Source organism: Bufo gargarizans, chromosome 8 (genome assembly GCF_014858855.1).
Source record: "Bufo gargarizans isolate SCDJY-AF-19 chromosome 8, ASM1485885v1, whole genome shotgun sequence".
NCBI classification, from domain to species: Eukaryota; Metazoa; Chordata; class Amphibia; order Anura; family Bufonidae; genus Bufo; species Bufo gargarizans.
In genome coordinates, this window is record NC_058087.1 from 171,804,718 (window position 1) to 171,942,449 (window position 137,732).

Below are 137,732 nucleotides of genomic sequence, written 5' to 3' on the forward strand. Positions count from 1 at the left end.
CTGCAGAACTACAACTCCCAGAATGTCCTGACAGCTGCAGAACTATAACTCCCACAATGTCCTGACAGATGCAAAACTACAACTCCCAGGATGTTCTGACAGCTGCAGAACTACAACTCCCAGAATGTCCTGACAGCTGCAGAACTACAACTCCCACAATGTCCTGACAGCTGCAAAACTACAACTCCCACAATGTTCTGACAGCTGCAGAACTACAACTCCCAGAATGTCCTGACAGCTGCAGAACTACAACTCCCACAATGTCCTGACAGCTGCAAAACTACTACTCCCACAAATCCCTGACAGCTGCAGAACTACATCTCCCAGCCTGCCCTGACAGCTGCAGAACTACAACTCCCAGAATGTCCTGAGTCTGACAGCTGCAGAACTACAACTTCCAACTTTCCCTGACAGCTGCAGAACTACAACTCCCAAACTGACTTAACAGCTGCAAAACTACCCACATCTCAAGGAGCTTGTATGAGGTTCGGTCGCCCCGCCCCCTCCTCGCATACAACCACTCACAAAAAGGTCTTGCCTCCAGGGGGCGGGGCGACGTGTCGTACGGCCTTGCGCTGTAATGACGTCACCAGGACGCGGCACCCGGAAGTAGAGAGGAGTCGGCTCAGAGTGGTATTGTTGTGCTGAGGAGCGAGGATTCCCGTTCTCCCCTTGAAGCCCCGGTCACAGGCAGCTAGTGATGGGGCGGTGTGAATCCCGGGTGTAGGACAGGCCGGAGCATAGTCTGCGTCTTCTCCCGGTGCCCTTTTGTGGTGTGTACGGTGCCGTGTATGTGGTATACGCTGTTTTGTATGAAAAAGTCTTGGGAGATTTTATAGATGGCGCTACTTTGTCCTAGACGTGCGACATGTGATTGAAATGTCGCACAGTGACTACCATGACAGCAGCATAAAACTGTCTCATGTTCTGCTTGTTCTCTGGGGGAGATGTATCAGAACTCCATAGAAACCAATCAGATTGCTGCTCTTATCTTCCATAAGGTCAGAAAAAGAAAGCTTGAATCTGATTGGTCCGGGCTCCTGCACACAAACGTATTTTTTTGTCCATCTCCGTTTTTTTGCGGGCCATTCATTTCAGTGGGGCCGCCAAAAAAACCCGTAAATGACTGTGCATTCCGTATCTGTCCACAAGTCCGTTTTGTGGACAGGGACAGGCATTGTTAAAATGGATCGTAAAAAAAACGGATGCAATACGGATGTCATCGTTTTTTTTTTTGCGGACCACAAAATACATGCGGTCTTATGAATGAGCCCTTATGCTGTGAAGTTTCAAGCCCGCGCCCCGTGCATGTGCCTCAGAGTGCGTCCTCGTGGGGTGTTTACTTGGCAGGTTTGCCTGCGCCAAATGCGCAGTGTTTTTAGACAGCAGCGAAGCGCCCGAGATGTTAAGAAACGTCATCCACGCATTGCGTAAAAACGTTCAGCGGCACAAAGTTGAGCTTCTGTGTGTGGTGGACTATATTTAAATCTGCAGCTTGTCATGTTTTCGATGGATTTCCACCGGTGATTTTACCTTTTTGCATATGGAGAGGGTGAAATCCGCCGCAGATCTACACCAAAATCCACATGTGTTGGGAAGAACTTGCTGAGCTGCAATGCCAAGCATGGCCACTATACCATGGATGGCGCTGTGCTTGGTGCCGGTACCTTCTCAAATAGTTATCGGCGGGGGTCCTGGGTGTCGGACCCCCACAATCAGATAGTGATGACCTATCCTGAGAAGAATTGAATATTGATGGCCTATCCTCGGGATAGGTTGTCAATATCAGATTGACAGGGGGTCAGACTCCCAGCACCCACACTAATCAGCTGTTTGAGGAAACCACGGTACTCTGTTAGTGCCTCGGCCTCACCGAGCACCGCGGTTGTGCTTGGTATTGCAGCTCTGCCCCATGCCTAGACCAGGGATGGCCAACCTGCGGCGCTCCAGCTGTTGGAAAACTACAACTCCCAGCATGCCCAGACTGTCTACAACGATCAGCCTACAGCAGGGCATGGTGGGAATTGTAGTTTTCCAACAGGTTGGCCATCCCTGGCCTAGACCATGTTGACGAACATGACGTTGCCGGCCTAGGAAGAGGCTGCGCTTCTCACTGGAGGACAGCGCTCTCTTTATGGGGACACGGATGTCGTCACTCTCTGCCTATGACTATAGCCGTGTTCCCCAACCCTTAGTTTGTCAGCTGTCAGAGCATGCTGGGAGTAGTAGTTTTGCACCAGGTAGAGGAACATTGGACTATTTGCTGGTAGTAAAGAAGCATTATGTTGCCTTACGCCCCATATTTCTTTTCGTTTGCAGGCACCTGAGATGTAGAAGGATTCCAGAACCTCCTGCCTGTCCTTTCACCATACCTTGAAGATATTTTAGGTAAGGTTATTTTCATTTTGTAGGTTTAGCCGGTGGCTACATGGTGATCATTGGTGGCAGTAAAAGCGTGGGACCACTGTAATGCGGCCTCGGCGTTTCCTAGAAAGCTAGTTCACGTGTGACCATTGCAGTGGGTCAGTGTGGAGCTTTTTGTGATGTAGGCCTTGTCAGTGAAGGAGAAGGGGACATAACGTGGAAGCAGAGAATATAATAACTATTGCTTTGGAAATGTGAAGAGGTGGCACAGTGCATCCTGGTGTTATACAGTGCTTGCGCCGGGTGGTTTTGGGGTCTGTGCGGGGATACATGTGACTGGGTTTTGGAATCTCTGCACTGCTCCCATGATGGGGTCACAATATATTTATCTTCCATGATAACCTCGGTTGTTCTTAATAATCTAGTGCTGCGGGCCCTATTCCGGTAAGATCATACATTTCATACCTTGGAATTTGGAAAAAAGCATCATTGTTCACTAGGAAAATGTCAGCTCGTCTTATTCATTTTTCTCCATTGTGCTTTATTTTCCATAGGGTTGACACGATGAATCGCCCCAAGGCAACTGCCGTGCGTCGGCCCAGCGCTGCGGGAAAATCCTCAGGTATATCAATGTTGTCCACAATGTGAAGAATGTTCTCTGTCAAATCCCCTTTAAAGGGGTATTCCCATCTTAGACAATGGGGGCACATCGCTAGGATATGCCCCCATTGTCTGATAGGCGTGGGTCCCACCGCTGGGACCCGCACCTATATCGAGAGTGGAGCCGGGAAGCGCTGTGGCTGAAGGACCACCACCAAGCCCTAATCACGCCTCTCCCATAGAAGTGAATGTGCGGCCTATGTTCCCATTTGTTTCTATGGGGCAGACGGCAATAGCCAAGCCAGCGCTTGGCTATTTTCGGCGGCCCCATAGAAATGAATGGAGGGCGGCTGCGCATGCGCAGTGCACCCTTCTTGACTTTCGGGGCTCTGTTCTCGATATAGGTCCGGATCCTAGCGGTGGGACCCGTACCTATAAGACATTGTCTGAGATGAGAAAACCCCTTTAATTATATTATTATTATTATTATTATTATTATTATTATTATTATTATTATATTTTTTTAACTACGAGAATTGAGTGATACATTTCCCGAGGAAAGCGTACAAAGCTCAGCAAGTGTCTGCACAGGTTCTTTTTCAGCTAATTGGATCCATGCTGGATACTAGCTTGACTGGACTGGACAGTCACCTCGCCATCCATGTGCCCAGTGTGTGGTTGTATCTCCCCATACCCAGTGTCAGAGCAGAGAGCATGCTTCCTGGAAAACCCCCTTAGGGTCCATTCACACGTCCGTATTCGTTCCGCAATTTGCGGACCCATTCACTTTCAAAGGGGCTGGAACGGATGCAAATCCACATTTTCGGGATCCGTTTTTCGGGATCCGCAATTTCGTTCCTGAAAAAATAGAAGATGTCCTATTCTTGTCCGCAATTGCGGACCAGAAAAGGCATTTTCTAATAGTGTCTGTGATGTGCGGTCCGCAAATTGCGGATCGCACATTGCAGGTGTCCGTGTTTTGCGGATCCGCAAAACACTTACGGACATGTGAATGGACCCTTAGGGTCAGATTCACAAACTGCATTTTGCAGAGTGTTTCCCTGCATTTTTTTTTTTTTATAGGTCGTACAAATGCATTACATACCATTTTTTTTATTTTTATTTTTGTTTTGTTTTTTATATATAGTTTGTAGTGTTTTTGGTCTCTATCCCCCAAAGTGCTGCATGTATTGGCTATAGTGTTTTTTTTCTGTCATTATTCCCATATTCTTCTCCTGTATTTTAAAAATACTAGAAATGTTTTTCTTTAGATATTTAAAAAATAAAAAAGATGCCAAAATTTCTTGTAAAAAAAAAAAAAAAAAAGCCATGGCATTAACTTCAAATACAGGGCATTTTTTTATACAAGTGTTTGGTTTCTTCTGTTTTATTTGCAGGTCATCCTCCTCCAGGGGATTTCATTGCTTTAGGCAACAAGGGGCAAGCCAGTGACTCCAAAGCCCCCACCAATCTTCTTAAGCCACCCGCTCCTGGATTGACCTCTGAAAGGAAGCGTGAGGCCTCATCTGCCTTAGCCAGCACTTCAGCGCTGACTCAACTCACAAAACGCCCTAAGCTTTCTTCCACTCCCCCTCTGAGTGCATTGGGACGACTGGCTGAAGCTGCCGTAGCTGAGAAGAGGGCCATCTCCCCATCCATCAAGGAGCCGTCTGTTATCCCAATTGAAGGTGGTCATCCTAATTCTGATATTCTCGATTGTATTTATGTTCTGTACTGAGTTTTGTAACCTCAGAGATCTAGAAGAATAGTAGCTGATGTACTTAAGACATGAGGTATTTCTCGCTTGTATCATTGGGGGACACAGGACCGTGGGTATAGCTGCCGCTAGGAGGCGACACTGAGCAGAAAAGTGTTAGCTTCTCCCGCCCTGCAATATTCCCATCCAGCCTGGATAGAGCATATCAGTTTTCTGCTATTTTATATATTTTTTTTCGTTCCCTTTTTCAGGTTGGAGGAACAGGGCCGCCTGTTTTCCCGGGGACCATGGCCCGGGTCGGCTTCCCTCCCAGTCCAGCTCCCCCAAGAAGAAAAAGAGGACCAGGGCAGCCTCGCTTCCCTGCTTCCTGTCAGCCAAAGGGTCACCTGGATCCGGCCCTCCCTCCTTGCCAGCTTCCTGCCACTTCGGTGGACCTGTCGAGGGAGGGTGAACAAAAGAGGTGGCAGATGGGGTGAGTAGGCTGGATTCGGTGAGTATTACCTGTGTTCCCCCTATTGCCCGCTCCTTCACTTCTTCCCTCCCTGGGGCCAAAATGTCCTCCTCCCTTGGGATTACCTGGCTCAGGGGGGGTTCCGGCCGCCTGCCCCTCTAATTTAGGCCCCAGTCCCTATTTGGGCCTACCTCGGTTGGCGGCCTTCCCAGTTCCCTGCGCCTCGGCCCCTTTTTTTTCTTCTCCCCTGGCTAGTCTCCCGGGTGCGCCCTCTCTTCCAGGCGGCCCCCGCTTCTCCCGTGCCGCCTTTGTTTTCGGCCGTCCAGAAGTGCTTTGCAGCCGGCCGCCGCAACTAATTTAGTCCCCCTGCCTTGTCCCGGGCAGTAGAAGACCTATCGAAAGTTTCCCAATCCACCCTTTCTCTCATGGGTCAATTGGTTGACCAGTCCTGACCTGTGCATCCCGCGCCTTCCTCGGGCGACCAACCTAGGGTCAGACCTTCTCACAAGTGGCCCAGAACAGGACACTTTTCCTCTTCTGATGCCTCAGTGTCTCCACCTTCCCCGAGGCCACACTTGGACATGTCCTCCCTCCCAGACGAGACACTGTCCGAAGGGGAGGTACTTGATTCAGAATCAGATCTGGCTCAGGAACAATCTTCTAAGATTGCTTCCATGGTAGATAGCCTGGTTGTGGCTGTCAGCGACACCTTTCAGATTCAGTACGACTCTCCTTCGTCTAGCCGACAGGGAATTTCGTTTCTCCGCTCGAGACAAGCTCCTAAAGCCTTTCCCTTGCATGACGATTTTTCGTTTATCATTGCCAAGGCATGGGACATCCAGATCGCCGTTTCAGCACTTCTAAGCACCTCGATCTGTTATACCCCTTTCCGCCAGACTTGGTTGCGAAATGATCATCCCCGCCCAAAGTGGACCCGCCCGTCGCGTGTCTAGCTAAGCATACCACTATCCCCGTGGCCGGTGGCACGTCCCTTCAGGACCCTGTGCATCGCCGCCTAGAGTCTTTTACAAAGTCCGCCTTTGCGGTGGCTGGCTCCGCGCTTCATCCCATTTTTGCCTCAGCGTGGGTGGCTAAGGCGGTCTCTGTATGGGCCCTTTTCCTGCACCAGGACATCGTGGCTGATCTTCACCCGGCGGACCTCCAGTCTTTGTCCCTGCAGATCTCTCAGGCGGGGAAGTACCTCTGCGAGGCCTCTTTGGACACGGGCTCTCTTGTTGCTCGCTCATCCGCACTCACGGTCGCCTTACGGTGTGAGGTGTGGCTTAAAGTCTGGGCTGCAGACTCCTCGTCAAAGTGTTCCCTTACGGGGCTTCCCTTTTCGGGTTCTCGTCTGTTCGATACTCGGTTGGACGAGATCATCTCTGAGGCCCCGGGCGGTAAAAGTACCCACCTCCCACAGGGCAAGGCCAAGTGTCCGGTTCGCTCCAGGCCCTCGAGCTCCTGTTTGCACTCCTTTCGCTGCTTCTCTGGCACATGCCCTTCGGCAGGGGGGCCACCCAGGGTTTCCAATCAAGAGCAGAAGAGAAAACAGTCCTTTAAACCCCAACCAGCCTGGTGCCTGCAAGCACAACCCGCCCAGGCCAATTGACAACCTTCAGCATGAAGGGGCGCCCCCGCCCTCTCGGGTGGGGTGGTCGGCTCCTTCTTTTCCAGAATGTTTGGCGGTCCCACATTTCTGACGAATAGGTATTCAGTTCGTGGCTCTACCCTTCGGCCTAGCAACAGCACCGCAAGTGTTTACGAAGGTGCTCACTCCACTCTTCGCCCTTCTCCGTTTCAGGGGCATCGCCCTGATCCCCCTATCTGGATGACATCCTCGTCTAGGCTGCGATCTTCGGTCAGAACGAGGACAGTTTACGCATCACCCTGGCACGTTTCAGCTGGCTGGTGAACTTCCAGAAGTCAGCACTGCGGATTATTTTCCTCTGCATGATTCTCGACACGGCCGCGGCGACGGTCTGCCTCCCCTTGGACAAGTGGTTATCCCTTCAGCGTAGGGCTGGGCGATATAAACAATATAAATTTGGCCAACGATAGAGATTTCGTCTATATCGCCCTACTGTGATAGAACATGGCACGCGCCACTCTCGGCGCGTACCATGTTATCCTGAGCCGGCACAGTGGAGAAGGAGGAGTCCCTCCCTCCCCACTGTGTGCAGCTGCCGCTGACCATCAATGAGAACAGAGAGGAGCAGGAGGGGAGGGACTGTGCTCACTGCGCCACCAATGAATATAGTTAACACTTGAATACAAATGTAACCTGCGTGTGTCGGGCATATCCCATACCCGGCACCCAGCCACTATGGCTGCGATCTGTGGCAATTAATCCCTCAGGTCCTGAGGGGTTAATTGCGGCGAATCGCAGCGCGCAGTAATAGAGGCTGGGTATGGGATATGGCCGGCACCTGCAGCCTTTGTTTGTATTCAAGCATTAACTATATTCATTGGTAGCGCAGTGGCCACAGTCCCTCCCTTCTACTCCCCCTCTTCTCAGTATAAATTGCGGTTCCAAAGGTAGTCTCCGTCTTCCATGTCAACAAGGACATCGTTCTCCCCTCACCTTCACATCCTAGGGAACCGGCCCTCCACCAGCTGGACGTGGTTCGTGCCCTGCGGATTTATTTATCCGCTTTAGAGTTGTTTCGGTGTACCGACTCACTGTTCGTTATTCCTGAGGGTCCTTGCAAGGGTTTGGCAGCCTCAAAAGGAACGATTGTCAGGTGGATCCGCTTGGCCATTGCAGAGGCGTATCGCTCCCGGGGCAAGGCTCCGCCCCTCCGTATCACGGCTCATTTGACCAGGGCGGTGGGGCGCTTCTTGGGCCCGTTTCCACTAGGCTTAGACTTTACAGTTGTGTAAAGCGGCAACCTGGTCTTCCTTGCACACGTCACATACCTTTGCATCGACAGACACCACTCTGGGCCGCAACGTCTTGCGGGCTGCGGTGTCTTAGACTCCCGTAGCTGTGACTTCCATGGGAGTGTGGTTTCTCCCTTCCCGTGGACTGCTTTAGGACGTCCCACAGTCCTGTGTCCCCCAATGATACGAGCGAGAAAATGAGATTTTTGTGGACTCTCCTGTAAAATCTCTTTCTCACTGAGTTCATTGGGGACACAGCTCCCACCCGTTGTTTTTGTTTCTAATTTTTCCGCAGGTGACGGCAGTTAATTAACTGATAGGGTCCCCAGTTTTGGGTTCGGACCCACTGGTTTTTGTTATGTTATTTCATTTCTGATTTCTTTTCCTCCTACTCCTTGTGCACAAACTGATATGCTCTCTCCAGGCTGGAGGGGATATAGCCGGCGGGAGCCTAGTGTTGCCTCCTAGCAGCAGCTATACCCACGATCCTGTGGCCCCAATGAACTCAGATTTTACAAGTGAGTCCACAAAAATCTCGTTTTTGTGCCTCATTCCTTAGGATAGATGCAGGTACGGCAGTAGAAGGGGAGTGTTAATATTAAACCTAAAAATTTACAGCCAAAACAATGTGTCAGTACTTGCGGTTTTCTAGGGGGGCATTTTTTTGAAACTCTCCACACGATCTGCTGCCTTCACTGCTCTCATCTCTTGTAATGCTGGGTCGGGATGTTCATGTTCAGATGACTCGGGAACTCCCAACAACCCAATCCACCTTAGCTGGTAAGCTTCCTTGTGGCAATGCCGAGGCTTCAGTTTCCTAGGGGTTGACCATATGACTTTGTTTTCTTAGTTGCCCCGGCTTCACTGCTGGATGACGTTGAAGCTTCGGAGCAAGAAGGAAATGATGACAGAATTGAAGGAGTGCTCTGTGGAGCCGTAAAGCAGATGAAGATGAACCGTGCAAAGCCCGACCCCACGTTGTACCTGAGTCTGATGTTTTTGGCAAAAATGAAACCGAACATCTTTGCAACCGAGGGTGTCATTGAGGTAAGCATTTCTCAAGCAGGTTTTTCTGCTCTTGTGTTAAGGTTAATGTCAGATCCCTTTGATCACAATAAAATAAGTAGCACTCATCTTACTAATCCTCCGCCACTCTTATTCTGGTGCTTCCTGGGTCCTCTTCCAGTCTCTACTGTGGCCAATGGTTGGCTGAACGGCCACATGTCCCTGTCAGCAGAGACCGACAGGGAACCCGGGAAGCATCGGAATGCGAGCGGCAGATGAACAGTAGGTTGGGTATTCTTCTATTATTCTTATCAAGCATTCTGAGTTTATTTATTTCAAATGGGCAGACAGCCCCTTTAAAATATAATTATACCCATTAGGATAACTATATTGGGGTAATACACTGCTGTCTTTATTTCATCGGGTTAAGGCTACTTTCACACTCGCGTTTGGTGTGGATCCGTCATGGATCTGCACAGACGGATCCGTTTGTATTATCTTTAACATAGCCAAGACGGATCCGTCTTGAACAGCATTTTAAGTCAATGGAGGACGGATCCGTTTTCTATTGTGTCAGTGAAAACAGATCCGTCCCTATTGACTTACATTGTGTGCCAGGATGGATCCGTTTGGCTCAGTTTCGTCAGATGGTCACCAAAACGCTGCAAGCAGCGTTTTGGTGTCCGCCTCCGAAGCGGAATGTAGACTGAATGGAGGCAAAGTTATGCATTCTGAGCGGATTCTTTTCCATTCAGAATGCATTAGAGCAAAACTGATCCGTTTTGGACCGCTTGTGAGAGCCCTAGACAGATATCGCAAACGGAAAGCCAAAACGCCAGTGTGAAAGTAGCATAAGTCGTGACAGACGACCCCTTTTAATATTGGAGCCATTCACCACAAGTCCAACCTCCCCCCTTGACATCTTGCTGGTTTTGGCATGGGAAGCCAGCTGGACATTTCCCTGAAATACATGATGACTAAAATCGCCAAGGTGGGTGCCACTCGTAGAGGGCAGCTCTCCAGTCTTACTCCTAGAGGGTGGTCCTAAGCAGGGGCCTCCACTCAGATGTCTTTATGGCCTTGTAGGACGTATAGAGAGGGGTTGCCATAACGATTCAACTCGTTTAAAAGGGTTGTGATTACTTGGAACTCAAATTAAAATGGTAATGGTTAATGAAACGCTCTTCTGCAGGCCCTGTGCAGCTTGCTGCGAAGAGATGCCTCCATAAATTTTAAAGCCAAAGGAAACAGCCTGGTGTCCGTGTTAGCCTGCAACCTGCTTATGGCAGCTTATGAAGAGGATGAAAACTGGCCAGAAATATTTGTTAAGGTAAGTGTGCTATTAAAAATAGTAAAAAAAAAATAGAACTTTTTGTTAGAAATAGTTGCCTATTTGAAGTTTAAGCAGTGTTCACATACGGTATTGAGCCTTAATTTGGCATTTAAGACAGAAATAGCTTCTGGCGTTTACATGTAATGTATCTATAGGGCTCCATTCACCAATGTCAGCTCATACTGGCCTAGTGGAGGCAGCCTTTTGGCCTCCGTCAGGTGAGTGGAGCCCTGTTGATACTTTGGATGTGTGCGCTGAGTTTTCTCGCTTTGCATTGACAGATTTTTTTTATACAGTAGGACACTACATACTGCTGCTTTGTTTCTTTATGACGTTTCATAACCAGTTTACCTTTTTTTTTTTTTTTTTTTTTTTTTTTTTTAGGTGTATATCGAGGACTCTTTAGGAGAGAGGATTTGGGTGGACAGCCCTCATTGTAAAACCTTTGTTGATAACATCCAGACTGCGTTCTGCACCAAAATGCCCCCAAAAAACATGGCAGTACAAGGAGAAGCCGGTCGTATAGCCGGGGACCTGAGCGCTGGTACTGATTTGACTAATTCATTCACGAATTGACTTACCTGGTGCCTTAATCATTTAATTTTGATGAAGCTCTTCCACGGAGTGCGAGAAGCTACTGAAAAAGCTGCATCTTCTATTTTCATTTCAGGCAACAGTCCTCACCCATCTATGGCAGAGGAGGAGGACAGTCAAACAGAGCTGCTCATCGCAGAGGAAAAAATGAGCCCAGAGCAAGAGGGACAGTTAATGCCTCGGTATATTATCTTAGTGCTCATCTTGTTTGCCATTCATAACTCTTAACCTCAAAACTCTTGATTCATTTTTCCCATCACATTATACACCGCTCGTTACCAGGGAGTAAGACCACCGTGCGATCCAGCAGTAGTGGTCGTGTTTGCACACTATAGTAAAAAGCGCCTTTTTCTATAGTGTGCAAGCACGTCCACTGCTGCTGGATTCCAGTGTGATTGTAAGTAGTGTTGCGCAAACTTGTGTTTTAAGTTCGGCGTCTAAAGTTCGGGTTATCGAAGAATCCCGTTATGGATTCTGCTACCACGGACCATAACGGGATTCTTCGATAACCCGATGCCGAACTTAAAACACAAGTTTGCTCAACACTAATTGTAAGCTCTGGAAACCAGCAGTGTATAATGTGATGGAAAAATAAATCCAGCCAGCAAAGGAAGCAATATGAACAATCACAATACATTAGTAAGTGCCTAGTATTAACTTGATCTACGTGATAAATGACATTTGCTAAACTGCGACAACCTTTTTAAATGAAATGAAGTTAAAGGGGTATTCCCCATCCTGAAACTTGTGGCATATCCTGTGGATGTAATAAATGTCTATATGGGACAGACTCTTTATTTGTAACAGTACGCCATTTTGACCAGACTGTTGATGCTTCCCTCATGCCCCCCTCATTTACAGACTTTTACAGTAGCAGTCTGTCAATACAGGAGCTCTTGGAAATGACCAAGCTCTCTCACCTGCATCATGTATTACTCCACATATAGGGAATGTCAAATGAGACACTGTTCTGAGCCCTGCCCATTATCTAATGCAGGCATGCTCAACCTGCAACCCTCCATCCGTTGCAAAACTACACCTCCCAGCATTCCTGGACAGTGTACAGCGTATCAGCCTACAGCAGGGCATGGTGGGAGTTGTAGTTTTCTCGTGCTTTTTTCCATTGGGGGACACAGACCATGGGTATAGCTTAGAGGTATTAGTAGGAGGGACACTATGCAAATGAAAGAGCTCCTCCTCCTCGGGCTATACCCCCAGACTCCACCAGGAGGAACTCAGTCTTTGCTTAGTGTCTGGTGAAGGAGGTTGACACTCTCTGATTCTACTCCTTTTTGTTATTTTTATTCTAGATGGGGACACAGGTCGGCATGGCGCCTTCCTGGTCCCCCGTGGAGTGCCCGCCGCCGTCTTTGGGACGTTGCCTGGCTGCCTCCATTTCCCCCCAAGAAGATAAGTGGATCCGGGCTCGACCTGTTAGCTCCGGCATCCCACCAGCTGCTGGGACGCCTGCTGCCTACCCTCCTCCAGAGCACTGTTCTCCTGGATTGGAGTCAGAAGTCTGAAGAGGCGCATCCCTGCTGGTCTGGACATCGAGGGAGCATGCTGAGCAGATAAGTGTTGCCCAATCCCTCCCCCTCCCTCTGTGTCTATTTGTCTGTGGCTGCCTGGGTGAGCTTGAAGAAGGATCCTGATGGGGCACTTTCTTCATTTTGGCACTGGAGTACTGGCATCTCTTCCCCCTTAAACTGTGGGCTTCAGCGCTTCTCTCGTCGGGCCTTGGCTGCTGCGCTCCCTCAGCGCCCGCCGGCAGGCCGCTCCTCCACGTGGTGTTTGTTTCAATCACGCGCGCGCTTATTTCCGCGCGCGTGCGCTTATTTTCGTGCATATTTCCGCGCGTGCGCTTATTTTCGCGCAAGCGCGCTTATTTTCGCGCATATTTTCGCGCGCGCGCTTATTTTCGCGCGCTTTTTTCGCGCCATAATGACGCGTTCGGGGAGGCGGAGCCTCGGCATGCCGCTCTGACTCTCCTTACACCGGAGACTCTGTTTGCTCATGGCCGTGCAGCTCCTCATCACTCTACTCCGTTTTGTGCCAGGCAAGCTGGTAGCTCAGTGGTACTGCTGCTGCTGCCCCATGTCCAGGCTTTCTGAGTTCAAAGCCCCTTTCAGCCTTCAAAAATTGTTTATATTATTCTAGATGGGGACACAGGTCGGCATGGCGCCTTCCTGGTCCCCCGTGGAATGCCCGCTGCCGTCCTTGGACGCTGCCTGGCTGCCTCCATTGCCCCCCAAAGAAGACAAGTGGATCCGGGCTCGACCTGCAGCTCCGGTATCCCACCAGCTACTGGGTCTCCTGCTGCCACCCTCCACCAGAACACTGCACTCCTGGACAAGGAGTCAGAAGCCTGATGAGGTGCATCCCTGCTGGTCCTGGAGTCGAGGGAGAAGTTCTGCAGGAGCAGATAAGTATTACCTGCATCCCTGCCTTACCCCCCTCCTCCACCCCTCCTCCACGTCCCTGGGGGCCTGCGGTCCCCGCTTGGGCATCTGCCATGTCCAGCGCGGCCGCTAAATTGGTCTTAGTCGCCAAGGCAACCATGTCCTTTAATCCTGTGGCGCTAACGACTCCATCTCTCTCAGTGGTCCCCACAGTGGGTGACTGACTACGAAGAGGCAGCGTGAGCGGCAGCATCACACCTCGGATGTCTCCGTCTCTCCACCCCCCTCACCTCGCCGGTGGCGCTTGCGGACTGCTCTTCCCCCTCCCTAGGGAGAGTAATCCGAAGGAGAATTATCCGGCTCGGACGAGCCAGGTCCTTTTTGGACTATAGGGCATTTTCAAATCCTGTGACGCCAACCACCTCTCTAAGTGGTTTTCCACAGGAGACGCCCGACTACTAACAGGGAGCGTGAGCAGCAGCATCCCTCCTCGGATGGCTCTGGCTCCCCCCCCCCCCCCCCCCCTCGTCTAGAGGCGCGTTCGGGCGACTCTCCCCTCCCTTAGGGAGCGCAAGTCTGAAGGAGAATTTCCGGCTCTGATTAGGTCATGGAGCGGGACCCCTCGCCTAAGCTCTCCACCAGGGTGGCTGACTTAGTGGTGACTGTCCGAGACACCTTTATTCTCCAAGGGGATTCTCCTCCTTCCACTGGTCAGGAGTTCCCCCTTTTTCCGTCCAGGCAGTCGGAGACTACCATGTTCCCGGTCCATGAGGGATTTTTCCGCAGTCATGTCCAGGGCCTGGGGTAGTCTTAATAAGGTTCTCGACCACCCAGCGCATGAATATACTTTCCTTTCCCTGCTGACGGCGAGGAGAGGTGTCTCCTCCCCCTAAGGTGGATCCTCCGGTGGCCGGATTAGCCAATTATGTGGCCCTTCCTGTCTTAGTCAGTTCCTCTTTCCAGGATGCTGTAGACAGACGCATAGACTCTCTTCCAGGTCCTTTTTTCGCTGGCAGCGCGTCCCTGTGACCTACCTTTCACTCAGCAGGGGTAGCCAGTGCTCTCTCGGTGTGGTTACAACACCACCACCAGGAACTGGCGGTACGAGATGCGGCTACTAACACACTGGAGTTGGTTCTCCAGATGTCTCAGGCTTCTAAGATTTTTGCGAAGCTTCTAGGGACATTGTTTCCCTCTTTGCCCGCAGGTTGGCCATCTCTGTCACTCAGCGCGAAGAGATCTGATTGAAGGTGTGGGACGCTGACGCCTCCACCAAGCGTTCCCTTGCTAATCTCCCCTTTGGGGTTTCCAGACCTTATGGGGATCAGCTGGACGAGTTCATCTCTGCATGCCTTTTGCCGTTTCTCATCTGGTAGGCCGTCGCCTGCTTCCTCCGCCGGGGGTCTCAGGTCGCCCGCAAAGAGGCCTTCCTTTGCACCAGCCTTCCCGGCACTAGAGGGCCCAGTCAGCCCGCCCTGCTGCTCCTAGGCCTATCACATGTCCCGATTGCGGAATCCCACCATCGATTCCTGCGCTTCGCCATTATGGGTCGACACTGTCAGTTTGTCGCCCTTCCTTCGGGTTGGCGACCACCCCGCGGGTCCTTGCCACGGTCCTGGACCGCTCATGGCGCTTCTTCGTACCAGGGGCATTCCTTTGCTGCCCTATCGGGACGATATCCGGATAGAGGCCCCCCTCTCTACCGCAGACCACGGACAGCGTCCGGATCACTGTTCAGACCCTGGAACGGTTCGGCTGGCTGGTAACTTTCCCAAACTCCTGCCTCTTCCCGTCCCAGAGGCTCTCCTTCCGGAGGGTGATTTTGGACACCTCGGCTGCCAAAGTATTCTACCAGCCTTCAAGTCCTCCCAGGTCCAGGGGGCAGTGTCGCATCTGCTGCGCTCCCCGTGCCTCTCCATTCGGGAATACTTGCAGGTCCTGGGTCTTATGGTAGCCTCTTTCGAGGCCTTCCATATGCCCAGTTTCACACTCGCCTGGCGCAACAGGAGATCCTTTACCTTTCAGCGGGTTCGGGCAGCTCTCCCTTGGTGGCTGTTCCCAAAGAACCTGAGGTCGGGGAGTTCCTTTCTCGCATTCTCCTGGACGATCGCCGCCACCGATGCCAGCATCCTGGGTTGGGGGGGCGTTTTCCAGTCTCGCACGGTTCAAGGAATTTAGTCGGCGGCAGTGTCTCGCCTTCCAATCAACTTTCTGGAACTGAGGGCGATTTTTTTTTCCGCTCTCTCTCTCCTATTGGACCTCTCTCCTTGCGGGCCTCCCAGTGCGGGTTCAAACGGGCAGTGCCGCAGCCGTGGCCTATATCGACCATCAGGGCGGGACCCGCAGCCGGATGGTGATGCAGGAGGTGAAGAGAATTCTGACGTGGGCGGAGACGCACGTTCCGGTGTTGTTTGCATTCCAGGAGTGGACAACTGGACAGCGGACTTTCTAAGCCACAACACGGTGGATCCAAGCGAGTGGTCTCTGCATCCAGAAGGGTTCGAAGAAATCTGCCACAGATGGGACCGTCCGGATGTGGACTTAATGGCGTCCGGGTTCAACAACAAGATCCCAGTGGTCCTGGCTCGCGCCCGAGATCCGGAGGCGTACGGATGGATGCGCAGGTGTCTCCGTGGCAGGACTTCAGCCTCCTCTGTTTTCCTCTCCTACCAAAGGGTCTACGCCAGTTCGAGGCGGAAGGGACTCCGACCGTTCTCATCACCCCAGAGTGGCCTCGCCGCGCGTGGTTTTTCGGACGTGGCTCGGTTGCTGGAGGACGCCCCATGGCCTCTTCCCGACGGACAGGACCTACTGTCTCAGGGCCCGTTCTTCCACCGGAATTTGCGGTCTCTTCGTTTACCGGCGTGACTGTTGAAACCGCCATCCTGATAAAGATGGGGTTCTCGGATTCAGTGGTTAGGACCATGATCAGTCCGGGGAAGTCTTCTTCCTCCCGGATTTACTATCGTACCTGGATGGCCTTCCTATCCTTTTTTGAGGGTTCGGGGTTCCCTCCCCTTCGGTTTTCCATCTTGATGGTACTGTCTTTTCTTCAGTCTGGGCTTGTGCAGGGACTGTCGCTTAGTTCCCTGTAAGGTCAGGTTTCGGCGCGGGCCGTCAGAGGTCCCTTGCTCTTAAGGGTCCGGTGGTGACCTTTCTTCGGGGGTGGCGCATTCGGTTCCCCGTATGTTCCCCCTTTGTCTCCTTGGGATCTCAATTTGGTTCTGCGCACTCTGCAGTCGGCCCCCTTCGAGCCTTTGAGGTGGGTCTCTCTGACTGTTCTCATCTGGACTTCCTTGTGACCATAGCTTCTGATACAGCTACATAGCGTAGTGATTAAAGTTCTGGGCTATTATGCAGTGGCTGTGAGTTCACGTCCCATCACGAGCTTTTAAGTCAGACTGGTGTCGAAGCTGGCCGCTCTTTCCTGTCAGGAGCCTTTCTGGTTTTCCACCAGGATTAAGTTGTGCTCCGTCCAGTCCCCTTCTTTTTGCCCAGGGTGGTCTCTCCCTTCCACCTTGATGAGGATCTTGTCCTGCCTTCCTTTTGTCCTTCTCCGGCTAACCCCAAGGAACGCACTCTGCATTCCCTGGATGTTGTACGGGTCCTGAAGGTGTGTCTCGCGGCTACTGCTTCCGTCCGCCGTTCTTGGCGCTCTGGATCTGCTTGGCTATTTCCGCGGCTTGTCACGCTTGTGGTGGAGTTCCCCCGGCTAGAATTGCCGCTCACTCCATTGGGGCGGAGGGGGCTTCCTGGGCAAGACGCAGTCGTGCCTCTGCGTCTCAGCTGTGTACGGCGGCCACCTGGTCGTCCTTGCATACCTTTGCAAATTTTTGTCAGTTGCATTCACTGGCTTCGGCTGATGCGGCTTTGGCCGCAGGGTTTTGCAGGCTGTGGTTCCTGTTTGACCGTTGGGGCGTTCCTCCTGGCGGTGCTGATATTTTTTCCCACCCCATGGACTGCTTTTGGACGTCCCATGGTCTGTGTCCCCCAATGGAAAAAAGCACGAGAAAAGGAGATTTTTGTGAAACTCACCTGTAAAATCTTTTTCTCGTCTTTTCCATTGGGGGACACAGCTCCCACCCATTATTCCTGTTGCAGGAGGGGTCTTTAGTTCAGTTTTTCTGTTTCTGGTTGGACCTTATGGCTTGGTCCGATGGTTTCCATGATTTTTTCTTGCTCCTTCTCCTACTGCTTGTGCAACGCCTGAGTTCCTCCTGGTGGAGTCTGGGGGTATAGCCCGAGGAGGAGGAGCTCTTTCATTTGCATAGTGTCCCTCCTACTAATACCTCTAAGCTATACCCATGGTCTGTGTCCCCCAATGGAAAAGACGAGAAAAAGATTTTACAGGTGAGTTTCACAAAAATCTCCTTTTACAACAGTTGGAGGGCCGCAGGTTGATCTAATGTGTATGCTTATTCCCCTCGCCTTCATGAGAATACATGCACACCTGGCCAACCTGACAGAGGGGTGGGCTGGGAGTCTAGCTATCGTTTAGGAGGAAAGTTTTAAGCTGACTGATGGATTTTGGATGTCTGATTGGCTCCCTAGGTATGAAGAGTTGGCAGAGGGCGTGGAGGAGTATGTCCTAGATATGCTAAGAGATCAGCTTAATCGCCGACAGCCCATGGATAATGTCTCTAGAAATCTCCTCCGTCTGCTCACTGCTACTTGTGGATATAAAGAGGTGCGACTAATGGCGGTGCAAAGACTGGAGATGTGGCTGCAGAACCCAAAGGTACCGTCTGAGCTTCTTTTCAACTGATTTTGGGTGAAAACCCTTAATTGAACTAGTAGGCATTGTAATAAAGTAGTACATGCATAATCTGTCCGAAATATTCAGACATTTTAAGTGAATATCCAGATATGTTGTTAAAACTTTTCTCTTCCAAGGCAGTATTCATTTTAACAGTGGAGATAAGTAGTGGCCATGTTGTAGACTGTGACCTACTGGTAGACCTCAGAGCAGCCACCAGTAGATCTGGATGTCGCTAGCTTCAAGGCTGAAGCAGAAAATTGTCTTTTAATATGTTTTTAGTGGGTATGCCACCCGCTTTTGTAAAGCTTATAGTAAAATGCTAATTCCCTAGTCATGTAGGGGCTTAAATGCGTTGGGCAGTGATTTATATTGATGATCTATCCTCATAGGTCATCAATATCTGATCTGCGGGGTCCGACACCAGCACCCCCCGCTAATCAGCTGTTTGACGAGGAGGCAGCGCTCCATGCGAGCTCTGCTTCTGGGTCTTTACACTACATGTTGTCTCCTGTAGAGCGGCGGCGTAGTAGTGCAATTACAAGTACTTGCTCCATTCAAGTGAATAGAGCAGGTACTTGTGTTACACTGCACTTCTGAGACTAGGTGCATTATAATGAAGTGGAAGAAGTGCTCACATGGAGCGTCGCCTCCTCTTTAACCAGCTGATCAGCAGGGGGGGGGCGGGTGTCAGACCCCTGCTAATCTGATATTGATGACCTATCCTGAGGATAGGTCGTCAATATGCAGTGGATATAAAAAGTCTACACACCCCTGTTTAAAATGTCAGGTTTCTGTGCTGTAAAAAAATGAGACTAAGATAAATCATTTCAGAACTTTTTTCCACCGTTAATGTGACCTATAAACTGTACCACTCAATTGAAAAACAAACTGAAATCTTTTAGGTGCAGGGAAGAAAAAATATAAAAATAAAATATGGTTGCATAAGTGTGCACACCCTTAAACTAATACTTTGTTGAAGCACCTTTTGATTTAATTACAGCACTCAGTCTTTTTGGGTATGAGTCTATCAGCATGGCACATTTTGACTTGCCAAGATTTGCCCACTCTTCTTGGCAAAAACACTCCAAATCTGTCAGATTGCGAGGGCATCTCCTGGGCACAGCCCTCTTCAGATCACCCCACAGATTTTCAATCGGATTCAGGTCTGGGCTCTGGCTGGGCCATTCCAAAACTTTAGGAGAAGCCATTCCTTGGTTGATTTGGATGTATGCTTTGGGTGATTGTCAGGCTGGAAGATGAAGTTCCTCTTCATGTTCAGCTTTCTAGTAGAAACCTGAAGGTTTTGTGCCAATATTGACTGGTATTTGAAACTGTTCATTATTCCCTCTAGCTTAACTAAGGCCCCAGTTCCAGCTGAAGAAAAACAGCCCCTTGGCATGATGCTGCCACCACCATGCTTCACTGTGGGTATGGTTCTCTTTTGGTGATGTGCAGTGTTGTTTTTGTGCCAAACATATCTTTTGGAATTATGGCCAAAAAGTTCAACCTTGGTTTCATCAGACCATAACACCTTTTCCCACATGCTTTTGGGAGACTTCAGATGTGTTTTTGCAAAATGTCGCCTGGCTGGATGTTTTTCTTCTTAAGAAAAGGCTTTCGTCTTGCCGCTCTACCCCATAGCCCACACATATGAAGAATACGGGAGATTGTTGTCACATGTACCACACAGCCAGTACTTGCCAGATATTCCTGCAGCTCCTTTAATGTTGCTGTAGGCCTCTTGGTCGCCTCCCAGACCAGTTTTCTTCTCGTCTTTTCATCAGTTTTGGAGGGACGTCCAGTTCTTGGTAATGTCACTGTTGTGCCATATTTTCTCCACCTGATGATGACTGTCTTCACTGTGTTCCATGGTCTATCTAATGCCTTGGGAATTCTTTTGTACCCTTCTCCTGACTGATAATTTCTAACAATTATACTTTCTAACAATGAGATCCCTCTGATGCTTTGGAAGCTCTCTGTGGACCATGGCTTCTGCTGTGGGATGCGACTAAGAACATTTCAGGAAAGACCAACTAGAGCAGCTGAACTTTATTTGGGGTTAATCAGAGGCACTTTAAATGATGGCCGGTGTCTGCTGACTTCTATTTAACAGGATTGTGAATGTGATTGCTTAATTCTGAACACAGCTACATCCTCAGTTATAAGAGGGTGTGCACACTTATGCAACCACATTATTTTTTGCTTTTTTTTTTTTTTTTTTTTTCCCTCCACCAAAAAGATTTCAGTTTGTTTTTCAATTGAGTTGTACAGTTTGTAGGTCACATTAAAGGTAGAAAAAGTTCAGAAGTTCTCTTTTTTTTTTTTTTTTTTTTACATCACAGAAACCTGACATTTTAACAGGGGTGTGTAGACTTTTTACGCCTTTAAGACACCCTCTCTACTAATATACACTGTGTCATACTGTGGTCTTACATAAAAAAAAAAAAGTGCAATAAATAATTACCATTATGGCGCACTAAGGCATCTGAAAAAGGATCTTCTTAAAAAAATAAAAATATGTCAGCAGCCTTCTTCTTGCTTTACATGTAATGGTCCCAAGTTCATTACTCACCTAGGTTTCATGTATTTCTCTGTGTATAGACGAATGTCAGGACTAGTATATTGATGCCATATTCTTCAGGTAGGCTATTATGTTTTAGGTCAAGGATCAGGGAAATTATTGGTGTTGAGTGTTGATACAGATGCCCGTTTCTGATAATTGCAGTTTCTAAAGTTGTTGCCAATCACCCAATGAACGGGCAAGCACTTGTTTATCGAGTGGTCGCATCTTTTATGTGGCACAGAATCGTCATTTGCCTTCAGCACGTTACTCTGTGTAAACAGGAACGTGCTGCTGGCAAGCAATTAATTTGCATGGGGATGAATGATTACAGTAGTGATTGTTTGTCCCCATGCAGAAGAGTTTTGACATACGTAATGGCAGCTATCACCTCCGCTTAGAGAGAAGGCAGTTATTGGGAACGTTTGGTTCATGTAAAAGGGGCTTTGGATTGGTCAGGATCCAATCCTTGGCACCCGTACCTGATCAGTTGTTTGGAGGGCTGTGGTGCTCTAGCATGTGCCACCTCCTTGACATTGTTTACCAGGCGCAGCTCCGTGCTTTAGTTAGTCAGTGATTGCCTTCCCTGGTAGTACAGCTTAGGCTGATTTTGAAAGGGAAGATCCAATGTATGGAGCTGTGCCTGGTAAACGGTATGCCATGCTTACTTGAGCAGCGCAGAATCTTCAGTCATCTGATCAGTGAGGATTCTGGGTGTCAGCCTTTCCTTAAATTAATGGGGTCTAGCATTTATTTTTATTTTTTTATTTTTTATAGCCTCTTTAATTGATGTTGAAGTATAGAAATAAGTGTTCTGCGTTACTGTGTCGATGGCATTAGTCATCATTTGGTTTGAATACAAAGTCTGTGTAGAGGAGCACCATGATCCCCAGACACCCAAGAACTTAAAAGGGTTCTGCAGTTTGTTTAAACGGATGATCTATCCTCTGGATAGCTCATGAGCATCTGATTGGCGGGGGTCCGACACCCGGGACCCCCGACGATCAGCTGTTTGAGGCCTTCTCACTGTTTACCGCAGGCCCAGTGATGTCACGACTAGTATCACTTGCCTGGGCGGGACTAAGCTCCATTCAAGTGAACAGAGCTTAGCCCCACCCAGGCCATTGATACTAGTCGTGACGTCAGTGGGCCGGCGGTAAACAGTGAGACGGCTGCAGCTCTCCTGGAGAGCCGCTGCCTTCTCAAAGAGCTGATTGGCCGGGGGCCCAGGTGTCAGACCCCCGCCGATCAGATGCTGATGATCTATCCAGAGGAATAAACTGCAGAACCCCTTTAAAGGGGTTGTCTCATCATGGACCATGGGGGCATATCGCTAGGATATGCCCCCATTGTCTTATAGGTGCGGGTCCCACTACTGGGGCCCACACCTATATCGAGAACAGAGCCCTGCAAGGTGGTGGCTGGAGGACTCCAGTCCGGCCGCCACCAAGCCGGCTCCCTATAGTAGTGAATGGGAGCTTACCACGCATGCACGGCACCCACTCCCATTCATTTCTATGAGGCCGACGGAAATAGCCAAGCCATATATTTTCGCTGACCCCATAGAAAATGAATGGAGGGCTGCTGCGCATGCGCAGTGCGCACTCCTTCACTTTCGGGGCTCCGTTCTTGATATAGGTGCGGGTCCCAGTGGTTGGACCTGCACCTATAAGACAATGGGGGCATATCCTAGCGATATGCCCCCATTGTCTGAGATGAGAAAACGCCTTTAAAAGAGCACCCTCTATTTTTGAAGACTATATATTCATATGGGATTATAGTATTTACCAATATCTTCCACTGTTTCATAGTGGGATTTCTGTCTCCTGTCCACCTGATTGCTATGGCTTTCCGTGCCAGAAACAAGACTTCCCGTAGGACGGTTCTAGTGTAGTGTGGCTAGGTGGCTTCATCAAGAAATCCAACTAAGCATACAGTAGGTTTCATAGGAACAGGAAGGTTCAATAGGTTAGATAGAAAATCAGTGATGTCTTTTCAAATCTTTTGGATATATGAGCATTCCCATAGAAGATGCCAAAAATGTGTGAGCTCAGGGCATGCTCAAGTTGAATATATCTGTAGAATGTCGTTCTAGGTAGAGCACAGCGAGTGCGTTTTGCGTTGCTGTTACTTCATTACTCTTGTCTTTTGCCAATCACCAGCTGACTCGGCCTGCCCAGGACCTGCTTATGTCCGTCTGCATGAACTGTAACACACATGGCTCCGAGGACATGGAAGTCATTTCTAACCTGATCAAAATCCGACTTAAGCCCAAGGTTCTCCTCAATCATTACATGCTGTCTGTGCGGTAAGAATGTGCCTCGCTGACTGTAAGCGTTGAACAGCAGGCTAATGAAAGCACGCTAATATCAGCAACCAATGCTAACAGATTCCTCCGCCTTGTTTCAAGCGGCTCTGTCCTTTTTGTTTTCGTGCAGGGAGCTTCTGAACGCTCACAGAGACAATCTCGGAACAATGGTGAAGTTTGTGATTTTTAACGAACTCTCGAATGCCAGAAACCCAAACAACATGCAAATCTTGCACACTGTGCTGCAGCACAGCTCTGAGCAGGCACCAAAGGTAACAACGTCTATTTATTAACCCCATAATGGCCACCATTTTTTATTTTCTGTCTTTCCCTATTTCAGAAGGACCAAGAGTTAGGCCGAATGCACGTGGTCCGTGGTAACACGGCCTGGATTCATGTTCAGAGCAGGAGCGCACGGCGTCATTGGTTGCTATGACACCGTGCGCGTCATGCTTCCGCTGCTGTACAGTAATATAGTGTATTACTGTACAGCAGCGGAGGCATGAAGCGCACGGCGTCATAGCAACCAATGACTCAGTGCGCTCCTGCTCTGAACATGAATCCAGGCAGTGTTACCACGGACGGCTCTCGGCCGTGGAACACGGCTGTGTGCATTCGGCCTTAGGGTAAGATTTAACTGCCCTTTAGGCCTCATGCACACGACCGTTGTGTGCATCCGCGGCCGTTTTTCTGTTTTTTTCCACTGACCCGTTGACTTTCAATGGGTCCGTGGAAAAATCGGAAAATGCACCGTTTGGCATCCGCGTCTGTGATCCGTGTTTCCAGTTCGTGAAAAAAATGACCTGTCCTATTTTTTTTTTTCATGGACAACGGTTCACGGACCCATTCAAGTCAATGGGTCCGTGAAAAATCACGGATGCACACAAGATTGTCATCCGTGATCTGTGTCCGTTTTTTCCTATCATTTCAAAGGCAAACTTGACTTAGATTTTTTTTTTTTCATGTCCGTGGATCCTCCAAAAATCAAGGAAGACCCACGGAAGAAAAAACACTAAATGATGTTTGGGCACATTATCGGTTACAAGCGTTCAATTGGACACTTGTTAGCGTTAATCTCCCTGTGTAAAGGTGCCGTTGGTTACCCGATGAACAAACAAAACGCTCGTTCATCAGGTAATAGATTGTTGGTGTGGTCACCTAAATCATTGCCGGCAGCAAATCGTGCTGTGTAAACAGTGATCTGCTTGTTTGTATGGGGATGAGCGATATCGATGGCGATCACTCCTCCCTATACTGTAGAGGGGATATCTGCATGTAAATGCAGCGGCCTTCTCCACTGACGAGCAAGCGGTAGTTGGGAAGGAATGTTTCCCTCCCCACAATTGGTTGTTACATTGGGCCATGTTAAGGGACCTTTAGTGTGCCATTACAGCAGGCTTATTGTTCAGACAGGCCAAGGGTTGTTTCGAGGTTCCCCAGGGCTGAACGTACAAGGTTCTCCCAGACCCCCAATCGTAGAGGGCAGTCTTTTCTTGATTGGGTTGCCCAATGGGTTATATGGCCAGGACTGGAGGTTCCATTGATCCCGGCCATTAGAGCAGCCTCTCCAGAACCGCGCAAGACACCTATGCAAGGCTTGCGTTTATGGCATTGTAAATGAAGACCCCTTTTTCAGCCACCAAAACACAGTTGAGCAAAATAATTTTAGCTAGTCACCTGCAGAATGTCATGTATGTATAAAAAATAATGTAAAAGGGGAAAAAAGTTGGTAAATTTTTCCTTAGCAACCAATCAATCGGACAATTGATTCTAGTGCAGGGATGGGCAACCTCAGCCCTCCAGCTGTTGTCAAACTACAAATCCCATCATTCCCAGTCGGCCTACAGCTATCAGCCGACAGCAGGGCATGATGGGATTTGTAGTTTTAACACAGCTGGAGGGCAGAGTTTGCCCATCCCTGTTCTAGTGTCTAACCAGCACAACACAAATAATCATGCCCGAGCCTAATGGCAGTGCTTATGTTTTCCCTTCTTAGTTTTTAGCTATGGTTTTCCAAGACTTGCTCACCAATAAAGAGGACTATCTCCGGGCCTCACGTGCTCTGCTTCGAGAGATCATCAAGCAGACGAAACACGAGATAAATTTCCAAGCCTTCTGCCTGGGACTCATGCAAGAGAGGAAGGAGGCTCTGTACACTGAAATGGAGTTTAAGGTAAGGAATGATTCTCCTGTATAGGAGACCACCCTCTCTTAACGCTGTTCCACAATGGGTATATGAAAATGGGCTATGGAAAGTGGACCGTCCCTTTAAATATAATCACCACATTCCACATTAGAGAGGCTCCCAAAGCTTCTGTATTTGTCCAGAAGAAAAATATATTCACCTAACAGGCCTAGTTCGCAGTGTTATACATAACATCTGAGCCCAGACATGCAGCACAGTCGGTGTTCCCAGGAAGGCCAGGCACTTGCCTCAGTAGCTTATTAGCAGGGTTCACGGGAAGAGCTAAATTGGCAGATTATCTGCATATCCTCTGGCCTGGCAGCACGGGCTAGAACGCACCCTACAGAGGACAGTGATGTAGTTCATTGGACATGATCAGAATCCATGCAGATTTTTTTTTTCTGCTGGGTGGGGGGAAATGGCTCTTGGACTACACCTTTGTGACTACACCATTCTTTCTGTGCATAGCTTCCGCAGCTCATGGCTTCGCTTTACTCATTCTGTGCTGTAATAATGAAGAAAAGTAAAAGTAACTCGTGTGCTGGACCCAAATAGATAAAAGGGGTTGCCCCACCGTTTAATAAAATTTGTTGTATAGATCATGAAACAGGCATATGCATTTACTTAGATAGTATGGCGCCAACTAGTGTTCAGTTTGTATATGAATTTGCTTGTTCACCTACTGCAGGGATGCTCAACCTGCGGCTCTCCAGCTGTTGCAGAACTACAACTCCCAGTATACCTGGACAGCCTACAGCTATTAAGGCATGCTGGGAGTTGAAGTTTTGCAACAGCTGGAGGGCCGCAGGTTGAGCATCCCTGACCTATTGGTTGGCACGTATATTCATTCACTGTCCCCACAGCCAGTATTCTGCATGGAGATCAATAGACATAACAGAGGAGAGTGTTTGCAGTAACACTCATTTAGAGCTGAGAAGACTCCTTCTGCAAGGAAAGTAAGAAGGGGTCATATTGTCAGCTAGAGATGGCCTTGCGGTTCACCCAGCGGTCGTTTTGCGGCGATCTTTGCTTGTTCGTGATTCGCTGTACATGCAAACATACGGCGATGTCCACCGGTGCCATATTCTTTTGCATTGTGCTGAACTTTGACCCATGACACCTCCATCAGGTGGTACAGGACAGCCAATTGAGATGTTTTAGCACATGGACAAACCCCCACCTTATCAAAGAACCCGATCTGGCAGCCATTTTACATTCTGTGTTTTGCTAGTGTAGGGAGAGGTTGCTGTGTGGAGCAGAGACAGACTGTTAGGGACACCAAATGCTAACTAATAGGGCCACAAAAGTCCTTTTAAGCACTGGTATAGGTGTGCTATCAATAGGTGTGATATAAAGGGGTGTGATATACTTATAATATACTTTCTAACATAGAAAGTATATTATAGTGCATTTGTATTGTGCAGTAGTTGTGTTCGGTTCTGATGAGGCAGCTAGATAGAGGGACAAACGCTATTGGAATAACTAATTGCAACTGGTGTAATATACCTGTTGCCCCCCCCCCCCCCCCTCCCAAAAAAAAATGATTGAGGGGTGTGATATACCTTCTTCCACAAAATACTGATTGAGGGCTGCGATATACCTGTTGCCCTAAATAAACAGGGTGGTGTGATATAACTGTTGTGGCAAAAAAAATAATTGAGGCCTGCGATATACCTGCTTCCACAAAATATTAATTGAGGGGTGCGAAATACCTGCTTCCACCAAATATAGATTGAGGCCTGCGAGATACCTGCTTCCACAAATACTGCTCTTCTCTAGAGACTTAGGCACAGGGTCATTTTAAAAAATGACAGGCAGAGGAAGAGGCAGGATGTTCCGCAGGGGTGGTAGGGGTCGGGCAGGTGCACCAGGCCGGAGCCTAAGTGGGGAGTTGCAGAAGGTGCGTGCGATTACTTCAAAGGGCGCACCATTGTTGGTTGAGTGGCTCACTCACCCTTCCGCTTCTGCACCCTCCTCGTCCTCTGTATCTGCACCCCCCTCGTCCTCTGTATCTGCACCCCCCTCGTCCTCTGTATCTGCACCCCCCTCGTCCTCTGTATCTGCACCCCCCTCGTCCTCTGTATCTGCACCCCCCTCGTCCTCTGTATCTGCACCCCCCTCGTCCTCTGTATCTGCACCCCCTCGTCCTCTGTATCTGCACCCCCCTCGTCCTCTGTATCTGCACCCCCCTCGTCCTCTGTATCTGCACCCCCCTCGTCCTCTGTATCTGCACCCCCCTCGTCCTCTGTATCTGCACCCCCCTCGTCCTCTGTATCTGCACCCCCCTCGTCCTCTGTATCTGCACCCCCCTCGTCCTCTGTATCTGCACCCCCCTCGTCCTCTGTATCTGCACCCCCTCGTCCTCTGTATCTGCACCCCCCTCGTCCTCTGTATCTGCACCCCCCTCGTCCTCTGTATCTGCACCCTCCTCGTCCTCTGTATCTGCACCCTCCTCGTCCTCTGTATCTGCACCCCCCTCGTCCTCTGTATCTGCACCCCCCTCGTCCTCTGTAGTGTCCACCCCTAAATACACCACCACCACCACCATAGCCCCTCCACTCGAGTCAGAGGAATTATTCCCCCATCCATTCCCAGACCTTACCCGATGCGCAACCATCCTTGACATCGAATGAGGAAGAGGAGGTAGCAACGGCCGCCACCCAGCGGTTTGACAACAGTACCCAGATCAGCCCAAGGAGGTAGGTCCCCGCTGTTGCTGCCTACTCTGAGATCTCAAATGTCAGCTGTGGTGAAGGTGTCGATGACGTGTCTATGAATGTCACGTGGGTGCCCACAAGAGAGGAAGAGGAGGGGAGTTCAGAGGGAGAGACGGAGCAGCAGAGGCGGAGGAGAAGGAGAAACAAAGGGCACAGGAGGCAAAAAGCAGACTTCAAATGTATCTGGAGCGAGCCATCCACCATACACGGTCACATCTGGTGCTCCCAGGACGCCGGCACATGGCTCCGCAGTGTGGGCTTTTTTTAACGTGTCAGCTGCTAAGTGTTGCCATCTGCAGCCTGTGCGGTCAACGCATAAGTCACGGTAAGCCCAACACTCACCTAAGGACGACCGTCTTAAGAAGGCACCTGGCCTCCCATCACCGAGCCCAGTGGGAGCAACGCCATCAGAACCCGCAAAGCCACACTCCCGGCGCTCCACGTCCTGCCTCTTCTCCTCTCGCCTCCCATTTGTCCTCCACTCCGTGTTCGAGTGTAAAAAGTTGATGACGTTGGATAACCCTCTTGCCCAACGGCTGATCGCTGGCTTGTCGGAACTGCTAGCCTGCCAACTACTGCCATATAAATTGGTGGACTCGGAGGCCTTTGGAAAATTTGTGGCCATTGGCACACCCCAATGGAGGTCTCCTCCTCTGCTGACTGCTCCTATTCCACTGCTACCGCATTTTCCGCTGTGCCCCCCAGCTCCCCAGAACCTATTCGACGTCCCAGGTGAGAGGTTGCCTTGCTGTGCTGTGGCAGTTGTGCCTGGAAGCCAAGAGCCACACCGCTCCTGCACTGCTTTCACCTCTGCGGTCACAGGCCGATCAGTGGCTAACCCCGCTCAATTTGACAGTTGGTAAAGTGCTGTGCAACAACGGGGCCAATTTGCTGAGCGTGCTGAAACAGGGCAAAATGACACACGTGCTGTGCATGGCACACATCCTGAACTTAGTCGTGCAGCGATTCGTTGCCAAATAACCCGGAGTCCAGGACGTCTTGCGGCAGGCCAGGAAAATCTCTGGCCATTTTAGAAGATCTTACATGGCAATAGCTCGCCTTGCTGACGTTCAGCGGCGACACCACTTGCCCGTCAGACGTCTGATTTGTGACAGCCCGGCGCGCTGGAACTCCACCTTGTATATGATAGGCTACTCCAGCAGCATTATGCCGTTAACGACTACCTGTACGAACTCTGCGGCAGGACAGGTTCTGGGGAGCTTGGTTTCTTTTCACCGCGCCAGTGGCTGCTCATGCGCGACGCATGCAGACTTTTGTGCCCATTTGATGAGATCACCAAACTGGTCAGTTGCAGCCAGGGCGCCATCAGTGACATCGTACCTTTACGCCTTCTTTCTGGAGCATGCATTGCGTCGTGTCATTGATCAAGCCATCGAGGAGCCTGAAGATGAGGAAGTCGCAATGCTGAATGAATTTCCAGGGGGGGGGGGGGGGGGGGACTCCATCCGAGACAAGTCAGCATGAGTCTGTAGAGGAGTCAGAGAGAGGATGGTGGATGGGGGGAGGAGGAGGAGGATGAGCAAGAAGAGCAGACTTTAAACTTTTCGGGGATCCCTGGTTTTGTCCGTGGCTGGGAGGAGGAGACCGAGGACGACATTCTCCTGGGCGATGAGCAGGAGCCAGGCTGCTCCACCGCTTCCAATTTAGTGCAAATGGGGGCCTTCATGCTCCAGTGTTTAAAGAGGGACCCCCGTATAAAAAGCATAAAGGTCAAGGACCAGTACTGGGTGGCAACGTACTTGGACCCCCACTACTGGGGTAGACATGTTACCAGCATCACAGAGGGCTGTCATAATGCAGCATTTCCAGGCCTTGCTGTGAGAGATGCTGCATGCTGCTGTTGCAGGCGCTGGGCAGAGGAATTTCAACCCACAGAGAAACAGGTGCGGGTACCAATCCTACCGTGCCTGCCAGAAGAGGGCGGTTGGAAGATGTGTGGGTCACTTCGGATATAAGATCATTCTTGCAACCAACCCATCGACAGCCGCCCTCCGGATCCAGCCTCAGGGAACGCCGAGACAGACAGGTGTCCAACTACATCGGGTTAACAGCCGATGTGGATGCTCTGAGAAGCGAGGAACCCCTGGACTACTGGGTGTGCAGGCTTGACCTGTGACCAGAGCTGGCACAATTTGCCATGGAACTCTTGGCTTGCCCCTTGTCCAGTGTCCTGTCCGAAAGGACGTTCAGCACATCAGGGGGCATCGTGACCGGTAAGCGCACTTGCCTAGCTCACGACAGTGTGGACTAACTCGGGTATAACAGTAAGTGCAGGGGGATCCCTGGGCGCCGCGCTACATGTCTGTATAGTTTAGTTTAGATTTTTTATTCTAGTGAAAGGTCCTCATAACCATAATTTTTTTCAATTGGTCTTTTTAAAAGAATTTGAAGCAGTTTTTGATATACAAGGGTTAAAATCGGTCTGTTTGGAGAGTATCACTTCAGTTTTACTGCCCTTGTGAAGCCTCTAGTCTCCTGACCTCATGAACACTAATTCTAGCTAAACTCTTATCCAACTGATAAGAATATGGGTTAAATGAGCATTTATGAGATCCGAGATAAGGCTTCAAATGAGCCATCAGCAGATGGAACTCAGGATGGACAGTCTGCAAATAGACAGATTTTTAACTCGTGTATCTAAAAACTGCTTAAAATTCTTATGAAAAAGATTTTAAAAAGATTTTTAGCTAAAAATGAGTAAAATGCAAACCTAAAAAATTGCCATGAAGGTGTTCATAGCCTTTCAGTTCTTTTTGGATATGATGGCAAACTGCATATGCCTGTACGAAAGCTGTAGAGCAGAGAAAAGTGCTGGTTCGTGTGGTTAAAGGGTGCTGTACTGATACTGATTCTCTCTTTAAAGGAACGCTTTGTGGTCCATATAACTGATCTGCTCGCTGTGTCCATGATGTTGGGGATTACCGTTCAGGTCAAAGAAGCCGGTATAGCATGGGACAAGGGAGAGAAAAAGAGTGAGTCCTCAGTGATGTTCAATCTATTATCAGGGTCTTTTTGCATTGTGTAAACCATTCATGCTCTGCAAATTATTTCTTGTGTTTCCCTTATCTATCAATAGGCTTGGAGGTCCTACGTTCATTTCAGAACCAGATTGCAGCAATTCAGCGGGATGCAGTGTGGTGGCTTCACACGGTGGTGCCGTCTATCAGCAAGCTCTCTCCTAAAGAATACGTGCACTGGTATGTGGCCTTACCGTTCTGTGATTATTTTATTATTTTATTTTTTGCAAAATGGTTAGGGTACTTTCACACTTGCGGCAGAGGATTCCGGCAGGCAGATCCGTCGCTGGAACTGCCTGCCGGATCCGTCAAAATGTATGCCAACTAATGGAATTTGTCAGACGGATCAGGATCCCGATACGTATGACAAATGCTTTGAAATGCCGAAACCGTCTCTCCGGTGTCATCCAGAAAAACGGATTCGGCATTTATTTATTTTTTTCAAATTTTTTGCAGTCTGAGCATGCGCACACCACAATGCCAGAACCGTTTTGCCGGAACACTCAGGGCCAGATCCGGCATTAATGCATTTCAATGGTAAAAAATGACGGCAAGTGTTCCGAAATTTTGGACGGAGATAAAACCGCGGCATGCTAGGGTATTTTCTCCGTCCTGAAAAGGCAAAAAGACGGAACTGAAGACATCCTGATGCATCCTGAACGGATTGCTCTCCATTCAGAATGCATGGGGATGAAACTGATCAGTTATTTTCTGGTATTGAACTCCTAGGACGGAACTCTATGCTGGAAAAGAATAACGCTAGTGTGAAAGTACCCTTAGAATGGCCCTCTAATAATTTGATCCTGTGGCTTCTCACTGCTGGGGAAACCAGACAGCAAGTGGTCACTTGTCCTTCAGAGCCATTCCATGAGGAATGAAAGGAGTTGTACCATAATCCTAGTTTATCACATATCCACACAATTGGTAATGTCTTTTTGCCAGGGTTTCCATCTCTAAAACCTCCACTGATCATGAGACTGGTGTGTCCCCCGTTTAAATTGACCGCTGGTCGCACATAGGTGCTGCCACTTATGACAATAGCCGAGCACTGTACTCCTCTTTCTCTGTCAGTTCCCATAGAGATTGGATGGAACGTCAATGTGCATGCGTAACAGTTGCCCCATTCAACTGAGAGACGCTCATGATCAGTGGGAGTCTCTGTGACCAGACACTTATCTATCCTGTGGATAGCTGATGTCCTGTTATTGTGGGGCAATCCTTTTAAAGGTTTCAGACTGCTGGGACCCCCAGCAATCCCAATAACGAGAGTCCCCTCTCTGAATAGAGTGGTAGAGCATGCTGGCCCCCTGCCTCAGTCACTTCTGTGGGACTGAATTGTCTGCGTCACTCCCATAGAAGTGGATGAACATATGCACTACTGCTCCATTCGCGGAAAGGACTTTTTATTCTCGGGGTCACCAAGGGTCTCTGAGGTCAGACCCCTCACAAACTGACATTTATCACCTGTCCTGTGTGATCTTTTGTAAGATAATCACCTAAAACTGGTATTCCGGTTATAAAAAGTTATACCCTTGCCACAAGATAGGGTATAACTGATAGGTGGGGGTCCCAGCACTAGGACTTCCACCAATCGCGAGAATGGGGTGCCCCGTCCCCTGTGGATCCCCCCCCCTTCCCTTAAATGGATGTAGCGGCTGGTTAGAAAAGCGCGCTGCTGCTCCATTCATATCTATGGGAGAGCGCTGGAGAGCTCTCCAGTGCTCCCATAGAAATGAATGTAGGGTCGGCACACATTTCCAAACAGCCGCTCCGTCCATTTCAGGTGGGCTCTGCAGGGTAAGTGCACCCCCCCCCCCTCAACCCGTTCTTGTGATCGGTGGGGGTCCCAGCAGTAGGACTCCCACCAATCTGATGGTTATCCTCTATCCTGTGGCAAGGGGATAACTTGTTATAACCGGAATACCCCTTTAAGTACATCGTTCCCATAGAAGACTTCTCCAGTGCAGGAGACTATCTTTGTAGCTTTGGCAAATTAATGAGCGCCCCGATCAGTCCTCCCAACTCCTCTATAAACCCCCTTCAGCTTTGTAGAGAAAGCACATAGAATAATATACACTACATCATCTAAGCCGTAGTATAATGGCGAATGCATCTCATGGCCCTCCTGTGATCTCGACCGAATCCAGTAATCTTCTGGCTATTTCTAATCTTGCACTTATTTATAATGAAAACCCGACATGAAATTAAATGACAGTCCTTCAGTTTTGGTCCCATCTTTATCAGTATGGGAGTATTGAATTGCTTACCGATGAATATGAGCAATCGCGCCTCAGCCACTTCTATTACCTGTTTATTCATTTGCTTTTTCGTATTTCCATTCTGTTTCGCAGCTTGCACAAAGTTCTGTTCACTGAACAGCCGGAAACTTACTACAAATGGGACAACTGGCCACCAGAAAGTGACCGCAAGTATGTCATCATATACTGCTTCCTTCATTTCCCAGTGTAACTTTGCAATGGCATCACCTAGTTATCCATATATTAATTCATTCCCAAAGTATTGACTCATAAAGACCTATCAAGAAAGCTGAGAGGTTCTCGCCACAGATATTGCTGGCGTATCGCTAGGATATACCCTCACTTTCTTATTGTTTGGGGGCCATTCGCTCTTATAAAGTAGCGCTAGCAAATTGCATCCTTTTTAAAGGAAAAGTCCAACTTGCCTAAGGAGTCCTGGCAAATGTGTCCAAGCTTTCTACCCACTACCTTTTCTTTTTCTTTGTCCGTTTAAGCTTCTTCCTTCGTCTCTGCTCTGAAGTGCCCCTGTTAGAAGACACCTTGATGCGTATCCTGGTCATCGGTCTGTCACGTGATCTCCCTCTTGGTCCAGCTGATGCCATGGAGCTTGCTGATCACCTGGTGAAAAGGGCAGCAGCTGTGCAGGCCAATGGTACACAATCTAGAGTGGAAGCGTCCGTATGAATGATCCGATGGACGATTGACTGAACGCCTTGTGTCCAATCAAAATCTTCTGTGAATGGCCGGTGTGAGCGTTGTAGCAATCTAATTATGGATCTATCTTTTTCACTCTCTTTGTAGACTTAGAAGTCCTCAAAATAGAAAGAATTCAGCTCCTTGATGCCGTATTAAATCTCTGCACCTACCACCATCCAGAAAACATCCAGCTTCCTCAAGGGTATGGCCTTGCTTAACTTCTGTTATTTTTGTTTATTTTTTGAGTTTTCATTTACCAGGGTTTTCTCCAAATTCAGGCAAATTATTTGTGTGTGTGTGTGTTTTCCCTCTCCCTTGTATGTAACACACTAAGGCCTCATGCACACGACCGTTGTGTGCATCCGTGGCCGTTGTGCCGTTTTCCGTTTTTTTTCACGGACCCATTGACTTTCAATGGGTCCGTGGAAAAATCGGAAAATGCACCGTTTGGCAGCCGCATCCGTGAGCCGTGTTTCCTGGCCGTGAAAAAAATATGACCTGTCCTATTTTTTTCACGGCCAACGGTTCACGGACCCATTCAAGTCAATGGGTCCGTGAAAGAACACGGATGCACACAAGATTGGCATCCGTGTCCGTGATCCGTGGCCGTAGGTTAGTTTCATACAGACGGATCCGAAGATCCGTCTGCATAAAAGCTTTTTCAGAGCTGAGTTTTCACTTCGTGAAAACTCAGATCCGACAGTATATTCTAACACAGAGGCGTTCCCATGGTGATGGGACGCTTCTAGTTAGAATACACTACAAACTGTGTACAAGACTGCCCCCTGCTGCCTGGCAGCACCCGATCTCTTACAGGGGGATATGATAGTACAATTAACCCCATCATATCCCCCTGTAAGAGATCAGGGCTGCCAGGCAGCAGGGGGCAGACCCCCCCCCTCCCCAGTTTGAATATCATTGTGCGGCCCCCCCCCTCCCCTGTTGTTAACTGTTGGTGGCACAGTGTGCGCACCCCCCTCCCTCCCTCCCTCTATTGTTTTAATACATTGGGGCCAGTGTGCGCGCGCCCCCCAACCCCCCCTCCCTCCCTCTATTGTTTTAATACATTGGGGCCAGTGTGCGCGCGCCCCCCCAACCCCCCCTCCCTCCCTCTATTGTTTTAATACATTGGGGCCAGTGTGCGCGCGCCCCCCAACCCCCCCTCCCTCCCTCTATTGTTTTAATACATTGGGGCCAGTGTGCGCGCGCCCCCCCAACCCCCCCTCCCTCCCTCTATTGTTTTAATACATTGGGGCCAGTGTGCGCACCCCCCCCAACCCCCCCCCCCCCTCCCTCCCTCTATTGTAATCATCATCGGTGGCAGCGGAGTAGAAGATTTTCATACTTACCTGGCTGCTGGCTGCTGCGATGTCTGCGTCCGGCCGGGAGCTCCTCCTACTGGTAAGTGACAGGTCTGTGCGGCGCATTGCTGTCACTTACCAGTAGGAGGAGCTCCCGGCCGGACGCAGACATCGCAGCAGCCAGCAGCCAGGTAAGTATGAAAATCTTCTACTCCGCTGCCACCGATGATGATTACAATGGGGGGAGGGAGGGGGGTGGGGGGGTGCGCACACTGGCCCCAATGTATTAAAACAATAGAGGGAGGGAGGGGGGGTTGGGGGGGGCGCGCGCACACTGGCCCCAATGTATTAAAACAATAGAGGGAGGGAGGGGGGTTGGGGGGCGCGCGCACACTGGCCCCAATGTATTAAAACAAGAGAGGGAGGGAGGGGGGGTTGGGGGGCGCGCGCACACTGGCCCCAATGTATTAAAACAATAGAGGGAGGGAGGGAGGGGGGTGCGCACACTGGCCACCAACGAGTTAACAACAGGGGAGGGGGGGCCCACTGGCCACCAATGAGTTAAAAACAGGGGGGGGGGGGTCTGCCCCCTGCTGCCTGGCAGCACCTGCCAGGCAGCAGGGGGCAGTCATGTACACAGTTTTTTTGTATATTCTAACCTGAAGCGTCTCCATCACCATGGGAACGCCTCTGTGTTAGAATATACTGTCGGAAATGAGTTTCACGATGTAGCTCATATCCGACAGTATATTCTAACATAGAGGCGTTCCCATGGTGATGGGGACGCTACAAGTTAAAATATACCATCGGATTGGAGAAAACTCCAATCCGATGGTATAACAGAACTCCAGACTTTACATTGAAAGTCAATGGGGACGGATCCGTTTGAAATGGCACCATATTGTGTCAACATCAAACGGATCCGTCCCCATTGACTTGCATTGTAATTCAGGACGGATCCGTTTGGCTCCGCACGGCCAGGCGGACACCAAAATGACTTTTTTTTCATGTCCGTGGATCCTCCAAAAATCAAGGAAGACCCACGGACGGAAAAACGGTCACGGATCACGGACCAACGGAACCCCGTTTTGCGGACCGTGAAAAAAAACGTCCGTGTGCATGAGGCCTTAGGCCCCATTTACACGACGTGTCTGTAACATGCGGATCATGGACACATTGAAGTCAATAGGTCCGCACTGCAATGTGGGGTGCACATGGCCAGTGCCCGTGTTTTTCCAGTCTGAGGTTTGCGGTCTGCAAAACGGACATGGACACGATTTTGTGAATGTGGGCTAAGGCTCTGTTCATATCTCTGACACGTACTGCTGTAGAGACACATCAAAAAAAAAAAAGTACAGCACGAAGTATACACTTTTTACTGTGCCACTGTATAGGAAAGGGCAGCTACTGCACTTTTCTATACAGTAAAAAAAAAAAAAGAGGAAAGGTAATGACATACACTGGGTGCAATGGGCCTGACGAAGAGTGATGCAAAATAACGCACTTGTGTACTATTCAAATGACTACTATCCGTGACACAGATATGGGGACACAGAGCCTTATATGGTGGACATGCTCAAAAATCTAATTATATTGGCAAAGTGTCTAAGACTCTTTCAAATATATGTGAGTCACACATTCCAGTCTCTCCGAGAGTATGTCTGTTTAGAGCTTTTAAGATCCCCGAACACTCCAAATAAACACAAAATCTATGTAAAATTTGACTTGCATCGGCTAGATTACTTGTTGCGGTGCACTGGAAACAACCGGACCCCCCACCTTTGCAACAATGGTTTCAGAGATGTGATCAACTCTATCGATTGGAACAAATTGCTCACTGGGATTCCCGAACACCCCAAAGATTCTCAAGCATATGGAGTCCTGGGCAAAAATGTTTAAGTTTTTACTGTATGACAAGATCGACTGACTATTAGTCCCTTGATTCACTTAAGTACTTTAAATGTTCCAGTACATATGTTACATATGCGGTCATAATCTCTACTTGTACCAAAGGTTCTGACACTGGTTAGCTTCTACAGCAGTCCTGTCCATCCCCCCTCTTAAACCCATCTCCTACCTTCCCCTCGGACTTCCCTCGTAACCCTTCTGTTCTTTGGTCATATTGTTATGATTTCTTTTCAATGATATATGGCAAGCTATTACAGCACAGTGATGGGAAGGTACCGTTTATTCTACTCGTCGTATAGACCTCATTCAATCCTGTAGAAGTTGATCACTGTACCAGCACTGTATACTTCTCTCCTTGGTTATGATGCTAATGTATGAGCTCATGTACTATTGTTCTTTTTATATGTTTTCTAAAACCATTAAAAACAAATTTTAAAACACAAATGAATACTATCCATCAACCAACCAATCACGCAAAAAAAAAAAAAAAAATGCATGAGAGCCTTAGGCAGCTGTGTTTGACAGTCTGTATTCTGGACTTGACAGCCAGACATCCCTGTGGATCTCCTGAACTGAACCTAAAGTACTATACATCTGTAGGGTTTCGTCATTTAATCAAAAGTGCTTGAGGTCCGGGTATTGAGTCCCTGATACATACACAGAAGTGCAGCTATGTCAACCCCAGTCAAAAACCTCCTCAGAGATGTTACATCTGTTTTGCTCTACTTTAGTAAAGTGAGAGATTGCTATACGTACTATTCCTATATTGATAGGCCTGTGTATGCCTTCCATTCCTATTCTATGCCTGTCTTTTAATAGACCATAAATGGACGATGTTAGTAACTTGTTGTCAAGTGTTTTTTTATTTATTATTTTTATGATTTTCTTTCGATATTTCTAGGTATCAACCTCCTAATTTAGCCATTTCAACACTGTACTGGAAGGCCTGGCCACTTTTACTTGTTGTTGCTGCCTTTAACCCTGACAATATCGGTAAGCAATGTAATGACTGGTTATCTACTTTTGGGTTTTCCTTTTTATATAAATGACTCTTAAAGATCAGTTCTGATTCTTTACTTTCACCCCTGTTGACTTTAGGCTTGGCGGCATGGGATGAATATCCAACTTTAAAGATGCTTATGGAGATGGTTATGACAAAGTAAGTAAAAGGGGGCTGCAAAAGAAGGTAGAAATGCAAAGCATTTATTATGTTAGTCCTTGACGTTGTTACAAGGTGTATTGCTTTCTTGGATACCCTGCAGGTTTTGGTGCACATTGCCAAATCTTTTGCTGAGTTAAAACCGGTAAATTTTGTCAAGTTGCAGTGATTAGAACTTATATAAAAATTGTATAAATGTTCACATTTTATTTGCTTATATAGTGGCAACATGTTTAGCAGCGCTTTACAGACATTAGCATTGCGCTGTCCCCAGAGCGGCTCAAAATATGAATACTCTGTCAGTATGTTTTTGGAGTGTGGGAGGAAACCTGAGTACATGGCGGAAACCCACACAAACACAGGAAGAACATACAAACTCCATGCAGATGTTGTCCACTGTGGGATTTGAACCTAGAACCCCAGCGCCACAAGGCACAAGTGCAAACCGATGAGCCACCGTGCAACCACTTACATGCAGAAAGCCTAATATCCTTACTTGCAAAAATGTTATGACTATAGTATGTGACTATTCCTTGTGCCTTTTGTACTGAGTTTTTATGCTCAATCCCCGGCATATAATTTTTATTTATTTTGTGATTTTGCAGCAATTACTCTTTTCCACCGTGCACCGTCACAGACGAAGAAACCAGGACGGAGATCATAAACCGAGAACTTCAAATTTCTCAAAGGGAGAGGCAGGAAATTCTGGCCTTTGAGAGTCACCTGGCAGCGGCTTCCACCAAGCAAACCATAACCGAGAGTAACAGTCTGCTCCTGTCACAGCTAACCAGCCTGGATCCACAGTATGTAGTTACCTGTTGTATCTGAGCTATGTTCTGCCAGCTTACATTATACTTGTCTTGGATTTTATTTGTAGGGATTTTGGCTTTGTTAAAGGGGTTTCCTCATCTCTGACAATGGGGGGCATATCACTAGGATATGCCTCCATTGTCTTATAGGTGCAGGTCCCATTGCCTAAATCGAGAACGGAACGGAGCCCCGAAAGTGAAGGAGGGCGCACTGCGCATGTGCAGCCGACCTCCATTCATTTCTATGGGGCTGCCGAAAATAGACGAGTGCTGGCTCGGCTATTGCCGCCTGCTCCATAGAAATGAATGGGAGCATAGGTTGTGCATGCGCGGCACGCTCACATTCACTTCTATGGGAGAGGCGGGGATTAGCGCTTGGTGGTGGCCGGACCGTGGGAAATCTGTGGTCCTCCAGCCACAGCGCTCGCCGCTCCATTCTCGATAAAGGTGCGGTACCCGCATCTATCAGACAATGGGGGCATATCCTAGCGATATGCCCCCAGTGTCTAAGATAGGAATACCCTCTTTAAATAGCCCTTCACGTAAAGACCTGATAGCCTGTACTGTAATGCTTTGCATTCTGTGCTTTCAGAGGGCCGCCTCGTCGGCCACCCCCTAATGCCATCGAGCAGCTCAAATCCTTGAACCAGTCATTACGCCTCGGCCACTTGCTTTGTCGTAGCCGCAATCCTGACTTTCTTCTGAATATCATCCAAAGACAGGTTTGTTGAAAATAATATAAAAATCCATTTGTACAATGATAGCCTGAAATACCTGCGTGCAGGTATAAAAGTGCCAGATGGTAGTTATCTTTACAATTGACAGACCGCAATCACACCGTCTCCCCCAAAATCATGTTCAAGTGTTCGTGCGGTTTCTATGGCTAGTGGAGATGATTGGCACCCTTTTATCTAGGTTAAGCAAGCAACCAGTCAGGTAAATATCCAACCTGTTTGCTCGGTTTTCCCTGACAGGAGACACCCGGGGCTGTCCCTATAGATATCTGGTGCCAATTTCAAATGGATCCGTGGACAATCTGGCAACAAAAATGTAATTGTCTGCAGCCCGCTTCACTGTACAGAAGATATGTAGTATATTGACGACTGTGGATGCATTAAACCTGTCGTGAACTGTTTATTTCAGGCATCATCGCAGTCTATGCCCTGGTTGGCAGATTTGGTGCAGTCTAGTGAAGGGCTCCTTGGATGTGCTGCCTGTACAGTGCCTCTGTGAATTCCTCTTACACGATGCTGCTGATGAACAGGGGGACGATGATGAAGAGAATGAAAGCAAAGAACAGAGAGCCAAGAAACAACAGGTTGGCTGGGACGCTTTGCTTACAGCAGTTTCCACGAGACTTTGTATTAGGGTCACGTCACCCACGTTGGGAAGATTTCTTGATGCGGACGCCTCAGATGTTTGCTGCTGTCTAGTGATATAGTAGCATATGCTTAGATTTTGTTTTTGAGGATGCTTCTGTATGGAAGAGTGCAGCAGGCTGAAAAAAAAAAGTTTTAACTTGTACCAGCCTGACTGAGGCCAAAAGGGCACTCTTTTGGGCTAGGTCAGGTAAATGGGGTCAAACGGACAATTCAAAGGCAATGTGAATGAAGTCCGTGTTCCTCGGCTCCAGTCCTCAGAGCCCACCTGCCGGTCAAGTTTTCAGGATTTCATTAGCGTTAAGCAGCTGATATAATTAGTGTCAGTGCATCAGGAGTTACCACAGCTATTCAGTCTATGGGATATTCTCAAATTGTGACCGGCAGGAATGGAGTTGAGGAACACTGGTGGTAACTCATTTGTCATTTTAAAGAGGTTGGCAACTTTGCTAAAATATGTAGCAATAGCCCCGATCTACTATTGGTGTGACATTCATCCGTATTTCACATCATGACTTATCCCTGCCGCGCAACAAAAGGACCCCAGGTCCCCATCTGTGGGTTAAGTAAGCTCTAACAATCCTCGGCTGCTGCCTGTATCCATTGGGTGCAGTATGGTGGGGGCCACGTGATCCACCCACATCACCACTTTCTCTGGATAGGTCCTCCTCTTCTGTGCTTGCGCTGAACATGATCATTGAATGTTCAGCACATGGGCAGAACAGCGTGAGTGCCCTGACTTTCTTGCTCTCCTTTATAGGGTTCCAGTTATATATAATCATGGATTTCCAACAGTTATACAGTTCTAGAAACAAGTGTTTACTAAAGCATACCTGTCAAGAGGGCTGATTTGCTGAAATATGTCATATCTCTTGACCATATTAAATAGGACCTGTCATTCTCCTGACGTGTATGTTTTAGGAAAACTTGTATTATCCATGAAGTAATCAGTAGCAGCATAGTTGTCTGTTACGGGTGAAAACGGGTGGTTGTCATATATTCATCCTATTGGGGGGGGGGGTTTAGGTGTAGAAAATGGTGTAAATGTTAGACCGCTATGACACTGTCTTACATTTAGAAGTGGCGCTGGATTCGCTGAAGTTATGTAGAGGCCAGCGCCTCTGCATAACTTTGGCGCATCCATCGCCAGTGCAGGTCTTCATTAAAGGGTTTCTGTAGGTAGCACATTAGGTAACATTGGCACTTGGTGTGTGATGCTGGCACACAGCAACTCTGCATCTTAAAGGGATTCTGTCACCAGATTTAACCCTATTAAGCTAGCTGACATTAGCGATGTGCTAATGTCAGCTAAACCTAACTAGCCTATTCCTACTTTTATCTATGCCCCCGCTACAGCAGAAATCTAACTTTTATAATATGCAAATTAGCCTCGGGGAGGGGGGCGTTCTCCCAACTTTGTCGCCTCCATCCAAGTCCTGATTGACAGGGCCAGGCAGCGCTCACATCTGTCTGCCAGCCCTGTGCTCTGGTGAAATCTCGCGCCGTTCAGCATTCGGCACAGGCGCGGTGAGTGAAAGACGCTCGCAGGCTGCCAGGTTCCTCACAGCGCTTGCGCCGAATACTGAACGGCGCGAGATTTCACCAGAGCACAGGGCTGGCAGACAGATGCGAGCGCTGCCTGGCCCTGTCAATCAGGACTTGGAGGGAGGCGACAAAGGTGGGAGAACGGAGCCTCTCGGAGCAGGAACAACGCCCCCTGCAACTAGAGGCTAATTAGCATATTATAAAAGGTAGATTTCTGGCGTAACGGGGGCATAGATAAAAGTAGGAATAGGCTAGCTGACATTAGCACATCGCTAATGTCAGCTAGCTTAATAGGGTTAAATCTGGTGACCTGTGTTTACGACCGGTGTCTAAAACGCCGGTCTTAAAAAATGACCTCCAAAGTGCTCTGAACAGTTCTAAAGTAAACTATGACATTTTATGTGATATTTTTGCTGTGTATCCGTTCACCTTTTAGAGGCAGCAGAAACAGAGGCAGCTCCTTAGCCGTCTTCAGGATTTGCTTCTCGGACCAAAAGCTGATGAGCAAACGACATGTGAAGTGTTAGATTATTTCCTGCGACGCCTCAGCTCCCCGCAGGTCTCTTCCCGCGTCCTGGCTATGAAGGTAAACCAATAGTTTCTCCACATGGGATTTACATTTACTGAAAGTATCTGATAATATTGGTGAGAACTGACTGCGTTTGGATGGTTTTTCCTGTTTTCTCAGGGTCTGTCCATGGTGCTAACATCCAGAGATCTTCAGGACGGAGAGGAGAAGGATCAGTCAATGGATGATGTTTCTTCTGACTCTGAGCTGATTCCTGGGTATCAGTGGCTGCTTAGAGACTTGCCTAAACTGCCGCTGTTTGGCAGTGTCAAGGGAACGACAGCTGTGGCTTTACAGCAGGTACCTGGACTTGTCTTAAGGGCATCATAAATGGTATTCACATTTCACACTGGCAAGGGGTACACTTCCTGGGATTGGGCACTGTAATGATACTGATGACCCATCCTTTCGCAGTGCAGTGTAATTACCGATGCTCGTCCCATGCAAGCTAGATGGCGTGCAGGTAAACACTGAGGAGGTCTCAGCGCTGTGTCCTCTTCAAACAGCTGATCGGCGGGGTTGCAGGGAGTTGGACCCTTGCAGATCTAATATTAAAGGGCATCTGTTAGTAGACTTGTACCAATGACGCTGGCTGACCTGTTCCATGTGTGCTTGGCAGCTGAAGGCATCTGTGTTGGTCCCATGTTCATATGTGCCCGCATTGCTGAGAAAAATGTTTTAATATATGCAAATGATCTTCTAGGGTCAATAGGAGCGTTGTCATTACACCTAGAGGCTCTGCTCTCTCTGCAACTCCTGCGCCTTCTGCACTTTGACAGGGCCAGGGAGTTTAAATGTGATCACACTTAACCTTAATTAAGAAGGAGAGGGCTCGGCAGTTGCAGAGAGCAGAGCCTGTAGGTGTAACGGTAACGCCCCTGTTGCTCTTGGAGGTGTTTTTGTTTCTCATTTATTATTTTTTATTATTATTATTTATATTCTTTCAGGCTATCCATATGGAGACTGACCTAAGAACCATCAGTGCTTATCTTGTGTACCTCTCCCAGTATGCACCAGTTGAAGGTCAAGGACAACATAATGAACTTGCACTGGTGAGGGACAATTCTTTTTCAGTTGGAGTCACCTATTAGCAAGGGACTCGGAAGAGGGGAAGTAGATATAATATGAAATTAAAGGAGTTGTCTCATCAGACGTTTGCCTCCCTTGTCTGTCATGAGACAACCTCTTTAAAGGGAGTCTTTTACCTAAACTGACCATTATAGAACACTAACACCATGATCTGTATTATAGTACCCATATTGGAATGCTACTTGCCGTATTGCTGTCCGTCGCTTATTTTCGCTAAAAAACACTTTTATTTAATATGTTAATTAGGTTCTGAAGGTGCTCAGAGGCGGCGTTCAAGCGGCCGGTGCCCAGGCCCCTTGTCGCTTTTCATATTAAACCCCTCCCCTTTCAACCCTCTGCCCACCCTAGGTTCTTCAGAAATCCAGCGCGGTTCACAAGATTCGCAGTTCCTGCGCACTTCATTCCCCATTATGGGCAGAGGCACAAGAGTGTTTAATGTGCACGTGCCGGCCCGTACATCTAGCTGGCCTTGTGCCTCTGCCCATAATGGGGAATGAAGTGCGCAGGTGCGTCGAATTTTGTGAACGGCGCTGTCGCTGGATTTTTGAAGAATCTAGGGCGGGACAGAGGGGTGAAAGGGGAGGGGTTTCATATGAAAAGCAACGAGGGGCCTGGGCACCGGCCGCTTGAACGCCGCCCCTGGGCACCTTCAGAACCTAATTTTCAATCATCACATGTAATTGATCGGCATGTAACTGATAGTGGCCAGTGATTGGCTGTAGAGGTCACATGACTGAGTGATTTCTGCAGACTCAGCAGTGATTTGAAGTGACGGAAAGTGGAGGTGGGTCATTTAAAGGTGAGGTTTATTCTTTTCGCACAGTTCCCTTTTCTAGGATAACTTTAAAAATCGCAGAAAACCATTGTGTTTTTTTTTTTTTTCCTCAAATGGTTTGCATAATGACCATGTTTGTCTTCTACTGTGCAATAAGGTGAATGGGGCTAAACTGCAGTACCAGCCCATGGGTAAGAGTGGCATTCTTCCTGAGGAAAAAGGTAGATTTTTATTTATTTTTTTCCTATCATTTACAACCCTGTTGTAGTCTCCTGTCTGGCATTTTGGTGGAATTCAGGGAACCCACTTGAACGGTTTCAGCGGGTGTAAAGATCCATTTGGTTCATAGGGCCTCTAACCAGTCCACAGCTCAGGGCCTTGCTATTACTTAGGATTGGTCATTGCATCTGTTTGTCCCTCTGTTGCAGGATGTGGCTCGTCTGACAGTGGAACGCTCCACAATAATGGGTCACCTTTTCTCCAAGCTGTCTTACTGCCCAGAATCCAATGCTGTTCTGTCCGCCCTCCTTTCCATTTTCTCACGCTATGTCAAACGTATGCGAAAAAGCAAAGAAGGAGATGAAGTGTATAGCTGGGTATGTATTTTCATTCATTGTTTGTTCTCTTTACCTCAAGTTTGATTTTATTCCTTAACAATTACCCTACTTGTACTCCAGACCTTGGGTCTTTAAAGATGGTACCCACTCAGGAGCTGAGCTGGCACCATAGATGCCAGACGCCTAATGTTTTACTCAGCAGGCTCCCAGTGGCAGAGTCCGTGATTGGTCAGTTGTGACCACGGTATCTGAGCAGTTATTTGACTGAAGGGCTCCCCCCTGCTCAGAGATCGAGGGATCTGTTTAGTTGCTCTGGCAGCCTCGGGCCTTTTTAAGGCTTGATAGCAGCATAGTGATTCTACCATAGACTGCAATAGTAAATCCTTGCAGTCTGTGGGAGAAGGGATCAGACGATCTCACTGTTAGTCCCTTAGGGGGACTAAAATAGTGGTTGAGGTTTTTAATTATAAGTGATTCATGGTGTAGATTACTAATCTGTTGTAGATCATTTAAATTACTCGCTGTCAAAACCTTAGGCTTGCTTAGGTTAGTTTCATACATGTATCAAAGAAATCTGTTTGGCTGTTCAGGCAGAGAACAGCCTGCCAGAGTTCTGTAGATCCGGCATGGGATGCAGCGGGGATCCAGCCACTCCCTTGCATATATGCCGAGATTGCGTGCTGTGACTTTTTTTTTTTTGTCCATTCAAATCCCAGCTAATATGCCAGGAAGTGGCTGGATCCACACTGCATCCCATTATAGCCAATGGGGTCCAGTTAGCACACAGCACTATCCGGCTATGCCAGATCCAGAGAACTCCAGCAGGCTGTTCTCTGCCGGAGCAGCCTGCTGCATTTCTTTGTCACATGTGATTTGTTTTATTAATCAATTTCATGTAGTAATAATAATCTTAATTTCTTTTTTTTATAGCGCCAACGTATTCTGCAGCACTTTACAAATGTAACTTTTATTTATTTATTTTTTGCTCAGTCTGAATCACAGGATCAGGTTTTCTTACGTTGGATCACTGGGGAGACTGCTACAATGCATATTCTGGTTGTCCACGCCATGGTCATTCTGCTGACCCTCGGCCCTCCTCGTGGTCAGTATTATTTTTGTTAGTTTAGTTCCTTGAAGAATCTGTAGATGCAATTTACACGATTGTGTACCTTTTTGTTTTATAATAGGCCCTAGTGACTTCTTTGCCTTGTTGGACATTTGGTTTCCTGAGAAGAAACCTCTCCCTACAGCATTCTTGGTGGACACTTCAGAAGAAGCGTTATTGCTTCCTGACTGGCTGAAACTCCGGATGATTCGTTCAGAGGTTCCTCGTCTTGTGGATGCCGGTAAGTTTAAAGACCATTCGGGACAAACCAGGTCACATCTTGTTTTTGCCATGTGTACATCAGGAGCATTCTCATGTGTGTCCATGTACCCCTGTGCATCCAGCATATACCAGAAGAGTGCAGCCTATCAGAAAGCATATTCTATAATGTCCAAGAATGTTCCTGAGTGTACCTCCAAGGGAATGCAAAATGATATATGAACAGAGCCTTAGATTTCATGTTCAAACAAGATGTCACCTGCCTTGAAGTTTTTTGGGAGCCCCTCGTAATGCAAAAGAAGGATGGCGTGCTCTGTGTAGACAGTGAATGTCCATCAGGTCCTGCCTTCACCCGAACACTTTAGATTGTCCTGCCGATCCTGCGTCTAATGAGGGATCTGCCAATGAAACAATGTTCTTTGATCACTGGGACTGGTATCTACATGTTTGCTTTGAGGAAAAGGCATAAAACGTGAAAAAGATTACAGTCAAAATGATCATATCTAGTGTAAAGGACATAGTAGACAGTCTGAACACAAGCATACATATCAATCTCCTGTTTTAGCGCATCTTTTAGAAATGGCATGTTATTTTTCTTAATGTTGGGTTTGCTTTTAGCATTGCAGGATTTGGAGCCGCAGCAGTTGTTGCTTTTCGTCCAGTCTTTTGGTATCCCGGTGTCCAGTATGAGCAAGCTCCTGCAGTATCTGGACCAGGCGGTGTCCCATGAACCTCAGTCGCTGGAGCAGAACATCATGGATAAGAGTGAGTTCTGGAGCCTTGGGATTCTTTCTTGTGTATTTTAGCACATGGCATATTTATTTTTTTTATGATCTTTAGGTTGCATTAAATTAAATATCCATCTTCTCATAAACAGCAGAATAAAAAACACAGATCTGTCCCATTTTTATGATTTTTTTTTTTTTTTTTTCTTTCAGATTACATGGCGCATTTGGTGGAGGTTCAGCATGAGAGAGGTGCAACTGGGGGCCAAATTTTTCATAGTCTGCTGACTGCTTCAATACCACCTAGAAGAGGTGGGTAAAAATCGACTAACTTGTGGCAAAACAGGGGTCTCAGGACCCCCTTCTAGTGATTGGTGGGGGGCGTGGATCCCAATTATCACCTAACCAGGGGATAGGTGATACGTGTTATTTGTGGGATAGCCCATTTAAAGAGGAGCTGCCCCCTCTCCTGACATATTTGTGTTAGTAAATATTTGCATTCCCCATGCGATAACACTTCTGGAGTATTCTGGTTATGCTGTGCCGTTCCTCTGTTATTCCTGTAAGAAGTTTATGGATAAATTGCCAACTGGGCATTGCAATTCCCGTTGTCAAAGAGGTATGTCCCTGCACAGTCTGCCGCTGCCAGCACTGATTGGACAGCGTCAAACTGTGCAAAGACACAGCCAACTGGGGACAGCAGATAACTTGTCCGTAAACGTCTAATAGGAATAAGAATTGTCATTTCATTTGGAATGTAGTTATGTTACTAAAACAGCCATGTCAGGAGAGGTGACAGGTCCCCTGTCAGTGATTGACAGCTATCTCTGTATACACAGTCATAGAGGGAAGGCTGTCAGTCACAGATAGGACCGCCTCCTCATAGAGGGAAGGCTGTTAGTCACTGATAGGACCGCCTCCTCATAGAAGGAGGGCTGTCAGTCACTGATAGGACCGCCTCCTCATAGAAGGAGGGCTGTCAGTCACTGATAGGACCTCCTCCTCATAGAAGGAGGGCTGTCAGTCACTGATAGGACCGCCTCCTCATAGAGGGAAGGCTGTCAGTCACTGTTAGGACCGCCTCCTCATAGAGGGAAGGCTGTCAGTCACTGATAGGACCTCCTCCTCATAGAGGGAAGGCTGTCAGTCACTGATAGGACCGCCTCCTCATAGAGGGAAGGCTGTCAGTCACTGATAGGACCGTCTCCTCATAGAGGGAAGGCTGTCAGTCACTGATAGGACCTCCTCCTCGTAGAAGGAGAAGGCAGTCAGTCACTGATAGGATAGTCTTCTCATAGAGGGAAAGCTGTCAGTCTCTGACAGGACCACCTCCTGGACTTCAAAACCCAGAATGAGAAGGAATTTAATTAAATGAGTGACACGAGCTGCTGAATCTTTTCCCGTAATACGATATCTGCTCAGCTCCTCCTGCTCTACAACATGCTGCTTGCTGATTACACTGCATTTTCATGGTGACAGATTTCCTTTAAAGACGACCTGTCCATTCTCCTGACATGTATTTTAATAAAATGCTTACTCTCCCTATAAAATAACAAATTTGGGGCACCATTTGTGCATTGTGCCATTCCTTTGTTAATCCTCTCGGGAAAGATATCCATTGAGAACTCGCCAGTGCCTTTCCCTGGTCAGCAAGGTGTTTGTTTGTTTTTGCACAGATTTGACAGTGTTGGTTTATTCATACATTTGCATGTAGGATATGAAAGGAATATCACACGACTAATTACTGAAGCAGGTCAGGAGAGCTGGCAAGGTCTTTGTAAATGTTTGTCATTCTAATTTATACCTACAAAGAAATGCCGAAATTTCCCCACACCTCACACCACGTTTTCTGTGTTGGGCTACACGTCACTTTGTTTGCTGGCTGGAAACGGAGAGCGGGTTTAACGTGTTTCCTTTCTTTGTTGATGCCTCAGATAGCGCAGACGTAGTAAAACGTAAACCCAGCACTGAAGTACCTCAAGGACAGGTGCGACCCAGAGGTCTCACACAGATCCCCGTGCTCGGACCAGAAGATGACTTAGCCGGAATGTTTCTGCAGGTAAGTGATGCAGAACTGCTTTACGTATCTTACACTGAGGACATTGGGGCTGATTTACTATTAGTGTGGCACTTTGCACTGTCTAAGAATACAAAGGGGCACATTTATTAAGACCGGCGTTTTAGACGCCAGACTTAATAAAGCCCTAAGCTGGCGGTGGCTCCGTGGAGTTATGAAGAGGAGCAGGCCTCTACATAACTTCGGTGCATCTAGCGCCAGTTCTAAATTGAAGACGGCTTCATAGCTGTCCTACATTCTACAGGTGTAGAAAATGATGAATGATACGAGCCTGTCGGCCTTTCGCCTTCCCCGCCAATGTCACGCCCACAATTTTGGACCTGGCGTGAGCAAGGAAAATTTGCATATTGCGTCGGAACTAACCGTCGCACCGCAATCTGCACCTGAAATACGCCTAATACAGGCTTATTTCAGCATCTTAAATGACCCCCAAAGTCTTTATATTAGGCAAATTTACTATTCTGGCATGTGGACCTTTAATAAATCTGGAGTATTGTAAATCCTGCACTAGATTTACTCCAGAATTCTGTCCATGTGCCAAAAATGTGTCCGTGCACAAAATAAATGGTCTAGTCCAGGGATCAGCAACCTCCGGCACTCCAGGTGTTGTGAAACTAAATCTCCCATCATGCACACTTGCTTGGCTGTTCTCAGAACTCCCACAGAAGTGAAAGGAGCATGCTGGGAGTTGTAGTTTCACAACAGCTGGAGTGCCGAAGGCTGCTGATCCCTGGTCTAGTCTGTGTTTACGCGACCTATAAGTTGACTGCACTGAAATGTTGGCACATTTTTGATGCCCAGATCGACATTTGGGCCACGGAGTAAAAAGCTTACAAAATTGTGTAAAACAGTTGGTGTATGTGATGCAAAGTGTACACACCAGTTTTTAGTGGCTAATTGCACCAAATAACTGGCACATTTTCAATAGTACATGTGCCTCACAGAGTTCTCATTCGAGAGGGCACAACTCCAGACACCCAGGAGCCTAACTATCATGGGTGCAGAGAGTGTGGTTGTGCCTAGGAGCCTGAGGGGCACATAAGGTCTATCTTCCCCATATGAGAAGATCAGTACTATAAATGAAGCATGACGGGTGGCGGTTGTGTGGTTACCAGTTACACTTCTGTACTCTCTATACTATGTCTTGGTATGTGTACTTTGAGTCTAGTGTGTTGACAGGATTAAGTGGGGGAAAAATACAAAAAGTAAGATGTTGCTAATAGTAAACAGAAACTTTGCAAAAAGTTAAGTGGTGTAAATTGAGGATTTTTAGATTATGCCTTTTTAGAAAGCATTTGAGACTGCATCCTACAGCTCAGACACATTCAGATGAGTGGGACTATATTGCAGTACCAGACATAGCCAGTACCAAACTAACGGCTCTGCCCCTTTAATCAGCTTTATAAGTAGGGGTGCCCCCAACCAGTCTGACACTGAAGGTCCATACTATGCAGGTGCACGAAGTCCAGTTCCTCAAACCATTGGGGAATTTGACTAAGGCCGGCGTCAGCAACTTGTGGCGTCCCAGCTATGAAACTACAACTACCAGCATATACCATTTTACATTGCTGGAGTACCCAGGGGTTGCTGGTCCCTCATGGCCTTGTGCGCATTGTATTATGGCTTTATACGCATTTCAATTTGTGTGGAACTGCAAAATGTTACTATACAAATCCGGGGGCCTCTAATGTGACTGTTGCTGCTGTTTTCATGTTAAATGGGTTGTCTCCGTTTATCATGTAGTGGCATTCATCATATAGACAAAATTAATACAAGGCAGTTACTAATGTATTGTGATTGTCCATATTGCCTCTTTTGCTGGCTGGATTAATTTTTCCATCGCATTATACTTCTCGTTTCCATGGTTACGATCCATTAGTGGTGGTCGTGCTTGCACAATATAGGAAAAATCGCCGGCCTCTCTGGTGGCCAGGACCAGTGGAGCCCACATATTCCAGCATATTTTTTTTCTATAGCGTACAAGCACGGCCACGACTGCTGGATTGCAGGGTGGTTGTAACCATGGAAAGGAGCAGTGTATAATGTGATAGAAAAATTATAGCCAGCAAAGGGAGCAATATGGGCATTTACAATACATTATTTAAGTGCCTTGTATTAATTTTCTCTACATGATAAATGCCATTTGCTGAAGTGAGACAACCCCTTTAAGGAATGGATGGGTTTTATGGGGGTAGGGGGGAAGAGTGCCATGTTCCGTCGGAAGGTGTTCTCTAGGAGCCTTCCAGGATCCTATCGTACAGCAGCACACACAATAGACATGTGTGCATTCAAAGTATTACCTCTGTTTTGAAAGTTTGCTTCATGCAGTGAAATTATCCCTCTCATTCTATTCCTATGGCCGGCTTTCCCCCTGCATTGTCATACCGTAATGGCTTGCGCTTCGATGTGACAGCAGTCAATCTGTGCTGGCATTTAATTCAATTTTTATTTTTATTTTTTTAAGCTAACCTTTATTGCTTTGCTTTCTACGTATGAGTGATATGATATTTACTAATTAACTTTGTTCCTTTTTTTTTTAAGCTTTTTCCTCTTAATCCGGACCCAAGATGGCAGAACTCCAATCCAAGGCCTATATCCCTTGCTCTGCAGCAAGCGCTAGGTCAGGAACTGGCTCGTATCCGGCAGGGCATCACTCAGCTGACCGGTATTGCCGTGCGTTTGCTGCAGGCTGTGGCAGCCCTGCTCAGCTCTCCTCACAGCGGTGCCCTGGTTTTGGCGATGCACAGGAATCATTTCATCTCTTGCCCACTTATGAGGCAACTCTTTCAATATCAGGTGAGATCAGACACGCAATGTACTCTGCATAGTTATTTACTGAAGCCTAAAATGATTGCTTCACATACTGTATGTAAGGCTCTATTCACATTTATAGCTGAGGTTCTGTCCTGTCCTATTTTACAGAAACAGTAACTTAAAGTTAGGGTTTTCAGGAGTACAACCTGTCCTCAGGATAGGTAATCGATATCCTGATTGTTGGGTGACCGACACCCAGCACGCCCGCGACAGCACTCGGACAAGCCCTGCTGACAACTCGTGGCTTAGGCTAGTTTCACACTAGCGTTAAAGAGAACCATCAGGCTGTTCCGGCAGGAATTGCCAGATGCAGCCTGAAAGCTTGCCGACCCCATTAACTATAATGGGGAGGCAGAGGGGAAATACCATTTTGAATCTTACCGTGGGTTGTATGGCAGTTTTGAATATTATTGAGATATTACTGTATTTTTCACCCTATAAGACGCACTGACCCATAAAATGCAGGTTTTAGAGGAGGACAATAAGAAAAATATATTTCTCGCCCAGTTTCCTTGGGGGACACAGAAGACCTTGGGTATAGCTCATCTCCATTGGAGGCGTGACACTAAGTGAAAACTGTTAAGCCCCTCCTCCACAGCTATACCCTCAGCCTGGAGAGAGAGGCTGCCAGTTTTTGCTTAGTGTCCAAGGAGGCAAGACACTCCCTGCTACTGCAGGGCTGTTTTCTCCTTTGTTGTTTTTTTAAAATTTTTTGATTTTTACTTTTTTATTTTCTTTTGTTCCAGAATACGGGACAACAGAGACGCACTAGACCTCTCTGTTTCTCCCGGGGTTGAGCTGCGCCAGTGCCGGTATCCGCACTGCTGCCTCCCCCACAGAAGGCAAGGTGGACCAGGGCAGCCCAGCTCCCCTGCATCCCGCCAGCGTAAGGGTCGCCCGCACGCCAAGTCCCTCTTCCAGCGTCCTGCCACTACGGTGCCAGTAGCTGAAGGGGCGACCCTGCTGGAACGGACCGAGGGTGAAGACGGCTGTGGTGAGAGAGTGGCTTCTCCAGCCCTACGACCCCCTCCCCCCCACCCCGGTCTCCTGCTTGACTGACCCCCATACTGGTCTGGCCACCCTAGTTTGTTTTATTAGTTCCCTCTCCTCCCCTCCACTATAGGTGCATCCACTGAGGGGTTATGCTGGCGTCCCTATCATGCCGCCCAGGGAGCTGCCTCTCTCCTTGCAGGGTCCCCCATCCCCCCCCTATCGCCTTACCGGTGCGCAGGCATCCCTCCTTGAGACGGCTCAGGGCCTGGGCCCTCTCCTGACTGCTGCGGCGTAGGGCCCTTGTTTCCGGTCCGCGGGGTGGGCTCCCGCGGCCGGCATGACTGCGGTGTTCAGCGGACCCCGGCCGACCGCAGGTGCTCGGAGAGGCTGTCTTCCGGTCGGTCGGGCGCCGCAGAAAGGTTCTATCCCGGGCTCCTTCTTCCGGGCCCCCTGATTCTCCGGCCCGCGGGGTGGGCTCCCGCGGCCGGTATTGTGCATGCGCCGCTTCGCTCCCTCCAGATCCCGGCCGGTACCTCCGGGCACCGCAAACTTTAGGCCCCGGCTTCGCGGCCTACTAGGCCGCAATATTCCGGCCTCGATTGGAGGGGGCGGGCATTCACAGGCGCGAGTTCTTCCCGCCGGAGGTCCCCCCGCCCCCAGGTCCGATCTGTATTAACCTCTTGGACGCTGACGGCTGCCATCTGGAGGAGACCCTGGGATGGCTAGCCTCTCAGTGAGGCTGTGCTCTTATATGGTGGCCCCTTCCTGCCTAAAAGAGGCTGTGTTTTACAATAATAAATAGAAAAATAAAAATAAAAAATTAAAATAAAATAAAATAAAAAATATAATAATATTAATAATGAAGTGTGAATATATATCATATATGAAATATCTGTATTTTATGTTGGCTGCGCAGGATACTGCAGCCTGACCTTAGAGCGCTGGCCGTATGCCTGCCCCTATTCTATAGGTGGCATGTTGCGCTCCGTGGCACTGGCCAGGTATACATGTTTCCCTTTCTAGGCGGACCCTTGCCCTCTCCTGGGGTACGGCGCTGGCCAGGTGCAGGCCGCCTTTTTCTATAGGCAGAATTAGTCGCCCTCTCCAGTCGCGGTGCTGGCCATGTGCATGACCCCCCATTATAGGCGGCATACTGCACTCTCTCTGGCTGCGGGCTGGCCTTGTGCATGACCCCCTTTCTGTAGGCGGAATACTGCCCTTTTACCGCATACGATGCTGACCATGTGCACGACCCCCTTCCATAGGCGGAACGCTGCACTCTCGCTGGATTTGCTACGGCCATATGCGTGACCCCTTTCCATAGGCGGAACGCTGCACTCTCGCTGGATTCGCTACGGCCATATGCATGACCTCCTTCCATAGGCGGAACGCTGCACTCTCGCTGGGTTCGCTGCCGGCCATATGCATGAACCGGCCATGTGCATGACCTCCTTCCATAGGCGGAATGCTGCACTTTCCGGATTCGTTGCCGGCCATACGCATGACCTCCGTCCATTGGCGGAATGCTGCACTCTCTCTGGATTTGCTGCCGGCCATGTGCATGAACTCCTTCCATAGGTGGATTGCTGCACTATCATTGGATTCGCTGCCGGCCATGTGCACGACCCCTTCCTTGGGTGGTGTGCTGCACTCACTGGAATCGCTGCCAGCAATGAGCATGTATCCTTTCCTCAGGCGGCATACGCACAACACCGCTGACTGTGGTTGTTTTCTCGCAGTGCGTTGCTGGCCATGTGCATGTCCCGCATCCTTGGCGGGGTGCTTGCATTTTTGCTGGATGCGGTGACGGCCGTGTGCATTACCCCGCCCCTTTCTGGGTGGAATACTGCTCTTTCGCCGGATGTGTTGCGGGCCATACACGGCCCTCCTCATCCATGGGCGAAAAATTTGCAACCTCACGTGACCCATGGCTGTCCGTGATATGCTGTGCGGGATTCTTGCATGTTCTCCTTCATTGTGGAGTAGTTGCACTCTCACAGTATTCGGTGTTAGGTGGGTTATTGCGCACTCGCTTAATGGTTGGATAACCCCGTGCATGTCCCCCTTTCACTGGGCGGACCTCCCTCCTGCGTTCCCGCTGGGTACTGTGCGGCCATGTGATTGGTCACCTTCTGGGCAGACTATGGTATGTTCTACTTCTCTGAAGTTGTTACTGGCCTTGGGCATCCCCCCTTTGGGACGGGCCTTTGCAGTCTTACCAGCTGCAGTGTTGCCAGATACGTTTCCCCCTTTTCTGGGGGGCCTGCCTGCATTTCCATCGCATGCCATACTGATGTATTGTGCATAACTCCCTTTCAGGTTGCACTTTGCACTTCCGTTGATACTGTTGGACTCTGTGGCTGATCCCCTTCACTGGGTGTCTATTTTTTTGCGGTGAGCGGTATTTCTGGTGCACTCTGTCCGTTGTTTGGGCCGTGTATGCCTTCTCCTCCCATAGGTGGGTTGGCCTTCTCACTGCTTGCGGGGCTGCTCGTACGTATGCCTCACTTCCTCCTGCGACATTCCCTCTTTTTCTCTTGGGATGTGATGCTTGTCACGGGCCTTGCGCTCTTCTCTAAAGAGATCATTCTGTCCACCTGTGTAACCCTTGGGTGCTGTCATACAAGCATTAAAAGAATGCCATTGTATTCAAAGGTGTATTCCTTAGATATAGTAGATGGGCTCTACTGCTCTCTACTTCGCCGAGCTGGGTGGTGCTCGTTTCTCTGGTTTGGCCTGTATATTGTGGTCCCGTTGGTCGGCATCCACCATGTCCGTTGGCCTTTCCACCTGGGGAGTGTTCGTGGTTCTTTGATAGGTGCCCTTTCGTTCTCCCGTGCACTCGCTTCCCGGCGCAAGTGGTCACTGGGTCGAGAGTGCCGTTTGCAGTGCCACTCGTTTTCGGCGTTGGCTCTGGCGGGGCTGCTGTTCCCTCGCCTGCTACTGTTTCCTCCTCTTCGGGTGTCGTGCAGTATGAGTCTTTTCTTTTGGCGCCCCCTCCGCGCTTCAGGCTGGTCCGCTACCGGGTTCGGGCCGCTTTTCTCGGGATGGTCACCCAGCTTCTCTTGGGTGCTCGCTTACCCAGGTCCGTAGGACCTCCACCTTGGGTTCTTCAGGGTACTCGCCTTCTGCGTGGCAGTGAACCGGGCGTCTCAGTGAGCGGGGTTCTGCCTTTGAGCTGTCCTATGGCTTCCCTGTTGCCCACTCCTCCTTTCGGTTGGAGGGTGTTATGCCGGCCTCTGTCTCGACTGCCTTTTCTCGCCGGCTCTGCTTGGCTCCCGCTCGGTTCGGCTCGGCTCCCTCCGGTGTGGCTTTTGCCCCGGCCGCGCTTCAGTGGCGGTTCCTTCACTGCCCTCCCCTCTGGGGAGAGATTGGTTGTTCATGTGGATGGTTCTGATGTTCCTCTTGGCCTCGTACTGTCTCCCTTGTTCACTCTGGCTGTAACTTGGGAGGAACCCCCATTCGGTCGAGATTGTCATTAGGTCTCCCACACCGGGACTGTAGGACGTCTTCCTGTGGTGGCTACATCGACATGGACTTTAGCCTGTCTTGTCCTGGCGGTTACTGGGCGGACCCTTCGGTTCCTTTCCGTCTGTCCTTCTGCTCCCCCACTCCGGGTGGTTACAGGACAACGTTGCTCGGGGGCCGACGGGACCAGTTTTTGCCGACCGTACTGCCCGTGTTTCGGGTCTGCGCCTGTTCGCATTGGGTTTTCACCCGCTTGCCCAGGCGACTCTTGCGTGCTCGCTAGTGTTCGCTCCTAATGGTTCTGTCTTTCTCCAGTCCGACCTAGATCTGGGACTGGGACTCTGTTGCTTGAAGTGTCAAGTGTCGGCGCTGTCCTTCCCCTTTCAGCGTTCCCCGGCCCTCTGGGCCTGTCAGGACCCTCTTCCATGGAGCGGCTTTGGGGTTCCCTTGTACTGCCCCTGGGTACCGCCCTGGGCATTGCATACTGGGCTCTTGGCACTCCAGTCTTTCCCTTGGAGCCGTTACAGAAGCTCTCTCTACTCCTTCTGTCCTGTACGGTTATGTTTCCGTGGCCGTCGTGTCTCTGGCGGGTGCCTGGGTGGCGGCCCTTCTTGTTCCGGGCCTTCTCTTTCCTCAGGACAGGGCTGTTCTCCATCCCGTCTCTTCCTTCCTTCTGAAGGTGGTGTTTGTCTTTCATTTTGACGAGGCTTTCGTCCTCCCCTTTCCACCCCCGGGAACGGACTCTTCTTCAGATTTCGGAGTTGTTTGGGCCTTGCGGTTTTTACTTGGAGATCTCCGGCTCTTGTCGACGTTGGGTCACTTGGTTTTCTAGGAGGTCCGCGCAACGGGTTGGTGGCCTCCGGGGTGGCTTTCCTCCGCTTTCTCACTGTGGTTATTGCTGTGGTTACCGCACCAAGGGCAGGGTTCTGCTTTTGGTGTCTCCGTTCATTTCACCAGAGTTGTCGGTGCCTCCTGGGCCGGAGGCATTTGGCTTCGGCCATGCGTCTGTGCGAGGCGGTCACTGGTCTGCCTTACAGCGTTCTACAGGGTGCCTACTCTGGCTTCGGCAGGTGCTGCCTTGGGCCGCCTGGTCTGCGGGCGGCGGTTTCTTGATGCCTTCGGGTGCTTCGCCTTGGTGCTGTGGTCCCTCCCCCTTTTGGACTGCTTTTGAACGTCCCAAGGTCTTCTGTGTCCCCCAAGGAAACTGGGCGAGAAAACGAGATTTTTGTATAACTTACCAGTAAAATCTCTTTCTCGCTCTTTCCTTGGGGGACACAGCACCCACCCATTCTTTGTTTTTCTCTACACGGTTTCCGAGTTGTTTTACCCGTTGGGTAGTTGGCTTGTTGGTTCCACTTTTGGACTTTGCCTTTTTTCACTACTTGGACACGCAACTGGCAGCCTCTCTCTCCAGGCTGAGGGTATAGCTGTGGAGGAGGGGCTTAACAGTTTTCACTTAGTGTCACGCCTCCTATGGAGATGAGCTATACCCAAGGTCTTCTGTGTCCCCCAAGGAAAGAGCGAGAAAGAGATTTTACTGGTAAGTTATACAAAAATCTCGTTTTTTCATTAGACCTCAGATTAGCAATCAGACCCCAAATATTAATCAGACCTCAGTTCACAGCCCCTATCAGATCCCCAATGTTAATAAGATCTCAGATCAGACCCCAATCAGACCTCAGATGAGACCCCCATGCCTCAGATCAGCCCCCAGCCTCAGATCACAAAATAAATAAGCCACTTACCTCTTCTGCTCCTGGATGCCACCGCTCCTCACGACCCGCGTTCTTCTTCCTCCTGCTCTGTCGGCTGTGCTATAAACCGGCGCGCACAGTCGAGGACCAGGAAGCGGTGAGTACAGAGCCCTCACCGCTTCCCGGTCCTCCAGTACTAATGAGCGCTTCCATAATGGAAGCGCTCACTAGCATTTACCCCATAAGACACAGGTACATTTTCCCCCCACTTTGGGGGGGAGTGCGTCTTAAGCCTCATGCACACGTCCGTGAAACACGGACCGTGTGATATCTGCCTGGATGTCTTCTGAGTGCAGGAGCGCACGGCGTCATTGGTTGCTATGACGCTGCACGCTTCCTGCTGCCACCGCAGTACAGTAATACACTGGTATAGATCATACCAGTGTATTACTGTACTGCGGTGGCAGCAGGAAGCGTGCAGCGTCATAGCAACCAATGACGCCGTGCGCTCCTGCACTCAGAAGACATCCAGGCCGATATCACACGGTCCGTGTTTCACGGACGTGTGCATGAGGCTTTATGGGGCGAAAAATATGGTAGTAAGTGCCATGTAATTCACAGTAAAATTCTCAGGCATAAAGTTGAAATAAAGTTTCTAACCCCTTTTAATATTATCAGATTTCCTTTTTGCCAAAAAAATAAGTCCAATTATAAATTGCCCACATTACAAATATGTGTATGATTCTTCTTCCAGCGCTGTGTGCCCCAGGATACGGCCTTCTCGTCGCTGTTCTTTAAAGTGCTCATGCAGATGTTGCAGTGGCTGGACAGTCCTGGTGTGGAAGACGGGCCCCTAAAAGCTCAGCTCAAGTCATTCGCTACACAGTATTCGTCAAAGCACCGGATCAGCGACGGTACAGCGATCTGCTTAATATTTCTTATACTCTGTTTAATAGTTTGGAAATGTCATGCAACCATTGAGGGAGATTTATCAAGACTGGCCTTCTCTATGCCGATGTTGATATTCCCCCAGAAGATGCTCTTAATTTATGACGAGGCGTGTCCTCTGGCAGTCCGCGCGCCTAGAAGGAAATCTACGCCAGATCGCAGCGTGGATTTCAGTCATCATTTACACCAGATAACGGTCATGAATGATAACTCTGCCAGGGCCTTTGATTGCAACTTTTTACTCCCAGTTTTCTGATGCACAGGGCTCATAACTCCCCCATTGAGTCCATGTTAAAAAGGCAGAATCTGGAGATGAGGTGGTCTCATGAACTGATTGTCCCATGTCCTGCTCCCGGTACTCCAACAAACTATTGATTCTGCCCAGGGTAGCCACCGCCAGCCATTCAGATTAGTTATCTTGAGCCTGCAAAAATGGGAGTCACTCATACAGAATGGTTCTTTGTTTTGGCTCATTAAAGGGGGGGGCTACCCTTCTCTGTGAGGTCCATATAGCCTGCAGTTGTCTTCATGAAGTGACATTTATAAGCTTTAGGCCTCATGCACACGACCGTTCCGTTTTTTGCGGTCCGCAAACTGCGGCTTTACAATGTAGAAATGCCTATTCTTGTCTGCAAAATGGACAAGAATAGGACATGTTATATTATTATTATTTTTGTGGGGCCACGGAACGGAGCAAAGGATGCGGACAGCACACGGAGTGATATCCGCATCTTTTGTGGCCCCATTGAAGTGAATGGGTCCGCATCCTAACCGCCTAAACTGCGGCTCGGATGCGGACCAGAACTACGGTCATGTGCATGAGCCCTTAGGTTGGGTTCACACTTGGGTTGCTAATGCTGTCTTCTGCACTTTTAGTGCCATTTATTTGCACTTGTATTTTCTTTATTAACCACTTAAGGACCACAGGTTTATACCCCCCTAGTGACCAGGCCCTTTTTTACAAATCGGCACTCCACAACTTTAGCGGTTTATTGCTCGGTCATGCAACTTACCACCCAAATGAATTTTACCTCCTTTTCTTCTCACTAATAGAGCTTTCATTTGGTGGTATTTCATTGCCGCTGACATTTTTACTTTTTTTGTTATTAATCGAAATTTAACGATTTTTTTGCAAAAAAATGACATTTTTCACTTTCAGCTGTAAAATTTTGCAAAAAAAACGACATCCATATATACATTTTTCGCCAAATTTATTGTTCTACATGTCTTTGATAAAAAAAAAATGTTTGGGCAAAAAAAAAATGGTTTGGGTAAAAGTTATAGCATTTACAAACTATGGTACAAAAATGTGAATTTCCGCTTTTTGAAACAGCTCTGACTTTCTGAGCACCTGTCATGATTCCTGAGGTTCTACAATGCCCAAACAGTAGAAAACCCCCACAAATGACCCCATTTCGGAAAGTAGACACCCTAAGGTATTCGCTGATGGGCATAGTGAGTTCATAGAACTTTTTATTTTTTGTCACAAGTTAGCGGAAAATGATGATGATTTTATTTTTTTTATTTTTTCTTACAAAGTCTCATATTCCACTAACTTGCGACAAAAAATAAAAAATTCTAAAAACTTGCCATGCCCCTCACGGAATACCTTGGGGTGTCTTCTTTCCAAAATGGGGTCACTTGTGGGGTAGTTATACTGCCCTGGCAATTTAGGGGCCCAAATGTGTGAGAAGAACTTTGCAATCAAAATGTGTAAAAAATGATCGGTGAAATCCGAAAGGTGCACTTTGGAATATGTGCCCCTTTGCCCACCTTGGCAGCAAAAAAGTGTGACACATCTGGTATCGCCGTACTCAGGAGAAGTTGGGGAATGTGTTTTGGGGTGTCATTTTACATATACCCATGCTGGGTGAGAAAAATATCTTGGTCAAATGCCAACTTTGTATAAAAAAATGGGAAAAGTTGTCTTTTGCCAAGATATTTCTCTCACCCAGCATGGGTATATGTAAAATGACACCCCAAAACACATTCCCCAACTTCTCCTGAGTACGGCGATACCAGATGTGTCACACTTTTTTGCTGCCAAGGTGGGCAAAGGGGCACATATTCCAAAGTGCACCTTTCAGATTTTGCAGGCCATTTTTTACACATTTTGATTGCAAGGTACTTCTCACACATTTGGGCCCCTAAATTGCCAGGGCAGTATAACTACGCCACAAGTGACCCCATTTTGGAAAGAAGACACCCCAAGGTATTCCGTGAGGGGCATGGCGAGTTCCTAGAATTTTTTATTTTTTGTCACAAGTTAGCGGAAAATGATGATTTTTTTTTTTTTTCTCTTTTTTCCTTACAAAGTCTCATATTCCACTAACTTGCGACAAAAAATAAAAAATTCTAGGAACTCACCATGCCCCTCACGGAATACCTTGGGGTGTCTTCTTTCCAAAATGGGGTCACTTGTGGCGTAGTTATACTGCCCTGGCAATTTAGGGGCCCAAATGTGTGAGAAGAACTTTGCAATCAAAATGTGTAAAAAATGACCGGTGAAATCCGAAAGGTGCACTTTGGAATATGTGCCCCTTTGCCCACCTTGGCATCAAAAAAGTGTCACACATCTGGTATCGCCGTACTCAGGAGAAGTTGGGGAATGTGTTTTGGGGTGTCATTTTACATATACCCATGCTGGGTGAGAGAAATATCTTGGCAAAAGACAACTTTTCCCATTTTTTTATACAAAGTTGGCATTTGACCAAGATATTTTTCTCACCCAGCATGGGTATATGTAAAATGACACCCCAAAACACATTCCCCAACTTCTCCTGAGTACGGCGATACCAGATGTGTCACACTTTTTTGCTGCCAAGGTGGGCAAAGGGGCACATATTCCAAAGTGCACCTTTCGGATTTTGCAGGGCATTTTTTACAGATTTTGATTGCAAAGTACTTCTCACACATTTGGGCCCCTAAATTGCCAGGGCAGTATAACTACGCCACAAGTGACCCCATTTTGGAAAGAAGACACCCCAAGGTATTCCGTGAGGGGCATGGCGAGTTCCTAGAATTTTTTATTTTTTGTCGCAAGTTAGTGGAATATGAGACTTTGTAAGGAAAAAAGAAAAAAAAAGAAAAATCATCATTTTCCGCTAACTTGTGACAAAAAATAAAACATTCTAGGAACTCGCCGTGCCCCTCACGGAATACCTTGAGGTGTCTTCTTTCCAAAATGGGGTCACTTGTGGCGTAGTTATACTGCCCTGGCAATTTAGGGGCCCAAATGTGTAAGAAGTACCTTGCAATCAAAATGTGTAAAAAATGGCCGGGGAAATCCGAAAGGTGCTCTTTGGAATATGCGCCCCTTTGCCCACCTTGGCTGCAAAAAAGTGTCACACATCTGGTATCGCCGTACTCAGGAGAAGTTGGGGAATGTGTTTTGGGGTGTCATTTTACATATACCCATGCTGGGTGAGAGAAATATCTTGGCAAAAGACAACTTTTCCCATTTTTTTTATACAAAGTTGGCATTTGACCAAGATATTTCTCTCACCCAGCATGGGTATATGTAAAATGACACCCCAAAACACATTCCCCAACTTCTCCTGAGTACGGCGATACCACATGTGTGACACTTTTTTGCAGCCTAGATGCGCAAAGGGGCCCAAATTCCTTTTAGGAGGGCATTTTTAGACATTTGGATCCCAGACTTCTTCTCACACTTTCGGGCCCCTAAAAAGCCAGGGCAGTATAAATACCCCACATGTGACCCCACTTTGGAAAGAAGACACCCCAAGGTATTCAATGAGGGGCCTGGCAAGTTCCTAGAATTTTTTTTTTTTTTGCATAAGTTAGCGGATATTGATTTTTTTTTTTGTTTTTTTCTCACAAAGTCTCACTTTCCGCTAACTTAGGACAAAAATTTCAATCTTTCATGGACTCAATACGCCCCTCACGGAATACCTTGGGGTGTCTTCTTTCCGAAATGGGGTCACATGTGGGGTATTTATACTGCCCTGGCTTTTTAGGGGCCCTAAAGCGTGAGAAGAAGTCTGGAATATAAATGTCTAAAAATGTTTACGCATTTGGATTCCGTGAGGGGTATGGTGCGTCCATGTGAGATTTTATTTTTGACACAAGTTAGTAGAATATGAGACTTAGTAAGAAAAAACAAAAACAAACAAAAAATTTCCGCTAACTTGTGCCAAAAAAAATGTCTGAATGGAGCCTTACCAGGGGGGGGGGGTGATCAATGACAGGGGGGTGATCAATGACAGGGGGGTGATCACCCATATAGACTCCCTGATCACCCCCCTGTCATTGATCACCCCCCCTGTAAGGCTCCATTCAGACATCCGCATGATTTTTTACGGATCCATGGATACATGGATCGGATCCACAAAACGCATGCGGACGTCTGAATGGAGCCTTACAGGGGGGTTATCAATGACAGGGGTGATCAGGGAGTGTATATGGGTGATCACCCGCCTGTCATTGATCACCCCCCTGTAAGGCTCCATTCAGACGTCCGTATGATTTTTTACGGATCCATGGATACATGGATCGGATCCACAAAACGCATGCGGACGTCTGAATGGAGCCTTACAGGGGGGTTATCAATGACAGGGGGTGATCAGGGTAATCAGGGTGATCACCCCCCTGTCACTGATCACCCCCCCTGTAAGGCTCTATTCAGACATCCGCATGATTTTTTACGGATCCATGGATACATGGATCGGATCCACAAAATGCATGCGGATGTCTGAATGGAGCCTTACAGGGGGGTTATCAATGACAGGGGTGATCAGGGTGATCACCCCCCTGTCACTGATCACCCCCCCTGTAAGGCTCCATTCAGACATCCGCATGATTTTTTACGGATCCATGGATACATGGATCGGATCCACAAAACGCATGCTGACGTCTGAATGGAGCCTTACAGGGGGGTTATCAATGACAGGGGGGTGATCAATGACAGGGGGTGATCAGGGAGTGTATATGGGTGATCACCCGCCTGTCATTGATCACCCCCCTGTAAGGCTCCATTCAGACGTCCGTATGCTTTTTGCGGATCCGATCCATGTATCCGTGGATCCGTAAAAATCATACGGACGTCTGAACGGAGCCTGACAGGGCGGTGATCAATGACAGGGGGGTGATCAGGGAGTTTATATGGGGTGATCATGGGTGATCAGGGGTTTATAAGGGGTTAATAAGTGACGGGGGGGTGTAGTGTAGTGTAGTGTGGTGTTTGGTGCGACTGTACTGACCTACCTGAGTCCTCTGGTGGTCGATCCTAACAAAAGGGACCACCAGAGGACCAGGTAGGAGGTATATTAGACGCTGTTATGAAAACAGCGTCTAATATACCTGTTAGGGGTTAAAAAATTCGGATCTCCAGCCTGCCAGCGAGCGATCGCCGCTGGCAGGCTGGAGATCCACTCGCTTACCTTCCGTTCCTGTGAGCGCGCGCGCCTGTGTGCGCGCGTTCACAGGAAATCTCGGCTCACGCGAGATGACGCCAATCGGCGTTAGCGTAGCCTGGGAGCGCCGCGGAGATGACGCCTTTCGGCGTTAGCGTGGCGCCAAATGGTTAATTAAAAAAAAAAAAAAAGTTTTGCAGCCAGCTTCAGATTTTAGCTGAGTCTATGAGAAATAAGAAACACAGGACACACACACACATTTTTTTTTTTTGCTACTAGTCTTTTTCTTACTCGGGCCTCCTGCGCACGACCGTATGGTTTTGCGGTCCGTAGTAAACGGATCAGTTTTTTTGTTTTTCAGTAGTGTTTCCATTTCGCTTCCGTTTCGTTTTTCCATTTGGTTTCCGTTTGTGATCCATTTTTTGCGGATCGGAAAAAGAAGCATACAATAATGTTTAAACAGTAAGTACATAAAAAAATTTGGGCTGGACATAACATTTTCAATAGATGGTTCCGCAAAAACGGAACGGATACGGATGCATTGCATATGCATTCCGTGTTTTTTTTTTTTTTTTTTTGCGGAACCATTGACTTGAATAGAGCCACGGAACATTATTTGCGGGCAATAATAGGACATGTTCTATCTTTGAATGGATATACGTAAACGGAAGGCATACGGGGGAGTACCTTCAGTTTTTTTTTTTTTTTGCGGATCCGTTGAAATGAATGGTTCCGTATATACGGAACGTGAATGGAAAAAAAAAAACATTCGTGTGCAGGAGGCCTTAGTAGGTGTTTTTTGAGTATTGTTGTAAAAAGGCAGCATGCTGAATCATTTGGTGGTGTTTCATTCATTTTGTCATCTCCTCTATAGGAGGAAAAACTGCAGAAAAAAAAGTTCCCACAGTTGTTTAGAAAAAGAAATGCAGATAAAAACATAAACCGCCTGCAGTATTGAAAAAAATAAAAATGCCAGTGGTTTCTATGGCCATTTCAGTCACTCCTGATTTACTATAACCAGAATTGGTGTGAATTCAGTTCAGAACTACTGTACATCTCTCTAACAAGTACCCATCTTTCTTGGGCAGTGCGCGGCGGGTTTTTGCATTTGGCAGAAGCATTGGCGTTTTGTCGGGAACCAGACGTGATCAATTCCACCGTATGTGCCATCATTACTACCCTGAAATCTGGAGATAAATGCAACGTGGAACCTGAACTGATCGGCAAAGGTGAAACTTCTGTCCATAGGGATGTTTTTTGTGTTTTTTTTTTTTTTTTTTTTTGTCTGTGTCCTTTATCTATATTTTTTTGTAAAATACCCTGGAGCAAAATGGAGTGTAATAATAACGTTCTGGACACTATTCATTTCATGTACCACCTATGCACACACATAGCATCTAACTATATAGGATGACTACACCACTGCTATAGGTATGTGTGGTGTTTGTAAAGTGGTGAGGGGGGGACAGGACTCCTTTACCTGCTCCAGACCTAAAACAGCAGCCTTCACCCTGCATTTTCCACTTGGAGGAGCTCAGTGCAGTGATTTTTACACTCTGTTGAGTTTAATAGTAGCTGTATAGATTCCTGTGCACAGAGCTCCCCCTAGTGGTGACTGCAGGCAGACAGTTTTATTTTATACTGTGTGAAGGGAAGCAGGAGATTTAGAGCTTTAAAGAGGAACATTTATCAATGCATTTTATACCGGTTGCTGGTGTAAATCCATTGAGAAATACGGTATAAAGAATGAGCACCAAGGCATCCGCTTTGGCATAGAAGTCGGGTAAAATGGATGAGATGATGTGCAGCTTTTTTAAATGAAAAAAAGTTAGTCCACTTAATTTTAAAAAGCAAATTTGGCAGAAATTGGGAGTGGGGCCCTTTATTATGTTTTGCTATGGGCCCTTGTGCTATCTGTGTACACTCCTGGCACGTCATCCAAATAAATTAAGGGCATGCATATGACATTATATACCAGTTTGTTGGGGGGGGGGGGGAGAGATATGCAGAAAAGTTGACAGGGGTAGTAAAGGAAGCATTTTGTCCATGTCTTTCTTGGCAAGGACCGAGCAGAGCAGCAGGGGGGTACTGTATTGCCACTTCATAGAAGTCCAGATAGTTAGACCCCCTCTGATCAGAGGATGATGGAGTCATTCCCCATAAATGTTAGCGATAGAGATGCAGATTTTGGTGTTTTCATTCTTTAGAACTGGGAGCTTCTCCAGAGATGATAATTCCTCTTTCTTTCTTCACATTTTATCACGATTCTTAGTTCTCCAGGGACTGATTGAAGCAAAATCTCCCTATTTGGAAGAGTTTCTGTCCGTCCTGCTGTCAGTAACAATAGAAACCACATCGCGGTTCACTGCCACCGGCCCCGTAGCTGTGGTGAGCTCTCTACTACTGCAGGAGCAGGAAGAGACACCAGGAAAGAAGGGAAGTGAAAACTGCAGGTAAGTCATTCTTTTCTGTGCTTTGTTCTGTACCATAGATCACACGAGGGTGCCTCTGCAAAGAAAAGTGGAGTTGACAGACATATACAGGTCTCCGGCCTCTGTAGGATGAAGCATACAATGCATTTGGAAAGTCTTCAGACCCTTTCACTTTTTTCATGTTTATGTTCCGACATTGTGCTAAAGAAAAATAAGTTTCCCCCATAAATCTGCTCTCGATACACCATAATGAGAAAGCGAAAACAGAATTTTAGAAATGTTAGCAAACTTTTTGAAAAAAGGAAAATCTTAAATTTCACCTGGACATAAGTATTCAGACCAGAAATTTAGCTTTCGGGGCCTTCTATTTCTACATTCAGTTGATTGGACATGATTTGGAAAGACACTGCCCTGTTTATATAAGGTCTCGCCACTGATAATGCGTATCAGAGCAAAAAAAAAAAACAAGCCATGAGGAGGAAAGAACTGCCTGTAGAGACCAGAGACAGGATTGCGTGCAGGTAGAGAGAGAAGGGTACAAAAATCCTGCTGCACTGAGAGTTCCCAATAGCAAAACGGCCTCCATTCTTGTTAAATGGAAGAAGTTTGGAACGACCAGGACTCCTTCTCGAGCTGGCTGCCCCACCAAATTAAGTATTTGAGGGAGAAAGGTGAACCTAGAACCCAATGGTGACTCTGCTGAGCTCCAAAGATCCTGTGTGCAGATGGGGGAAACTTCCAGAAAGTCAACCATCACTGCAACACTCCACCAATCTAGAGTGGCCAGAAAGAGGCCTCTCCTCAGTAAAAGGCACAAGAAAGAAGTCTGGAGTTTGCAATAAAGCACCTAAAGGACTTTGACTGTGAGAAACAAGATTCCCTGGTCTGATGTAACCAAGATTGAACTTTTTGGCCTCATTTCTAAGCGTCGAGTCTGGGGGAAACCAGGCACTGCTCATCACCTGTCCAATACCATCCCTACAGTGAAGCGTGGCTGCAGCATCATGCATCGGCGTTGTCACGAACCAGCGGGTGTGAACCTACTGTGCCACGGGTCCTATCTCCCCTAAGGGTGTTGTCTAAGTGATTTCTTCTCAGTACCCCTGATGGTGGGGATAGAGTTTCCCGAGGGGAACGCCAGGTCACTACCTCTTGAGGAGGGTAGGCACACGAGGCAGCTGGTCCAGGAGGTACCGGAGATAGGTACCAGAAGTACAAGCGTAGTCAGGCATGCAGAGTCGTTACCAGGAGCAACAGTGCAGGACCGCAGGATGAGGCAGAGGCGTAGTCAGGCAGGCAAAAGGTCAGGGCAGGCGGCACAGGTACAGGTCAGGAAGTCTGGATCGGCAACAGGAGAGTCAAGGCAAGCAGGCAGGGATCCGACTGTTAGCAGAATCCAGGAAGTCAGGAACACACGTGAGTATCAGGATCTTTAGCAAAACACAGGGACCTTGACACTAAGGCATCTGGGAAGGGAGCTGAGCCACTTATATATGTGCAGGAGGGCTAGGGTTGGTCAGCGAGGTCACATGACCTAACCCATAAAGCCCAGGAAGTGATGCGCGCCGGCCTTTAAGGAAGTGCTGCAAGAAACCATCAGCAAGCATGCTGTGGCCAGGGCTGAGAGGAATCTGTGGAGTGGATCCTCAGAACCACAGCACCTACACAGACAGAGCCCAGGGCTGCAGCAGTGAAAGGGAAGCACTGGCAACAGATCACCCGCGGTGGTAAGCAGGGGAACAGCGGCGCACAGCTGCCGCTGTTAAAAGCATTGGCCTCAGTGGATAGGACAGGGAGACTGGCCAGGTTTGAAGGAAAGCTTTTTTTTTTTTCCTTTTAGCACAAGGCTGCAACATAACAATGGGTAAAAAGTATAAGGGTCTGAAGACTTTCTGAATGGACTGCATATCATTTTTAACATGCTGGCTTCCTGGGATTATGACCTGTCCAAGTGTGTTCAGGATCAGCAGTTGCCTGACAATCTTCTCATTCTCACTAACGTTTTAGTAGCTTATAGTTTATAATAATTCAGTCCATGATGTCAGGGAAATCTTCTCTTCGTGCATGGACGTCCTGGGTATCTTGCTGTGCGCGGTCTCACAGCAGCTAGTCTGGTGAAGCAGAGTTGTAGTGTAAAGCATCCAGTGCCTGTAGTGATAGTTGTCTTAGATTTTCACGTTGGCAAAAGAAACAGAGTCATAAGAGTGACGTTTATGGACCGTTAATGCCATTTTATTCTTTTGTTGCAGCTCTGAGGGATCTCGTGCCAAACCCTCTTCTGGTCTTCTCATTGACTGGCTGGATCTTCTGGATCCTGAAGTGATCAGTAGTCGTCCTGACCTGCAGCAGCAGCTGCTATTTTCATGGAACAAGGCATGTAGTCATGGTCATAGTTTGTCAAATCGGACAACACTTTGAAAAAGGGGGGGGGGGGGGAAACAGCTTCTGGTTTAAATGAGTTCTCCGCTTTTATGACAAACTCTACTTATAGTCAAGGGTACCATGACTATAAGTTGATCACAAGGTGTCTCCCTGCAGGGACCCCCGGCAAGCAGCTGTAAACCTGTGGGGAAAACCTGGGAGTAAGGCACCTTTCAGGCGAGTGAGTTCCACACTCCGGACTCGTAGCGTGAGTATGCAGCACTGACGGGGGCGCATAGCATTATATTGATTTATGATGCTATGTAAACCTTAGCGTTCTGGAATGTACTGGATAACAGTGACATAATGCTGTTAGATAGCATCATAAATCAATATAATGCTATGGACCCCGGCAGTGCTGGGAGGTCAGGACGGTAGCTGCTGCATACTCGCGTGTGGAACTCGCTCGTCTGAAAGAGGCCTAAGTGTTCAGTTTCTCTGCAGCGCCACCCCACGACAGATTGAGCATTACACAATGCCCATTTAGGTCAGTGGCAACAGAAGGCAGCCTCTGTTATCTCAGAATTCCCTAATAGTGTATGAAAATAGATTTGGACTAACCCTTTAAAAACTTGCATCAGACTATGGAGAGAATGCTTCAGAGCTTATGGACGTAGCCATCAGTGGGGGTTTCGGTAAACTTTCAGTAGCGATGAGCTGCAGTATGAAATCCCTCCTGTGGACGAGAGCTGTAATAGGAGACTGGTCCATTACAGTGGAGTTTTGGAAACATGTTCCCAATTCTCTCACCTGAAGGCCAGATCCTAATGTACAATGTGAGATATGCCTGTGGATATGTTAGAAATATATATTTTTCCTTATCCCTCTAGAAGGGTAGGCCACTTGCAATGGATTTCGGAACTTCAGTCTGCATGAAATCCGCATCCCATGCATGTGAATGGGGGTTCCGCCACCTCGCTCACATGTATCAGACAATTTCCACATGGACTTCTGGGTTCGTAGTGGAAGAAGTGGCACGTCTGTTATTTTGGATGGAAACATTGACTGACAGTGGGTCTAATCCTTGTTGGTTTCTTCTGCGGATCCGTAGCACATTCGCAGTAGAATCCAGAGAATGCAATCTCAGATTTCCGTCACTGAAGTAGATGTCTGATTTAAATCTACAGTGTGGGCCGTACCCTACGTCTTACATCTTTTATATTGTGCCCTCCAGGTAAAGTCTCCCTCGGGCTCACAGTCTCTTTCCTTCCGACCCTACCTTCTGGCTCTTCTAACCCATCAGTCTAACTGGAGCACTTTACACCAGTGCATTAGCATCCTGCTGAGCAAGCATCGAGAACAGAGGTAAATGTTCATTTGCGTCATTATGTTTTTTTTTTTTTTTTTTTAAACTACTACATCTGATGCATAATGTTAGTAGATTTTTTTTTTGCGGAGCCGCATCCCAGAAGTTTGGGGGGCGCTCTCTGGAAATGCGGAGAGCACATAGTGTGCTGTCCACATCCCGTTCTGCCCCATTGAGAATGAATAGGTCCGCACCCGTTCCCGATATTGCGGAATGGATGCGGACCCGATTGCGGACGTCTGAATGGAGCCTAATTTTTGGTTTCTGTCTTGCTTCTTTGTTTGTGCTTTATCTCCCTCCTCTTCATCGCTCCTCTGCTTGGTGTTCTATTAGCAGAGCAATGTGGGCCTGGTCTGGGACTTGTACTAACTCATTCCACCTCTCGAAATAAAATAAAAGCAATAGTTTTATAGAGCACGTAATCTGCAGCGCATGCGCAGTTCGTTAGGGCATGTAACGAATGTGAATGAAATCACAAAGGCAGATGTGCAGTTGAAGTATTCAGTGAGCCAACTGCTCCCTGGAACTCCAGCGGTGGTCACATTTCCATGTGGAGGTGGACCAGGAGGTAAAAGACTGGTGGTGGAATCAGGAGCGATGGGGAATCGGGGAGAGGAGTATGACCTGTGTCCTCTGTTATGCTGAGACTGACACTGCACAGGGTGGAAAAGCAGAAAATCAGCTATAACCTCCAGGGGTATAGCTAAAGGCTCATGGGCCCTGGTGCAAGATCTCAGCTTGGGTCCCCTTCCCTCAGTGCTTTAGGGCCAGGGGCCGGGAAGCACATTACCTTTGTGCTGCCTGAGGCAAAAATTGAAACTGCCCCCGCCCTCCCCATGACAGTTTCTTGACCTAACCCCTTCCCTCCAGCCAGAGGTGTAACTCGACCAGCATGCACTTTCTATAATACTGGTGTCTTCTTATGCGGCACAGGGGTCTCTGGGCCCCCTCAGGCTCCTGGGCCTGATAGCAATTGCTACCTCTGCACCCCCTAATAACCTCTAATCTCCATAACCTCTAATCTCTGGTTAAGGCTCCAATCACACGTCTGCAATTTCGTTCCGCATTTTGCGGAACGGAATTGTGGACCCATTCATTTCTATGGGGCAGCACGATGTGCTGTCCGGACACGGAATTGCGGACCCGCACTTCCGGGTCCGCACTTCCGTTCCGCAAAAAAATAGAACATGTTCTATTCTTGTCCGCAATTGCATATTCTATTAGCATATTCTATTAGTGCCGGCAAAATGCGGAACGCACATTGCCGCTGTCCGTTTCTGTACAATTAAAGGATATTTAATTTTTAATTATATTTTTTATTATTATTATGATGGCTGTTCTTTTTTATAATACAAATCTTTAATCTAAAAATGTTTTTTTTTTATGCTTAGGTTTGACCCATCTGCCTCTCTGGACTTCCTATGGGCTTGTGTTCATATCCCACGTATATGGCAAGGAAGAGACCAGCGCACTCCGCAGGTAGAGTATTGGCCATTTTGCAAACATTGCTTTTTTGAAAAATATATATATATATATTTTTTTTCTAATATGTTTTTGCTCCCCTCTCACAGAAGGGTCGTGAGGAGTTTGTGCTGCAGCTTAAAGCCTCAGAGCTCATTTGCCTTGTGGACCTTATTATAACAGAGTCAGAAACCAGGAGCCAGGGGTCCGAGGGAGCCTCCTGCCCGCTCATCCAGTCTCGCCTGCCGCTACTAATTAACTGTTGCCATGGGAACCAGGAGAGCATCAGGAAGGTTATGGAGCATTTAACAAACTGCATAAAACGCTGGGGAAACAGGTGAGGGTCTGAAGGCTTTACGTTCCGTCGCCCTCTGAATCATCACTAGGCCGGTCCTTCTTGTCCGGGTGTTATCAGTCTGCTTCACCAAAGCCGTGGGAGATTTTCTGTGGATTGTAGAGTTAAGCAAACACATTTGTTACCTGATCCTCTCAATAGATTCTCCGTTATTACACGCGTGATCTTAAGGGTCGGGAGAAATCCTCTAATGCAGTGTTTATCTCTTCAGTTCTTTGGGGAAGCATTGCCGAGACTTTCTTCTGCAGCTTTATCTGCAGCTGCCCGAGATGATAACTCCAGTGCCGGAAATCTTGCTGAACAGTGAAGGCGTCACTGACAGCAGTACCTGTAAGGTAAGTAACTAACTGCTACAACCATTCCCTTAATGATTTTTTGGTAACACATGTTAGTCATTTACCGTTTAACTCTTTAAAGGTGTTGTCCAGGAATACATTTTCTAACAGTTGCTGACAGTTTGCCTCCTGTACTGAAAGCATCTTATTTACATGCTCCCTGCCGCTCTAGTCCTCTTTGGCTCATGCATCGGTCCGGGATTCGTTTTTTCTCGCTCATATCATTGGGGGACACAGGACCATGGGTATAGCTTGCTGCTGCCACTAGGAGGCGACACTAGGCTGAAAGCTGTTTGCTCCTCCCCTGCAGGCTATACCCCCTCCAGCCTGGAGAGAGCATATCAGTTTTTAGCTTAGTGTCGTAGGAGGCAGACCTCCCTGCTTTGCAGGGTGGCACTTTGATTATTTTATTTTATTTTTTATTTTTTCCAGAATCCGGATGGGGGGTCCAGGGTCGCTTGCGTCCCTGCATCCCCGGGAGGCGGGCCGGTGTACCTCGTCCACCGCCTTGCCGCCCCAAGAAGAAAAAGCGGACCAGGGCAGCCTCGCTCCCCTGCTTCCCCCCAGCTACAGGACTACCCTTTCTTCAGCCCTCTTCTGCCCGGACCCCTGTTGCCTTGTGCCAGCGGTCGTAGGGTGGTCCTGCTGGTGTTTCAACTGAGGGTGAAGTCTACAGATGAAGATAGGTAAGTGACTCGTCTCCCCTAGCCTCCCCCCCCCCCCCCCACTCACAGTATAACGGCGTGCCGTACTGCACGGCACCAGTGCCCCTGAGCGCCCGCCCGTCTGCCTGCCCGCCCGCCCGCCCGTCTGCCTGCCCGCCCGCCCACGCTCCCGCACCCGGTGAGTTCCGCCGGCACCTGTCGCGGATCTGTGCGCTCCGTCTCCCTCTGTTCTTCGCCGCTGCATCGCGCACGGCAGCGTCTTCCGTGCGGTCGCAGACGGCACTGCGCAGGGCAGATGCGCTATTCGCGGCGCGCCGGGATCTTCGCGGCCGCACGGCGGTGTCGGGCTCTTCCCCTCTGCTGCAGCGAAGCGGCCCCTTCTGAGCAGCCATATTATCGGGGACTTAGGCACGCTGGCCGCAGCTGCGGTCACGTGCACAGGGGTGGGCGGCGCTTGCGGCCCTCTTCGTTATCCTGCCGCTCCCGGGCTGTCAGGGGGCGCGGCTTATTCTCCCGCCCTGCTGAAACTTCCTCTTCCTCTCAGCGCAGCGTGGTGGACACAGGACCTTGGCTCCCGCTCCACTCTGGTAGGAGATAGATACCCCGTTCAGCAGGATATCAAACCATGTCTGACCCAGCCACTGACCCCCCTCAGGCAACCTGTGTGACCACTCACTATGCCTGTTCAGTGTGTTCAGCCAAATTCCCTCGGGGCCAGTCACTCTCACTGTGCTCGGCTTGTCAGAAGCCCGCGCAGAGCAATCCCCCTAGAACACTGCAGCCCACAGAAGCCTTAGATCGCCCTGTTCAGGGGGAACCAGACTGGGCAAGGTCCCTGTCTCGGGCAGTGGAGGACCTCTCTAAGGTTTCCCATTCCACCCTTTCTCTGTTGGGTCGTTTGGTAGATAAATCGCCACCGGTGCAATCCGCGCAACCGCATTGCACGCAAACCAGAGGCAGACCTCCTAGTAAGCGCCCCAGAGCAGGTAACCGTTCCTCCTCTGACGCCTCTGCATCCCCCCCTGCTCCTGGATCCCAGTCACAGGCGTCCTCCCTGTTAGGTGACGCACTGTCAGAGGGTGAGCTCGGGGATTCTGATGCGGATATGGATCTGGAGCACTCTTCTCAGATTGCTTCCATGGTGGATAGCCTGATTTCGGCAATAAGGGATACCTTCCGGGTTCAGGAGGATCTTCCCTCCACTAGCCAACAAGGGGTGTCGTTTCTGCGTGCGAAACAGACTCCTAAGGCTTTCCCGTTGCACGAGGATTTTTCTATTGTGGTTAACAAGGCTTGGGACCAGCCAGGTTTGCGTTTTGTTATCCCAAAGCGCCTGGACCTTCTCTACCCCTTTCCACGCGAGACAGTGGAACTGTGGTCCTCCCCGCCGAAGGTGGATCCGCCGGTGGCTCGACTGGCAAAATCTACGACCATTCCGGTAGCGGATGGTTCGTTACTCCAGGACCCGGTGGACCGTCGCGTAGAGTCGCTCTCCAAGTCAATCTTTACGGCAAGCGGTTCGGCGCTGCGTCCGATCTTCGCGTCCGCCTGGGTAGCTAAGGCGGTTTCGGAGTGGTCCGTCCGGTTAAGCCAGGACATTTTGTCCAACCTCCCGCCTGCTGAGCTCGAATTGTCTGCGCTCCAAATTTCACATGCGGGAAAATATATCTGTGAAGCGGCACTGGATGCTGGATCGATGGTCGCTCGTGCCTCAGCTCTCGCCACCTCGGTACGCAGGGAGTTATGGCTCAAGGCCTGGAAGGCTGATTCTTCCTCTAAACGTTCTCTCCTAAAGCTTCCGTTTTCTGGGGCTCGGCTTTTCGGGCCGAAACTGGATGTCATAATCTCAGAAGCTACGGGTGGCAAAAGCACCCATTTGCCCCAACCCAAAGCGAAGCGGCCTTTTCAGTCCAGGCCTGCGTCCTCACGCTTCCAGTCCTTTCGCCGCTTCTCGGGCACCCGTTCAGCCCCCACCTCCGCGGCGGGGCCACCCAACCAGGATCGGCGGAAGGGCCCATCCTTTAAGCCCCAGCAGGCTTGGCGTCCACGTGCCCAGCAACCTCGCGCAGCCCCAGGTAAGCAGCCTTCCGCATGAAGGTTTGTCCCCACCTTCTCAGGTGGGGGGGCGCCTTCTCCTGTTCCAGGACATTTGGCACGCCCACATTCCGGACGCATGGGCGCTCGAGGTGGTTTCCTCGGGCTACAAAATAGAATTCAGGTCCCTTCCCCCCAACCGTTTCTTCCCTTCCCAGCCTCCCAGGGATCCCGTCCGGGCCGCGGCTTTCTTGAACGCCGTCCAGTCCTTACTTCTGCGGGGGGTTATTTCTCCGGTACCTCCAGAAGAGCGTTTCACAGGTTTTTATTCCAACCTGTTTGTGGTCCCCAAGAAGGAGGGCGATGTGAGACCGGTGCTGGACCTCAAGCTTCTGAATCGCTATCTGCGGGTTCAGAGGTTCAGAATGGAATCCCTTCGTTCCGTTGTAGCCTCGTTGGTGCAGGGGGAGCACATGGCGTCTTTGGACGTACAGGATGCGTATCTCCACATACCTATTGCTACCATGCACCAACGTTTCCTCCGATTTGCCATCCAGTCGGATCACTTCCAATTCGTCGCGCTACCATTCGGTCTGGCGACGGCCCCGCGGGTGTTCACGAAGGTTCTGGCACCACTTCTGGGGATCCTGCGGTCCAGGGGCATTACCCTTCTCCCCTACCTGGACGACATCTTAGTCAAAGCCCCGTCAGCGCCGCAATGCGCAGACAGCCTTCGGATTACGATGAGCACGCTCACTCGCTTCGGCTGGATTCTCAACCGAAGGAAGTCATGCCTGTTTCCGACCACTCGGATCAGGTTCCTGGGTATGACGTTGGATTCCGAGGCCGCCGTGGTCCGTCTCCCTCTGGACAAGAGGTTGGGCATTCAGAATGCAGTGGTTCTGCTCAACCGGCAGTCGCAAGGTGTCGATTCGCAACTGCATGCGAGTTCTGGGGCTGATGGTGGCCTCATTCGAGGCGGTACCGTTCGCCCAGTTCCACACCAGGGTGTTTCAGCGGCTCATCCTGTCCTCCTGGGACAAGTCCCGGGATTCACTGGACCTCAGGATTTCGCTGCCTCAGCCCGTTCGCGAGGCTCTCGCCTGGTGGATGATTCCGGACAACCTGTCGTCAGGGAAGTCGTTCCTGCCGGTGTCTTGGACGGTGATTACGACCGACGCCAGCCTCCGCGGTTGGGGAGGGGTCTTCGGTACTCGGACAGCCCAAGGTGTCTGGTCTCTGTCGGAGTCCAGACTACCCATCAATATCCTGGAGCTCCGGGCCATCTACCTCTCCCTTTGCCATTGGACCACCGATCTGCGGGGCCGTCCGGTCAGGATACAGTCGGACAACGCCACAGCGGTCGCCTACATCAATCACCAGGGGGGGACGCGCAGCGGACCGGTGATGGACGAGGCCGCGAGGATTCTGCAGTGGGCGGAAGCCCATGTCCCGATGGTCTCGGCGGTCTTCATCCCAGGCGTGGACAATTGGACGGCGGATTTCCTCAGCCGAACGACGGTGGATTCGGGGGAGTGGGCTCTCCACCCGGAGGTGTTCGAGGACCTTTGCCTCCGGTGGGGTCGCCCGGAAGTGGACCTAATGGCATCTCGGTTGAATCACAAACTCCCGTGCTTCCTGTCTCGCGCAAGGGATCCGATGGCCTACGACGTAGACGCACTCGTGGCACCGTGGGGCGACTTCAAGTTTCTGTATGTATTCCCGCCACTGCCGCTCCTACCGCGGATTCTTCGCAGAATCAGGATGGAGGGTGTTCAAACGCTCCTGATTGCCCCGGACTGGCCGCGCCGAGCTTGGTACTCGGAGCTCGTTCTGCTCCTGGGGGACGCGCCGTGGCCTCTTCCACTCAGGCCCGACCTGCTCTCGCAGGGCCCAGTCTTCCACCAGGGTTTACATACGCTGCGTTTGACGGCGTGGCTATTGAAACCTTCCTGCTGAAGAACAGGGGTTTCTCGGATGCGGTCGTTCGAACGATGATTAGGGCTCGGAAGCCCTCCTCGGCGAGGATCTACTATCGTACGTGGAGGTCGTTCTTGAAATTCTGTGAGGACAAGGACCTCCCCTCCAGGAGTTTTTCCCTCCCTACGGTGTTGGCCTTTCTTCAAGCAGGTTTGGAGCTGGGTCTGTCCCTAAGTTCGCTGAAGGGGCAGGTTTCGGCCCTTTCCATTTTTTTCCAGCGTACGCTGGCAGTGCTGGGGCCCGTCAAGACCTTCATGCAGGGTGTTGCGCACACCGCGGTTCCATGTCGGCCGCCGTTACATTCCTGGGACCTGAATTTGGTGCTGGTGGCACTTCAGTCCGAGCCGTTTGAACCCCTGAGGGAAGTCTCCCTCCGCATGTTGTCGTGGAAGGTGGCATTCCTGGTTGCCATTACGTCCATCCGTCGGGTGTCGGAACTGGCGGCACTGTCGTGCAAGGAGCCTTTCTTGGTGTTCCATCAGGATAAGGTGGTGCTCCGGACGGTGCCGTCGTTTCTGCCGAAGGTGGTGTCGGCGTTCCATGTCAATGAGGACATTGTCCTCCCCTCGCTTTGCCCTAAACCTTCTCATCCTAGGGAAGTGGCGCTTCATCGTCTGGATGTGGTGCGGGCCTTACGGATCTACCTGGCCGCGGTAGCCTCCTTTCGGCGAGCGGACTCTCTGTTCCTAGTTCCGGAGGGTCCTCGGAAGGGTTTGGCGGCATCCAAGGTGGCGATTGCTCGGTGGATTAGATCGGCCATTCACGAGGCCTACCGCGCCAGAGGCAGGGTTCCTCCGCCTGGCGTCACGGCTCACTCGACCAGGGCGGTCGGGGCTTCTTGGGCACACTTTCACCACGCTTCGGCGTCTCAATTGTGTAAGGCAGCGACTTGGTCTTCGTTGCACACCTTCACCAAGTTCTACAAGGTGCATTCGTTCGCATCGGCGGATGCTGCTCTTGGCCGTAGGATCTTACAGGCCGCAGTGTAGTGGCTCGACTGTGGAGGTGAAGTCAGCGGTTTTCCCACCCTGGGGACTGCTTTAGGACGTCCCATGGTCCTGTGTCCCCCAATGATATGAGCGAGAAAATGAGATTTTTGTGAACTCACCTTGTAAAATCTCTTTCTCGCTTTATTCATTGGGGGACACAGCACCCACCCATTGTTGTTGGTTTCTACTGAGACCAGTGGTCCAAGTTACCGGTTGGGACTGAGGTCAGGTTCGGTTGTTTGGTTGGACTGTGGTCTTCCTGTTTTGTTTTGTTTCGGTATGTTTCTCCTACTGCTGAAGCACAAACTGATATGCTCTCTCCAGGCTGGAGGGGGTATAGCCTGCAGGGGAGGAGCAAACAGCTTTCAGCCTAGTGTCGCCTCCTAGTGGCAGCAGCAAGCTATACCCATGGTCCTGTGTCCCCCAATGAATAAAGCGAGAAAGAGATTTTACAAGGTGAGTTCACAAAAATCTCATTTTTCCCCCTCCCTAGTATGAGCATGGTCATCTGACCTGCTTCAGCAGTGATCACACGTCGAGAGACCTTACTGCTGAAGCCAGCGGTTGGCTGCAGAGGATAAGGTGACCATGCCCTTGTTGGTGGAGGAAGAAAACAAACCCCTTGCCAAAAGATGGTGGCGCATGAGCAAGCGTGGAGGACCAGAGAAGCGGGGAGCAGGTAAGTATGATCATTTCAGTACGAGAGGCAAGCTGCCAGCAACTGTTGGAGATTATGTATTCCTGGACAACCCCTTTTAAAGGAGTTTTCTGAGGATAGGCCATCAATATCAGACTGGTGGTGGTCCAACACACAGCACCCCCCACTGATCAGCTAGTTGAAGGAAAGCCTTCCCTTCATTGTTTACCTGCTCGCCATCGACAGCGCAACCGCGAGCAGCTGTAATTACAAGCCGTCCCATTCACTTCTATGAGATGGCTCGTTCCTATACACTTGAATAGTAACGAGCCGTCCCATTGAAATGAATGGTATGGCTTGTAGTTACACCTGCTTACCGTCGACATCACTGCCTTCCCTTCAGCCAGCTGATCGGTGGGGATGCCAGGTGACGGACCCCCACCGATCTGATATTGATAACCTGTAATATCAAAATCCCAGAAAACCTTTTAAGGACAAGCTTTTTTTTCCCCTCATTTTCTTACTCTACTCCTTTTTTTATTTTATTTTTTTATACATACATCTTGATCGACTTTTATATCGACTTTTATTCATTTTCTTTACAGGCTGATTGGGGAGAAACAAGAATTCTACCATTGTTTTTGTAGTTTATTAAATGTGTTTTTTTTTTGGCCATTTTATAGTACCATGGGACCATTGTGATATGTATATATCTGTGGCAGAGCAATAATCGGTTAATGGAATTTTTCCATCTTCTCATGTTATGGATTGTAATTACGATATAACAGTGCGGGTCTGACCTCTGAACCCTTTGGCATTTTGCCTGCACAGCGCCACTCCCAGCCATTTGCTGTGCAGGGAGCTGCAACATGGGCTCATGTAGAGGGGTAGGCTCATCTCACATATTGATGGCATGTCACTAGGATATGTCATCAGTTTCAGGTAGGTGTGGGGTCCCACCTCTGGAACCCGCTCCTATCACCGCTCCGGAACGGGGCCCCCAAAGTGAACGCGAACCCTCTGCTATTTTCAGAAGTCCCATAGAAGTGAATAAAGAGTTCACTGCTCACGCGCGGCCAGCACTCCATTCACTGCTATGGGACTGCCAGAAATAGCCGAGCCAGCTCTTGGCTATTTTCGGAAGGAGGGTGGCTGCCTTTGCTTGACTGCTCTCTGTTCACTTCCGGGGGCCCTTATTTGGAGATAGGAGTGGGTCCCAGGGGTGGAACCCGGACCTATATAACATTGATGACATATCCTATGGTCCAGTCCCACATCCCCATCCATGTTCAGGTGAATGCTGGAGCTTACCGTATACCTATGACTACGTATCTGACTAAACAAAGTGATCACCCTTTTTTTGCTATGTGTGTTATCTCGTTTTTATAGAAAGGTTAGACACTTAAATGTCTGTAACAAAATAATTAATTTTTCATTCATTCATTTTTTTTATTCTTTGATTAATTTCAATAATAAACCCAAGTGCAGCATTAAAGTTAATCCTAAATGCTGGCGTAATCCCCATATTATCCGAATGAAGGGTCGGGACAGACAATTGTCATTTTGTTAGCCCTGTCTCTGCCAAACATAGAACACTTGAATCCGCTGACCTTGATAGTACAGATAATCCACTGATTGTTTCCATGCGTCCTCCCGTCTGTAGTGTTCACGCTCTGCCTTCATTGTGTGCTTTTCTGCTGAGGTTATAGCTGACTAACGTTCTTGCTTTCCCACCCCCGTTCCTGTCAGATGGACGTTCTCATACACCGCTTCATTACACTTCTGGCCGACACCAGTGACTGCAAGGAGAGTCGAATGTCAGATGCCAATATGGCTTGTCGTAAGCTCGCTGTCGCACATCCCATCCTGCTGCTAAGGTACATAGTCAGCACCAAGCTTAGGTCACTTGTGGACTATCTGCATCCGAGGAATACCATTGCCAAGTCCTGGTTTAAGGTTGTCGCAATACCAGAATGCACCTCACATTAACCTCGCATTGTCCATTATGATACGAGGTCCATGATGGGGTTACTTACTATTAATGTGAGACACATGGAGGTACTAAAGTAATAACACCTTGTGCCTCATATTAATAAGTGACTCCATCATTTATCTCACATAATGGCAACATTGGGGTTAGTACGTCACATTAAAGCCAATGTTCCTCTATGCTTCTGGTCAGCCGTGGCGCAGATCACTGGAAGGAAGCGGAACCCTGTGCTCACATTCTCCCTCTCAGCCAGTTTTTTATTGGTGGCACAGTGGCTGGTGGCTTCACAGTCCCTCCCTGACTTCACCCTCAGCTTTTTCATAGGTGGCAATGGCCGGCTGCTCAAGAGAGCAGCTTAGTATTAAAAAACAGGAATCTCTGTATCGAGCTGAACCGGGTATCAAAAAATTGAGGCTTCGATACCTAATGCCTGGCTTAGTAAATACTGGTATTGCCCCAAATTAGTGATGTCGGAGCATCTTCTCTAAGATATCTGCATTTGGCCGGTATTCCGCCTGCAAATAGGTAAATAAATTTACAAAGGTGGGGTTCCCTTTTTGCTTGCACAGGTGTGCGCCTGCACAGTATGCCAGTGTCCAATCAGAGGACAGCGTATCGGACACAATCACTGACAAGGGGAATGGTCCGTTTTCAAGAGCCCTGCTTGTAGGCACTGAATGCAAACTTTTATTGTTTGCTACCGGAGGAAAACGCTTCAGTTTTGTCCTCATTCATTGTCAGTGGGTACAAAACTGAACGGAACAGAGTCCGCCAGAATGCATTTCATTCCTTTTTGGTTTCGTTCCCATGCTGCACAGAAAATCGCTGCAAGACGGATCCGGCACTTAAAACCATTGTAAATCAATGGGCGCCGGATTCGTCATGGCTATTTTAGAGATAATACAAATCGGATCCATTCATAATGGATGCTGCCAGTTGTATTATCTTTAACGGAAGCATTTTTGTTGATCCATGATGAAAGTAGCTTTAGCGACCCGGCGTTTTGCTCAGGGTCTCTGTCATCGGTTTATTCTTCTCTTAGAGAGGAGCGTAAAACTGGTGACTGATTCTCCTCTGTGGACGGTCTCTACTTGTTAGAAGGATCGCTTGGCAATAAGCTGATGACAAAGTGTCCCCCTGCTGGGACCCCTTGTGATCAGATGTAATCTAATGGGAACCCTGGCAGTAAGCATGTGCTTTCACAGGGGAAACCTAGTATTACACAGTGTCCATTCAAATCAGGGCAGGAAAAGTCCTCCAGGACATGAGACGCTCTTTATAACCCCTCTCGAATCTAGACTAGAGGCAGAGCATCTCCCCTCCCCCATTGACTAATTCTCTAATGGGTTTTCTGAACTGGATAGCCCAATTTAAGTGGTTTTCCAGTAACAATTATTTTTAAGCAAGTTCCCGCTGCATGGCCTCTGAAAGAGAAGATTAAAGGGGTTACTCCCATCTTAGACAATGGGGGCATATCGCTAGGATATGCCCCCATTGTCTGTTAGGTGCGGGTCCCACTTCAATGGGAGAGGCGGGGAGCTCCAGCCACAACTCTGCCCAGCTCAGTTCTCCTTGTAGGTGCGGGTCCCAGAGGTGGGACCCGCACCTATCAGACAATGAGGGCATATCCTAGAGATATGCCCCCATTGTCCAAGATGGGATAACCCCTTTAATACTCATCTGCTTCATGTCGCTTAAGTGATCCGCCTGCCTTCACACACTGCAACCCTGGTCCTGGCATTGGGCAGCGTCACACGCACCGCTCTAGCCAGCGGTGATGTGGCCACGGGCAGCACTTTACCACTGGACCATGCCCACAGCCTGCCAGATCTAAGCAGTGCCAGGAACGGAAGATGGAGAGAGCAGTGGTGTGCAGACCACTGGATCGACGTGGACCAGAGAAGTATGAATCTTCAGGGGCCATGCTGCGGGAACTTGTTGAAGAAATCGTTACCAGAAAACCCCTTTAAGTTGTCTTCTGCATAATGTTGATTAGTAAAATGCCCTGCTTGTGTATAAGTCTGACCATTTCCTTTTAGACACTTGACGATGATTGCAGTTCTCCTTCACGGCCGTGTGCACCTCAATTTCCACGAGTTTCGTCAGCAGAACCATCTCCCCTTCTTCACTCATGTCTTGGGCATTCTGGAGCTTCTTCAACCCCAAGTTTTCCACAGTGAATACCAAGAAGCCTTGTGGGATTGTCTTATCTCCTTCATCAAACTTTTACAGGTACTGCATGCTACACCTTTTACGGGTGCCCTCACCCTGCTGATGTATATAGCCTGTAGATGAGCTGAAGAAATAAATTCCATCTTCTGTTCAGAATTACAGAAAATACTCCAGGCAGCTGGGCGGCTTCATCAGTAAGTTTGTCCAGTTCATCCACAAGTACATCACGTGTGACGCTCAGGCAGCTGTGTCCTTCCTGCAGAAACATTCAGACCCCCTACAGTAAGTGGTGCAGACCATGGCTGCTCTCTGTTCTCAGTGCATATATGCCCCCATTGTCTTATAGGCGCGGGTCCCATGGGACCCCCACCTATATCAAGAACAGAGCCCCGCAAGGTGGTGGCTGGAGGACTCTGCTTTGGCCACCACCAAGCCGGCTCCCCATAGAAGTGAATGGGAGTGTACCGCGCATGCGAGGCCCCCGCTCCCATTCATTTCTATGGGGTCGACGGAAATAGGCGAGCCAGCGCTCTGCTATTTTTGCCGGCCCCATAGAAAATAAATAGAGGGCGGCAGCACATGCGCAGTGTGCCCTTCTTAATTTGCAGGGCTCCGTTCTCGATATAGGTGCAGGTCCCAGCGGTGAGACCCGCACCTATAAGACAATGGGGGCATATCCTAGCGATATGCCCCCATTGTCCATGATGAGACAACTCCTTTAATGTGACTGTTTTCCTAACTGCAAGCCATCTCTGTCAGTATTGTTCTGTACGACGCTCTTCAATGTCACTGGTTCTGTGAAATCTACCTTATATTGAATGCGAGTTTACCTGATTTGGGCACAATGTATGTTTTTAGGGGGAACAAGCAAAGTGCATGGCCCCCACTTCCCTCATACATTTTAGATTGCTGCAATCTGTAATGTATAGGGGATACCAAATACCTTAAAGGGGTATTGTGGTTAGAACATGCCATCCCCTATCCACTTGCTAGTAGAGAACAGATGCTGGGACCCCCATCGATCACAAGAATGGGGTGCCTGTGACCGCCGTTTGAATAGAGCATGCAGACAACCGCTCCATTCATTTCTATAGGACTGATGTAGACTATCTCCATCGGTCCCATAGGCTTTGAATGCAGAGGTGAAGAGTACATGATCGACCAGAGCTGCATTCAAAAGGGGGATATGATTCTAATGTACTTGTGATCAGAGGGGGTCTCGGTAGTCTTAAGGGTCCATTCACACGTCCGTATTTCTAGCTACGCATCCGTTCCACAATTTTGAGGACCTGCAATCGCAGACAAGAGTAGGCATTTCTATCATAGGGCCGGCTGTGTGCATTCTGCAAAATGCGGAGCGCACATGGCTGGTGTTCGTGTTTTGCGGATCCACAAATTGCGCACCGCAAAATACTGACGTCTGAATGGACCCTAACACTTATTCCCTGTGTAGTGGATATGGGGTAACTTGTTGTTACTGGAATACCCCTTTTAGCTGACAAAATACACCAGCTGACGGTTGTTCCTCCTACCCCCCACATACACTGTGTTTGGCTGAGCATGCAGATTTTTGCACAAGGTAGAGGGGGAATATGCTGCTGCCAGAGACCTGGGAAGTATTGGGACGCTCCCATACATATTAGTCAGCCAGTGTGTATGCCCAACTTTAGGGCTATAGTTCTCCAGCTGTCGGTGCACAGAGCTGGTATTGTTTGCATTACTAGTGAACACGTCTTTGTATATTTTCTTACAGTGGTTTGTCATCTGAGAACAATGACCTTGCCACCCTCAAGTCTCTCCTGGCCGGTCTGAGCTTGCCCAGCAGAGGTGGGACTTTAGAAAAAAGTCAAGATGAAGAGAAAGAAGGTATGTAACTTGCATACTTTCATAATTCTCGGCTACCCAGTATAAGGCTAGTAACATCACGAGGAACAAAGAGCTTCATGGAGAAATGTTTATACCAATAGTCCTCTGCCAACCTAGCTTGCAGTTGCAGCAACCTCAAAGTGCATCTGTCAGCAGTTTTGTACCTATAAAACTGGCTGACCTGTTACATGTGCACTCGGCAGCTGAAGGCATCTGTGTTGGTCCCATGTCCATATGTGCCCGCATTGCTGAGAAAAAGGATGTTTTATTATATGCAAATGAGCCTCTAGGAGCAACGGGGGCGTTACCGTTACACCTACAGGCTCTGCTCTCTCTGCAACTGTCACACCCTCTGCATTTCGATTGACGGGGCTGGGCGTGATGATGTTTTCACTGCCTGGTCCTGTCAAAGTTGAGGGTTGCAGAGAGAGCAGAGCCTCCTAGAAGTAACGTTAACGGCCCTATTGCTCCTAGATGGGTAAGAAGCATCTGGCATGTTGGTTTTGTGAGGTGTCTATAGTCTGAAGTCATTTTATGCCGATTATCACTGTTATATTTTTATATTATTTTTTCTTTGGCACAGATGAACCTGCTGCAGGCTCCCTTCCCTTGGTCAGTGTCTCCATGTTCACAGCTTTAACTGCAGCTGAGATGGCCCCTTACCTGAAGAGAATCTCTCGCAGCCACACAGTGGAAGGTAACCATACGATTTTGTTCTTGAACTGTGTGCACATTGTAAAATGTAAAGTTTTGCTAACCATGAGTGAGGGCGTTATTACAGTTGTGTAGAGCATCCTCCAAAACGGTGATCTGCAACCTGTGACTTTTCAGCCGTTTTGAAGCTATCCAATATGTTTCACCCTTGTTTTGATTATTTTAAAGGAATGTCATTATTAAGGGATTGAAGTGGTCTTGTTAAAGGGGCTGTCCAGTATTTTACTATTGATGGCCTATCCTCAGGACAGGTCATCAATATCAGATCGGTGGGGGTTCAACACCCGGCACCCCTGCCGATCAGCTGTATGAGGCGACGGCGCGCGCAGTGTCATCTCCCGTCTCTCTTCCTGCTGCTATGGCAAAGCAGCAGAGGACAAGAAGGGAGATGGCACGTGCACGCTGCGCGCGCCGTCTCCTCATACAGCTGATCGGCGGGCGTGCCGGGTGTCAGACTCCCACCGATCTGATATAGCCTGAGGATAGGTCAATATTTAAAAGCCCGGACAACCCCTTTTAAGTAAGCCATTGTATGAAATGTCCATAGAATTATTTCTATGGGAAAACATTTTTTCTTTTTTCTTTCTTTTGCCCTACTAATTTGGCAGCATAAGCATTTCAAATCTCCAGTGACCGAAATCACAGTACATTGTATGTGAGGTGTTAGTTTCCTATCATTAAACGCTATGAGCACAGCTGAACATTTTTAATAATGACCAATTGCAAAAAAAAAGATTTTTAGCCCAAAATCATAACAAAATGCCCCCGAGGTGTACATTGCCTTTCATGAATAGGGTCTTCTTTTACCTTGCATTAGTTAAAACTGATGGCCTAGCCATTGGTTAGGCAATGAATATTAGATCGGTGGGGGTCTGACTCTCTTTTTTTTACCCCCATCAATCAGCTGCTTGAAGTGACCGCAGTGTCTGCCGGGCGCTGTGTCCCCTTCATTGTTTACCGAGCACAGCTCTATACTCCTAGCCTAGGCTGCGTCTGGTATTCCATTCACCTGAATGGTACAAAGCAGTAGTGAGCTGTAACACCGGCACAGTTACTACTAAGTACATAGTTGTGCCCCTTCAAACGGCTAATTGGCAGGAGTGTTTAGATTTGCACCCCGCCTGATGGATCAAATATTGATGGCCTAATCTAAGGATAAGCCATCGATTTTAAAGAACTGGATGATCTTTGATGATGCTGAGCAGCTCACAGAACAAGTATCTCTGTGCAGTGGTCTGATGCCGTCAGTTGGGGGCACACAGGTAATGGAGGGGCTTGGACTATTCTAGGGCCTCGGCAAACTGGCTGAGCAAAGCAGATAGATGTTAGTTGTATGATTGTTCACACGGCAGCAGATTTGCTTGGCTCGGCTGAACATGCATGTTTAGAATAACGGAGAGAGCGGAAAATCCCACATCTGCTGTCCAGTAATTGTCTGACGGCTCCATGCAGTAGTGAATGGGGGGGGGGGGGGCTGCTGTTCCCAGGGAAAAATGGCAAGTGTACTTGGCGCTTCACAAACACGGCATCTTCTTCATTCGGCATACCTGCTGTGGTGTTAAAGGTGAACCTACACCTAAAAATGTAGTGGTCCCGAGAGATTGGCCCAGCCCTCAGTTTGTTGCCTTTTATACTTCACACGGACCCGGATTGGCTTGAAGATGCATTCGGTAATATGTAGCTGCGTCTCCTCGCCCACAGGCTAGAATCACTTCTGATATTTCCGAACCCTTTGGAAGCACTCCGCGGTCTGAATTTATTAGAAAGAGCCAAATCTAATTAAAGAAATCCCACAAGCGACCGAGATCTATTGAGTTTTGATTTCTTTTATATATATATAGATATTTTTTTTTTTTTCATTTAATGCACCTCGGTTACACTGCTGGTAATTCTACGTCCATGGCTTAGTCTGCCTGCAATCTGATCAGCTCTTGAAAGCCAAAGCATTGCCCCAGGCAGTGGGAGCCGTGCAGAGCTGGCAGCTGGGCCCCCTCTCCCAGGATCCATGCCGATCTGTCATCACACTTCATTCTCTCCGCAAAATGAATTGCTTGATTGAAAAGACTGTGTTCTGTCCCAGCCGCCGATTGTGTCCTGCTGACCCCGCTTCGCTTCTCTTCTGGCGTCGGCTTGTGATGGATTTAAGTTGATGTATGTTGGACTTGTTTCCTTTTCTTCTAGACATCCTGCAGGTCCTGAGCGACATAGATAAAATGTCCATGCGTAGGCCTGAAATCCTCTCCTACTTTGCTGTGAGTATGTCCATCTGTGAATGCTGTGTTGTAGGATCTTGCGCTGTTTATCTGACAAGACGCTTCCTTTCAGTCGTAAAAACTGCATCCAAGTGATTACATTGGTATCGCCTACTACATGTGTAGCATAAAACCATCTAAATCACATTTTAGGGCCGCGTTGTATACTATACTATCGTACCCTGCTGAAAACGGGCAGCGAAGCGACCTCCACAAGTGTCGTGCATGACTGTCACTCAGCATGCTAGGAACATCAGTATGGCACAAGGCTTGTCCTCATAACCTGACAGGTTTAGACCGCACCTTGTATTATGGTCCGCATTTTGCCAATCTGCAAAACACAATTTCTGGAATGGAACGGGCTGCCCATAATAGAAAATAGAAATGCCTATTCTTGTCTGCAAAACACACAAGAATAGTACATGTTCTATTTTTTGTTTTTTTTTGTGGCTCCACGGAACGGAGCAGCGGATGAGGACAGCACACGGAGTGCTGTACATATCTTTTGCAGCCTCATTGGAGCAAAATGGGTCTGCCACCGAGCCGCAAAAAATGTGGCGAACCCAAACAACGTTTGTGTGCATGAGGCCTTAAGGCGATCCTGCTGTTAGATCCCTCCATGTTATCAGTCCTGGCACACCTTGCTGGTCAAGAATGGTGCTTTTTGTGCTGGATGATAGGAGGTCTTTACTGGGGCACCCTATCTATATTTACTATAAGAAAGGGTGTCAGACGGTTAAACCATAAAGGCCCGACCCGGGACAGACCTCTATTGGTGCAGCGACACGACCATTGGGTAGGTGAAAAGGTTTCTTTATTGGAAGGCTAAAAATTCTATATAGACATCGCGCTTCCGAGCTCTAGGGCTCCTTTTTCAAGTCTGATTGTAGTCTTGTCAAGCCGTGGTCTATTTAAAGGACTGCTTGAAGCTGTTGTATAATATACCAGCAGCCGCAAGCAGTCCTTTCAGTTCCATTGTGTTGCATGTCATCATCCGCAAGCAGTCCATTCGAAAGGATCGCGACTTGACAAGACTACATCCCGGCTACAATTAGACTTGAAAAAGGAGCCCTAGAGCTCTGAAACGCGTTGTCTATATAGAATTTTTAGCTTTCCCATAAAGAAACCTTTTCACCTACCCAATGGTTTTGTCACTGCACCAATAGATGTCTGTTCCGGGTCAGGCCTTTGTGGTTTATGTTGTTACATGGGGTTATATCAATAGAACGGGTTGTCTTGGGGTCCCTATTGGGGTACGTGAAGGTCCTAGATGGTGGGTCCACCATGAGCCAGAAAAGCTCCATAGAACATCTAGTTGGCCATTCAGTGGCCGCTGGTGGTGGTTGGCTGAGAGAAGCGTGACCCATGGTGATAAAGCGATAGGCTGATCTCGCATCCGGCTTCTGTTTAAATAGGGGATGTGTTTTGCAAGAAACCCCCCAGTCCCCCCCCGTAAAATGAAAGCGGATGTTCCAATACCGGACTCCCCCTGCAGGTAAGTACAGTGCTGTTTCTGGAGAACAGCGGCCATGTTTTTCTAATCCTTGACAATCCCTTTAAAACGGTGAATAGGTTTATATGAAGGAAAAAAAAATCCAGACGGAGGAGATTTAATTGATTTTTACCATCTGCTCATCAGGATTGCAGTCGGTGCATAGAAGCCAGGAACACAATCGTGCTTGCCTGCGAAGCGAGCAGTGTGTAATTTCCTAAACCGTCAAGTATTCCTGGTGGGCCTGTTTGCTCTTATTTACACAGCAGGGGACACGGCCATCTTGTTCTAGGCCAGTGCGGTGTGACCAGGGAGCAGGACGTGAATCGCCTGTGATCCTATATACCCAGTATGGGGGAGAATCAATGTCGTACGCTGCGCACTTTCTCTATTGATCTAGTAAGAGCCGCATGCCTCTTCTTTCTCCTTTTCACAGAGTGATTTTCAGAGACTTATGAGCTCCACAGAGGAATCGTGTCGCAATCAGGCCTTCGCCCTGGCCTTACGCGCCATTCAGTGTAATCCCAGGTGAGATCCGCCGCTTTGTTTGTGAAGGTAGCTTTTTGCTTCGCATTGTTTCTTTCCTTTTAGCTCTGAAGTGTAGAGGAGGTCTCGGTTACATACGTGGGCAGCATATTAATCAGCACAATGTGGAAACTGAAGATTTACCATTGGAAATGTTTGTTTTCACATGTGAAAATGGTGCAAATGGTGTGAATCTGTAGTACGTCCTGCCATTTAGAAAGCCCTTCTGCAATGTATGCCGGGTGTGGGCTGGTCGACCTCTATCATACACATGCACGTTATAGGGGTGTGAGAAAATTGGGCCACATTGAAGGCCATAGGCTTCTGGTAAGTTATGTGTAAAATGGCACATATGAAGAATCCCGCTCATACACATGGAGTAAAGCGCTGAGGAATATATTGGCGCTATACACCTCCATCAGTTTTGCTGGTTACTGCAGCGCTGCTTTCATTCATTTCATTGCAGTAACGAGCTCTATGCCTTGCACACCATGGACAGAGCTGTGTAGGTCCGGCACGGACTTGCGGTGCAAGAGCTACTGCAAAACAGCTGATGGGCAGGGGTGCAGGGTGTCAGACACCAGCCAATCGGATACTGATGGCCTGTCTTGTAAGAGTGGACAACCCCTTTAAAGGGTCATTCTCATCTCAGACAATGAGGGCATATCGCTAGGATATGCCCCCATTGTCCGATAGGTGTGGGTACCACCGCTGGGACCCGCACCTATATTGAGAACGGAGCACTGAAAGTGGTGGAGGGCGCATGCACAGCCGTCCTCCATTCATTTTCTATGGGGCTGCCGAAAATAGAAGTGAATGGGAGCGGAGGCTGGTCATGAGCGGCGCACTCCCATTCACTTCCATGGGGATAGCACTTGGTGGTGGCCGGACCGGAGTTCTCCACCCACCACTTTCCCAATATAGCTGGGACCTGTACCTATAAGACAATGGGGGCATATCTTCGCGATATGCCCCCATTGTCTATGATGGGGTTGGCTTTGGTACAGATTCTGCATTGGCACCTGCTGGCTACACCTCTGAAGAACATTTGTTTCGGACTCTCTGCTGCCCCCTCTGGCTGCGTTGTGAATGTGCTGTTTTACATGCAGCCTGTGCCCTGGCATCCACTAGCTTAGTGTTCACACTCTAGAACAGCAAAACTTCCTATTTGCACCATTGCGTCCCTCCACGTGTATCCCCTTTACTCATGTGAATGACTCTTTCCTCTTTTGTGTGCAGTATTGCTGCAGATTTCCTGCCCACCTTCATGTACTGTTTGGGCAGCCGGGATTTTGAAGTGGTCCAGACGGCGCTACGGAATCTGCCAGAATACACGTTGCTCTGCCAGGGTAAGTGTGCTTATACCATGTGCTTATACCATTCATCTGTTAATTAAGCTAAAAGCCGTTTTCATCTTTCCCATAAATAAATGTGGTTATAATTTAATGCCTATAATGGAAAATAATAATAGCCTTATCGGATGGTAGCACAGGAGGATCCATGCAACCAGAAAAAGCCAATATACTATGTCATGCATAGTACAGGGTCTGAGGTGGCATCCATTAGGCTTCTCACTTAGTTTTTTTTTGTATGTAAAAGGGCATTCTCTTCCTTTAAAGTTATGGTATTTTGCTAGCATAAGCCTTTATGATCGGGAGGGGTGTTACATCTGAGAATTCAAGGCTATGTACACCTTCAGGGGCATTTTACTCATTTTGGGCTGAAAAAAACTTTTTCAATTGGTCTTTATTAAAAATGTTCAGCCTTTTCTGAGATACAAGGGTTAAAAATGAGTCTGTTTGCAAGCTGTCACAGTCCATCTTTGAAGCCCATCAGCTGTCTGCTCATGTGTAACTCTGATCTTCTGACCTCCATAGACACTTATTTAAGCCATATTCTTATCTGGTTGATAAGAACTAAGCTATAATGAGTGTCTAGGACATCAGAGATGAGAGCTATACATGAGCCAGCAGGTGACTAGATTCACAGTCAGTCTTTGAATCCCATCAGCTGCTGACTCATGCGTAGCTCTTATCTCTGATTTTCTGACCTCATAGACACTTATTTTAGCCATACTCTTATCTGGTTGATAAGAACTAAGCTGTAATGAGTGTCTAGGACATCAGAGATGAGAGCTGTACATGAGCCGGCAGGTGACGGGATTCAAAGACGGACTGTGACAGCTTGCAAACAGACTTTGTATGTCAGAAAAGGCTGAACATTTGTAATAAAGTTCAATTGAAAACATGTTTTTTTTTTTTTTATAGCTAAAAATGAGTAAAATACAGTCATAATTTTTTCTAACAGCTGGTATTATGTAATCTTCCTGTTGTCTGTGGAAGATTTTGCTTCATATTTTGATACTTGGAAAATGAAAAATGTTTAATAAGCATAAAGTTAAAAACAAAATACAGTCATAAAAAATTGCCCTAAGGCAGCGATGCCCAACCTGCGGCCCCTCCAGGTGTTGCAAAACTACAACTCCCAGAGTGCCCTGACCTCCTACAGCTATCAGAGCATGTTGGGAATTGTAGTTTTGCAACAGCCGGAGGGCCGCAGATTGGGCATTCCTTGCCCTAAGGTGTCGATAGCCTTTAGTGTAGGGCTGCAGCCAATTACAGTCATTTGAATGGGAGTCGAGCTGCAGTGCCCTGGGCATGGTCGGCACCGCTGTGCAGGACAAGTAGTGAATAGGGACACAATGCTAAATAGTCATTTCAGCCACTTCATTCTCAAGATCTGTGTGAATCTAGAGGTCGGACACTCATGACCATAAAGTGATGACGTTTTCTAGCAATATGCCTTACCTGCCAGGAATAATACCCTTTTCACTTTCTGTATTGATGTCCCAAACCCAAATTCTGGTAGATTTGTTACCCAGCGCTGCGGCGGCTCTTCCCAAGCAGTGAGAAGGGTTCTAGTTCACGGACCCCCCTATATTTTGTAGAAAATGTACTATTGTCTGTATATCTGTTCTTCTCTGTCTCTACAGAGCACGCAGCCATACTTCTGCACAGAGCCTTCCTGGTGGGTATGTACGGACAGATGGACACCAGCCCTCAGATTTCTGAAGCTTTGAAGCTCCTGCACATGGAGGCCATGGTGTAAATCCACAACTAGGACTTTTTTTCATAATGGAAGAGGACAGCGTGACATAAAACATCTTATCGTCCTGTAATTATTTTTTATATTAAAATGGTTTCGGACTTGATCATGGCTGTTTTTGTTTCATTCACATTTTATATAATGTACAAAAAGGATCTGTTCTGAATGCCCACGCATGCCGCACTATTTCACAGCCTGGGAATTCATGCCTGCATCAACTTCATCTAGACGTTGCCGTGTTGGATTTTACACTGGACCCCCCTGTGCCACATGATGCTTTACTGAGTGGGATGACGACGGTGGTTCACCAGACATCATGTCTGCCGGTGCCCAGGACACTTCAGCTTCCAGGGTTCACAGCACTGCAGAGCTGAAAGCGTGCCCAAACTTTCAGGTGACTTTCCAGAATAAGCTGTTGTGCATGTACATGCGGGATACCACTATATCTGGCAGTTAGGGTGCTGCCAGTACCTTTTTTTTTTTTTTTTTTTTTGGGGTGTTATTTCGGCTTACCAGTGTATTTTCTGTAGATTTACATTTCCTATAGAGAAAAATGCCTGAAAAAAGCAAACCCAGAGCATGCTGGAATGTGCAAAAAGTTAGGAAACTGTCTTAGGCTACTTTCACACTGGCGTTTTGGTTTCCGTTTGCGAGATCCGTTCAGGGCTCTCACAAGCGGTCCAAAACGGATCCGTTTTGCCCTAATGCATTCTGAATGGAAAAGGATCCGCTCAGAATACATCAGTTTGGCTCCGTTTCGTCTCCATTCCGATCTGGAGGCGGACGTTTTGGTGTCCGTCTGATGAAACTGAGCCAAACGGATCCGTTCTGACACACAATGTAAGGCAATAGGGACGGATCAGTTTTCACGGATACAATCTGGTACAATAGAAAACGGATCCGTCCTCCATTGACTTTCAATGGTGTTCAAGACGGATCCGTCTCGGCTATGTTAAAGATAATACAAACAGATCCGTTCTGAACCGATCCGTCCATGTCGGATCCGCATAAAACGCGAGTGTGAAAGTAGCCTTAAACTGCCCCTAGAAACCACAGGGGGGATGTTTATCAAGACTGACGTTTTCCACGCTGGGCTTGATTCCCCCCTGCGCAGCCAGAGGATGCGCAACATTTTTAATGTTTAGGCCCCTTTTGATTTGTCGCATCATCCGCAGGCCACGTGACAGTCTAAAATGTATCAGCTGCTGTAGATTTCTGTCTTTACTCATTGTGTAAAACTGCCTTAAATAAAGATAAATGTGGCGGACCTGCTGTAACGCCCTGTTTTTTTTCCGGGACTTCCGAAATGTGGAGCGAATGGGGGAAAAATGGCAGGCCACAAAATCACCGACTTAAAAGCCCTACTGTTGTGGTGAAGATCACTTAATTATCCCCCACAGTTATTGTAGGGCATTCTTAACCACTTCAGCCCCGCTAGCTGAAACCCCCTTCATGACCAGAGCACTTTTTACACTTCTGCACTACACTACTTTCACCGTTTATCGCTCGGTCATGCAACTTACCACCCAAATGAATTTTACCTCCTTTTCTTCTCACTAATAGAGCTTTCATTTAGTGGCATTTCATTGCTGCTGACATTTTTACTTTTTTTGTTATTAATCGAAATGTAACGATTTTTTTGCAAAAAAAATGACATTTTTCACTTTCAGCTGTGAAATTTTGCAAAAAAGACGACATCCATATATAAATTTTTCGCAAAATTTATAGTTCTACATGTCTTTGATGAAAAAAAAATGTTTGGGCAAAAAAATAAAATGGTTTGGGTAAAAGTTATAGCGTTTACAAACTATGGTACAAAAATGTGAATTTCCGCTTTTTGAAGCAGCTCTGACTTTCTGAGCACCTGTCATTTTTCCTGAGGTTCTACAATGCCCAAACAGTAGAAAACCCCCACAAATGACCCCATTTCGGAAAGTAGACACCCTAAGGTATTCGCTGATGGGCATAGTGAGTTCATAGAACTTTTTATTTTTTGTCACAAGTTAGCGGAAAATGATGATGATTTTTTATTTTTATTTTTTTCTTACAAAGTCTCATATTCCACTAACTTGCGACAAAAAATAAAAAATTCTAGGAACTCGCCATGCCCCTCACAGAATACCTTGGGGTGTCTTCTTTCCAAAATGGGGTCACTTGTGGGGTAGTTATACTGCCCTGGCAATTTAGGGGGCCAAATGTGTGAGAAGAACTTTGCAATCAAAATGTGTAAAAAATGGCCTGCGAAATCCGAAAGGTGCACTTTGGAATATGTGCCCCTTTGCCCACCTTGGCAGCAAAAAAGTGTCACACATCTGGTATCGCCGTACTCAGGAGAAGCTGGGGAATGTGTTTTGGGGTGTCATTTTACATATACCCATGCTGGGTGAGGGAAATATCTTGGCAAAAGACAACTTTTCCCATTTTTTTTATACAAAGTTGGCATTTGACCAAGATATTTTTCTCACCCAGCATGGGGCCTGGCGAGTTCATAGAAATTTTTTTTTTTTGCATAAGTTAGCGGAAATTGATTTTTTTTGTTTTTTTCCTCACAAAGTCTCACTTTCCGCTAACTTAGGACAAAAATTTCAATCTTTCATGGACTCAATATGCCCCTCACGGAATACCTTGGGGTGTCTTCTTTCCGAAATGGGGTCACATGTGGGGTATTTATACTGCCCTGGCATTTTAGGGCCCCAAAGCGTGAGAAGAAGTCTGGAATATAAATGTCTAAAAATGTTTACGCATTTGGATTCCGTGAGGGGTATGGTGAGTTCATGTGAGATTTTATTTTTTGACACAAGTTAGTGGAATATGAGACTTAGTAAGAAAAAACAAAAACACAAAAAATTTCCGCTAACTTGGGCCAAAAAATTGTCTGAATGGAGCCTTACAGGGGGGGGGGGGGGGGTGATCAATGACAGGGGGGTGATCACCCATATAGACTCCCTGATCACCCCCCTGTCATTGATCACCCCCCTGGTAAGGCTCCATTCAGACGTCCGTATGATTTTGGATGGATCCGCAAAACACATGCGGACGTCTGAATGGAGCCTTACAGGGGGGTGATCAATGGCAGGGGGTGATCAGGGAGTGTATATGGGTGATCACCCCTCTGTCATTGATCACCCCCTGTAAGGTTCCATTCAGACGTCCGTATGATTTTGGATGGATCCGCAAAACACATGCGGACGTCTGAATGGAGCCTTACAGGGGGGTGATCAATGGCAGGGGGTGATCAGGGAGTGTATATGGGTGATCACCCCTCTGTCATTGATCACCCCCTGTAAGGTTCCATTCAGACGTCCGCATGATTTTTTACGGATCCATGGATACATGGATCGGATCCGCAAAACACATGCGGATGTCTGAATGGAGCCTTACAGGGGGGTGATCAATGACAGGGGGTGATCAGGGAGTGTATATGGGTGATCACCCCTCTGTCATTGATCACCCCCTGTAAGGCTCCATTCAGACGTCCGCATGATTTTTACGGATCCATGGATACCAAAACACATGCGGACGTCTGAATGGAGCCCTACAGGGGGTGATCAGGGAGTGTATATGGGTGATCACCCGCCTGTCATTGATCACCCCCCTGTAAGGCTCCATTCAGACGTCCGCATGTGTTTTGCGGATCCGATCCATGGATCCGTAAAAATCATACGGACGTCTGAATGGAGCCTTACAGGGGGGTGATCAATGACAGGGGGGTGATCAGGGAGTTTATATGGGGTGATCATGGGTTCATAAGGGGTTAATAAGTGACGGGGGGGGGGGGGGGAGTGTAGTGTGGTGTTTGGTGCGACTTTACACCGCTACCTGTGTCCTCTGGTGGTCGATCCTAACAAAAGGGACCACCAGAGGACCAGGTAGCAGGTATATTAGACGCTGTTATCAAAACAGCGTCTAATATACCTGTTAGGGGTTAAAAAAATCAGATCTCCAGCCTGCCAGCGAACGATCGCCGCTGGCAGGCTGGAGATCCACTCGCTTACCTTCCGTTCCTGTGAGCGCGCGCGCCTGTGTGCGCGCGTTCACAGGAAATCTCGCGTCTCGCGAGATGACGCGCCGATGCGTCCAGGAGGAATAAATCAACCACCTCCCGGACGCATCGGTGCGTTAGGCGGTCGGGAGGTGGTTAAAGGCGCATTCAGACGGCCGTATGCTGTCCGCAAAATTGCGGATCAGTTTTTTTTCCGGATTGGATGCTGTCCCATTCACATCTATGGGGCTCTTTCCATTGCACGGCTCAGCGAAAAAAAATGAAACATGTCCTATACTTGTCAGTGAAAATCAGGACATGGCCCTATTGAAGTCTATGGATCAGCAATAGAAAACTGAATGCAATCAGTTTTTTTGCGGACATGCTGAACTGTCCGCCAAAAAAAAAACGGATCCGCATTTTTGCGTACAGCCGTCTGAATGAGCCCTAAAGGGATTTTCTAATTGTTTTATACTGATAGGTGAATAGTACGTGATCAGTGGGGGTCAGACACCCAGAATGCCCACCCATGAGCCGCGCCATTAGCTAGCATTAAATCAGTGTCTATTAAATCTGGCGGGTGACGGGGGCCACGCCCCTCAAGGAACGCAGATTATTGCGTAAATATGGCTTCCGACATAATTTGCAACTTTTTCTAGGCCACAGTAGTGGTGTAAACACTGTAATAAATCTCCCTGTGCAGAGCGTCGTATTATTTCCTATTATATATAACATCTGACCATGGGGTTTTTACTATAAAATTTTTTTTTAGAAAAATAAATAAATCTAGAAATTGTGTGTAACCACAAGAGCTGGTGTAATGTGAGCTGACACTTTGAAGTCCGCAGTGTTTTTGTTGCTGCGCTCCGGACTCCTCGCACGTCTGTGGCTTTGAAGTCTGGGAGGGGAATGCTTTCTTAGTTTGTGGCTTTTCACCATGAAGAGAAGTTTCAGTTCTCGCTTCCTACACTCTGCCAACGACCCAGAACTAACCCCCCTCGGCCTGGCAGGAGATGAGATGGTTGCAGGCTACGATGCCATGGGAATACCCCGGAGAATCCTGATACAACAATGGCGGAAAATTATTATTATTTATTATTAAAGGGCCGTTCATTCCATGGCGCAGTACAATAAGTACAGAAGGAGAGAGGACCCTGCCCGCAAGAGCTTACAATCTAATGTTCTGTGTGTGGTTCAGGTAAGGTTGTCTTGTGTTTCATACCAAAAGGGATTACACCATTAGAAGATCTAGATTTAAAGGGGTTGTCACTTCAGTAAATTGCATTGATCATGTAGAGAAAGTGAATACAAGGCACTTACTAATGTATTGGGATTGTCCATATTGCCTCCTTTGCTGGCAGGATTCATATTTCCATCACATTATACACTGCTCGTTTCCAGGGGTTATGCCCACCCTGCAATCCAGCAGCAGTGGTCGTGTTTGCACAGTATAGGAAATGGCACCGGCCTCTCTGGTGGCTGGGACGCTGGGAGTGAGCCTAGGCTGGTGTTTTTTCCTATAGTGTACAAGCACGACCACTACTGCTGGATTGCAAGGTGGTCGTAACCCCTGGGTACGAGCAGTGTATAATGTAATGGAAATATGAATCCAGCCAGCAAAGGAAGCAATATGGACAATCACAAATACATTAGTAAGTGCCTTGTATTCACTTTCTCCACATGATCAATGCCATTTACTGAAGTGAGACAACCCCTTTAGGGCCTCTTTCACACGAACGTGTGCGCCCCGTGGCCGTGCACGAACACCAACCGTGGGGCAGCGGATCGCGGACCCATTCACTTTAACGGGTCCGTGATCCGCCTGTTCCGCAAACAGATAGGACAAGTTCTTTCTTCTTGCGGAACGGAAGTACGGGACGAAACCCCACGGAAGCACTCCGTAGGGTTTCGTTCCGCATCTCCCGATTTGCAGACCCATTCAAGTGAATGGGTCCGCATCCGTGATGCGGAATGCCCACGGAGCGGCACTTGTGTATTGCGGATCCGCATAACGGCCACGGAGCGCACACGTTCGTGTGAAAGAGGCCTAAGGGTGCTAAAACAAGTAAGGGCTTTTTTTTTTCTTCAGCCCAAGGCCTCATGCACACGACCGTATTTTGCTTCCGTGTCTGTTCCGTTGTTTTTTTTTGCGGATAGCATGCGGACCCATTCGAATGGGTCCGCAAAAAACACGGACAGCACACCGTGTGCTGTCCGCATCAGTATGTCCGTTCCGTTGCTCCGCAAAAAAAATAGTGCATGTCCTATTTTTTTCTAGTTTGCGGACAAGGATGGGCATTATTACAATGGAGCCGCAAAAAAAACTGATCCGCAAAATAAAAATGGATGCCATACGTAATGTCATCCATTATTTTTTTTTTTTTTTGCGGACCGCAAAACACATACGGTCGTGTGCATGAGGCACAACTGATGTGTGGGTCCGACTGTACAGATTTTATTTATTTATTATTTTTTTGTGCGGATTAAAATCCGCAGCATGTCAAAACCACATAAATCCACACCAACTAATGCGTATTGTCCGCACGGATTTCCATGTACATTTCGGTGCAGATTGTCCGCACATAAATCCTAAACGTGTGCATTTACCCCATTAGACGGATCGATAGGTAGATTATTGGGAATGAACTAAACGTTCCTGATTAATTACCCGATCATCCGGGGAGATGGGGGCTGCATTTACGTGACTCAATCGCCTCCACTGTACGGGGAACAAGCCATCGCCTGTCTCTATAGAAAACCATTATTCAATCGTCTGCTTCATCGGGTGATCGCCAGCACCTTTTATACAAACGCACATCCCCAGTAATCTGCCTGATCATCGGTCCGTATGAGCGAAGCGAACTTCAGATGCGTCTTCGCAAAAAACTGACTTCCGCGCATCGAAGCGCATAAATTTTAATGCTGTAGGGAGACGGATCTCCGTACAGTACTAATCCAAAAAGTTTTGAACAAAGCGACTTCGGATCTATTATTCAAAGTTCGCTTATTACTAAAAAGGACCCCAAACTCCTTTTTTTTTTTTTTTTTTCCACAATAGGCAGCTATGGTCCGTCTTGGGTAAAATCGCCATCATGCTGCAGGGCAGCGCGGTTCTGGGTGAATTACGCTGGTAGACAGCTGGTAATGTGACTAATGCAGGTGAGTGGAGCTAATTCAATTACCTGCCATTTGTAAGTGATTTTGGGTTGTCACGCTTTCCGCTGCCTTCCAGAGAGAAGGAATTTTCTCTTCTTTGAGAAAGTGATCTGGCTTCAAAGCTCCTCTGGAGGTAATCCTGAGACGGATGCAGTTCCTTATTTTTTTTAAGCGTTAGCACAATTCAGTGGAACAGTTATTTATTAAAGAATATCGCCATTGCTTTTTGCAGGGGTTGTATGAGATTAGAAAAAAAAAAGGATGTTGTTTTTGTAAACGGCACCCCCTTTGTCTAAAGTCTGTGCCCGGTATTGCAGCTCTGTCCTTTTCAAGTGAATGAGGCAGGGTTTGCACTACCAGGCACATCCTATAGATGGCAGTGTTTCTGGAACCTTCTGAACAGAATTCGGGCAAGTGATTTGCAAACTGTGGCGCTCTCGTATGGTAAAACTACAACTCCTAGCATACGTTAGCTTACTGCCTGCCGTTGTGCTGGGAGGGCCTCTTTCCACAGCTGGAGGACCATAAGTTGTAGAATACTGATGTATAGAGAAGGTGCTATTGCCAACAATCCGCGGAAACTGCACGCGGATGTTAATCGCCATGCATTGCCTGTGCTGGTCGTGGTTTTGCAGCAAGTACAGGTGAAACTTCGTAAGACTACTTTCACACTCGCGTTTGGTGCGGATCCGTCATGGATCTGCACAGACGAATCTGTTCAGATAATACAACCGTCTGCATCCGTTCAGAACGTATCCGTTTGTATTATCTTTCACATAGCCAAGACGGATTCCGTTTTCTATTGTGCCAGATTGTGTCATAGAAAACGGATCCGTTTGGCTCAGTTTCGTCAAGCAGCGTTTTGGTGTCCGCCTCTAAAGCGGAATGGAGACTGATCGGAGGCAAACTGATGCATTCTGAGTGGATCCTTTTCAATTCAGAATGCATTAGAGCAAAACGGATCCATTTTGGACCGCGTGTGAGAGCCCTGAACGGATCTCGCAAACCAAAACGCCAGTGTGAAAGTAGCCTAAGGCGCGTGTGGTTAATGGGGCACATTTATCAAGCTCACCTGTTATCGGACATAAAATTAGACAGGCATGTTTCATGAACATGAAAAAAGTCGCATCTGTGCGGGGAAAAGTCGCATGTCTCCTGGAAAGTGGAGTAGACGAAAGTGGAGTAGACGAAGAAAAGCACGCCAGCCCTGGAGTGGAGTAGAAATTAGACTGTTTTTGTGACCAATTCAGGCGCAAAAAAAGAAGCACCTACGCAAAAGTTAGAAAACTTCTGAATTTGTCTAAAAAAATCAAAATCGGCAAACAACCCCAAAAAACAGGCGCAATTTCAGTAGTAAATGCGACTAAATGAATAAAACTGCTGACTCTTTAGTAAATGTGCCCCAATGCGTCTTGACTGTAACTCGGGGTGGAATAACTTGCAGCAAATCTTTATCATTTTACAGTTGCAAAAAATGAAAAAAATAAATAAAATCCACAGGGTAAGGCCTCACGCACACGACCGTTGTGTGCATCCGCGTCCGTTCCGTCATTTTTCACAGTTTAGCGGAGGTCCCATTCAATTCTAAGGAGCTGTGAAAGAAAACTGATAGTCCTCCGTTTTTTCTCCGCGTCCGTGATCAGTGATTCCAGTCCGTCAAAAAAATATAACCTGTCCTATTCTTGTCAGTGGAAAAGGGAGGATGGACCCATTCAAGTCAATGGGTCCGTCAAAAAAAACTGATGCACAACTTGTATGTCGTCCGCGTCCGTTTTTTTTCTACAAGACCTTGGTGCAATAAAATTGCACAAGGAAACACAACTGAAGCAAAATCGGACACGGACCACTGAAGCCAAATCACTGACAGTGAAAAAACACTGTTGTGTTCATGAGGCCTAAATTGACCTGCGGGGTGGACTTTAAAATACATTTCTACTCCAGATTTCTGCCTCTGCGGTGCACGTGGTATTATCCGCAGTGACATGGGGATGGAACACATGGATCTTGCTGCAGATTCATTGCAGATTTTGCAGTGGCTTTGGTGCGGATTTTGCCGCAGAAAAGCAGCAAAATCCACTGGCATATTTATTTATTTTTTACAATCCCATGACAACTTTGGCCGTCATGCGATAAGCTGACAACCGATGCATATTAAGGGACCATAAATTGCAGATCCGCAAAACACGGATGCCACCCATGTGCAATTTGTGGGCGGCACATTATAGAAATGCCTATTCCTGTCTGCAAAACGGACATGCTCTATCTTTTCTGTGGGGCCGCCGAACGGAGCAACGGATGTGGACGGCACACTGTGTGTTGTCCGCATCTTTTGCGGCCCCATTGAAAAGAATCGGTCCCCACCCGTTCCGCAAAATTGCAGAACAGATGCGGACCCACAGTCTTGTGAATGAGCCCTAAGGCTTGGTTTACACATCACTGATTCACGTAGGTGTGCGGTCCATGGCTTTCATGGCAGGTTTCCTTTGCACCAGATTTGATAAATCTCCCTCTGTGGGTCTAGTGTTGAGCGAAGCGAGCTTCTAATGCTACATCCAAAGTCGCTTCGTTCAAAACTTCGGATTAATACTGTATGAAGATCTGTCTCCGTACAGTATTACAATGTATGGGCTCCGATGAGCCAAAGTCAGTTATTTACGAAGTCGTGCGTGACTTCGTTCAATAATATTGGTAGTTGATTTTTAAAGTTAAAGGGATTCTGTCCCCTCGTTTTAGCTTATAGAGCTGCGGACATGCACGGCTAGATCGCCGCTAGCTTGTCCGCAATATTGTGCTTAAAAAAAGATTTTATAGATATGTAAATGACCCTGGTAAGGTGCCCAAGGGGCTGTACTAACCACAACACGAACTGGGATGTGTAAATGAGGCCCAAGTTGAATTGTGACCCCTCAAAATGGTAATAGAGGTTAGGGGTAGTAGTACCGAGCATGTAATTCTTATTTTTTTTATCCTGCTTCCCCCCCCCCCCCCTCCTTAGGTTAGGGCGCATTCACATGAATGTGGTTTGGTTCCCATCGGCTCGGATGTGGACCCATTCATTTCAATGGAGCGGCAGAAGATGCGGACAGTGTGCTGTCTGCATCCATATCTCTGTTCCGTGGCCCCGTAAAAAAATATAGATCATGTCCTATTCTTGTCCGTTTTGCGGACAAGAATAGGCTATTCTATAATGGGCCGCCCGTTCTGCAAATTGCGGAATTCACACGGGCGGCATCCACAATTGGCGGACCACAAAACACGGCACGTTCTTGTGAGTGCGCGCCGGTCGGTGAAGTACATGTCGGGCTCTGCCATTAGTACCTATGTGTTATGGTCCATTATCTGCATTTGAGCTGATTTCTTTTCTGTGTTCATCACTCAGTTGTGAATTGTGCGCAATAATAACTGGAAAATCCAGCTCTGGGTGAAATATACTTGTCCACCGGGGGGCAGTAGTATGGTGATTAGAAGGGGCAACCTTTTTGAGGCAGAGATGTGCTGGGGGCGCTAATTATGTCTCATCCTCCGCTCCTGCTCATACAAAGTGCATTTAGAGGGCAGCAATGGGCGGTGGGTACAGAAAAACCCCCATCTTCCTCCAATATTAGAATCTGAAATCTGTGCTTCATCCCTAGTCATTTTTTTCCCCCAGCACCACTCCTGTCTCGGGGCTGCCCCTGCTATGGCAGCAGTTATTTGTCAGGGCCTGACCTGCAATACTTGATTTAACCCAAGAAAAATAGTGGCGCAGTTTTTGAAAAAAAGAAAAAAAAGTATATTTTTCTCTTCCTTGACAACCCATCTAAGTTGTGGATCAAAGTAAATTGAACACTCAGGGCTTGAGGGGGCGGAGCATGACACACATACAAAGAAAACCAAAGAGAGTCCCTACGTCATGCTCCGGCCACTCCCTTAGGTCCTGCCAGAGGCATAGCACGGTGTGTAACGTGTGCCCGGAAATACATAGACTGATACATTACTGCTTTAATACATACATACTGGACAACTTTTGACCTGCAGCCTCAGAGAGAGGGGATGTTTTTAAACATGACCCCGTCCCTTTTAACAGGACTTGACCCTTTTCTTGCAACATCCTGCTCCGTCTGCGGATCCTCGTGTGCTGGGCTGTGTCTTATGATTTGCCAGCTCTATCAGGAGTCTGGGAGGGCTCCCCTTTTATTCAGAAGAGTTGGCAAGTATTAGTATGATGGTGAGATACCCAGGGACAGTTAAAGGGAACCTGTCATGTGGATATTTTATTATAATCTAATTATATACAATCATTAACTACTAAAAAGTACCTTAGATGTATTCACTTACTGGTGTGACAGATGTTACCTCATAATATACACCCAAAGATGCCGCATGCTAGTGAGCTGATTTGAGTCCAGCGTGATGTCATTGAGTCCGGCGTATATTTAATTCAGAGCTATAGCCACTCCCCTGCCCACCTGCTGCTGATTCATATGGAAAAAAACTGTCATTCAGCAGCCGGTGGGCGGGGAGAGTCAGGAGCTCATGAATATTTTAGGAGTCATCATTATCAGCTGGAGCTTTTCAATACAAGATGTTGGCAGATTGACTGGGTCAATTTAAAGAAAGTGACCGAGCATTTTGCTAAGAGAATCAGTCACTTATTTATGTTGCCCTTAGTTAGGACACCATAAAACTGGTGACAGGTTCCCTTTAACCACTTGGCGCCACGCTAACGCCGAAAGGCGTCATCTCCGCGGCGCTCCCAGGCTACGCTAACGCCGATTGGCGTCATCTCGCGTGAGCCGAGATTTCCTGTGACAACTTTTCCCATTTTTTTATACAAAGTTGGCATTTGACCAAGATATTTTTCTCACCCAGCATGGGTATATGTAAAATGACACCCCAAAACACATTCCCCAACTTCTCCTGAGTACGGCGATACCAGATGTGTCACACTTTTTTGCTGCCAAGGTGGGCAAAGGGGCACATATTCCAAAGTGCACCTTTCGGATTTCACCGGTCATTTTTTACACATTTTGATTGCAAAGTTCTTCTCACACATTTGGGCCCCTAAATTGCCAGGGCAGTATAACTACCCCACAAGTGACCCCATTTTGGAAAGAAGACACCCCAAGGTATTCCGTGAGGGGCATGGCAAGATTTTAGAATTTTTTATTTTTTGTCGCAAGTTAGTGGAATATGAGACTTTGTAAGAAAAAAAAAAAAAAAAAAAATCGTCATCATTTTCCGCTAACTTGTGACAAAAAATAAAAAGTTCTATGAACTCACTATGCCCATCAGCGAATACCTTAGGGTGTCTACTTTCCGAAATGGGGTCATTTGTGGGGGTTTTCTACTGTTTGGGCATTGTAGAACCTCAGGAAACATGACAGGTGCTCAGAAAGTCAGAGCTGTTTCAAAAAGCGGAATTTCACATTTTTGTACCATAGTTTGTAAATGCTATAACTTTTACCCAAACCATTTTTTTTTTGCCCAAACATTTTTTTTTTATCAAAGACATGTAGAACAATAAATTTGGCGAAAAATGTATATATGGATGTCGTTTTTTTTTGCAAAATTTTACAGCTGAAAGTGAAAAATGTCATTTTTTTGCAAAAAAATCGTTAAATTTCGATTAATAACAAAAAAAGTAAAAATGTCAGCGGCAATGAAATACCACCAAATGAAAGCTCTATTAGTGAGAAGAAAAGGAGGTAAAATTCATTTGGGTGGTAAGTTGCATGACCGAGCAATAAACCGCTAAAGTTGTGGAGTGCCGATTTGTAAAAAAGGGCCTGGTCACTAGGGGGGTATAAACCTGTGGTCCTTAAGTGGTTAATGATGACCATAATGTGGTTTCATTTTAGCATCTGTTATGGCCCTAAATGATCAGACCTTTAAATGTTCCTCGTAAACAAATAAAAATTTCCATAGGGGTTCATGGAGGTTCAGGGACACGTCAATGCGACCATCTGAAAGCAGCAGGGGGGACAGGCCATAGACCCTACAGGGAAATTGACTGGTGGGCCGATTTGATGCTCCAGCATTAATTAAAGCTAGGAGCACCAGATCCACGTAGGTCCCCTCCTGAGTTCAACTGTATCGCTGTCCCCAGGGCGGTGATACAGGTGAATACTGCAGCGAGGGTGGCAGTATTTTGTGCTGCACTATGGTATTTGGTTCTGCAGGGGCGGTATTTGGTTCTGCAGTAAGGTATTGCTAGCCCCGCCTACTTGTGTTGGCCCACCTGCCTATAACATGGGGCCACTTTAAGTTCTCAGTCCACCCCTGGAAAGCAGTGATTTTCCATGTAGGATGCCCACCAAAATGTGATATTCATATCTGCAGCCTGCCCTAAATGTGAATTTTTTTTTATTTCTTCTGGATTTTAGGTTCTTTTATGGCGAGTTTTATAATGTGCTGTATTATAAAATCAGTAAAAGAACATTTTGAACATAACTTGCCTTCTCTTTTCGTGGCTTTGGCACCAGAAACAGCGCTGAGACCGCGGTGGGTGGCCACATACTGATCAACCCCACTGAATAAAGCCTCATTCACACGTCAGTGTTTCACGGACAGCACACGTCTCTATTCATTTTAATGTGTGTAGTCACACATCGGTGTCTTAGCACTGACCACCTGCTCACGGATTTGAGCATGGACGTGTGAATGAGGCTTAAGCATTCGCTTTCTTCCACAGGTTCCGATGGGCAAAACGCAGAAAAACCTGAACAGTGTCATGCCTGCGAATTAGCCCCATTCAGTGGAGCTGATCGGCGTGTCGCCAGCTGGTACCGGCACAGTAAGATAGGGCAGGACGCTGCTTCTTCTTTTTTTTTGGCCACACAGTTTCTACGTTGGAATCAGCGTCAGAAAACTCAGTGTGAATGAGCCCCGATAGCACCAAATAATTAATGCAATGTAAAAGCTCTCTATGGTGTTACTGCCTTTAAGAAATGCAATTGGGGAGATTTATCAAACTGCTGTAAATTAAAACTGGCTTAGTTGCCCGTAGCAACCAATCGGATTCCAACTTTCACTTTTCAGTGCCCCTTTGGAAAATTAAAAGTGGAATCTGATTGGTTGCTATGGGCAACTAAACCAGTTTTCCTTTACACCAGTTTGATCAATCTCTTCCAATGCTTCCCCCCCCCCTCCCCTCCCTAAAGGGGCAGGGGCTCAAAAAACATTGGGGGAGATTTATCAAAAGTGGTGCAAAGGAAAACTGGTTTAGTTGCCCATAGCAACCGATCAGATTCCACTTTTAATTTTCCAAAGGGGCACTGAAAAGTGAAAGTTGGAATCCGATTGGTTGCTAGGGGCAACTAAGCCAGTTTTACACCAGTTTCATAAATTTCCCCCAAGGTTTTATTTTCCTTAAAGGGGTTGTCTCATCTTGGTTATTGGGGGCAGCGGTGGCTGCACTTGCAAGGTGCGCTTCCCATTCATTTCAATGGCACTTCCGAAAATAGACGAACGCACGCTTGGCTATTTATGACACTCCCATATAAATAAATAAAGGGGGGCAGTGAATGCCCGGTGCACCCTCTGTCACTTTGCGGTCTCCGTTCTAAGGATAGGTGCCGGTCCCAGAGGTGGAACCCACTTTTATCATTATGGCATCTTTTGCGGCCCCGTTGAAGTGAATGGGTCCGCATCCGAGCCGCCAAAGCTCAAAAAACATTAGAGGAGATTTGTCAAAAGTGGTGAAAAGGAAAACTGGCTTAGTTGCCCATAGCAACCAATCAGCTGGATCCTTTCATTTTCCAAGGGAGCTCTGAAAAATGAAAGGTGGAATCTGATTGGTTGCTGTGGGCAACTAAGCCAGTTTTCCTTTTCACCACTTTCTATACATCTCCAGCACAGTTTGGTCTACCTGTATGGCCACATAAGATTATAAATGTCACGTGGTAGGTGTTTTTTTGGGTCCCCGATGAGTTTTGCACTGGGGGCCCAAAATCTTCAGGTTCTGTGATTACAGCGTATATCTTCGCCTCACTTAGCAGCACTTTTACGGAGCCCGTCTCGGTGCTGACAGCTCGTTTCTGGGTCAGCGCTGCAGATGCATTAAGGATGAATATTTGCTTAGTAATTTAATCTCCCGCCTCAATCACACTTCCCTCTAATTGACTGAAGAGCCTCTTTGAAGTTTTTTTTTTTTTTCTTTGAGAAATGGCTCCTTGTCTGCCAGCGAATGATTGAGCAGAAACGGTTCCTTGGAAGGATATACTCCAGGTATTAGCGTTCACACCTGCCTCAGGTGCCTGCCTAGTAACGTCCGCGCTCTCGGAGTTAAACCCTCATTTTCTCTTGAATGGGAGGACGCGTGTGTGGGATTTGCAGACGTTCAGTCGCCGAGTCTGGAGGCAAACTGATTGGGAAGCTCCTCAACAGGTGAGTGAAGGTTTTCCGGATGGCAGACCCTTCGGCCATGTCACATGCCTGCTGTCTGGTGTGCGTTTTGCTGTGATTGTGCCTTTTGCATCTATTTTTACGGCTGCACGCGTTTCCTAAGTTTACATAGTATTAGGTGCCGTATGGTGCTACACAGATCTTCCTGCTTCGAAGTTTTAAACATACAGTACTTCCTATCTACAGTATATGGGGTTGTGTCTGATCAGTGGACGTCCGACTGCTGGGGCCCCCACCGATCGCGAGAATGGGGATCCTGTGTACCACAGACCAATTGACCAGCACTGGAGCATGTGAGCTGCCACTCCATTAATCTCTATTGGACTGACGGAGATATTTTTTTAAGGTGGCTTTTTTTTTTTTTTTTTAGGAGTCAAAAGACTGGAATATTTGAAATGCCTGTCTTTAAATTGATGCTCAACCTGCAGCCCTCCAGCTGTTGTAAAACTACAACTCCCACCACGCCCTGCTGTAGGCTGCCTGGGCATGCTGGGAGCTGAAGTTTTGCAACAGCTGGAGGGCTGCAGGTTGGGCATCCCTGCGCTTAATGAACCAGCTTAATCGTGTTTGGTTTAAGTCTGACCTCTAGTGGTTGTTTTCTTGTAAGACGGGTTCATATTTACCAAGACTTGTCTTATTGGTTTGCGCATGTGTAACACCCCAGAGTGGTGTTACCACTTCTGCACCTTGCTACTGTCTTTATTGGTCTAACGGTTTAACCTCATGTCATCTTGGGCATTTATTCCAGGTCCTCCACACTGTGCATTTCTAATGTTCTGTAACTGTTCATGTAATGTGCCTGGTTCACCATCAGGTGGCAGCAAATATGGCAGAGCTTTAGTTAAAGAGAGTGGAACTTACCCTTACAATCTAAACACACCCCCCCCTCTGTAAGGAAGTGGGCTAGTCCGAATTCCTGAAGGGAGGGTGGAGACAAGTTAGTTCCAGACAGTCTAGAGTACCCCCTGCTAGGGGAAGGGTGTGCAGTGGCACATTTCTGCTGGACGTGCCCACGCCAGCCAGAGCACCCTAAGCTCTTCTGGCTATGAAGGCCAAAGCTTAAAGCCTCAGGAGCCAGGAGGAAAGTTCCCTCAACATACTGCAGGCATACTGAGGTACAGTTTGGACCTATGGACATAGACTACAAAATGGATCAGTAATACGGCTGTGTCCGTGAGCCCTACGGTCGTATCGTGCTCTTTCGTGAGAATGTTGACAGCGCAGGGGGAGAGATTTATCGATGGCGGTGCAGGGGAAAAAGTGGGGCAGATTTATATCCGGAGACCTTTTAAAACTTGATTGCTATGGTCAACAGCTTCTCTTTTCCCTTTGCATCTTGATAAATCTCCCGGTGCCTCTGGAACCATGCACAAAATAATTACCTGCATACCTGGAGCTAAGTGCAAAGTGTGACATATGGGTGAATTATTTGTAATTGGGGGGAGGGTGCAAAAATGACATGGAAGACTATTCTTGTTATAGCTGCAAATAATGCTCCTGGAGTTACATGGAAGTCTATGGAAAATATGAAATGCTGCACAAACTTTATTTTATTTTTTTAATGGCCTTTGTGTGTTTTTTGGGTCAATGGCGTTTTCTTTAAAATCTCAGCATGCTCTGGGTCTGGTATTTTTTTATTTTTTTTGTCTCATAGGCATCCATGGTTTGCAAAAAAAAAAAACAAGTGCCAGTGTATGTGGCATTTAAGGCAAGGACTACACTGGTCGTGGCCAGGATCGTTGAGTCGCGGTGATTCCATAGAAATGAATGGGATCCCGCGGTAGTCGCAAGAAATACAACACAGCTGGATTTCTTGCGACTGCCGCGGGATCCCATTCATTTCTATGGGATCATCCGCTGCTCAGCGATCCTGTCCGCAACAGGTGTCGCTGTGTAGCCCTAATGCTGTTTTTGCATGACTTTTTTTAACCAGTGCATCCCCCCCGTACTCCTTTACAGAAACTACATGGTTCTGTCCATTGTATAATGCACGAACCTAGTTACCATTCACCATGGCAGCCATTTAAAGGGGTTATGCCATAACTGATGTAAAAATGTAAGACATCATACAGTACATGCCAATCTCTTTCTAACAAAGCTGGAACCAGCCCTGTACCTCACATGGATCCAGAGATCTCCACATTCATTGCTCTGATAGATTTATATCAAGTTAACAGCTCAGGAGGCGTGCCCTTTCTCAGGGAGTGTGTCCTGTCTGCTGCAGCTCTTTTCCTGTAAGGCTCCATACACACGTCTGCAACGTGTTTTGCGGATCCGCAAAATACGGAAAGCGGCAATGTGCGTTGCGCATTTTGCGGACCGCACATTGCCGGCACTAATAGAATATGCCTGTTCTTGTCCGCAATTGCGGACAAGAATAGGACATGTTCTATTTTTTTGCGGACCCGGAAGTGCGGGTCTGCAATTCCGTGTCCGGGCAGGACGATGTGCTGCCCCATAGAAATGAATGGGTCCGCAATTCCGTTCCGCAAAGTGCAGAACGAAATTGTGGACGTGTGAATGGAGCCTTACCGTCACAGCTTCTAACTAACGGCTGGTGACAGTCGATAACTTAAACTGAGCATGTGCAACCACCTCTGTTTGGTGGACCAGAAATAAGGAAAGGGATATTTTATTGAATAGCTCACTGGCTTTACTAAATTTTAATTACATGCAAATAGAAATGTATTCAGATCCGGGTGCTGGTTTAAAAAAGGTTTATTTTTCGTGGCACGACCCCTTTAACAGCTGCAGCCCTGGTGTGTCATCTACAGTGAATACCAGTGTTAAAGGGATTGTCTCACTTCAGTAAGTGGCATTTATCATGTAGAGAAAGTTAATACAAGGCACTTACTAATGTATTGTGATTGTCCATATTGCATCCTTTGCTGGCTGGATTCATTTTTCCATCCCATTATACACTGCTTGTTTTCATGGTTACGACCACCCTTCAATCCATCTGCGGCGGTCCTGCTTACACACTATAGGAAAAAGCGCTGGCCTCTCTGGTGTCCCAGACTGCGAGCGCTCACATAGGCTAGGGGTTTTTCCTATAGTGTTCAAGCACGGTCACTGCTGCTGGATTACAGGGCGGTCGTAACCATGGAAACAATCAGTGTATAATGTGATGGGAAAATGAATCCAGCAGTTTCTATGGTTACGACCACCCTGCAATCCAGCAGCAGTGACCGTTCTTGCACACTAGATTATGTGCGCTCGCACGGTCCCAGCCGCAAGAGAGGCCGTCGCTTTTTCCTATAGTGTGCAAGCACGACCACCGGTGCTGATTGACTGAAGGGTGGTCATAACCATGGAAATGAGCAGTTTATAATGTGATGGAAAAATGAATCCAGCCAGCAAAGGAGGCAATATGGACAATCACAATACATTAGTAAGTGCCTTGTATTACCTTTTTATACATAATAAATGCTATCTGCTGAAGTGAGACAACCCCCTTTAAGGGAACGGTGCAGAATAAGAGATAATTATAATTTTATTTTTAACTTAGATTCGTTATTTTTTTCATTTTTTTTTTTTTTGAGGGTTATAAAAGCCACAGATAGAAGGAATTTTATCTGCAGCCACCACTAGGGGGAGCTTGCTGCACATGGATTTGACCTGTATGGATTTTATATTTGCTGTCAAAATCGCTTGCTCCGTCCTGTGCTGGTTATCCTCAGCGGCATTGCGCCGATGATGACCGTGGATAACCACTGCTATGTATTCATCCAGGTTTACTTATTCTCCATCAGATCCGGAAATATAGAGTCTGTACCGGTTGTAATGTTTGCACTGTCTTCGCTGGCAGTTGTGTACTTTTACGTTGTGTATCTGTGTATTGACAGACGCCATCCTTCCTTCTAGGCTCTAACATGTTTGGTCCCGGCCACCAAGTCACTTCTCCGCCATTGGCTGCGCACATCTACAGTCACATCTTGCCCAACAGGTTTTCCAGCATCTTCTTCCCGTCTCCTATTTTTGGATTTCAGCTGTTCCAGCCCTGCGGCCATTCTGGAGCGCGTAAGGATGCCACTCTGTTCTCGCAGACAAGGCCTTGTCATTTGCCAGGTAATTAAAATACATCAAAGAGGTTCTTCTGGGAACACCATTTTTTTTTCTGTTTAAATCTAATTCGACCCAAAATCCAATGCCGATTCCTATTTCAGCAGCTATTTACCGCAGTCTCCTACGTTTTTATACCGACCAAATGTAAAAGAACGTAAATACGGGACAGATCCTGCAACATTCCTAACATACCACATCAGTGTTTTTTTTTTTTTTTTTTAACATTAAAGTGGTATTCCGCCAGTCAGCTGTTCGGCGGTAGCTTTGTCCACAGAACTACACAGCACCATCTATCGTGTAGTGGACAGAGCTGGTTACTGCAGAACGTCCATTACACAGTGGACAGAGCTGTGAAGTTCCAGCACCAGAGCAACTCCCGAAACAGCTGATAGGCAGGAGTGCAGGGTGTCGGATCCCTGTCGATAGCAGATCAGATATTGTAATTACCCCTTTAAGGCGCCAATATCTGTCCATACAAACCCAGTCCCATTTACGCCCTCCAAACTTTTAGGGTAACTGCACAGGGTGCGGATTTGTATGCACAAAATCCGCATGAAATCTACAAAAAAAAAAGCCATAAATCTGCACTATTTATTGCAGATTTGGTTTGTTGTTTTTTTTATGCAGTTTTTTTGTGGATTTTCTGTGTATGTGAAAAACCCCATTGAAGCCTATGGAGAAAAACACTCAACATAAGGTGAGGCATTGTGAAATCGATGCTGCAGATTTTAAAATCCGGGTCAATTTCCACACAGAAAAAATACGTAAAGTGTCCATGAGATCTGACTAATCTCATTGACTTTGCTGGCACTGTATTACGCTGAGTGTTTTTTTTTTTTGCACAAAAAAAATAAAAACATGCAGAAAAATTGTGCATAATCCACATTGTGTGCAGGTACCCTTAGTGTCCCTAGTTGTGCCCCCTTACACAGTAAGGATGCACCCTTAATGCCTCTACACTCTGTATTGATGCCCCTTTAGTGCCCCCTTCACGGTAGTGAAGCCTGCCTGATATATCCCACAACATTATGGATGCCCCCTAGTGCCCTCCACACAGTAGATGCCTTAATACTTCCCCACAGAAGAGATAGCACTTAAGTGCCCCCTCACACTAGTGATCCCCATAAGTGCCCCCTCACACTAGTGATCCCCATAAGTGCCCCCTCACACTAGTGATCCCCATAAGTGCCCCCTCACACTAGTGATCCCCATAAGTGCCCCCTCACACTAGTGATCCCCATAAGTGCCCCCTCACACTAGTGATCCCCATAAGTGCCCCCACACACTAGTGATCCCCATAAGTGCCCCCACACACTAGTGATTCCCATAAGTGCCCCCACACACTTAAGATGCCTCCTAAGTTCCCACCAGAATGCCTCTTGGTGCCCCCCAACAGTATGATGCTGCATCCACAACATTACCTTCTTTGTGCCTCCGAAATAAATACCCACCTAACCTCCTTCTCATGAGGAAAGCATCAGGTCAATCATTGGAGGTCCACTCTGATCTGCCCTTTGCTCTGCAGGGGTAATGACATCAGGGGTGTGAATGGTGGAGTAGGCAGCCTTGTTCTGAGGATGCCGATACAGCTGAAAACAGGATATGTGGTCAGCTTTCCGGAACTATGCCGCTTAATCTAGGCTGTCCAGTTGTATCCGACATGGTTGAGAGGCGTGTATGTTTTTAATACAAAGCTTCAAAATCTTCTGCAGGGAATAACATTCAAATATGTAGCCACCACCAGAGGGAGCCCAAGAGTTGACTGCATACAGTTATACATTAAACTTTATAATAACACAGTGTGCAGTGAGCGCCTTCTAGTGGCAGCGGCGGGAAGTGGCCAGAGTGTACGTTCATTACCCTTATAGGTAATAAGTTGCTCCACTTATTTTATAAATGAAGCCCAGGGAGCGCAGCCCCGAGTCCTGGAAGTGACTGTCTTCTATATATTGTAGATTGTCACATAAAACCCTGAATGGAGCATCTTGTAAAAGAGGTTTCCCTCCAGGCACAGTAACCATATGGATGTACGATCACTTTTCCCATCAGGTTTACATCGCTGCCTAAATCTATTCTGAGAAAACCTATAAATCCCGTTTATCAGTCTCGACATGACTTTATATCGCCAGGCTGAGCGCGGAGCAGATTATTGCCTTTAAATATTAATTGCTGTCATTGCGTAATGCTACAACCAGTGTCATATCTGTAAGGTCTTTAAGTGCCCTATGAATGTTTAAAAGCTGATGTAAGGCTGATTGGAAAACCAATGCGCAAAATCTACAAAAAGAAAATAAAAATTCTAATAAAACATGTGTCATAAAGGGTTAGGCCTCTTTCACACGACCGTATGGCTTTTTCAGTGTTTTGCAGTCCGTTTTTCACGGATCCAGTTTTTTTGTTTCTGTTCCCTTTTTCCGTATGGCATATTACAGTATACAGTAATTACATAGAAAAAATTGGGCTAGACATAAAATTTTCAATAGATGGTTCCGCAAAAACGGAACGGATACGGAAGACATACAGATGCATTTGCGTATGTGTTCCTTTTTTTGTGGACCCATTGACTTGAATGGAGCCAAGCACCGTGATTTGCAGGCAATAATAGGGCATGTTCTATCTTTCAACGGAAACGGAATGCATACGGAGTACATTCCGTTTTTCTTGCAGAACCATTGAAATGAATGGTTCTGTATATGGAACGCAAAAAACGGCTCGTAAACGGGGGGAAAAAAACGGTCGTGTGAAAGAGGCCTTAATCTGTTCACTGCTATGGCAATAGAGGCAGTGTAGAGCCTCTAGAATCAGTTAGGGCTCATCCATATGGCCGCTGGGTGTTTTGCTTTCCGCAAATAGTGGATCCGCAAGACACGGATACCGGCTGTGTGTATTCCTCATTTTGCGGAACGGGACTTCCGGCCCCTAATAAAACAGTCCTGTCCTTGTCCGTCATATCACATTCTATTCTATATAAGATTTTATTCAGTTTTTTGGGCCCCGTTAATGTGAAGGGTTCCACATACGTGCCAGAAAAAAACAAAAACGGCATGGACACAAAAAAATTAAAAAGACATTAGTGTGCATAAGCCCTTAGGATTGTTCCAGCCGGGTCAAGCTGCAGTGAAGATGGGCAAGTACTTACCTGCCAGATCTTTCACCATCACTCTGGTTCTTCACCCGTTGCTTACCTGTTCTTCAAGGCGTCTTGATCTGGAGGGTTGTCCAGTTTCTCCTGAAAGTGGACAACCCTTTGTAGTACATTCCCTATAGAGTTATCCCCATCCAGACGACAGGTGCAGGTCCCATCTATTAAAACGGGGCCCTATCTTTATGAATGGAGAGGTGGCCATGAATGTGTGACTCTCTCCCACCACTTCTATTGGAGTTCTGAAAATAGTTGAGCACCCCCCTACTCGGCTCTCATGGAACTGAATGGAAAGAGCCAGGTTAATGAATTGTTATACTGGGGGTGCAACTAGCAACCTCTAGTTTAAACAGGTTGGTTCATCCCAGACTTTGATAACATATCACTAGGATAGGCAGTAAAAGTCAGATAGGTGCGGGTCCTATTTCTTGAACGGGGCCCCCAATGTGAAGAAGAGCACACCGCTCATGCGCAGGTGCTCCCCATTCACTAGGATTGGAGTTCCGAAAATAGCAGAGCGAGTGCACACAACTATTTTCGAAATCCTTGAGGAGGATGGAGAGCACATTGTGCGTACACGGCCAACTCTTCTTGAGATTCCCATAGAAGTCAATGGAGAGTGTGTGCTCGCCTTTACTTCAGGGGGTCCCATTCTGGAGGTAGTTGTGGGTCCTAGAGATGGGACCCTCACCTATCTGATGTTAATGACCTATCTTAGCGAGATGCCATCGCTGTCTGAGATGAGACTACCCCTTTAATGTTTTATAAATTCCCCTGTTTAAACTAGTCCTGTAAAATAAGTTCCCTTTAAAGGGGTTGTCCAGTTTCCGATATTGATGACCTATCTTCAATGTCAGATAGGCGGGGGTCTGACGCAACTGATCAAAGCTGCCTTCTCTTCCAACAGCTAATCAGCTGGGGATGCTGCGAGTTAAACCCCTACCGATCTGATATTGATGACCTATCGTGATAGGTCATCAGTATTGGAAACCAGACGACCTCTTTAAGTGCAACCGACCATGGGATGTTTGACGAAGCAAAATGCACAAACATTCTGTCTGAATTTGCCCCCAAAAAGTGGGATACATAGCTGGCGCCAAATTTTTTGACACTTTTTTTTTTTTTTTAACCCTCTTTTGACCATTTTTAAAAAGTGTCATGGAAAAGGCGCATGAGTTAGAAGGGTCGCAGCAAATGTATTACATGTTTTAGACTTACACCTTCTACAACCTTTTTGAAAAATGCGATGTAATTTTCGCTGTAAAAACACTAGGATTTACCAGTGAATGAGTCTGAGTATTTCTGGACCTGTAAATCTTGGCTTGCTGTCTCCTATAAGATAGATAATGTTACTGAAAGGGGTCAATAATTTGAAGTACCCCCATCTCTTTATCATCCTAAATTGTATCATAACTGCAGGTCAAATGGGACCCACGTAGACATGATAGACCACACCATAGGACCATTACTCAAGGACGCTATAAATGTGGATGTTATATTCCCCTGGATCTTGTCACCTTGGTTGGAGTTTTCTTCTTCAGTCGTCTTTCCGTTTCTCCCCGTTAGACAAGAGCCATTGCATGAAGCAGCGGAGATCGCGAGCCAATTACAGCAGCTGGCAACTGGAAGAACTGGAAAACGTGTTCCAGACCAACCATTACCCAGACATCTTCATGAGGGAGGCCCTGGCACTGAAGCTGGACCTGTTAGAGACTAGAGTGCAGGTGAGACAAGGGGGTGATATATATCCTCTCATCAGTATGGCCATGGCCATAGACATAGTGTGAAGGTCCACGAACCTCCTGATTTCGATGAGACCGGTCGTCCATCAAGTGTACAGTCATGTGAAAAAATTAGGACACCCTTTGAAAGCATGTGGTTTTTTGTAACATTTTTAATAAAAGGTTATTTCATCTCCGTTTCAACAATACAGAGAGATTAAAGTAATCCGACTAAACAAAGAAAACTGAAGAAAAGTCTTTTCAAGATCTTCTGTAAATGTCATTCTACAAAAATGCCTATTCTAACTGAGGAAAAAGATAGGACACCCTTGCCCCTAATAGCGAGTGTTACCTCCTTTGGCTGAAATAACTGCAGTGAGACGGTTCTTGTAGCCATCTACCAGTCTTCGACATCAGTCTGAGGAAATTTTACCCCACTCCTCAATGCAGAACTTTTTCAGCTGTGAGATGTTTGAGGGGTTTCTTGCACGTACAGCCCTTTTCAAGTCACCCCACAGCATCTCAATGGGATTCAAATCTGGACTTTGACTTGGCCATTCCAGGACTCTCCATTTCTTCTTTTTCAGCCAATCTTTGGTTGATTTACTAGTATGTTTTGGGTCATTGTCATGTTGCATGGTCCAGTTCCGCTTCAGCTTTAATTTTCTAACTGATGGTCTCACATGTTCTTCAAGCACCTTCTGATACACAGTAGAATTCATCGTGGATTCTATGATGGTGAGCTGACCAGGTCCTGCTGCAGCAAAGCAGCCCCAAACCATGACACTTCCACCTCCATGCTTCACAGTTGGTATGAGGTTCTTTTCTTGGAATGCTGTGTTTGGTTTACGCCAAACATGTCCTCTGCTGTTGTGCCAAATAATTCAATTTTGGACTCATCTGTCCAAAGAACATTATTCCAGAAGTCCTGGTCTTTGTCAACTTTATCTCTGGCAAATGTCAGTCTGGCCTCGATGTTTCTCTTGGAAAGCAAAGGTTTCCTCCTTGCACACCTCCCATGCAAGTTAAACTTGTACAGTCTCTTTCTGATTGTAGAGGCATGTACTTCTACATCAACAGTAGCCAGAGCCTGCTGTAGTTCTCGAGATGACACTTTAGGGTTTTTGGAGACCTCTTTTAGCATCTTGCGGTCTGCTCTTGGGGTGAACTTGCTGGGGCGACCAGTCCTGGGCATGTTGGCAGTTGTTTTGAAAGCCCTCCACTTGTAGACTATCTTCCGGACAGTGGAATGGCTGATTTCAAAATCTTTTGAGATCTTTTTAAATCCCTTCCCAGACTCATAGGCTGCTACAATCTTTTTTCTGAAGTCCTCTGACAGCTCTTTTGCTCTCACCATGGTGCTCACTCTCACTTCAACAGTCAGGAGCACACCAAACTAAATGTCTGAGGTTTAAATAGGGCAAGCCTCATTCAACATGCAGAGTAACGATCTACTAATTATGTGCACCTGGTGTGATATACCTGTGTGAGATCTGAGCCAATTTAAGAGGGAATACATGTGAGGGTGTCCTATCTTTTTCCTCAGTTAGAATAGGCATTTTTGTAGAATGACATTTACAGAAGATCTTGAAAAGACTTTTCTTCAGTTTTCTTTGTTTAGTTGGATTACTTTAATCTCTCTGTATTGTTGAAACGGAGATGAAATAACCTTTTATTAAAAATGTTACAAAAAACCACATGCTTTCAAAGGGTGTCCTAATTTTTTCACATGACTGTATATGGAGAATTTACAACTCTGCCCATTGGAAGATGTTATAGAAAAGATGGATTGGGCAGTAGCACTTAAACATGTCCAATCTATTTTTTCTCAAAGGGGATAAGCCGTCATCAAAAACCATTCAGGAGTCAGGGAAAGTATAGTGACTATCCTGTGAAAGGTAATCGTGTACGCTATCACCTAAATTCACAAAAACAGATTTAATGAAGTACTGCCTCCTTGTAAATACTTTAGCTACAGACAGTACTGCCTCCATGTCTCTCCCTGTATATAATGTACACATAGTACTCCCTTCCCATCGCTCATGTCCTGCCTCCCAGCTATTCTAATTTATTCCCACAGCACAAAGCAATGAAAGCACAAACTTCCTGATAGAAACGCAAACGGAAAAAATATGGTACTTTTAACAAAGTGTTTGTCCAAAATGGACAACCACCAACCACTTTAATTTTCTTGAAAGTGAAACTGATCTCAGCTAAATGAAGTTACTGACAGCCACTTCAGCTCAGACCTCTAGCAGCGTCTATTGCCAGAAATATACCGTACGTATTATTTCTAGTGGAGACTTCATAGATAACAGAATTCTTCCCCAATTTCTTCTTCAGGTATGGTTTCAGAACAGGCGAGCAAAGATGAGAAGGCAAATGAAGATGCAAAATTATCAAGCCCAATGGGAGGATAAGAGTAGTTCAGACTGTAATACCAACAGAAGACCAGAGGAGAACCCATTAGAGGACAGAAAATGTACCAGAAACAAAGTATTGGAGCCCCCAAACCAAATGACGGAAGTTTCAAACCAAAGAGAAGACAATGCAACCCGTAGCATTGCCACCCTACGTACAAAGGCACGAGAGCATGAGGCTGGGATACATGGCTTGGTAGCAACACAAGAGAGACCTCAGAAATTCACAATGAATCTAGAATCGGGGACAGATGTTACAGTTCAATAGAAGCAAGACGTAACATCTGTTAAATTACAAATTTTGGAAGATTGGGGCAGGTTTATGCTAAGTGCCATGTTTTTAATAATTGATATCTATTTTCTTCTGACTTGGTCAAGCAAAATATATGTATAGGAGATATCACCATCCTACACAATAATTCTTTGTGCCTTGTGTAAAATAAATCAGTGTTGTTGGGATTGTATCGGGAACATATTCATCTCGTCATCTTCCAACCATCTGCTAACTTGTCCTGGCTTGAGGAACCCTCATCAGAAAGCTGGAAGTTCCTGCAATGAGAATGAATGGAGTTGAGGTGGTGTGATTCCTTCTAAAGCCATAACAAAACAGGACTTTGTGTAAAAAAAAAAAAAGGAATACAATGTATATGGGATTTTTTTTCCTTCGGATGACGTGCAACTAAACTGAAAAGTGGAAAAGATGATTGACCATCAGGTATGCTCCATCAGTCACTTCAGTTAGATTCTCTAACCAGGAGGGTGAAGTAGTAAAATAGACAGAGGTTGAATAGGCCATCAGGAGGTTCTAAGAGATGTAAGGTTCTGACACGATAAAGGAGCCTAGCCAAAGCAGAACCCTACAGGTCCAACAGAGGAAAACCCCTTTTGAAGGCAACACTTGGGTGGGTATCACTTTCATAACCTATTGGTTCTTAAGGATATGACTTGAAGACATTAGACGTGGCAAAGAAATGAAAAGCTGCCATGGACTTTCCTGTCTTGGGACTAATGTATCCTAGTCGTACACTGGCAAGACAATATTTGTATCTTCTATATTACTCTGCCATGGACATTTTTTTTTGGTATCCACAACCGTGAAGACCAATCATGCCAACAGCCTTCTAGGTTCTTGAGGACCATCTAATATAAGTCCTTTATGTGTCTTCAAGGGAATGAGCCACTTGTTGAAACATTTTCATTACAAAGGGAATAAACAGGATCCTTGTAATTTTTACATTCAGTCCTTCTGATGATTCTTGACTTCATGGGCAATGCCAGTCTCAATTTCTCTTTCTTTCTCTTCTTTTTGCTCTCCTCTCTTCTATTCTCTCTCTCTTCTCTTGTTTCTCTCATTCTTTCCTCTCTTTACCTCTTTCTCTCTCCCCTCTATCTCTAATCTCTCTCAATCTTTTTCCTCTCACTTTTATCCTTTCTCTTTCTCCTCCCTTCTGTCTCTTCCATCCTCCTTCTGTTCTTTATCTTTCTCTCTCTCCTCTCTTTACCCATCTCTCTTCTCTATCCCTCTCCTTTTTCTCCCTCTCTCTTTGCTCTCCCTCTCACACTTTGTTTTAGTTGTTTTCCCCCCCCATAAATCAGTAATATAATCTCCCGTCCCATGAGGACAATATGGTTTCTGTGCCACCCTGCGATCTCTGCAAATGTACCGGAGGTTCCTTAGTTCACAAAAAATCCACCTAGTGTAAAACTGTGAATAGAAGACAAGGAGGAGGGGGATGCAGCTGCAGTTTCTCACTGAATATTCCAGTAAAACCATATGAAGGAGATGTAGATCAGCAAGGAGAAAGAGCTCATTGGGTTCAGAGCACCCAGCACTTCCTTACATTGCACCAGGATGAGCCACACAGGTTTCCTGATTAAGTTTTGGAATAAAAAAAATCTGGAGTGGATCATAAAAGGAGAAATTAAGTATAAAGGACAAATACGACTTTTCTTTGAATCCACTTCTGGTTTTGGCTTCCTAAAACTGCATGCATAAACCTGATTGTGTGGCTGCACCGTAAGGGAAGGCCAATAATGTGATGTGAACCCTGGAGGGCGGTAAATGTTCTTCATTGTATTGATACTTCCCCCTGAATTTACAGCCTCCTCCACGTTTTACATGAAGGTTTTATACTATTATTGAAAATCACATTGTATCCATTTGTATAGTTATTTATTTTATTTATTTTTTTTTATACTTGTTTGTAAATTCAATTTAAGAATAACCAACACATATGCCAACTTTAGAGGGGTATCCCAGCCAAAGACATATATGCCATTAAATGTCCGATGAGTGAAGGTCTTCCCCTCTGGGATCCCAGCTATTTGGATAATGGGGTGTCTTCGACTCCTCTCCAGCAGTACAAATCTACACAAATAAAGTTCTCTCACTGACTGAATTCAGAAAATACAGCATATAATTGGCCCTAGCTGCAGTACTCAATTATGTCACTAGAGGGAGCCAATACCTTACTGATAAACACAAGTTAACAAAAAAATTATAAAAACTATCCTAAATAATGCATAGAAAGTACATACCATACCTCGCCTCAGCCTATACATCCCAGTTAGTGCAATTCTGCTGGATGCAGAAGAATTTTAATTATGATGCAAAAATGCATTGTTAAAACGAAGCTCTGCTTTTGAGAGCCACGGGCTGTATAGTCAGCAAATGTAAAATGTAGCTTCTGTGCACTATACCATCAGTGCATGCTTTCTTATTTTTATCTTGCACCGTGTAAAAAGTATATATTCTACCTGGAAACCATCAGCAAGCAGGTTAACTGGCACTAAGAACTGTTTTATGGATTTACATTATTCTAATGGCTTGGGTGAATACTCCTGATTTAAAGGGTATGTACACCTTCAGAGGCCATTTTTGTTTGATTGCATTTTACTAATTTTTGCCTAAAAAAATCATATTTTCAATTGACCTTTATTAAAAATATTCAGCCATTCTGTCACAAAGGTTTAACTGGTTTTCTAACTGTGTGGCTGGTACTTTCATGTTGTGCCAGAGGTCATCAACACTTACTTATTTAAGCCAAATACTCAGGAAGATAAGAACTGAGCTATAATGAGTGTTTATAATGTCGGAGAGCAGAGAGAAGGAGCCCGTCAGCTCCCCAACTGACGGAAAAGAGAGAAAATCCAGAGGCTGCATCTCTGCTCTGTACATACATTCCATATTTATTAATACAGACTAATAAAAAAAATTTAGCTTAAAATAAGTAAAATGCAATAATTAAAAAAAAAATTGCCCCCCCAAAGGTGTACATAGCCTTTAAGCACAAAAACAAAAGAGGTTAAACATTTTGGTGGAAAATATTGGTCTAAAGTGAGACAGACAAGAAGAGACATAAGGTAGCAAGACGCTCCAAATCTAGCACGCAACGTGAACCACCATAATAAATTTGACACATCTTCTGGTCTGTAATAAATGAAAATCAGACATCATATAGTACATGACAATCTCTTTCTTACAAAGCTAGAACCAGCCCTGTACCTCACATGGATCCAGAGATCTCCTCATTTATTGTTCTGCTAGGTTTATATCAAGCTGGAAGCTCGGGGGAGTGTCCTTGCTCAGGGGGTGTGACCTTGCTCAGAGGCCGTGTCCTTTTCCTGCAGCTGGTGACAGTACAAGGATGGAACTGAGCATGTGCGTCCACCTCACTGAGGCGGAGAGAGAAATTAGAAATAGAACAAACAGCAGGTATAGCTATACAGATAGATTTCATTGAATATCTCAGTGACTATACTAAATAATTACTTACATGCAATTGCAAAAGTATTCAGATCCAGGTCCTGGTTTGAAAAATGTAGAATATCTTTCGTGTGAGAAACCCTTTAAGAGGCAAGATTTAATGCTCATCAGGTAAAGGGACTGCATGAAGAGATATCGCCCCAGTGTGAACGTAGTCACCATAAATCATTTGTACTTTGGGTCAGATTGTATTGTGGGTACTTTTCTCTTAGGCTCGAGGTCCGACTCACTTTTGCAGCCTAGTATGACAGCTCTTCCATCGGCCATTCCTGTGGGTCCGATGTTGTATTTTTCATACGATGTAAGGGTACTTTCACACGTTAAAGTTTTCCAGTATTGAGTTCCGGCATAGGGGCTCAATACTGGAAAAAAAAACGCACCAGTTTTATCCCAATGCATTCTGAATGGAAAGCAATCCGTCCAGTATGCATCAGTATGTCTTCAGTTCAGACCCTTTTACGGTATTTGGCCGGAGAAAATATCACAGCGTGCTGCAGTATTTTCTCCAGCCAAAATTCCGGAACACTTGCCTGATTGCCGGATCCGGCATTAATTTCCTTTGAAATGTATTGATGCCTGATCCGGTACCACGTGTTCCGGAAAAACGGACCCGGTTTGCCGGTCTGCGCATGCGCAGACCTTTAAATCCAATTTTCCGGATTACACCGGACAGACTGATCCAGTATTACAATGCATTTGTCAGACTGGTCAAATGATGTCCGTTTGCATCCGGCCAGTGTGAAAGTACCCTAAGACATTTTTGCTTTATATGTACCACGTTTGAGACAAATCTGCCCAATTTTCCCTTTCCACATTTGATCTTGTAGTGACATCCACCCCCCCCCCCCTTTACTATACAAAAACCATTGCAATTATATCTATGCAGATGACATCCACGGCCGTGCGGATCACATAGGTGTCATCTGCCTACATATAATGACTTGATGAGGTAACACCTTTCTGTACTTTTGACATGTGCTAGAATCCATCAGATATCCTAACTAATTTTGTTTCATTTTCCTTTGGCGATCGCTTAATTAAAGGACCACTGAATATAAATGCAGGTAGAGGGTGATTTATATGCAGAATTCACACCAGGCTCAAATGCATCCAAGCTGATTGTTCTACTGATACAATAAATGCAAATAAATAAATAAATAATTTATAAAAATCAACATTAAATTGAATGGCATTTTGAGGCATTCATGGGGGAATAGTTTGTCCTGCAACTCAAAGGTTGTGTGGTCGGCCATGAACTTGCTCCATGCCTCATTATCAGGCTCTGTTCACACTGAATCTGAACCATACTGCCAAACCTGAAAGCTGCCAAACTATAATAAGTTTAGAAAACACGTGTTCATGGGCTCCATTGTGAGTTAGTGGATAGGTGGGGGCTCTAATACAAGACCCTCATCTATTAGCCAGAAGTGGACCACATCTACAAAGAGCATCTCTCATTCTGGAGGACCCAGCATTCCCATGTATTACGCAGACAACCCATTGATTTTAATGGTCGTTCTGTAATGCTCCATTTCTCCTGTGGTGGCGTTTGTCACGGATGAGGTAAAGGAGTAAACACCACACCGACAACCGGGGGGGCGGGGGGTTGGGAAGCCACTAGGCGTCAACGCTATGGAAAGTGTCACCACCTAAAGAACCCTACTCCTGGCCCTAAATCCTAACCGTATGGGCACCCCTTGAAGGTAGCGTGCCCATACACAGCAACCTGGAAGCCCTGGAGATCCTGAGGATCCCCAAAGATATTGGCAGGGCTGAGACAACCCGTTCCTTTGAAGGAACAAGCGTCTCCCTGACGCCTAGTAACAACAACCAAGGGGGAAAAGACCAAATACAAACAAGCGAGACACTTAGCTTCTGTTGCATTAGGATGAGCAGGAACTCAGGGAGAACCACACTCCGGCTCTTTCCAAAAAAACCAAATGAAGCTATCTACCGCATAGTCAGAAGGGTGGGGTTAGACTATAAAGGGTAGAAGTGATGACCACTGAGCAACAGCTGAGACAAGGGAAGTGGCCATTAACCCTATCAACACTGAATCAAAAGAAATCAAGGAGGCTGTTAGATTCCTGCACGCTCAGCCAGTCTCCTTGATCTCCTGACATCAGTCACCTGAGGGACCATGACAGCGCTGTAGAGAAATTGAACATCTGCTGCAAGGTTCCTGCACATCACAAGTGTCCCAGCAGTGGAAGACCCTGTAATCAGCGTATTATAAAAGTCTGGTACAGACATGCCCCACCTCTGAGACAAAAAGGGCGACCAGCCGGGTGAGGTGGTCACGGATATGCTTTCTCAGGTGTGTCTGTAGAAATGAATGGAGAGAGATGAACACATCTGTGGCCCCTTCTTCATTTATTCTCCACCTCTCTAGACAGGATGGGGGTCGGGGGACCCCCGTCTGGATGTAGGTGCACGTTCCAGAGGTGGGACTTGCATGTGTCAGATATACATGAGAGAACCCAAGCCCTAAATGTCTCTAAAAGTTGGGATTACCCCTTTGAGATATATCATGCACACAGTTTTATTACTACGGGCTGATACCATGCCTCCGATTTTATCCAGACGAAAAAAACGTGGCATGCTCCGAAGCTTGTCGTATTATGGGTGCGTTCTCCCCGGAGGCTTTTCTTTACAGGGGAGAATAGGCTGCCTTGCAGTGATACCATAAGGCGGCACAACTCCTCTACACTACCTACCTGTATGGACTATTGTGCCGCCATACGGTGTCCATGCACACCGCAATGCCATGCACAACAGCCCTTGAAATATAAATGATACATAATGTTTCTAAGAACTTGTTGAAAACTATAATGAACAAAAAAATCTTCTTGAGATGAAGCTGTGGTTCTTGGAAGACGTTTTTCAGCGCGGGTCAGATGTGCCTGCGATGGAAATAACAGGACAATAGTTTTCACTTGCCGAGAAACTCTACAACCGTAAATGTTTATGTCATTTTTGGAGTGCGCCCCCCGCCTGGCCTGAAGAAGCTCCTGTAAATGTGGGATATAAAACACACGGACGCCGTGCAGACGACAGATCCTGCGCAAGGAGGTGATTTTGTTTCCTTTGTGCCTGGCGGGGTCACAGGTCGCTGCTCGCAGTCATGGTAACAATGTTTCTTATGGCGGATGATAACTCCCAGCAGAGCCGCCTTCTGACATCACCCTTGTTAATCTGCGTCTTCCTACCCCATTGATTATGCATGGGGGGGAGCAGTAACAAGCAGATAGCTTCCTGAAGACAACACCAATAATGGCAGGTCTTACGTGACGGCGAGGGTTTGAGCTGACCGCGCCTGATCTCTAGGGGGGCGTGCCGGATCAGCTTTCCTACATACATCGTGATATCCAATCATTGATGACCACCGATGGATAAGGTGGGGGTCTTTGTTGTCTCAAGATTTAAATTTAAAGGGGGTTTCCAGCAGTTCATCTGATATCTGATTGTTGTTTGAGGCACAGTGCCGTATGTTGTATAGTGGCTGTGACTGGTATTGCAGCCATGTGACCTATGAACGTGACATCACTGGCCTAGCGCCGCAGCCTTTTCAAACAGGTGATCGGTTGGGTTGGCGAGAGTCGGACCCCCAGTGATCAGACATCAGAAGAACTGCTGGAAAACCAGGATAGACCATCAATATTGAACTCCTCGGAAAACCACAGATAGGGATAGGTGTCTGACTGCCGGGCCCCTGACTGATCACGAGACCAAGGGTCCTGTGTCCCCCTGTAGGAATGGAGCGGGGGTCGAGCATGCCTTCAGCTCCTCTATTCATCTCTATGGGACTGCGGAAGACAAGCGGAGTGCAGCGCAGTCCGAGAAACGAACGGAGCGGCAGCGCTCAACAGTCTGATCGGCCCGATCGCCACCGATCAGACACTAATCCTCTACTTCCACCTGCGAATCCTAAATCTGTCATGTCTTCTGCATATAAAGGTGACAGGTATGCTGGAAAATCCCAATGGACCCCTTTGGCTTTAACTGGTTTTGCCTGAGTTCTAATATTTTTTGACAGCAGGAGTCGCTCTGAAGACCAGACCTATCAAAAATACCAAAAAGGGTAAGAGGAACTACCAGACTTAAGGGGGGATCCAACTTTCTGCATTATTTATTCTCATAACTCTATGTTGTGCCATCCCTCTATTATCCCTCCTAGGAATGCTTTTCCAGGAGTTTTCAATAAAGGTCCAGATGGGTGTTACCAGTTGGGGGGGGTGTCCCTGCACAGACTGCCACCATCCGATCGGTGCAGTGTCAGACTGTGCAAGCACCCCCCAACTGGTAACCTTCATTGCAAACTGCTAGCAATCCATTCACAGACTTCTAGTAGGAGTAATAAAGTAGTGGCACAACATAGATCCATAAGAATAGATGCTCCAGAATTGTTATTACATGGGGGAATGTGAGTAGTTGCTAAACCAGACGTGGCAGGAGAGGCGACCTCAGTCAACGAGTATACGCAATCATTGTGGGGTATATTCCCATTAGCTTCTATACGGCTGCTTTTTAACCCTTTCACTCCTGGTTGGGGAAAAGATGGTATCATAGATATGGGGCACAGAGAACAATATAACAGTGCTGACATGTGCCGAGTGACCGTCACCGGCCAAGGATCATATATCCGACCTCATTACTTCTGGGCCTAACGTGACTAAGACTTTCAGGCTGACTCATTCTCCATCTGTTTCCCTGACAAACAGTTATTTGCCGTAAGACATTCTCCTGATGGTCAGACTAAACATTTATTTCCATGTTGTATATGGAATATGAAAAAAAACCAATACACAATACTTTCCAGCCATAACATATGATAAACAGTGTGGTTTCCCGTCCTGTCCGATGGTAACCTCTGTACATCCTGATGATTTCTCCAGTGATAAGATTTGTAGTAAAGAGGACACGCCCCCTTCCCCTGACATGTCTGTTTTAGTAACTACTTGCATTCCCCATGTAATAACGATTCTGGAGCATCTATTCTTATGAATCTATGTTGCGCCATTCCTCTAGTATACCTGCTAGAAGCTAGGAATACATTTCCAGCAGTTTGCAATAAAGGTTCAAATGGATGTTACTAGTTGGGGGGGGGGGGGGGGGTTGGTGTCCCTGCACAGTTTGACATTGGCAAGACTTATGTGCAGGGACATGCCCCCAACTGGTAACACCCATCTGGACCTTCATTGCAAACTGCTAGCAATTCATTTATGACTTCTAGCAGGAATGATAAAGGAATGGCACATCATAGAGTCATAATTTCTCCACATCTTTATCCCTGACCTGTCTGGCGTGTTCCTTGGTTTTCAGGATGCTGTTTGATCACTAATGTTCTCTAACAAACTTCGGAGGCCTTCACAGAACAGCTGTAGTTATACTGAGAATACATTACACACAGGTGGACTCTATTTACTAATGAAGGCAATTGGTCAGACTGGATTTTATTTTGAGGTATCAGAGTACAGGAGGTTGAATATAAATGCATGCCACACTTTTTAGATTTTTATTTATTAACATTTTGAAAAACCATGTATCACTTCACAGATACACTTTTTGTTGATGAAAAAGGTATGGGATTCAGCTCCATAAAACAGGTGTTTCTTTATTTCATGTGGTTAAAAAAAATCACTTAATGCACAGTAAATAATCTACGCGTTTCGGACTATAAAATACCAGTCCTTACTCGTGACCATTTTTATTGACTAACTTAGTGTTGGTCTATCACATAAAATCCCAATAAAATACATTTAGGTTTGTGGTTGTAACGTGAAAAATGTGGAAAAGTTCAAGGGGTATGAATACTTTCTCTCTCCCTATCTCAGCTCCAAAATATGTCCTCACTGCTCAGGGGGCGTGTCTTTTCCGTGGTAGCTCTCTCTCTATCACAGCTCAGGAGGCATGTCTTTTCTGTTGTAGCTCTCTCCCGATCACAGCTCAGGAGGTGTGCCCTTCCTTCTCCAGCTCTCTCCCTATCACAGCTCAGGAGGTGTGCCCTTACTGCTCCAGCTCTCTCACTATCACAGCTCAGGAGGTGTGCCCTTACTTCTCCAGCTCTCTCCCTATCACAGCTCAGGAGGTGTGCCCTTACTTCTCCAGCTCTCTCCCTATCACAGCTCAGGAGGTGTGCCCTTCCTTCTCCAGCTCTCTCCCTATCACAGCTCAGGAGGTGTGCCCTTACTTCTCCAGCTCTCTCCCTATCACAGCCCAGGAGGTGTGCCCTTACTTCTCCAGCTCTCTCCCTATAACAGCTCAGGAGGTGTGCCCTTACTTCTCCAGCTCTCTCCCTATCACAGCTCAGGAGGTGTGCCCTTACTTCTCCAGCTCTCTCCCTATCACAGCCCAGGAGGTGTGCCCTTACTTCTCCAGCTCTCTCCCTATAACAGCTCAGGAGTTGTACCCTTCCTTCTCCAGCTCTCCCCCTAGCACAGCTCAGGAGGTGTGTCTTTTCTGTTGTAGCTCTCTCCCTATCACAGCTCAGGAGGTGTGCCCTTACTTCTCCAGCTCTCTCCCTATCACAGCTCAGGAGGCGTGTCCTTTCTGCTCCAGCTCTCTCCCTATCACAGCTCAGGAGTTGGACTCTTCCTTCTCCAGCTCTCTCCTTATCACGGTTTAGGGTGTGTGTCCTTCCTGCTCTAGCTTCTCCCCTATTACAGCTTTTCTGCTGCAGCTCTTTCCCTCTCACATCTCAGGGGGTGTATCCTTTCTGCTGCAGCTCTCTCCCTGTAACTGTGACAGTAGATACAGCTGGTGGCAAGTTGAAAGATGGATCTGAGCACGTGTGGCCATCTAAGCAGGTGGACATGTACATCACTATACAGATTAAACACCAGGTGGCGCCATTGTATTGAAGAAGGGAATATCTTCACAACTGGAGAATTTTTGTAACAGAAAGTAAATTACAAAACTAACTCGTTTTCATGCTGAATTATATATTAATATAACATTTAATGGAGGCACAACCCCTTTAAGCGTCCAAACGCCCAGGCCTTTATTTGGGTTTTTGGCACCCTGGACTAGACCACATCACTCCCTGCACATAAATCAGTCTGCCAAGCTTGCCAGGGAGATAGGTTTGCTAACATTTCACTATATACCTCCGACTAATCCCCTCCACCGCCGCCTTCGTGGGGTACAATGTGCGGCTTTGCAAAGTTACGTTTCACTTGGAAGATTTTAATGAAATCCCCTTGCTTTTCCTTGCTTCCCTGCTCCCGAGAGATATCCCCCTCTCTAGGAATACGGTTCCTTTATATATTTTTTTTTCCCCTCTTACTCAATTATTTTTAGCAAATATAATCCAACCCAATTTTTTTTTTTTTTCTGCGGCGCACATCTTTAAATCGTGCCCTTTTTACCAAAGGCTAATGCTTCAGCTAATGAAACCTGAAGATTATAACGCAGAACTGTTGGAACTCTCAGCAACAATTAAGAATTTAATTAAAATACAATAAGATAGTTATTGCCGGGTAATTAAGATGGAATAATTGATAAATGTCCTATTAGCATTTAATAATTACAAATAGAACTGATAACATAAAAGTTAAAAACCCGCTCATCTCCGAGTCCACAGAAAATCGTCTCCAAACTCCGCCACAATAAGAGATTCCCAAGAAGGTTTACAAAATGCCCTTCAATGACTTGTAGGAGCCAATGTACTAACGAAGGGCTAAGCTGCAGAATCGCTGCAAGGACAGTTCATTATTCCACGCAGGCGCCGTTAACCCCCGCCGCTAAGTCGCCCCGTTGGATTATTTTGATCCTCAAAGTTTCAGTTTATTCTTTTATGTGACCCTCAAGGGGGTAAACACGGCATGCACTGGCACAGACCGCGTGGTACGTGAGACTGCGCCGACTTGCGTGATGGATAACCTACATTCAAGCCGAAATTTACATCTCAGATAAGACGGAGGTCATGCTTATGATACGGCATAATATAGCAGTTCCCTGCTGGATGCCAATTTCTGGCCTAGTGCCCCTTCTTACCCCAAAAATGTGGCAAGCAAAATTAAAGGGGAGGTGTCGCCTCTCCCAACATGTCTGTTTTGGTAACTAATTGCATTTTCCATGTACAATTCTGCAGCATCCATTCTTGTCACTCTGTGATGTGTCATTCCTCTATTACTCCTACTAGAAGTGATAAATGAATTGCCAGCAGCCTACAAGAAAGGTCCGTCTGGGTGTTACCAGTTGGGGGGGGGGGGGGGCCCTGCACAGTCTTGACACTGGCAGCAGTGATTGGATAATGTCAGACACACCCTCCACTGGTGACAACCATCTAGACCGTCATTACAAACGGTTAGCAATTCATCCATAACTTTTAGTAGGAATAATGAAGGAATGACACAACACAGAGTGATAAGAATAGATGCTCCAGTGGTCTCAGTGGTCTCCGACATGTGGTTCTCCAGCTGTCAGTAACTACTTGCATTCCCCGTGTAATAACAATTCTGGAGCATCTATTCTTATGGCTCTATGATGTGCCGTTCCTTTTTAAGTCATGAATGAATTACTAGCAGTTTGCAAAATGAAGGTCCAGCTGGGTGTTACCATTTGGGGGGTGTGCCTAGTATGACACTGGCAGCACTGATTGGATAGTGTCAAACTTACCCCTAACTGGTAACAGCCATCTGTACCTTTATTCATACACTTCTAGTAGGAATAATAGAGGGATGGCACAGCATAGAGTCATGGAAGCAGATGCTCCAGAATTGTTATTACATGGGGAATGTGGGGAGAAGGGACAGCTCCTCTATAAGTTTTGTATCTTTTGTCACAATGTACAACAATCCGTGCCATATAAGTAAATGCCTTAGCTTCATATGCCACCCGATTGCCACCAAAGTGCCAGCCACAGATGCCACTCAGATATATGCAGAGTGCATGCTACAGATATGTCTTCCAAAGCGTAATGCCTTGCAGATTACCTGCCATAAGTACCTGCCAATGGGCTGCCGAGATTAGGACCCAGGCAGCCCATTAGGTTCTGCAACTGCCCGCTGTAGGTTTACTGAAGACTGAGAATACTGGCCTTGTTAATCTGTACCGTGAGAGACTGTCCTTTGGCCAGTGGCGGCCACTTGTACGCCCGCTGTGAATGTGCAAAGCAACTGTCAAGTACAAATGCCTTTGCGTGGCTTTACATATATATATATATATATACATGCAATCCCTCTAATCTTCCCACTGATAATTGAAGGGCGTTGCAGTTTCTGCACTTCCCTTGTATAATATGTGACATGGCGTGCCGAAGCGCAGAATAAAACCTTCCTCCGTGCTACAGGAGACGCGAGGATCGTTCCGATCGAAGGTCACCGGGCTAGATTAGATAAAGTACTGCTGGTGCTCCTTTAGTTTCACTTGCATATATATACGGGAATCCATTACACCGTTCCGTCTCATTAGTTATGCCGGGTGTGCACAGGGACCTGTTAATCAGTTTCTTGTAAGTTATACTGTAACCGTGCACCACACGGGGAAACGTATACTGTCAGCCAGGAGGTATCAGCTTCTGATATTGCATGGAAGTTGATGGAAAATGGGTGTTTTTAGTGTTTTTTTTCCCATCCTTGAGGTATGTCTTTTTGGGTCAATATTCTTTTTATTTTGTAATCGCAGCATGTTCATTGGTGTTTTTTTCCCCATAGACATCCATTGTTTTTATTTTTGTTCCCACTTGAAAAAAACAAGTGCCGACGTGTTGGATTTTTTAAATGCTATTTTTGCATTTTCCCCCATACTGCTCTAAAGAGAAAGTGATATTACAGGGGGTGCAGGGATTATCCCATGACTGTACCTCACATGGGTCCAGAGGTCTGCTCAGTCATTGCTCTGCTAGATTTATATCAAGCCGACAGCTGAAAGGGAGTGTCTTTTCTGCTGCAGATAAGGGGGCGTGTCTCAGCTCTGTCCTATCACAACTCAGAGGGCAGCTGAAGGAGGAAACTGAGCATGTGCGACCATCTCAGTGAGCAGGTCAAAGAAATAAGAAAAATAACAAAAACAGCAGGTGGCGCTATACAGATACATTTTATTGAATAACTCACAGGCTATACTACATTTTTAATTGCATGCAAATACAAAAGTATTCAGATCCAGGGGCTGGTTTGAAAACTGTACACCATTATTTGTGAGACATTTCTGTTAAGTAAATGCAAGGCATGCAAAAAAAATAAAAGTACTAAAACATGCTATATGGGAAAGAATGCCTCAAAAACACTTTAAACAATGCTAAAAAGAAAACAAAAATCAAGTTCAGTGATTTTTAAGGCCCAAGAGAACCACAGTGAGGACTGATACTAAGGATAGAAGGAGCATAACAATGCCGCAGGGACAGAGCAAATAATAATGGGGCCCCACTCCACCATGACCACTTTCAACAGCGAGTTCAGAAAAGCTTATGATTGGTTTCCCTGATGCATAGGTCTAATGCACACAGTGATGTCACAGTACAGAGATATGAACAAGTGATGTCACAGTACAGGGATAATAAACACAGTGATGTCACAGTACAGGGATAATAAACACAGTGATGTCACAGTACAGGGATAATAAACACAGTGATGTCACAGTACAGGGATAATAAACACAGTGATGTCACTGTACAGAGTTAATAAACATAGTGATGTCACAGTACAGGGATAATAAACACAGTGATGTCACAGTACAGGGATAATAAACACAGTGATGTCACAGTACAGGGATAATAAACACAGTGATGTCACAGTGCAGGGATAATAAACACAGTGATGTCACAGTACAGAGATAATAAGCACAGTGATGTCACAGTACAGAGATAATAAACACAGTGATGTCACAGTACAGGGATAATAAGCACAGTGATGTCACTGTACAGAGTTAATAAACACAGAGATGTCACAGTACAGGGATAATAAACACAGTGATGTCACAGTACAGAGTTAATAAACACAGTGATGTCACAGTACAGGGATGATAAACACAGTGATGTCACAGTACAGGGATAATAAGCACAGTGATGTCACAGTACAGAGATAATAAACACAGTGATGTCACAGTACAGGGATAATAAGCACAGTGATGTCACTGTACAGAGTTAATAAACACAGTGATGTCACAGTACAGGGATAATAAACACAGTGATGTCACAGTGCAGGGATAATAAACACAGTGATGTCACTGTACAGAGTTAATAAACACAGTGATGTCACAGTACAGAGATAATAAACACAGTGATGTCACAGTACAGGGATAATAAACACAGTGATGTCACAGTACAGGGATAATAAACACAGTGATGTCACAGTACAGGGATAATAAACACAGTGATGTCACAGTACAGAGATAATAAACACAGTGATGTCACAGTACAGGGATAATAAACACAGTGATGTCACAGTACAGGGATAATAAACACAGTGATGTCACAGTACAGGATAATAAACACAGTGATGTCACAGTACAGGGATAATAAACACAGTGATGTCACAGTACAGAGATAATAAACACAGAGATGTCACCGTACAGGGATAATAAGCACAGTGATGTCACAGTACAGAGATAATAAACACAGAGATGTCACAGTACAGGGATAATAAACACAGTGATGTCACAGTACAGGGATAATATACACAGTGATGTCACAGTACAGGGATAATAAACACAGTGATGTCACAGTACAGGATAATAAACACAGTGATGTCACAGTACAGGGATAATAAACACAGTGATGTCACAGTACAGGATAATAAACACAGTGATGTCACAGTGCAGGGATAATAAACACAGTGATGTCAAAGTACAGGATAATAAACACAGTGATGTCACAGTACAGAGATAATAAACACAGTGATGTCACAGTGCAGGGATAATAAACACAGTGATGTCACAGTGACAGGGATAATAAACACAGTGATGTCACAGTACAGGGATAATAAACACAGTGATGTCACAGTACAGGGATAATAAACACAGTGATGTACACAGTACAGAGGATAATAAACACAGTGATGTCACAGTACAGGAGATAATAAACACGTGATGTCACAGTGCAGGGATAATAAACACAGTGATGTCACAGTACAGGGATAATACACACAGTGATGTCACAGTGCAGGGATACCTGATTCACAGTGAGAGGATTAAACACAGTGATGTCACAGTACAGGGATAATAAACACAGTGATGTCAACAGTGCAGGAGATAATAAACACAGTGATGTCACAGTAGCAGGGGATAATAAACACAGGTGATGTCACAGTACAGGAATAATAAACACAGTGAATGTCACAGTACAGGGATAATAAACACAGTGATGTCACAGTACAGGGAATAATAAACACAGTGATGTCCCAGTACAGGGATAATAAACACAGTGATGTCACAGTACAGGGATAATAAACACAGTGATGTCACAGTACAGGGATAATAAACACAGTGATGTCACAGTACAGGATAATAAACACAGTGATGTCACAGTACAGGATAATAAACACAGTGATGTCACAGTACAAGGATAATAAACACAGTGATGTCACAGTAGCAGGGATAATAAACACAGTGATGTCACAGTACAAGGATAATAAACACAGTGATGTCACAGTGCAGGGATAATAAACACAGTGATGTCACAGTACAAGGATAATAAGCACAGTGATGTCACAGTACAAAGATAATAAACACAGTGATGTCACAGTGCAGGAAAAATAAACACAGTGATGTCACAGTACAGAGTTAATAAACACAGTGATGTCACCTTTTGAATAGAAATGGCCCCTTAGTTGTTGAGCTGCTATATCTGCTACCCTGGTAGTTAATGCCAATGCAATCAATGCAGACCTCATGCATTCAGGGTAAGTAGAAGGTTAGGTTGCTTTGATGGCATGTGTCACCCATCTAAAACAACTGAGTACAAGAGTAAAGAAAACTTGGGGACTTGGAAGTGCTCTGTAGTGGATTCTGGGCTGGAAAGCAGACACTGATATCTGCAGGGTGGGTATCACATAGACGTGTATGCTGCCTCCATACATTACTCCCATGCCTACACGTCCATGCTGCTGATGTCACTTGACTCCAGTTTCCTAACAGCTTCCTCTTACTCTCCGCTCACAATACTTGTGTCACTGGTAGACAGGATGTAACCAATATATGCGCCACAGCAGCCGGTGACCCCCCGGACACTGTATTCTATCTATTCTGTCTGCTATTGTCCATATCTTTCCTCTATATACAAGGAAAAAAAGACGATGCAGCAGCACTCCATTAAATCCAGGGATGCCGGTACCAACATGCCCATGCACGCTGAGACCACTCTATACTTTTCCTGGTGCCAGGAGAAGTATAGAGTGGGCTCAGCATACATGTTGGTACCTGCATCCCTGGATTTAATGGAGGCCGTTATGGCACCAAATATGTTAATAAGCAGAGTGGAGCCAGCATGCATGTGGAACCTGCACTCCCTGAATTTTATGGTGGCCATTATAGCCCATAACAGGCAGGAATTAGTGTTAGGTTCCCGTCTTATAGGGATCACCTTGACGTTTGGCAGACGGGCCCAAACAATTTTGTACTACATGTATTTGCCAAGAATCTGAAATTTGCTAAATAAGCGTAGCATTAGCACCAGAATGTTTTCTATAATTACGGCATTATTGTACGTTATTTGTGTTTGCAGAATGCTGCTGCATCGTTTTTTTTTCTTTGTGTTTCTAGCCATGACAGCGTGTACCTGCGCATAGGGATGTGCTGACTGACCCCCTTTTTTCCTCTACTTACATCATTTATCTCCTTCATTCTTCTCCATTCACATTCAAAGCTCCATTCCAAATTTTGCTTGCTTCCTATTACCTCTCAGTTTGCATTTGGTCACATCTTCCCCCAGCCCCTGCTTTTTCTTATGTGCATGACTGGATGAAACGGTCACATTGCAACTCCTAAAATGATGCTTGTTAACCATTACATGTCCCTAACTCCTTGGGACAGGACGACTTCTTGGTGCTTGTTTGC

General features: G+C 47.1%; 2 protein-coding genes across 2 annotated transcripts; both read left to right on the forward strand.

Moving 5' to 3' along the window:
- Positions 1–596: 596 nt before the first annotated feature.
- On the forward strand, positions 597–93,209 carry INTS1 (integrator complex subunit 1). The gene is given in 50 exon segments (XM_044304992.1): positions 597–773; positions 2,320–2,388; positions 2,919–2,986; positions 4,362–4,652; positions 8,863–9,059; positions 10,210–10,347; positions 10,735–10,894; positions 11,021–11,126; positions 17,895–18,081; positions 22,825–22,970; positions 23,101–23,242; positions 24,967–25,143; positions 30,757–30,865; positions 30,970–31,090; positions 33,262–33,339; positions 33,663–33,820; positions 33,970–34,066; positions 37,975–38,066; positions 38,172–38,232; positions 38,838–39,035; positions 39,634–39,763; positions 40,185–40,235; positions 40,237–40,359; positions 42,402–42,551; positions 42,654–42,833; positions 43,481–43,585; positions 44,826–44,993; positions 45,945–46,056; positions 46,142–46,300; positions 46,897–47,043; positions 47,217–47,315; positions 48,938–49,062; positions 51,622–51,876; positions 58,804–58,963; positions 65,461–65,601; positions 66,645–66,825; positions 69,054–69,177; positions 70,400–70,530; positions 71,923–72,010; positions 72,103–72,329; positions 72,559–72,682; positions 80,737–80,864; positions 83,017–83,209; positions 83,304–83,431; positions 84,903–85,015; positions 85,599–85,712; positions 87,911–87,981; positions 89,910–90,001; positions 91,238–91,347; positions 92,991–93,209. Coding segments are annotated over 48 exon segments (6,561 nt in total). The 5' UTR covers positions 597–773; positions 2,320–2,388; positions 2,919–2,928; the 3' UTR covers positions 93,107–93,209.
- A 153-nt stretch (positions 93,210–93,362) lies between these two features.
- LOC122945789 (paired mesoderm homeobox protein 2-like) lies at positions 93,363–121,020 on the forward strand. Its single transcript, XM_044304995.1, has 5 exons — positions 93,363–93,497; positions 108,385–108,608; positions 112,491–112,694; positions 117,400–117,557; positions 119,898–121,020. Exons 3-5 carry the CDS (start codon positions 112,499–112,501, stop codon positions 120,240–120,242), a joined length of 699 nt encoding a protein of 232 aa, XP_044160930.1. The 5' UTR covers positions 93,363–93,497; positions 108,385–108,608; positions 112,491–112,498; the 3' UTR covers positions 120,243–121,020.
- Positions 121,021–137,732: the final 16,712 nt, after the last annotated feature.

Bases quoted from the DNA above. Each gene is read 5' to 3' on its own strand.
- LOC122945789 (XM_044304995.1), top strand. From the start codon at position 112,499: ATGTTTGGTCCCGGCCACCAAGTCACTTCTCCGCCATTGGCTGCGCAC. The intron at 112,695-117,399 runs GTAATTAAAATA...TCTCCCCGTTAG, and splicing joins AAGGCCTTGTCATTTGCCAG to ACAAGAGCCATTGCATGAAG. The intron at 117,558-119,897 runs GTGAGACAAGGG...TTTCTTCTTCAG, and splicing joins TGTTAGAGACTAGAGTGCAG to GTATGGTTTCAGAACAGGCG.